Consider the following 108,544-nt stretch of genomic DNA (forward strand, 5'->3'; position numbering starts at 1 on the left):
CTGCCCGCCAGGCACCTCTCTGCCCCTCACCTGGCCTCTCCTGGCACCCTTCAACTTCACCTGCCCTCCCCTGCCCTGCAGTGATTCCAGCCCCTCATACACACACCCGAGGTCGGGCTTGGCAGGATGCGGTGGGGGGGGGCTCTCTTGCCCCCTGACGGAGACCCCCTAGGCAGGCCCGCTCCCCTCCAGAGGACCCATCCCCCTCGTCTCTCCCGGAGCTGGGCCAAGCGCCGAGCCCCGAGGGGCTTCTATTCTGAGGGCGCCTTGAATGCGTGCTGGCCTCATTGCCACTACTGGGGGTCCGGAGGGGCAAGACCTCTCCTGCTCGGGGGGCCTGCTGCCCTGCTGGCACCAGGGTACCCTCTCCCTGAGGAGGCTCGCTGGGTCCCCATGTCCTGGCTGAGCCCAGCGCCTTGTGCAGAGGGGTGTGGAGGCTACCCCGGGGCTGGGGTGTGTGCTATGGGTCAGCCCCTGTGCTCTGTCACCCCACCCACCTCCCTGCACAGCGGCTGTGGTCCCCGTGTCGGGGTCAGCGGGGGTGGCACTTGGGTCTCTGTGGTCACTGCTGTGGTCACTCTTGGTGGCGAAAGTGAATGGGTGGGTGAGTGTGGCCGGCAGTCGGTGGGGGCGGGGGTGGCCACCTGACCCACGGGCCACACACCAGCCAAGTGGCAGCCCTGCACGGGGCTGGTGGTCCGACTAGGGGTGCAAGGGCCTGGGTGGCGTGGATACGCTGGGGGTCTGCAGCCAGGACCCTCCACGGGAAAGTGGGTGGCCAGTGCTGGTCCCTACCTGGGCTGGGCTCTTTCTGGCTCCAGAGGCCTGGCCAGACCAGCGCCCAGCCCAACACACGCTGCGAGGCGGCCGAGGCTGGGCTGCTGCCCAGCTCACGTGGAGGGGCACGGGGATGTGGGAGCGAGGCGTCCTCAGGGCCCTGTGATGGCCGTGGGCAGGGCAGGGTCACCCTGCTGACCCCCGGCCCAGGGGATCCAGGAGGAAGAACCATCACACCCAAACGAGAACCGCATGCTGGGGGCCTGGGCTGGTCAGCAGGGCAGGGCCTGGCCCCGGCCCCCACTCTCTTTGCTCCCAGACCTTCCTTGGCTGGGGTGTCCCCGGGAGAGCTCAAGGTAGGAGGTCGCGGACCAGGTCCTGGCCCCTGGGGCCTGGAACCTAGGAGACCCCCAATCCCTGCTGGCCACCGAGCCCGGAGCCTCCCCACCCGTGGGCACAAAGTGCCGTTTCGTAAAGACAGGGAGGTGCGCCCTGGGGTGCGGCTCCGAGGAGGGCCAGCTTGGGGGCACCTCCCGGGTGATGCCAGCACAGGCCCCAGGCCTCCTGTGGCCACAGCCGCGCTTGGTGCCCCAGTCCCCCACGTACGGAGGCGTGTCTGTGTGTCCCCCCGGGACCAGGCCCAGAGCCCGGCCTGGCGGCACTGGAGGGCACGGGGGCACCCGGCCGCGTCTCCTCAGGGACAGGGGACCCGCCTCAGCCACAGGATCGGGCCAGGCCTCACCCGGCCATGAGCCCCAGAGAGAGCCCAGGACACATGCTGAGCTGTGACTTTGTGCCTAGAAACAGCCAGAAAGAGGGGCGCCCGGGGGGCTTAGTCGGTTGAGCGTCTGACTTCGGCCCGGATCATGATCTCGCGGTTTGTGGGTTCGGGCCCTGCGTCAGGCTCTGTGCTGACGGCTCAGACACTTCGGGTTCTGTGTCTCCCTCTCTTTCTGCCCCTCCCCAGCTTGGGCTCACGCTCACTTGCTCTCTCTCTCTCTCTCTCTCTCTCTCTCAAAAATGAATAAACATTAAAAATATATTTTTAAAAGAAAGAAAGAGTCAGAAGCCACAGGTGAGTGCAGGGAGGCAGCTGTGCACAAAATTTATGTTCAGAAACCAACATCTTTCAAATTCAAGCCGTTTCCAAGAAGAGATGATAAAGAGAAGGCAGTGTTTATAACAGAAGTAAAAGTTATAAATTATCTAGGCACAAACTTCGCCTACTTCCTGTGTACACGGAACCATCCTGAGAAGCTCCTGAGGGACATCTTCTGCACCTTCCAGAAAGGCACTTTCCAGAAGAGGAGTGAGCCTCACAGTGATGTCACCTCGTCCTGAGCTAATCTGAGCGAGACAGTCCCGGGAAAGCACCTAAGAATTTCTCTGCAACCACGTCAGTTGATTATAAGGTTACTATTGAACAAACGTGGACAAACAACTAAGAGAGTTCTGGAGTAAAAGAGCACCAAGGAAGCTACGTGTTCCCGAAGCTAACCGGAGTTCATGGCCGTGGCCACGTCTCGGTCAGCGGGAGGCAGGGCATGAGATGGAGGCTGGCCAGGGGCAGGAGCAGGGCCGGGCGGTGGTACGCGGGAGAGCGAGAACGGTTCCACAAAAAACCACGGCTGAGTTGAAGAACGAGCAAAGCACCTGAATAGACGCTTTTCTGAATAATTCACACAAAGGGCAACGGGCCCGTGACGTGCGCCAACATCACGAGCGCTCGGGGAGGTGTAAACCCCAGCGAGGGGCGCCTCCTGGCCACCGGGCCACAATAGCCATGTGGCGTGACCGCTACTCCCACAACGGCCCGGATGGCGTCACCCAACGACTGATAAACACACGGCGTCTGCTCGTGCGACGGGCTCCCGTCCCGCCGTGGAAGGAACTCGGCACCGGCATGTTCGTGAACGTGGATGAAGCTTGAAAACACGTGAAGTAAAAGGACAAAACCACAGGCCACCTAGCACGTGACTCTGTCTACGTGACGCATCTGGAACGGGAGAGTCCCAGGCACAGGAGGCAGCCGAGTGGTGGCCAGGGTCTGGGAGGGGGACACGTGGGACAGGAGGGGCCGCTAACGGGGGCAGGACCTCTTTGGGAGTGGTGGAATGTTCTGGAAGTAGACATGATGGTTGCACAACCTCGTGAATAAACTAAAAACCACCAAATTATACACTTGAAAAGATGAATTTCATGTCACGTGAATTGTATCTCGATAAGGCCTTTTTTCAAGAAATGTCCTTGCTCCATCCGTGGGGGCCTGTATCGAGAGGGCAGCACCGGCAGAATAGAAGATGTGTGGGTCCCACGTGTGGCAGACCCTCTCCTGGTGTCACAGGGCAGGGCAGCTCCCCCGGGAATACGAGGTTCTGACCTTCCTCCGACCTCTCCTATGAGAGACGCCGAGCTCCCATGCGCCTTTGCAGGGCTGACCCCCAAAACGCCCTGTCCCTGCACGCCCCCTGGACTGCTGAGCACCGTTGGTAGAACACAGCCCCGCCCAGGCCTTCGCTGGGGCCCGTGGAGGGGACGCTTTGGGCTGGAAAGGGCCAAGCCAGGACGTCCAGCGGGGTAGTCAGGAACCCCTGCTCACCCCGGCTTGAGTCGGTGCTGCCCCTCACCCGGCAGGAGCCCCACCCTTTGTGCCTAGACCGCATCCCAAGTGAAGGGGGGGGGGGCTGGGGGAACAGGGGAATCACCAGCAGGGACCGGGTCCCAGCTGGACGGGAGGCAGGGGTGCCCTGGGCAGGGTGCAGCCACGAAGCCTCCCGGGGCAGATCTCACGGGGGTGGGGGCTCAGCCCCGGGCTTGCACAGAAGGAAATGGAGAACCAGGGAGGGGCCAGGCCACACAGGAACCTCTGAATCATCCAGAACGTTCTGGCCTGTAGATGGGCTGCTGCAACCCACCAGGAAGCTGGGATGCTTGGGCTGGGGGTGAAGCAGCACCCCGGGGGGCCCGGTCAGTGGACTCAGGGGGTCCATTCATGGGTAAGGACTCGAGCTGCATCCTGCCTGGGGGGGGGGTGCCGAGGGTCCCCAGAGGGCGGGTCCCCACACCCCTCCACAGCAGGTGCCAGCCCGAGCCCGGGGGTGTGACGTCCACGCAGGTAGAAGGCCCCCTCCCGGCCCCGGCCCTGCCCGCCTTCCCCGCGGGTCTGGAGCCGGAGCCCGTCTCAAGCAGGGGTGGCGCGGTGGCAACAGGGGGCGTCCGCACCTGGCCTGCAGTTGGGCGGCCTCGGGCTTCCCGCTGGAAAACAAGGGCAGCGAGCGCCAGGCGGCCGGCGCTGCCCTGATGGGGAACAGCTGTCAGCTGCGGGGCCGCCAGCGGAAACCACATTCCCCAAGCCGTTAGCTCATGGTTTACATTCTCGGCAGGCGGGTGATATGTCATGGGAGCCGGACGGATGCTGGTGCGGGGCCAGCTGGCCGCCCAGAACCTCCCGTTCGGGCCCGGGGGTCCCGGCCTGCGTGGCCCGGCCGCTTGCTCTCAGGCCCGGCCCCTCATCCCGGGCGGGGTCCCGCGGCTCGTGGCCCCGGCCCTCCCGGGACCCCCCCCTCTCCGCCCCCAGGAGCCCCACCCCGGGTCCCGGAGGCCGCTCCTCGCCCTGCTGCTCCCGGCATCGTTCCTTGATGACTTACGCCGCCGTTGTCCCCAGTCCCCGGTGACGTTAAGCCCGCTCTGTCACTCGGGACCTCCTCACGTGCTCCGGAATCCAGTTCTGGACTCTGTTTGGGGGCACGGATGATTTACTGTCTGTGTCGATAGCACACAGGTTGGATTTTGGTGGTTTTCGGGGATGTTCTGATACCTGCAAATGCCACTCGGCTGAGCAGACACTTGTCACGCGTCAAATCCCTCGCCGTAACAACTCTCAAGTAACGGATGCGGAAACCGAGGCACGGTGGGGGCCAAGTCACCACCGAAACCACAGGGCCGGCAACAGGCAGAGTCAGGATGGGGACCGGGGTCCTTCTTTCGGCCCACGCACATACCCTTCCGGGGAAACTTCAAGGTGGCTCCATCCCACGTGTCTCCGGCTGTTAGCCCGGAGCCGCTGGGGTTCGCCGCGTCTACCCCGCCGCTCACGGCTGGCTCTGCACTGAGCGTGCGCGGTTCTGCTCCCGTCGGCTCCTGGACGCTTTCCGTCGGGCCCAGATCGCCGCTGCCCACCAGGCTGGCCCTGTGTGCGACAGGGTGCCCCCCCGCCCCCCTGTGCGGCGAGAGCGCCTCCCTGCTGTGCCTGGGCCACAGCCCGCCACACGGGGACCACGAGAGTGCACGTGGGGAGACGTGGGTGGCTCCCAAGATGCTGCCTTGCGAAAGGTGGCGGCTGCAAGCCCGCGCTCTCCCCCTCGGCCGGCCCGGGCCGCCCGGCCTGGAGGTGGAAGCCGCGGGTGGCCCCCCGCCCATCCCAGGCATCGCTCCAGCCCTTCACCTCGGCCACAGTTCCTGCTGGGACCAAGTGTCCCCGTGCTTCCGTTCTTAGGTGCTCATTGCCAAGAAGCGAGAAGTCACTTGCTTTCGTATATTTATCTCGTATCAGATTTTCTTATTGATTTTTAAGTTTTTGAACTACGGTACAATAGGGGCCGTCCCTCAGTCGTATCTCATCTATTTTTTGCTTACATCATTTATTTGATATTCTTATCTCACTGCAGTTGCTAGAACCTCCGAGAAAATGTTGAATAGTGACGGCCGGGGCAAGAGTCACTGTTCATACCTGCATTTGTTCAAAGTTTTGTGTTTTCCATGCAGATTGATCTCAGCCACTATCGTGTGCAAAGCCTTTTTTGTTTTCTTTTTTAATGTTTTTTCTTTATTTTGAGAGAGAGAGACAGAGCGTGAGTAGGGCAGGGGCAGAGAGAGGGGGCGACACAGAATCTGAAGCAGGTTCCAGGCTCCAAGCTGTCAGCACAGAGCCCGACGCGGGGCTCAAACTCACAAACCGTGAGAACGTGACCTGAGCCGAAGTTGGAGGCTTCACCGACTGAGCCCCCAGGTGCCCCCAAAGTCTCTTTCTATTTTCTATTATGAATAATAATTATTATTATCATGATATTATAGTGAATTATACAGATTTAATAATATCATGATAGGGCACCTGGGTGGCTCAGTCCGTTAAGCATCTGACTTTGGCTCTGGTCATAATCTTGTGGTCTGTGAGTTCGAGCCCCACGTCGGGCTCTGTGCTGACACCTCGGAGCCTGGAGCCTGTTTCGGATTCTGTCTCCCTCTCTCTCTGCCCCTCCCCTGCTCACACTCTCTCTCTGTCTCTGTCTCTCCCTCAAAAGTAAATAAACATTAAAAAAAATTTTTCTAAATAGTATCATGATAGATTATTATATAGATTGATACCCTATAGTATTAATGATTGCTGAATTTTGTCATATTTCCTTTCAGTACTTATCGATCTGGTTCTATGAATTTTCTGTGCTATTTTGTCAATAAAATTATTTAACTCAATCACTGAGCCACCCTTAGAAGCCTGGCCTAGATCTGCTAAGTTACAGCATATAATTCTGCAGATAATTTATTGGATTCTTTTTGTTATTCTCTTATTTAGATTTTTTTCCTCATCATTTATAAGTGATATGTGTCTGTAGTTTTCTTTTTCTGTTTTTTTAACATCAGGTTTTTGTATTAAATTATACTGGTTTTATGAGATGAATTACAGAGTTTTCCATCCTTTTATGTGTCTTGGAAAAGTTAAAATAACACTGGAATGACTTTTCCTCTGACTTACGGTTAGCGCATACTCAGCCGTGAACGTCTGTCCCTGGTGCTTTCCTTCATTCTCCGTTTTTAAACCATCTCTCCACTGTCTTACGTTCGTCTATCCGTGTTTCCCCCTATTCTAAGTTATTTTGATAATTGGTATTCACTAGAAAATTACCTGTTTGCTCTAGCCGCGCCCCTCCACCGTCCTTCCCGCCTCCCTCCCCGGCTCTCCTTCCCACTCCCAGTTGCACGTGGGTTTCTACCTTTCAATGTAGAATATTCTAGACAGAGACTGTCATCCTCAATCAGGCTTTTAGGCAGCACCAGCGGGTTCTAGTTTATTTTCTATTGGGGGAAGAAAAAGCACTTTATCATCTCTCCTTTTTACTGATTTGTGTTCTACTTAATTAATTTCTGTTTTTCTCCCTGTAATTGCCTCTTTTGACTTTTTAAGATGTACTTTGTTGTTTTCATTGTGATTTCCTAAAATGGGCACAAGATCCCTCACTTTTATTCTTTCCTCTGAGCATCTGAGTGATGTGTCCGTTGGGCCTCTGGGCTCTGCCGAGATGTGTTTACGTTTTCATAGCTTTCCCGAGACCTTGCATGTTCAGATTCGATTTCCTGTTTTATCTGAGGGTTCCCTAGGAATGTGTTTCTTGGTTTCTGAGTGGTTGAAATTGGGAGTACGTACGTGACTTTTTGTTATTTACTTTAAATTTTGTTAGATTATCGTAAGATCATTTTCATTGATCTACTTTTTCATTTATCAAGGTTTTCTGTGTGTGTGAGGACATAATGTCATGGGAAGTACTTGCTACGTTTTCCCTCCGAGGAAGGTGGAGATCATTACCTACGTCCACCTCCGTTTGCATTTTTCAGCCGTTACTAAATGTGATAATGAAGGGAGCCAGGGAGAGTTGCTGTGTCTGCACCCTCGATCCTTCTTTCACCCTTCGGTTTGGCTTTAGGGGTTTAGATCCTATTGGTTGGCACATACAGTTGATGACTTGAACTTCAATCCTTCCCGATATGTGCTCGCTTACTTAATGCATATGTCACCGTGTGCCAGCGTTTGCACTCAGGATCTTGTCCTCTTAGCTCTGTCTTGACATCAGTCTTGTATCCTCTGTTCTCAGTCGAGGTCAGTTTTCTGGTCTTTTTCTGGTGTTCTCCTTGAATAGGGTATATGGACGACATACACACTAACACCTTCACGCTCACAGTGACTGCTTCTGGGCTAGTATGAGAGGCCGGGGGTGGAGTCCTCTCTCCGTGACCCATGGATGACATCTCACTGTCCTCTGCTTCCAACATCGCAGATGAGAACACCAGGCCTTGTTAATATTTTCTCTCTTGAAGTAACATGTTCTTCGTGTCAGTAAACATGCGACTCTCCCCACCCCGGCTGTCCCATCCGCCCACAAGGTTTCAGGGCTTCACGGGTTTGTGAGGGTGAGGGGTAAGGATGGGCAGGGGCCTCAGCGGACTGCGTGGGTGACCGGAGGCCTTAGACCCCCCTGGTGTGCTCCCCACGCACTCCTGAGGTCTTGGTCAGGAGCGTTTTATTAGAACACAGCCATGCACACTCGCCCGTGCCTGCTTTCCCGGTGTAACAGCAGAGGTGAGAGGTAAGCCGGACCCCCCACGCCGCTTTACAGACCGGCAGACCCTGTGCTACCAGGCCCCACGAGGCCAAAGGACCTCCCTGAGGTCACTCAGCAGGCGGGAAAAGGAGCTGGAATCCCCCCGGCCCCTCGGAGCCCAGAGCACTGGCCTCCTTCCATTGCTGGTACCGGGGAAGAGAAGGCGGAGGGCCCGTCTGGGTGGAGGGGAGTGGGTTAGCTGGGGGCGCTCCAGCCTCCCGAGGACCCACACTGTGCCCGGCCCTGCTGAACCCAAGGGTGGGTATTCCCGTCCGGGCACTGCTTCCCCAGGGTGGGCTGCCCCCTTGGACAGCTGACTCAGGGGCTGAGCCGGAACACTCACCACCTGTCACACTCCCAGACCCATGGGCCCTGACCGGTGGCTGCGGTCACGACATCTGGGGCCTCAGGTGTTCTGATGGCCGGCGCCTCCTCTTGGAGGCGGCAAGGGCCCAGAGACGGGAGAAGGGAGGCAGGACCGGGTTGCCGGCCGAGAAGCCACGGAAGCGAGGCCGTGGCCTCCCTCATTTCAGACGGTGACCAGGGCTTGCCCCCGAGGGGCCTGTGCCCCGCTGGGCATCTCCTGCAGGTGGCTGGCTCGGGGGACTCGTGGCCCGGGGCTCGATGTACGGTCAACACGCACGACCCCTGACGTGACCCTGAGGACACACACACCCTCCTCCTGCGGGATTCCCGCCCAGACCAGCCCCGGGAAGAGGGTCAGCAGACACACCCACACGTGGGGCACCACGTGGGGCACCGTACGCGGAGCAGTGCCCTCCAACCGCACCAGCCCTTGCTCTCCCCTCCCACTTTCAGGTGGTTGGGGGGAAAGGGAGGGCTGATCCTTTCTTTGAGTAGTTGAGATCAGGGGCTCCGGGGTTTTCTAGGGGTTTAAGATCTTTGGGAATCCCCAGGAGGCAGGGAGGCGGGCAGCTCGCGGAATGCAGCGCCCAGCAACCACGGGGGATCCTGGGCTCTCCCCTGCACACCTCCTGGCCCACCCCTGCACGCCTCCACCTCTGCCTAACGCCAGGTGCGCTGTCCATGGTCTGAGCAGGAGGGAGGGTCCTGACGTGGGGGCTGCGGCAGGCACAACTCCAGGGCGCCCCCCTGAATTGGGGGTACCTGGCCCCTCGCGAGCAGGGCCCCTGGAGTGTTGTGGAGTATCAGGGCCACCCACGGGCAGCTCCGGGGCGCTGCAGACTCTGGGAGGTGGTACGGACAGCGGGGGCGGGGTGAAGGCCCCAGGCTCCGGGCACTGGTGGGCGGGGAGGCCTCTAGGTCAGCTCACTGGGTGCAGTCTATAGGGGCGTCCGCCAGGGGGTGGGCTCAGTCCAGCTGCCTCTGGGGGAGAAGCAGACCCGGGACAGTGCAGGGTCTTCCTTTCCTGACAGGCCATCCAACTCCCACACGCCGGTCCGACCCAGGAGTGAAGGCGTGCGGATGAGGGGCTGGACGGCCCGGCCCCCTCCGCCCCCACCTGCTGAGCAGCATGAAGGTGGTGAGGGGTAGGGGTGCCGCCGGGGCGGGGGGGCGGTGGCTATGGGGCTGGCCCTGCCAAGCAGCCCCCAGTCTGTGATTCCCTTCCATTGGTCCTGGTCCCAGGCCAGCTGAGCAAGCGCTGACCCACATTTCCACTGAGCCCGGGCGGAAAGTAGGCCACCAGCGAGGCTGGAGCCGGGGCGGCCAGCCGCAAGGCTCAGGGCCGCCAGCGCCTGCTCAGAATTTCCAGGCCTGGAAGACGGAGAGGAAGGCCTTCCCCTGGTCCATGGGGACTACTGGCCTCACCAGGCTGGGGGGTGGGCAGAGCCCTGGTTCACTGGCTCTGTCGAGGAGTCTGACCCTCGGCCTGCACCTCCCACGCTCCCAGGGCTGGGGACAGCCTGGGCAGGGGACAGAGACAGAGCTGCCGGACTGGGTGACACAGCCCCTTCCCACGGGGGCTGGCTGTGCCTCTGTAAGGGGCCCCCTCCCTGGGACCCCTTCACTCCCTACCACCCTGGCGGGGGCAAAGCTGCACCACCTTCCTAACCGGACACAACACCACGGACCCCAGAAAGAGCCAGTCCCTGTCTTGGGGGGACGGCGGAGGCAGGCCAGAGGGGCAGGACTTGGGAGGGGTCTTGTCCTTCCGTGGGCCCTGCCCCCCATGCTCAAAGCCCAGGCTGCCTGGAGCCCCGACTCTTTGGCCCCTAGAGCCCCGCTCGGGAGGCTGTGCTAGACCCCCTGTGGTGCTCAGCACCGTGGCAGGTGAGGGCCCAGAACCGCGGCTGGGCCACCAGGGCCTCGCGGTCCCGCTCACCAGACCCAAGATGGGGCCACAGGGACCGGGGGGTCCTGGGGAAAGGGCCAGGTGAGGGCACTCTCTCTGCTCCAGGGGTGCGGGACCTCACGGGGCCTCTTGCTTTGCCTGGGTGCACCCCTTTGATGGACACCCCTTTTTCTGTGCACCGTCTGCTGAGTGACCCCAGGGGTGTCCTTGGAAGGTGCTTTTCCTGAGGAAGTGGATCCTTGCCTTATAGCCCATCAGAGTGTGGCCTCCCGTCCGGGGTCAGCAAACGGCGTCCCCGGCGCTGTGAAGAGAGAACACAAACCCACTGGGAAGAAGAAAACTGAAGGCTAAGGCAGACGTCCCCGAGTCCGAACCCACTCCCCGGATCCACAGCCAGCCTGGCCGCCGGCGAGGCCTGACTCAGAGCTTGGACAAGGCTGTGTTCGCAGCACCACGGCTTGGCTGGCCTGTGGGGTCATGAGGAAAGGGGTGACCTCAGTGCTAAGGCATGTGGGGGCCGGAGGGCCATCTGGTGAGCCTGGTCCCATCCCACACCCTGCGGAGGGAGAAACTGAGGCCCCAAGGAGGTGTGGCCCGCACGGGGTCAGGACACGGGGAGCCACGGGAGGGCCCGGTAAACAGCTTCGCCCAGACTCCGGCTCCAGGCTTCCTCAGCCCGCCTGCCCGCCTCCCCCCGCCCCCCGCCACCCCGCGCACCCTGTGCCTCCTCCCCTGGCCACCCACCACGGCCCCGGGCCTCCTCTCTGGTGCTGGGCTCCTGCTGCCCCATCGGAGCCCAGGAAACCTGGAAAGGGGACCGTGCGGCGTGAGGCCCTCGGGCCCAGAGGGAAGGGGCCGCTGTCTCGGGGGCCCCTGCACCCTCCTAACCTCCACTGGGAATGTGAGCTGGGCAGCTGGGCGCACGGGGCCTCGGCAGCCCCTCTGGGCAGCTCACACGGCACATGCCTCTCACCCTGCTTGGCCTCGGCCGGCGGGATGGGACTTCCTGCCACCCTCCGGGCCTTCCCTGAGGATTTCAGAGCCAGTCCCCGAAGCCCAGCGTGTGGGACAGGGTCCCGCCGAGTGTGGGAGAGGTGGCCCGTGTGCCCCTGGGAAGAGGCGCCCTGGGTGGGTGACAGGCGAGGGCCCAGGACACCCCCCCGCTCCCGGTGCGGGATCTTTCGGCGAGGAGACCCCTCAGCGCGGCCTGCACCCACAGCCAGGCCGGGGCTGCGGGGGGCACACGTGCACGGGGACCCGACACGGAGGGGCAGCCCCAGCCCTCTGGGAAAACTTGCTGACAAACCTTCACTTGCTCTCTCAGCCCCCCACCCGGGGCGAATCCGGAGCGGTTTCCCCAGAAGCAGGCGAACATGGGCCCCGTCAGCTAGTTACAAGGCAAGGTCACTTGAAGCCCAGCTGATCGGTGGCTTGCGTGGGGACCGGGGGCTGTGAACAAACGGGGGCGCTTGAGCCCTTGGGTGTGGGCGCGGCAGCCCCCGGGGCCAGCAGGTCCCTGCAGGGACCCGGGGGCTCCTGTGGGGCACCGGCGTGGCTCGCCCGGCCCCAGGGTGTGAGCTCGGCACCCACACCTGCCCCGTGAGCCGCTGCGAAGGCCCGAGGGTCCCCCCCCGCCCCGCCCCGTCCGGCCCCACGTCCTGTGGAGCCACGGCCCTCCCCTGAGCAGGTGGGGTCTGGTCACCTTCCCGGGAACCTGGGCGGCCCCGTGACTGGCGAGGCAGGTCAGGAACAACCAGGCAGCCTCACTAGCTCGCCCTCCGGGCGCTGCCCGGGGGACCCGCCGCCACGCCGGGAGCAAGTGCAGGCCACGCGCAGGGGCCCTGCTTGGCGCGAACACCTGGCACTGAGTGAAGGGGCCTCCGGTGACTCTGGGCACAGCCTGCCAGCCACCCAGCGGCACCGGGGGGACCCGGGACCGGCTGCCTCCCGGGCCTGCCCGTGGTGGGGCTTCTCTGGCTTCCGAGGCACCGGGTCTCGGGTGCCGGGTCAGGTGCCGAAAGGTAACCGCAGCGGAATCCACACAGGGTCCCGGGTGCTGCCTGCCGGCTGGCGGCTGCGGCTCCTTCCGGCACCCATGTCCCCGGTCGCACCGCGTCCCAGGGAGCTCCGGGACAGAGGCTTAGGCCAACTTTCTTCCTGTTACTGATTTCAAATTCATTCCACTTTGCCGGGAGGACATACGTGCGTGGTTTCCATCGCTTGAAATTTGTTAGACTAGTTTTATCACACGGTCAGTCGTGGAGAAGTCCCTCCCCCGGGCCCCTAAGAGCGGGCGGCGCGTTCCACAGACGTCCGCGAGATCCTGCCGGTTCGCAGCGTCATTCCGGCATCCTCTTTCCTTCTGACTGTTCTCCTTCTTCTGTTTCCTGTCTTGCTACCCTGCCCGTTATTAAAAATGAGCTATTGAAACAGAGAGTCTCCGACTACGTTTGACCCTCGAGCAACACAGGTTTGAACGCTGTACGTCCACTTCTACGTGGATTCTTTTTACAAATACGGGACGGTGCTGTCCGCGTGTTTTCTTCTCCTTGTGATTTTCTTCGTAACCCGTTTTCTCGAGCTCACGTTGTTGTAAGGAACCAGTGGGGAGCACGTGCAACGACACACAGAACGTGTGCTTCTCGACTGTTACGTCAACGGTAGGCTGTCGGTCGTTCAGTTCCGACGGGGAGGGGGGTGCAAGACCGTACGTGGCTTTTCAGTGGTGCATCTATGTGCTCGTGAGGGGCCTATCTCCCTTTGGATTTGCCCTTCGTCGTTACAAAATGTCCCCTGTCTCTGGTCGCGGTTTCGTCCTAAGGTCCCTGCAGCTCTTTTGTCGGCCGTTTGCACGGGGCCTTCCACCCTCACGCTTCAACCCGCTGTCGTCTCTGCGCGTGACGCGTGTCTCCGCAGGCAGCGGGCGGGGAGACCGCGACTCACTCTCGTGCACTCTGCCACCGGCTGCCCTTCAACGGAAGGGTTTAGTCGACACTCAGTTTGTACTGAACCTTTAACTGATAGGGTAGGAGTTGCTCTGCGTTTTACCCGTTTTCTGTATGTACGATATCTTTCTTGTTCGGCCGTTCTTTCATATGGACTTCTTTTGTACTAAACAGATGTCTTTTAGGGTCCCATTTTACTTCATCGTTTCTTTTACTGAGTTTTTATTTTATTTCATTTTTTTTTTTTATTTGAGAGAGAGTGCGTGCACGTGAGCGAGGGAGGGGCAGGAGGAGAGGGAGAGAGAGAACCCCAAGCAGGTGTCATGCTCCGCACTGAGCCCAACGTGGGGCTTGACCCCACCGTCCTGAGGTCGTGACCTGAGCCGAAATCAAAAGTCAGATGCTCGACCGACCGAACCTCAGGCGCCCCTCTTTCACCGTGTTTTTAAAATTTATTTTCTTAGTGGTGTCCCTAGGAACTATCATTGATATCTTAATTTATAACAAACCCATTCCTGGCCACCTTAATCTCCATAGTGCGCCAGAAACTGCTTGTGCACAGCTCTGTTCCCTCCTCCCTTAGCGCTGTCATCGTCGTATAAATCACACGCGTACACATCATTTGCCCATCAAGGCACGTAGCTGTTTTAACCATTGCCCTCTGCAGTTGTCCGCGAAATCAGATAGGAGGAAGGGAAGCCCTCTAGACTATAATTATACCGTCTCTGTCCTGCCCTCGGCCGCCGTCCGTCCCGGCGCGCGTATGAGCCACAGTCCGCACCCCTTTCGTTTTGGTCTGACTCCTCTAGTATTTCTGTAGGCCAGGTTTCCTGGTGACGAATTCTGGTTTTGTTTACCCAGGAATGTCTTCATTTCTCCTTCATTAAAAAAAAAAAATTAACATTTATTTATTTTTGAGTGACAGAGAGAGACAGAGCACGAGCAGGGGAGGGGCAGAGAGAGAGGGAGACACAGAATCCAAAGCAGGCTCCGGGCTCTGAGCCGTCAGCACGGAGCCCGACGCGGGGCTTGAACTCACGGACCACGGAGATCATGACCTGATCCGAGGTCGGACGCTTGACCCACTGAGCCGCCCAGGCGCCCCTCTCCTTGATGTTTGAAATGCAGTCTTCACGCGTAGACCCCTTGGTTGCCACCGTTTTCTTTCAGCACCTTGAGCCGGCCATCCTGCTGCCTCTGATCTCTGCAGTTGCTGTTTGGAAAGGAGTCAGCTGGGAACCCGCCTGGGGACCCCTCCTAGGTGGGACGCGCTTCTCTCTTGCTGCCTTCGAGGTTCCCTGTCTCTGGCTCACGACGGCAGCTTGATTAGGATGCACCTGGGTGTGCAGCTCTCTACACCCCCCCCCAGAGTCAGTGGGCTCTTGGCCGCATCCCCCCCCCCCCCCCCCCCCCCGGAGTCAGCGGGTTCTTGGCCGCACCCCTCCCCCCAGAGTCAGCGGCTTCTTGGCCGCACCCTCCCCCCAGAGTCAGCGGCTTCTTGGCCGCACCCCTCCCCCCAGAGTCAGCGGCTTCTTGGCTGCCCATATCAGTGTCTTCATCAGCCTGGGGAAGTCTGGCTGTTACTTCCTCCAGTCCTGCTTCTGCCCGCGTCTCCCTTCTCTCCCGGGACTTGGGTCGTGCACAGCGGGCATGTTTGCTGGGTCTCTGAGCCTCTGTTCAGCTTTCTTCACTGTTTCTCAGGTTGGGCAACCCCGGTCGACCTATTTCTTCTCGCTGATTCTTTATGCCGTCTGCTCACCCTCCGTGGACCGGCTCCGGCAAATTCTCGGTTCGGTCCGTGCCCGTCTCAGCTCCAGAACGTTGATCTGGTTCTAAGTTCTGTTCGTTCCCGGGAATCTCCGTTTGGTGAAACAGCGTTCTCAAGCTTTACTTCTCCGGGCATCATTCAGTTCTTTGAACGTACCGAAGACTGTCTATGCTCGTGTCTGGCAAGTTCAGCCCTGGCGTTCGTCAGGGACGCTTTCCATTAACTGCCTTCCCCCCAGTGTACGGGCCATGGTTTCACGTGTCTTCTCATGTCTCATAAATTTTTGATGAAAGCTGAACATTTAAAATAATATAATGTGGCGATCGTGAAGTCGAACTCTAGCCGCTCCTCAGAGTTTGTTGCTTTTGTTGCCTGTTTAGTGACTTTTCTGAATTAATTCTGTAAAATCTGTATTTTTGCCACACGTGGCCACTAAGTCGCTGCTTCATTAGCTTAGCGGCCAGGTAATAACTGGACAGAGACTCCGTTAACTGTCCGGGACCGTGCTGTCGTGTTGGATCTTGTTCTGTGCGGTGCTGGCCGTGGTGGCACTCAGTGCGACAGGTGACTGCTTATGCGGACCCTCGAGGCCGCTCACAGGTCTGGGCCCTTCTCAGGCCCTTCCTGATCATGTCCCACCCTAGGAATCTGTGTGGCCTTCTAGATCCCCGGGAATGCACTGGCGTTTTCCATAGCTCCCTGGGGACATCCCACGTTTTGCTTAGTGTCCTGTTATCCACCGCCCCAGGCAAATGCAAAGTTCTTTAATTGCCTGGACTTGTTTTCAACCTTCACCTCTGGGGAAAAGACTTTTCTTACTGGGTCAGCTCTGAATCTAGTCAGATGCAGACAGCCCTGTGGGGTCTCCCAGGAAACCAACAGGCAGGTGCGATGACACTTTTCTAGGAACGCTGCCTTGAAAGGGCTCCACCCCGGGGGGCTGGGTTTCACCACGAGCGTGGACTGTTCATTTTCAGGCTACTCGAGCTGAAGTGGGGGGCGGGCAAGTTAAAACACCTCAGGCTGGTGAAGACACAGGAAACTGGGAGCCTGTGCACCGTCGGTGGGGATGGAAACTGGTGCAGCCGCCGTGGAAAACAGCATGAGGCTCCTCAAAATATTAAACACAGAATCGCCGTATGACCCAGCGATTCCATTTCCGGGCACACCGCACCCAACTGAACTGAGAGCAGGGTCTCGAAGAGGTGTCTGCACCCCACGGTCGGGTCAGCAGCCACGGCCCCGGCCCCTCAAGAAAGCGGGCCTGCAGGCGTCACCGTGAAGTCCCCAGGGACCCCTGGGCACGCTGGCCTCCTGCAAGTCAGGCTCGGTCACCAGGGGTCTGGTTTGCAGGGGCCCCACCAGACAAGGCCCCCACTGGGCATTGGCTCCGCGAGAGGGAAGAGCAGGCCCTTCCTGTGGGTGCTGTGGGTGTGGGGCTCAGCTGCCGAGCACCTACCGCTTCCGGGGCCTTCTGCAAAGCTCAACCCAGGACCCAGGATTCCCAGAGAGATTCAGGCTGCACGTACAGGAAGTGCTTGGAGAAATCTGGATCCAGAACGGAGCTCAGCGGGAGGAGGGAGGCAGGTGGGCTCAGGTCCCCAGGCGGGTGGGGCGTGGGGCGGGCCACGGGTCAGCGGCGCCCCAGCACGCGGCCCTGGAAGTCACTCCTGGAAGCTCAGCGACTGCCTTCCTCGCTGCTCTGGAAGCCAGGCCCTGTGGTGCATCCCCGCCTGCTTGCATTAGTCAGACTTTCTCTGCAGGGGCCCTGATTAAACACAAAGCCAGGATGTGATGGGGCGAGACAGAGCTCCACCGGGCCGGGAAGCCAGGAGGTGTTCCCTGGGACTTACACACAGGGAGGAGTCTTTCAGGTAGTGGGAGCTGCCAGTGCAAAGGCCCTGAGGCGGAACAAGCTGGGAGTGTCCAGCACGGTGGGGAGAACCCCTGGACTACCGGGCAGTTGCCGGAATATTGGGCCATCCAGGACTGAGGCAGCCATCGGAAAGGATGTGTGTTCAGAGTCTGTGGTGTCTGGCCGGAACGAGGCCCTTGGTAACTGTCTGGTGAGTGGGCAAACGAGCAAACAAACGTGTGCCTGTGTGCCTGGCGGGATCCCCCTGGGGAGCCAGACACCAGCGCCTGGTCTGTGTGCTCGGGTGGAGACAGCCCGTCCCCGGGTGGGGTTCCAGGCGGGCCTGTGCCACACCCGGCAAAGGCCCTGAAAGAGTCCTTGTTGCGTCAGGCCTCCAGCGTTCCCCAGCCAGAATCCGAATGGAAAGGTGACGAAGCCCGCGGGGGCATCCCGGGCTCTGGGACCCTGTGGCAGGGCCACAGCTCAGGGGAGACAGAGGATGATGAGGACACCGAGCTTGCCCAGCCCTCCGCTGCCAGCCAGGCCCGTCCTCGCGCAAACACAGACTTCTGGGAGCCTCTCACATCCCTCGGGGGCCAGTGTGAGCTGCACAAACCACGGCCCCCACCCCGGCTGCAAAGGGCTTCACATCGGCCACAAGTCAACCCTCAGCAGGGAGGCCCCCTGGACTGTCCGTCCCGTACTTTAGGCCAGCTTGAGCTACAACAGGCACCTGAGGTGGGGGTCGGGGGATAAGGTGGGCCTGCTGCAGCCATTTAGAGTGGAGGACAGACAGGCCTGGGGAGTCAGGTGCACAGAAGACCACCCTGCCCCTGGGGCAAGTGAGGGCGACCACAGAGAGCACAGGAGGTGCACACAAGGACCGGGAGGGGTTGAGCGGTGCAGACGAGGAGGGGGAGGGGTGCAGACAGGGAGGGGAGGGGTGCAGACAAGGAGGGTGGGGGGTGCAGACAGGGAGGGGAGGGGTGCAGATAAGGAGGGGAGGGGTGCAGACAAGGAGGAGGGGGTGTGCAGACAAGGAGGGGGAGGGGTGCAGACCAGGAGGAGGAGGGGTGCAGACAAGGAGGGGAGGGGTGCAGACAAGGAGGGGAGGGATCCAGACAAGGAGGGGAGGGGTGCAGACAGGGAAGGGAAGGTGCAGACCAGGAGGGGAGGGGTGCAGACAAGGAGGGGAAGGGTGCAGACAAGGAGGAGGGGGTGTGCAGACAAGGAGGGGGAGGGGTGCAGACAAGGAGGAGGGGGTGTGCAGACAAGGAGGGGAGGGGTGCAGACAAGGAGGAAGAGGGATCCAGACAAGGAGGGGAGGGGTGCAGACAAGGAGGAAGAGGGATGCAGATAAGGAGGGGAGGGGTGCAGACAAGGAGGGGAGGGATCCAGACAAGGAGGGGAGGGGTGCAGACAGGGAAGGGAAGGTGCAGACCAGGAGGGGAGGGGTGGAGACAAGGAGGGGAGGGGTGCAGACAGGGAAGGGAAGGTGCAGACCAGGAGGGGAGGGGTGCAGACAAGGAGGGGAAGGGTGCAGACCAGGAGGGGAGGGGTGCAGACAAGGAGGGGAAGGGTGCAGACAGGGAAGGGAAGGTGCAGACAGGGAGGGGAAGGGTGCAGACCAGGAGGGGAGGGGTGCAGACAGGGAGGGGAGGGGTGCAGATAAGGAGGGGAGGGGTGCAGACAAGGAGGGGAGGGATGCAGACGAGGAGGGGAGGGGTGCAGACAGGGAAGGGAAGGTGTAGACAGGGAGGGGAGGGGGGTGCAGACACAGAGGGGAGGGATGCAGACAAGGAGGGTCAGGGTGTGGAGACCTGACCAATAGCCATAGTCCTGAGCCCCACTGCCCTGAACCAGTTAAGGAGTGACTGACCGGGAAGGACCCTGCATTAGTGTCAACCGATTAACCAATCCCTCACCTAGTAACAGAATCCGATCTACAGAGGTATCCTGTCTGCCCCGCCCTCGCATCCTTGGGGAGTAGGGCTTTGTCATCAGAGTCATTTCTGTGCCCCCAGCACTGTGACAGTGGAGGTGCCCTTCCAGTGCTCACGAATGGATGACTCTTCCTTGGTAAGGGTGGGGTGGGGCTGCCTCAGCAGGGGTGTCCGTCGAGGGGTCTGTAGGGGCATCTCGGGACATCTCCGGAGAAAAGGGACACAGGGTGCCCGGGTTTTCAGAGGAAGAGTCTGGCAGCAGAGGGCCCTGCAGCTGACTCCCTACAGGCCGGGCTCCCCCCCAGGCCCCACGGAGGCCAAGGGGCCACAGGTCATCTATCCTCAGCCTTCTTCTATGCCCCTTCCCACGTGTCCCATCGTGCTCTTGGGAGGTGGGCCACTGCAGAGGGAGGGAGGCCCTCCCAGCAAGCCAGCCGGGGCTCGGGTCTCCCCGCTGCACATCCCAGGGGTGGGGCGGGGGAATCCCTGGGTTGCAGAGGCCTTCCACGTGGCGCGGGGGTGCTGGGACAGGAGGGCAAGCCCGAGGCCACCGCCACCGCTGGACAGCGCGTGAGCAAACCACAGCAGGAGAGACGCGACCCTGCGCTGTCTGTGGCTTCCTCTCCTGGAACAGGCCGCTGCTTCTCAACCCGACCTTGGGTTCGGTTCCGTCCCACAGGTGCAGGACCCTCCCGAGGCTGCAGGGCTTGTCCTCGCCCAGCCGGGCTCTGCACAGAGCCACCCAACACCGCGCGTCCGGTCAGCGGAGCGGGGACACGTGCAGCAGGCCAGCTGTCCTGCAGGAGAGCCAGGCGCAAGAGGGTCTGTGCCAACGGAGAACCGGGCTGCTCTTCTCACGCAGGTTCTCCTTCTGGAAAGTAGAGTTGTTTTCCAGGAAACATCATGCCGTTTACGTTAATGTATTTCATCTGGAAATTAATGCGGATTGTGAACCTTTTGGATGAGTTCAAATGTGGTAAGTATGGACGGATACAACGTACGTACAAAGTACGGACGCAGAGAGCAGCTCTCTGGGTTCTCAGCATTTTTAAGAGCGGAGGGGGTCCCGAGACCAAACAGTTTGAAAACCAGAATTAGAATCTGTCTTTGGCCTGAGGACCTCCATTTTCTGTGGGCATCGGGCTGCCTCTCTGTGGCTGTGTTATTTACTTGAAATACAGGTTAGGTCATTCGTTTTTGTTTGCATTCTATTCTGGTTGATTCTATTTAGTCCATCCCTCCCCACATGTGTGAAATATTAACAAGGTTCCAAAAAGCTTTCTGTTGGAGCTCAGACACCCCCTGGGCGTCCCCACAATGCTGGCTCCCCTTCTGCTCCCAGGCACCTGATGAGGGCTCTATTTTCCTGACAGTGGGCAGTGACCAGCTTCAGAGTCTGTTAGCTAGGCACCCCCGTGGGCCGCCTCCCTGCCCCAGCCAGCCTTTCTGGAAGTGGGACCACCCTTCCCACGGGGTTGACTCCCCTCTGGAGGGAGGGCATCAGGAGGCCCCGGCCAGCGGTGTGGACAGCGGCCGTGTACTCTGACGGGCTGTGTTCACCAAAACGCAGAGCCCCAAGGCCAGGGATCCCCGAGCTGGGAGCCCCCACTTCTCCAGCCCCTCTCCCGCACGCACGTGGACTAATGCGGGGCCAGGAATGCGGCCCCTCGGGTCCCCACCCTGCCCTGAGGGTGTAACACGCTGGCCACCCCGCCCCCCACCTCCACCTCCAGGGAGACACTAAGAAGGGTTTGTTGGGAAGGGGGAGCGGGAGGGAGAGGAGAGGAGGGCGGGGAGGCGGGAGGGATAGACAAAGAAAGGGGTGCGGCAAGTGGCAGGCGCCCGCGGGAGGAGAGTGACCTCAGCGCCAGAGAAGCATCTGCTCAGCCTCAGAGCGAGGGCGGGCCGAGGTCGAGGCGCCCCCTCTCCCCTCTCCCCTCTCCGCGGCAGATCTCTCCGCGGCTCCGCGGCTGCGGTGCAGGGCCCGGGCCTCACTGGCCAGCCGGGCGCCGTCCTGCGTGTGAACCGCAGCTCGGGGCTCCTGCCGCGACCATCCGCTGCCCGCACCCCCGCCACCCGCCCTCCGGCCGCGCCTGCTGGGTGAGTACTGCGTGTGCGTGCGCCTGTGTCCCCATCCGGAGACGCCGGGCCTCCGGGCTCCTCCCCGGGTGCAGCAGCTAGCGGCACCCCAAGACGGAGGCGTGAGTTTGCTGTATAGTTCTGGGCGCAGCGAGCCCAAAGTTTCCCCTCCCGGCTCCCGGGACTCCCTCTGACGGCAGCCCTGAGGAGTGGCGCTCGGGGATCCCCGCGGCTGCAGAGCGGGCTGCTGGCGCAACCCAGCCCGGGCTCCAAACCTGCCAGGCGCCCGGCCTCCCGTAGGGGCGTCCGGAATCCGCCTGTAACCGGACACAGCTGCTTTCGGGGATGGGGTCTGAGCCTGAGCCCGAGCCCGAGCCCGAGCCCGGGGTGTGGCAGCGGGCAGGGATACTGGGGGGGTGGGTGGGGGGGCGCTGCACTCCGGAGGTCCCTGCTCCCGGGACCAGCGGGACCGGCGTGCCGGGTTCTCCCTCTGCTCCTAGGTCATGGGAGCCCCAAGTCAGGCCACCACCTGGGGCAGGGCCCTCTGGGCTCTCCTCCTGGCCACACTGGGGTCCGCGGCGAGCCAGCCGCTGGGGGCGGAGTCTGTCTGCACAGCCCGACCGCTGGCCAAGTACAGCCTCACCTTCACGGGCAAGTGGAGCCAGACGGCCTTCCCCAAGCAGTACCCCCTGTTCCGGCCCCCCGCACAGTGGTCGTCCCTGCTGGGTAAGCGCAGCCCCCGCCGCCCGTTCCTGCCTGTCCAGCAGCGGCCCCCCTCCTGGAGGGGCCGGTCACATGACAGCTGCACCACGCTTCGCAGCTTGGGGGGGGGGGGGGCACTCCCATCCCATTGCCTTCAGCGCCGGGCCGACTGCTGGACGGCGGGGCCCTGGGGGGGGGGGGCGGCCAGAGTGGCCCCTGCGCGGTGCCCGGGTGGCCCGGCTTCGGCTCACCCCGCCGGCCGCACGCGCAGGGGCGGCGCACAGCTCGGACTACAGCATGTGGAGAAAGAACCAGTACGTGAGCGACGGGCTGAGGGACTTCGCCGAGCGGGGCGAGGCCTGGGCGCTGATGCGGGAGCTGGAGGCGGCGGGAGAGAAGCTGCAGAGCGTGCACGAGGTGTTCTCGGCGCCCGCCGTGCCCAGCGGCACCGGGCACACGTCCGCCGAGCTGGAGGCCCACGCCAGGCACTCGCTGGTGAGCCGGCGGCCGCGGGGAGGGGGGGGGGGGCTCGCTGAGCGCCCGCCCCGCCCCCCCAGGTGTCCTTCGTGGCGGTGGGGGCTCGCTGAGCGAGCCCCGTCCCCCCCCACCCCGCCCCTGCAGGTTTCCTTCGTGGTCCGAATCGTGCCCAGCCCCGACTGGTTCGTGGGCGTGGACAGTCTGGACCTGTGTGACGGGGACCGCTGGAGGGAGCAGGTCGAGGTCGACCTGTACCCCTACGACGCTGGCACGGACAGTGGCTTCACCTTCTCCTCCCCCAACTTCGCCACCATCCCGCAGGACACGGTGACGGAGGTGAGGAGGTGAGGGACGGGACGAGAGCCCTGCTGGCCCTGGACACCCCCCCCCCTCCCCCCGGACTAGAAGACGGCCCGTCTGCAGGGGGCCCGCAGGTCGGGGAGGAGGGCCCAGCCCTTTCTGGTTGATTCCCAGCCTGCGGCCTCCCCCCTCTCCCCCCCTCCACACAGCCTGCGGCCTCGCACCCCCAGAGCCTGTGCCCCGCCCCCGGTCCACGCAGCCTGCGCCACCCCTCGGAGCCTACGCAGCCTGAGGCCACGCGCCCCGCCCCCAGGAGCTAGCGGCCTTCGGAGGGGGCGGGCTTTCCTGACCCCGCCCCACCCGGCGCTCCAGAGCCTGGGCCCGCCCACTGCAAGCGTGTGCTGCGGGTTCTCCCGTGCTGAGACCCCTGCTCTCCCCACAGATAACCTCCTCCTCTCCCAGCCACCCGGCAAACTCCTTCTACTACCCCCGGCTGAAGTCCCTGCCCCCCATCGCCAGAGTGACCCTGGTGCGACTCCGGCAGAACCCCAGGACCTTCGTGCTGCCCCCCCCAGGCCCGCTGGGCGGGGGCAATGAGATCACGGACAGCCTCTCAGGTGAGCCTGCAGGTGCCCGGCCGGCACGCCCGTGATCCCGGGTGCGAGTGCTCCGACTCCGGGGGGGCCCTGACGTCCCACTGGCTGCACAGGGCGGAAGCACCATTCAGGTGTGCGGGTCACGCAGGGACCGTGACCAGGCAGCCGCCGATACGGAGCCCCATGCGTGAGGCCCTTAGGTCTCAGCTGCAGAATAACCCTTAATGGTGAGTGGCCACCGGGTACAAACAGCAAAGGATCCTAAGGGGCTAGAAACCGCCCAAGAGTCACCATCTGTGGCTCGGCAGCGACAACACCTCAACACGAGCTACTTCCCAAGGCCACGCCGGTCACCTGCACGCAACCCCTCGAGGGCCGGTAATCCAGGGACTAGGCCCCGCTGTGTGCCCAGCCCACGGGACACACCCCGGAAGTCCCAACTTGAGATGAGGCGACAGGATGGAGAAAGGTGCTGAATTGGACGCCGGGCTCCTGGGGGTGATGTGCCCTTAGCCAGGTGGGGCCAGGCCACCCATGGGGTGCACAGGGGTGCAGGGGACGGAGTCAGACCAGGTTACTGCTCAGATGGGCTTAGGGTGCCCCACTCTGAGTCATATGAGCCACTGTCTGTGAGCAAACTCAAACACCAGGGTTTGAGCTCTCAGTGTAGGACGACGTGGGTCCCAGGGGTTCCGTGCATCGAGCACAAGACGACGTGGTTCTGGGGGCTCAGAGTGTCCAGTACAAGATGACAGGGGGTCAGAGCATTCAGTACAAGATGACAGATGGGGTTCTGGGGGTTCTGAGCATTTGGTGCAGGACAGTGGGGGTTCTGAGAGATTTGGGATTTAGTTGATTCAAACTCTAGACTGAAGATTTAGCTCTTGCACAACACTTGCAAGGGAAAGCCTTTGACACTCGTGACCGAGACCCCTGTCAGTGGTGTGCCTGTGTGTGGCCCAGGTCACAGCTGACAGGGCAGGACATTCCACTAAATGGATCTCTCTGCGCCCTCCCTGGCGAAGGGGATGGTGTGGGTGGTGAAGGGGAGCCCCCACCGCGGTCGCCTTCTGAAAGCCAGCACCGCAGGCAGCGGAGACCCCGGCCAGCCTGTGCTGCCTTCAGAACATCTCTCAACACGGGGTCCCCCCTGCCCCCAGGGGCCAGAGTTGGCCTCCCAGAGTCCCGGACAGTGGACGCAGAAATGCTCCCTCGAGGCATCTTAGTGGTTTTCCCTGGGCGGTGCGATCGGTGGGTTTGTAGCCTGCTCTAAACCATGCCGATAAAATCGAGCACCTCTCACGACTCTGAAGGTGGGAGCTGGTCTTGTGCACCGAACACACGCCCGGGGGTCCCCTTCTGCCACAAAGCACCTCGCACGCATGCTCACGGCCTCTCCTGTGCTCGGTCCAGGTCCAGAAACGCCGCTGGACTGCGAAGTCTCCTTGTGGTCGTCCTGGGGGCTGTGTGGGGGTCCCTGCGGGAAGCTGGGGGCCAAGAGCAGGACTCGCTACGTCCGCGTGCAGCCTGCCAACCACGGGACGCCCTGCCCCGAGCTGGAGGAGGAGGCGGAGTGCGTCCCCGACAACTGCGTCTGAGACGAGAGCCCCGGGCCCCTCGACCCCACGTGGTGGCCCAGCCTCGTTGTGCAGCGGGCCAGGCGGGGCTTCGTCCATCACCCCTCTGAGCTCCACCGCTGACACACGTGCCTCGGGCTGCTGGAGCAGGACGGCGGGAGAGGCGCCTCCTTTCCGCAAGCTTTCCTCTCGGGCGCCCGGTCCTGAGGTCCCCTCTCGTGGGTGAGTCTCTGCTATAAACCGTGTCCTGCCCTGTTCACCATAGTTCAAGGCCATCTTGCACGCAGACGACTTGTACATGGTGCCCGCTGGGCCACCTGCAGGAGAGCCACGCACCCCAGGCCCAGAGCCCCAAGCCACACGTGCATGACATACCTCGGACCTGCCCTCCCAGGCGCCCACACCCCTGCCTGCCCCTCTCAGCCAGGCTGCCTCGGCAGGCCACGCAGGTCAGGTGCATAAAGGAGAGCAGGCGCTGACCCCTCACCTTGGCGTTGTCGTATGACCGATCTCCCTGCACTTGAATAAAGACTGTTTCATGACCGCAGGGGCCCTCGTCTCACATTTCCGGGAAGGGCCCTGGGAAGGGCACCGTGAGCAGGTACGGGGCCATGCTCCCACCCCCAGAGTAGGGCCCCCCCACTCCCCGAGACTTCACAAGGGCAGCACTGCGTGCCCCTGCCGGCAGCTTGTCCCTGCCCCGGACACTCACCACCAAGGCCCATGGCCTCCCGGAGATGCCCTCAGGGCTCACTGGGCACCCACCTGAACCCTTGACTGAGGTCGCACGTCCCAACCTCATCCTACTGGCATGGATCCTCAGTGGGTCCCTGAGCCCTGGGGCTGGGCTAGTCCCTCAGGGAACAGCCAGGAGATGGGGAAGGCAGGCTCTCCATTCCTTGGGACCAGAACATTCTTTCTCTTGCTTGGACACATGCAGAATCGGATCCAATAACCACCTACCTCCTCTCTTCTTCCCTCCTCCTGTCTATCCATCACTCTCCCTCCCTTCCTCCTACCTCCTGCCCACACCCCCTTCCTCCCCCTCCCTTCCCACCATCCTGTCTGTCCATCGCCCTCCCCACCTCCTCCACCCTCCCCACTCCTCCCCCCTCCCCCCTCCCGTCCACCTCCCTCCCCTCCCCCCTCCCGTCCACCTCCCTCCCCTCCTCCCACCTCCCCACTCCTGTCCACTGCCCCCTCAATGCTCCTGCCAGTTCTTGGTCACTACACTTCCATGTAGAAACCCTTCTCGCCTCCGTCTCTCCATTTTATCAAGATCACACCTTCCGGCTGTCGGCCACCTCCCCTGTCCACTCTGTCTCAGTGGCAGTCTTGGACCCCCACATGCCCAGACCTCCCGCTGACGAGCCACCCACACCCCACAGAAGTACGTAGTGTGGGACACCACACCCAGCCTTGCACTCACTCGGTGCCAACCCTGTAAACACTCTCCTCTTGTCCCCTACTCGGTCACGCTTAGCAGCCGAGGTCTCTCTCCCATCCCGAGGGTGTTTCTCATGGCCTCCCCTTCCTCATTGAGACCTCCTGCTCCTGTGTCCCCTGTGTAGCCACATGCCTAGAAAGGATTCTCCCCGTTTCCTGTTCCCAGCGTTCCTTCCGCATGGGAGACCCCCTCCGCTGCTGGCGTGGGCTCCATATCTACCGTGCTGTGGCACCCAGGGTCCACGCTCCATGCTCTCTGTCCTTGCCCTTTAACTGACAGGAGGTCTGATGGCCCCCCCAGCCCCTCCCCCCACCCCGGCCGGCAATGCCCCATCCCCTTCTCTCTGACGGCCGTCCTCTACTCCCTGACACCCCTGTCTGTGAGCTTGACCCCAGACCCCTCCACCCTCTACTGTTGCCTCCCTCCTTGGACCCATCCTTCTCTCCAGAACAGATTTAGATCCAAACGGTCACCTTGACCCTTGACCTAGGGGAGGAAGCAGTGAAAGCAGTTGCCCGTGACCCATCTCTCCCCCAGCGGGGGGTAGATTCTCAGCCAATACCTCAGACGCTTGCTGATGCCTCAGTGTCCTGCTGAATAGACTGGGGGCATCCGCTAAGTGGGGAGACTTGCCTGTGAAATGTTCTCAGCAGATGTTCTCCGTGGACCTCTGGACACGTGATCTTGGGGCACAACCGAGGTATTTCATGATCCAGCGCTTTCCAGGGGTGGGGTACCAGCCTGCGCGCCCCACCGAGAGCCCGGGAAGGACCTGGACCGCGCAAGGAGGTCCGACCTTCTGGGGGCTGCGCCTGAGCCGCTCACGTGCTCGGCTCCCTGCGTCTCAGCCGAGCGTCTGCCCTTGGGCAGGAGCTGGCACTAGGGCTCCCTGAAATAGGCTGCGGTAGAGGGCAGGCCCACGGTGGCAGCCCGCACAGCTCGGGCACACAGCACAGATGGCCAATACCTGCTGGATGAGCGAAGAACTCAATTCACTTTGTCTGTTTGACAAGAGTCCCGATACTGAGCACCTAAAAATACTAGAGCAAATGGGACACCTCTTAGATGTAGGCGACACGTGTGCGTGACGGGCTGACGAGGTAGTGGAAAGCAGGGGGTCTCTCGGAGGCCGAGGTAAGGAGTGGCAGGAGCCAGGCCGCACCTGGGACAACGCGGCTGGCCCTCCGCCCCTTTAGGCCGGGGCGTCGGAAGCTCTCCCGGTCACCTGCCCAGAGCAGGCACGAGCAAACAGGCAACCTCACGAGGGCACAGCCTCCCTTGCACTTGACTGCTGACGGAGAAGAAAAAAGTTACCTCTGACAATTCCTAAACATAAGCCCAAACTCACACCGGCACGAGGTCTGAGATTTCAGTGGAAATCTGAAAAACCCACAATCACAAGTTTTGCTTCAAGAGTCCTGGCCTTGGGGACACCCTGGGGCACTCGGAAGGCGGCGGCATAAATCTTCCCTGGACGCCTCGCTGTGGACTCAGGACTCAGAGAATTCCCACAGTAACATGAACTCACAATCAAAACTCACCAATCGCCTGAGAAAAACCAGCATGACCCCTAAATCAGAGGAAACCGCAAACTACAAAATCAGAACCACAAAGCCATTGATGCGATTGTCATGAACGGGACATGATTAAGCATGCTGACCGTGTTCTCCAGACCCGCACTCAAAACTCGAAAGTATACCGGAGACCCAAGCACCTCGCACGATCACAGACTTAAACCTGCAAAGGTGGGCTGAACGCTCCAGCTAAATGACAAGGCCATGTGCCATTTGCAGGAGGTGGAAGGCCCCGCCGGGACACTGAAGGGGGGCAGACACTGCTGGAGTTCCCTGTGACGCCCTGGGGCGGGGGGCTGGCTGGGGCCCTCGGGTGATGCGTGTCGTTCTTTGGGGTCCGAATCTGCTGCCCCGAGATGCTCCAGATTCTAGCGCACAAGTCAGCATGGAGAAGCCTCTGGAGAAGCCCCCTGCCGACACACCACGGACAGCCACCCCGGGGACTCGAGGCGGGCAGATGATGGAAAATAAGCCAGTAAATAAATCCTACGTTAGAAGGTGCTCTGCGCAAGGAGGCCATGGCCCAGAAAGAACACTGCCGCTGGTGGTGGGGTGCCCTTCCGGGAAGGTGTTCAGAGGCACCCCCACTCACGAACCCCCCTCTGAGCAGAGCCCTGACGCAGGAGGAAGGCTCGCGGTGTCCCCAGCAGGGACTAGTTAGAGGCCAAGGCCCTGCTGTGTCGGGGAGGCAGCCGGCAGGCACGTGTGGCCCGCACGGGGAGCGGCAGTCCCGCAGGAGGGCCCGGTCGGCCGGGCAGCGGGTGACTTTTGCTCCTCGTGAGGTGAAGAGAGGAGGGAGCATCCATCGCGGGAGGGCTCTGAGCAGAAAATAACTCATCGGCGTACGTTGTGTGGGGTCGTCCGGTTGTTCCGAGAGCAGCACGTAGGGGCAGGGGCAGGATAAGGAAGAGTGAGAGATGGCCGCACTAACCCCGAGGAGGGCGAGGCCGGGGCCGCAGGGATGTGGTCAAAGTGGTAAGAGGGGGATGAAGTCCAGGTTCATTCTGATGTAAAGGCGGCAGATGCTCAGCAAGCAGCACCTAATGGTGCTCCCGGGACTGTCCACGTGGACCCCTTCGTGGCCCGTGGTCCTGCTGGGTCAGCCCAGGGAGGGGAGGGGCCGAGGGAGGGAGGGTCCTCTGCTGAGGCTCCTGTGGAGTCTGCACTGCTGTCCCGTGCTGGAAGATGAGGTGGCCGGAAGAGTGCGCCCTGGGCTCCCAGGGGACGGCTGGCGCGGGGCCCCGGGGAGTCAGGGCGCAGAGCCCGCACGTCCAGGAGAGGGGAGGACCACGAGAATGGTCCGCTGTGCTCGGCAACCACAGGCCGGCGACGGGGCCAGGGCTGAGCGCTCCAGAGGGTAAGGTCCTGAGAAGGGCCAGGAGGGGTCTTCCCGCAGAGAGGGTGGGCTGAGGACTGAAGTCCAACTCAGCTCCGTGTCTGCCCAGGCACTCTGGGGGCGGGGGTCGTCCTCCCACACATACAACTGCACCCTGGCCGCACCCTGAATCCCCCGTGACCTCCATGTGAGACACGCCTCCCCCTCCCTCCTCCCGCTGCCACAAAGAAGCAAACGAAACAATCAAACAATCGAAACGAACAATCGAACTGGTCCTGGGACCAAGAGGAGCCGGCCAAGTGAGGGCGTGAAGAGCTGGGAAAGGCAGGGCCCGGGGCAGAGTCAGGAGACAGCCGGCCGCCCCGGAAGTGCGGAACGGAAGTGCAGAGCGGGCCCTCAAGGTCAGCGCGTCCCTCCTCCCTCCGCATAAGGGAGCACAGAAGCAGATCTCTCTGCAGGAAGCTTCCCAGCACCCCGGAGGGTCTCAGGCCTCCCACAAATCAAATCTAGCCGTGAGGGCAACACCTTTCACTATTGAAAACAGAAAAAAGGCCCCAAGGGGCTCATTCGCCCAAGGTCCTAGATAATGAAAGTGCCAGAAACGTCCAAGAGAAATGACCCACCAGCGAGGGATGATTAGGCACAAACGTCAATCTGGAAAGAAGCCCAGCGCGGGACACAGGTGCAAGAGCTACTCCAGGCGCGAAAGATCTCGCGAGCTGGGGGCGCGGCCCCAGACGTCACCCAGCCTGCAGCACACAAAGAGACGGAAAATTGCAAAAAGATACGGAAGATACAACGAGAGGCTCTAACTGTTTTCCATGAGACGCTCTGAAGGATGTAACAGGGATTCTGGAGAAGAGATCGTGGTCAAAGAGAAAGTCAGGCAAAAGTTTCAGAACTCGCTAAAAAAGTGTCTCCAGAGCCAGAAAGCACAATATATCCCCAAAGGGACAAACGAAAGCAGCCCAAGTTCGTGTCACACGAAACCGCTGAGCCCCAGACGCAGGCCCAGCACGAGAGGACGGTGCACCTGGAAAGAAGCATCTGGTAGAAATGACAGAAACTTCTGAACAGCAGCAAAGGGAGTCAGAAGGCAGTCAAATAATACTTGCAGCCTGTTGAGAGAAACACGAAAGAGGAACCCCAGAGTTGGGAGCTCAACACCCCCTTTAAGGATGAAGGCTTTTGTACGTCCTCAAATTAACAAGACGGGGAATCCCAAGGGAACAGCGCTGAAGGGGCCTCCCCGATGCTTCCCCACAGAAGTATCTCCCGCCCCTCTGAGGCCGCGTGGGCCCGGTGCCGTCCGGAGGACACGCACCCTGGACCTCGTGCCCTCGCGTCAAAGGACTAGTGTTGTCCTGCCCGGAGCACAGGCACCACGAGACAAGGGAGGATGGCGGCGTGGCACAGGCTGCAGGGGAGAAGGCTGGGATGGGAAACTGTGGCCAATTGTGGCCATTTTCAGCTCTTAGCACAGTAGCAGCTACCTATACCCACCCCCAACCCAGACGGGCAAAAAGACCATGTCCTTGAAATACTGGGGACTTGTTCTCTGATGGCTGACAGCTGCTTCTAATAACAGAGAGGCAGACACAGAGGCGGGGACCACTGTTGACGCCCCCGCCCCCTACCCCCCGTGTCGCAAGACCCTCCCGTCCAGCCAAGGAACTTTCAGGGGATGTAAAAGGTGAGCGCCCATGTCTCCCAAGTCCCCTTTTATTTTTCACTTTTTCCTGTTTGGGGAGCTAAATATTAAAGGTAAGTACATTCAAAAGCAAATGCACGTATAAGGGAGATTAGGAAGTTACCCTGCATGTCCAGGGAAAGTCTCAAAAAGACCCAGGAAGACCTCAAGTCACCCTCAGGCTGGTCCTCAGCACAGAGACGGCCTACAGCAACCCAAGTAAAAATGTAAATCTTGGGGAAGGGGGAGGATCTGATTTCAGAGTTACCACATTATCAGATGCAGATGTCCAGTGTTCAACTAAAAATCCCAAGGCATACAAAGATGCAGGAAAGCATGGCCCATTCAAAGGAAAAAAGTAAATCAACGAGAACTGCCTCTTGATAAAGGTGTAACAGCAGATACGCTAGACACAGACTTTAAAAAAACTACTTTAAAGTTGCTCAGAGAACTAGGTAGGACCTCCTCCTTATCCGTAATTACTTAAATGTAAGTGGGTTAAAATCTCCGGTTAAAAGACAGAGACTGGAAGAATGGATAAAAACACAAGATCCAAACACAGGTTGTCTACAGGAGACTCACTTGAGATCCAACGGCACAAACAGGTTGAAAGCAAAAGAATGGAAAACACAGTCCAGGCAAATGGTCACCAAAGGAGAGCAGGGAAATACCAGACAAAACAGACTTAAATTCAAAACGGTTACAAGAGACAAAGGACGGTGCATGTTGATGAAATCCCGACACAAGAAAACATAACAATTACAAACATGTACACACCTGACGACAGACCATCGAAATATATGGAGCGAAAACTGACGGAACGGAGGGAGAAATAGACAGTCCGGCAGTGGTGGTGACCTGAAGCCCCCACTGTCCCTGGTGGATAAACAGACCGAAGAGGAGTCCGGGAAAGAGGACGCAACCCAAGCCACCAGCCAGACGCAACAGACACACAGAGCCCGCCCAGCCACGAGCGCACACGTTCTCCTCACGCGCACACGGCCGTCTTCCGGGACAGACCGTGGGTCGGAGCGCGTGGTGAATCTCAGTAGGTTTTAAAAGATGTGTCTTCTGTGACCGCAACAGGATGGAGTTAGGAGTCAATAAGAAGGAAAACGGGAACATTCACAAATTTGTGGAAATTAAGTAATAACACTCTTAAATCAATTGATCAAAGAAGAAATCACAAGAAAATTAGAAAATACTTAGGAACAAGTGAAGATGAAAACACAACAAAACTTAGGGAAGACAGTGGGGGTGATGCTGAAGTTAGGGGAGATGTATAGCTACAAACACACTGAAAACAGAGAAGATTTCAAATCAGGAACCGAAGTTTACTACTTAATGAACTAGGAGGAGAAGAGCAGGCTACACCCAAAGCCATCAGAAGAAAGGAAATAATAAAGGTGAGAGCGTACATAAACAAAACAGACAATGGAAGAACAACAGGGAAAATCCATGAAACCAAAAGCTGCCTCTTTGACAAGACCAACAAAGTTGACAAACCTCTAGCTATACATGGACTGAGAGACAAAGAGAGAAGTCTCATTACTAAAACCAGAAACGAAGCAGGAACATTATTACCGATTCTACAGAAATAAGAAGGATGGTAAGAAAGTATTGTGTTGTCCACCAACAAATCAGATCCCTTTAGATGAAACGGACCAATTGCTGGAAACACAGAACCTGCTGAGACTAAGTCACAGGGACACAGGAAGTCTGAATAGACCTACAGCTGGTATGGAGACTGAATCACTAATCAAAAATCTCCCAGCAGAGAAAAGCCCAGGACCTGTCGGCTTCGCAGGTGAATTCTGTCAAATATTTAAAGAAGAATTAACATCAGTCCTTCCCAAACTTTTCCCAAAAAATTTGGAACACTTCCAACTCATCCTACGAGGCCAGAATTACCCTGCTACCAAAGCCAGACAGGAACACTGTGAGAAAACTACAGACCAACATCCCTTATGAACATTGATGCAAAATCCTCAACAAAATACAAGCAAACAGAATTCAGCAATATATTGAAAGGACTTCACACCATGACCAAGTGGGATTTATTCCTGGGATGGAAGGAGGGTCAACATGTGAAAATTGATCAGTGTAATACGTTACCTCCACAGAGTGGAGGGGGTAACCACGTGATCATCTCAGCTGATGTAGACAAAGCATTTGACAAAAGTTCATGATACAAACACTCAGAAAACTAGGAATAGAAGTAAACCGTCCCACATAATTGGAGCCACGTATCAAAACCCACAGGAAGCATCCTACTCATGGTGAGAGTTAAAGCTTTTCCTCTAAGATCAGGAATAAGGTAGGGATGCCTGCTTTCACCGCTTCTGTTCAACACGGTCCTGGGAGCTCTGGTCAGAGCAGTCAGGCAAGAAAAAAGCCGTCATCCACACTGGGAAGGCAGAAGTGAAGTCATCTCTCATATAATTTTATATGTGTGAGTCCCAAAGATTACACACACGCACGACGTTCAGGACTAAGTATGACTGCAGCAAACGGGCGGGACGCAGAGTCGACACGCAAAAATCAGCTGCATTTCTGCACATGAACAATGGACGATCAGAAAGGAAATCACAGAAGCATCAAAGAGAAGAACGTGCCTGGGAATTACCTCAGCCCCGGCAGTGAAGCACTCACACGGTGAAGGCTACGAAGGGTGCGGCGAGAGGATTCAAGAAGACAAGTGAGGGGGCGCCTGGGTGGCTCCGTCGGTTAAGCGTCCGACTTCGGCTCAGGTCATGATCTCACGGTCCGTGAGTTCGAGCCCGGCGTTGGGCTCTGTGCTGACAGCTCGGAGCCTGGAGGCTGCTTCGGATTCTGTGTCTCCCTCTCTCTGCCCCTTCCCTGCTCATGCTCTGTCTCTCAAAGATGAATAAACATTTAAAAAAAAAAAAAAGCCTCACCATGCAGACGAGGCCCCACAGCGGCAGTGTGGGGCCCAGAATCCAGAACCCAGAGGCGCCCGTCCCAGCGGCCCTGGGAGATTCATGTGCGTGTGGGGTGTGTGCTGTGCCGAGTCAGTCCTACACCTGGCATGTAGGTCGCTCTGAGCCATGCAACCTTGTTTCTAGTGAATTATTGGGAGAAAAATGGCTGGCTGAGAGGAAGGGGGACCCAAGAGAACAAAAGATTTAAGAGACATGATCAAGTACGATGTGTGGATCCTGTTTAGACACTGGTTCAAACAAATCAACGGCAAAGAGACCCTCCCAATCAGGGGAACGGACTATGATCTGGGTGTTGGATGGCAGGAAGGACTCGTATGAATTTTGTTAGGTCATCACAACTGTGCTCACAACAGCGTGGCGCTTTATGGCTTGTTTTTCAGTCTTTACAGGTCAGAGGTGCATCGAAGTCCTGATGGGTAAAAATGACGTCTGGTCAGGAATGTGCTTTAAAATAGCCAGGAAATGGGGCGCCCAGGTGGCTCAGTCGGTTAAGCATCCAACTCTCGACTTTGGCTCAGGTCCTGATCTCACAGTTCGTGGGCTTGAGCCCCGCATCGGGCTCTGCGCCCCTGCAATGCCATGTGGAGCCTGCCTGGGAGTCTCCCTTTCTCTCTGTTCCTCCCCCACTTGTGCTGTCTCTCTGTCAAAATAAATAGATAAGCTTAAAAAGAAAAAGTTCAGGGACGACTGGGTGGCTCAGTCGGTTACGTGTCTGACTTCGGCTCAGGTCACGATCTCGCAGTTTGTGAGTTCAGGCCCCGCGTCGGGCTCTGTGCTGACAGCTCGGAGCCTGGAGCCTGTTTCGGGTTCTGTGTCTCCCTCTCTCTGCCCCTCCCCCGCACACACTTGTTATTGTTATTTTTTTAACTTCTTTTCTTTAAAAAATTTTTTTAAATGTTTATTTTTGAAAGAGAGAGAGAGACAGAGTGTGAGCAGGGCAGGGGCAGAGAGAGAGGGAGGCACAGAAATGGAAGCAGCCTCCAGCATCTGAACTGTCTGCACAGACCCCAACGCGGGGCTTGAACTCATGAACCGTGAGATCACGACCTAAGCCGAGCCGGCTGCTTAACCGACTGAGCCACCCAGGCACCCAACTTTTTTTCTTTTAATATTTACTTATTTTTAAGAGAGAGAGAGACAGAGTGCGAGCAGGGGAGGGGGAGAGAGAGAGGGAGACACAGAATCCGAAGCAGGCTCCAGGCTCCGAGCTGTCGGCACAGAGCCCGACGTGGGGCTCGAACCCACGAACCGCGAGGTCGTGACCTGAGCCGAAGTCAGACGTCTAACCGACCGAGCCACCCAGGTACCCCTGCTTTTTTTTTCAAAGAGGGTGTACAAAACCCGTGAAACCCCCGTCAGCTCTGTGGGCCAGTCACCTGTCCCCCCACGGTGTCAAATTGCCGGTGTCCATAGCGGCTCCGAGCTCCCTGAGCTCCACAGAGTGTCACCACTGGGGGGAGCTGGGTGACGGGGACAGATTTTATTTCAAAATAAAAGGTTTAAGAAGAAATCATTGTTTACCAGAGCTGGAAGGACCTGAGGGGCCACACTGGGTGATCGCAGCTCAGACTCACAGCCAGGCCTCAGTTAAACCGGGCTCTCGCCTCCTCCTCGTCCACACCCACCGCCCCTCCCCTGCACCCCTGCCCTCGGTTCTCACCCCCTGGCACAAAGCTCACATCCCCCTCCCCCCGCTCCTGCCAAACCGCGGGACCACCAGGGACCGGGGACAGGACCGCGAGGGCGGGGCTGTTGCCGGTGGTGCTTCAGGGTTTCGACCGTGCTGGTCCCTTGGCCCTGCGTTGTCTTTCGTCCCCTCGTCACATTTCAAAGTCCTTAAAAAGAGATCAGAAGGAGTTGTGAGGCCACCGTGCCTGGAGAGGCCCCAGGTTCAGACATCATTTTATCTTGTTCCCTGGGAATTGCTGCCGTCACCCGCCCAAGGGCGGCCGCCACATGTTACTTCTCACAGAAATCAATCGACAGAACTGTCCAATGGAAGACGAGCGCCCACTGAGCAGCGCACTTGTGATCGAGCCGTTTCAAGGAGAGCGCTACCCAGAGATGCCGACGTTAACATTTATTTTCGGTTTGTACTTTTCACTCTCGGCGGCTTTTTATTTCCACGCGGGGGAACGAGAGGAGAAGTGCATAATAGAAGACATTCCCAGTGACACCCTGCTGACAGGTGGGTAGCTCCACTCGGCGTGTCGCCTTACGGGACCGTGCTGGTTTCTTGCTGCGTGAGCTGTCTGGCGGGGAGCGGCACGCTGTGTGGTTTCCTCTTGAGAGAGAGTATCGAGGTTTGCGAACCTGACCCGAAAGTAGCCTTGGGAGTGAACCGCATAATCCATAGACCGGGAAACAAAGACACAGCACCACAGAGTCCAAGCCTGATTGGTCTTTCCGGTCGTCGGGTTTCGTGAAGGAAAAGAATTTCTGGTCCCATTAATCATGCTAACCGTGGCCGAATTCTCAAAGGTAAGTGATGTCTCCGGCTTGGTGCAGCGAAATAGCATGAATCAGCACACGTTAAGGTGTCTCTGAGCCTCAGCCCCCGGAGGCTCACGGTGTCCCGTGGGGAGCGGTGCTGGAGGGGGGGGCAGGGGTACGCAGATCTGAGACGCTTTCCAAGCAAAGCGTCCATAAAGCTGGCCATGGGCACGGAGATTTCTGCACGTTCCCCACACCGCCTCCCAGCTCGTCTCCGTTCAGCTGAGCTGCCCTGGCCTGCTGAGAAAGAAACAGGTGCCCAGGGCCGCAGAATCGCATGGTAAATACAGTACCTCCAACGTTCAGGTAAAATTGGCAACAGGTTCCCTGATTTTCATGCCAAAAGGGAGAACACAGCAGAATCCGTAAGTGCAGATCATGATTCCCATCTCACGCTGAATAGTGTCAAATGCTCCTCTCCACTCACCCTGACGTGGGAGCCCCCGCTGCTGTGGCAACTCCGAGTGGTGTTTGGGACCGTGTGGCGTGAGCAGGGCCGCCCAGATCCAAGGCCGTGTGCCCTTGGCCAAGCTACGGAAGCTGTCTGCTTCCTTTGTCAAAGGGGATAAAAATAATAATGACACCTGTTTCTTCCTGTGATGGCGACTGAATTAATATTTGTACAGCTCTTAGAATGCAGCCAGGCACACAGAACACACCCCCGACCCCGGCTCGCCTCCCAGGGGACACGTGACTCGGGTGACGAGCTCCGTGGCCGGCGGCCATTTTCCTAGTAATCTGTGAATTTCAACCTGCATTTGAAGGGGGCAGAGGAGGAGTAAGAGGGACGGGAGCAGCCCGCCCACCCTGCCTGCTACCGTGCGGCCCACCAGCTGGATGGACGTGTCCCGGGCACACCCGTGGCGGGAGCCTGAGAATCACCTGACCGGCCGGAGGGGTCGGAGGCGGGAAGGCGAATGCAGCCAGAGGGTGGTGTATACGTGGAGGTCTCGTGCCGGCCCCCCGGAGGCCTGAGTCAGGAGCCTCTTTGGCTCCCCGTCCAAACTGTCCTGCTCTGGTTCTTTCCAATTCTGACTGCCCCTCGCCCTGCCTCCTCAAGCCTCCATCTGTGTTCTGCCTCCTCTGTGGTCTTCTTAGCCATCGCCCCCGTGCAGTTATTTAGGGCCAGAGCTCAGCCACCTACAGTCTGCTTTAACTACAGGGAAATTGTGGAAACGCGTCAGGACACATGTTTTTAAATATTTTTAAAAAGAGGATATGGCCTTGAGGAGCCTGGCTGGCTCAGTTGGTAGAGTGTGCGAATCTTGATCTTGGGGTTGTGAGTTCATGCCCCATGTGGGGGGTGTAGATTACTTAAATAAATTAAAAAATTAAAAAAATTTTAAATGCCACCAATTATAAAACACCATTATTAAAAAAGAGAGAGGGGCGCCTGGGTGGCTCGTCAGTTAAGCGTCAGACTTCGGCTCAGGTCACGATCTCACAGTTTGTGGGTTCGAGCCCTGTGTTGGGCTCTGTGCTGACAGCTCAGAACCTGGATCCTGCTTTGGATTCTGTGTCTCCCTCTCTCTCTCTCTCTCTCTCTGCCCCTCCCCCACTCACACTCTGTGTCTCGCTCTCAAAAAATAAAACATTAAAAAAAAGAGAGAGAGAGAGAGAGAGAGAATGTAGTCCTCAAGTCCCATAATATGCTAATGGACAAAAAAAATACTTGATTAATCCCCCACCTCAAAAAAGGCAAGAAAGAAAGGATGAGGAACAAGGAACAAACAGGATAAATGGAAAACAATTAGCAATATAGTAGACGTAAACCCAACTACATTTTACATTACATTAAGTGCAAACGGACAAAACTCTCCACCTAAAAGACAAAGGTCATCAGGCTGGATTTAAAAACAAAACAAAACAACTATATACTGTTCCCAAATGAAACACTTTAATTTTTTTCTTTTTTCTTTTTTTTTAAGTGTATGTATTTATTTTGAGAGAGAGGGAGAGAGAGAGAGAGCCAGCATGAAAAGGGCAGAGAGAGAGGGAGAGAGAGAGAATCCCAAGCAGGCTCCACACTGTCAGGGCAAGCCCGATACGGGGCTCTAACTCACAAACCGTGAGATCGTGACCTAAGCTGAAATCAAGAGTCAGACACTCAACCGACTGAGCCACGCAGGCTCCCCCAAAATGAAATACTTTAAGTATAAGGAGAGCTTGAAAGTAAAAGAATGGAAAAAGACATACATGTAAGTATGAACCAAAAGAAAGTGCAAAGTAGACTTTAAGAAACCAAGTATTACTGGAGTCAAAGAGACATACAAATCAACAATATTGGGTTTGATAACAGAAAGATATTTTGCAGGTTTCCTACTTGACTGTTCTGAGTTTCTTCTAAAAGAATTTTGAGCATGATGAGCCATCAGTTACGTCTCTATTCTTGTCATTGTTTTTCCTTTATTTAAAAAAAATTTTCCTTTAACTATGATTGTATCTGTAATCATCAGCCCATTACTTTGATGTGCCAGATAATGTAATAGCATATCCCAAAATACAATTCCTAAACATTTCATTAAAAATTCCTTTTTATGGGGAGCACCTGGGTGACTCAGTCGGTTGAGCATCTGACTTCTGCCCAGGTCACGATCCTGTGCTTCATGGGTTCGAGCCCCGCATTGGGCTCTACGCTGACAGCTCAGAGCCTGGAGCCTGCTTCGGATTCTGTGTCTCCCTCTCTCTCTGCTCCTCCCCCACTCTGCCTCTCTGTCTCCCCAAAATAAATAAACATTAAAAAACATTTTTTAATTCCTTTTTATGGGGCACCTGGGTGGCTCCGTCAGTTAAGCATATGACTCTTGATTTTGGCTCAGGTCAGGATCTCGGTTTGTGAGATCGAGCCCTGCATTGGGCCCATGCTGTCAGTGCAGAGCCTGCTTGGGTCTCTCCCTCTCTCTCTGCCCCTCTTCCCTGCTCATGCGTGCACTCTCTCTCTCTCAAAATAAAGAAATAAACTTCCAAAAATCCCTTTTATGAGGACATTTCATTGCACCCTCTGTGCTTTCTTGTTCATTGTGTGTTGCAGCCCCTGTATCTACAGCCAGGACCTTGGCTCAGGTCACCTGCTTACAGCGTGAATCCCTTCCTGACCGCTGTGGGCCGGGTTCTCTGAGCTCTGGGTGCCTGTGCTGCCTGAGCCAGAAAACGACTCTGTTTCCACTGCCTGCCTCACTGAACTGCTACCAAGTCTCCAGTGTCCACGAAGTGAGTCCCTGACGCTCCCTCAGGGCGCCCATGGTTGTGAGTGCACGTGCCAAACGCTGCTTGGTTAAGAGGTGCCAACCCAGAATGTGCTCATATTTAATTTTTAGGCGACCATTAAAATGAAAACAAACATGTTAAGGTTTTCCAGGGTCTGTGGGGCTCTGAGGCCACGTCTGAGATCCCCGGTCCAGGAGAGCACACAGTGACGTCTCCTTCTGCCTTCACCTCTGAGGTACGATGGGATCCAACGAAACACACCCATCTAGAAAGTCTGAGAGAGATGACCTCGGGGCCGGTCATCCAAATCCACCGGAAGGAGTGTTTTTGCTTGTCGGGACTACAAATAAATAGCCTGCAGTGGGTCTGAGGAATCGACCTTCCCCGGGTGGAGGCAGCTCGGGGCGCCTCGTCAGGCAGAGCCCGGCCTCTGGTGTCAAAGAGGTATGCTTTGCAACGACCTTCGTTGCCCAATAGCTTGGTGACTTGGGGCTCTGTGTCCTTATCTGTAAACCAGAGCTCACACCTGCCCTGGAGCAGCGAAGCACCTGGCGTGGCCCGTGACCAGACGCAGGTGCTCAGCAGTGTTAGCCCCCACCCTTCCGGGCTCTGGCTCTGGCCTTATCAACTTGGCCTCCCAGGCTCTGTCCTAAACTGCCAGAACAGGTGCGGCCCTGACTCTGGCTCAACATCCCCCCGCCCGGCCCCCGCGCCCGAAAGGAAGGACACTGCCTGAGAAGCAGAGGAGAGGGAGGGAGCTCTGGCAGAGGCAGGGGTTTGGGGGGGGGGGGAGCTGTGTGTTACCACTGCTGACCTGATGAGTTTTACTTGCTGGTCCTTGGAGACATTTTTCAAACAAGGCTGTTAGTCCCTCGTGAAAAGCAGGCACTGAGAGAGAGAGACATGCACCTTGGAGCACAGTGATCATAGTGTGGGAGGCCGTTCTTTTTTCTTTTCTTTTTTTTAAGAGAGACAGGGATGGGCTGAGAGAGGGAGAGAGAAAATCTGAAGCAGGCTCCAGGCTCCACACCGTCAGCACAGAGCGTGGCATGGGGCTCGAATTCACAAACCGTGAGATCATGACCTGGGCTGAAATTAAGAGTCAGACACTCAACCGACAGAGCCAGCCAGGCGCCCCAGAGACTGTTCCCTAAAAAGAAAACAATTAGAATTCAGAACCAATAGAAATTTTGCTCCTGGTCGCTCCCGTTCAAAAGGTCCCTAGATGGGGCATCTGGCTGGCTGAGGTCCTGGTCTCATAGTTTGTGAGACGGAGCCCCCCTGCGGGCTTGCACTGACCGTGCAGGGCCTGCTTGCGATTCTCCTCTCTCTCCGCCCCTCCCCTGCTTGGGCACACTCGTATTCTCTCTCTAAAAAAAAGGTCCCTGGATAGGATTCACTTTGCCCAAATACCCAGGGTTTTTGCATTTTCTTCGGGGCGTTAGAGATGGGACGCAGGACAAGTGGCCAAGTTCCGCGAGTGCTTTTGTTCGCCCTCCCCTGGGGCAGCTGCGTTCGCGTCTTCGTGGAGGCCGCGCCCACCGCAGGGCTGGGTCAGGTCAGGTCCCCCCTGAAGCTGGCCCGAGCCGGGAGAGGGGGGTGAGGGGGCCGGAGCGGCCCCAACGTGTGGTCCACGTGCGCCTGCGAGTCATGGCAGCTGTCCCCCCTCCCCCCCACCGGCGAGGACCCGCGCTTCTGGCCCCAGATGTCACTAATGCCACCTGACACCGTGCCGCAAGCCCTTTGCGAACCCGCCGCCGGTTTGGGAGAAACGTCTGTGCTTCCAGTCACTCCTCCGTAGTGAAAACACGCCGATTCCCGAGGATAAACGTGGAGGAGGAGGTGTCCACCACCTGGCAAACCGCCGTGGACGACAGGCTCACGTTAGCGGGACAGAGAAACGGGCGAGAGCCCAGCAGACACTTCGTGACAGGGGAGACCCAAAGAGCCGGCAAGTGGCGGACAGGCGCTCGCCCTGCTCGTCGGTGGGAAGCACAGAGCCCAGCGAGATGCCAGCACCCCCAGCAAGCGGCCGAGCGTTCACGTGTACGGCAGGCGCAGAGCCTCACACACGGGGCACGAGCTTCGCCACCGCCGAGGCCACGGGACGCTCCCCACAGAGCCGCACACCCGTGTCCACGTGCCGCCAAACTTACGCGGCGCCGCTCGTAAGGGCCCCAAGCCGGACCCTGCTCACGTGGCCGCCGACAGACAGGTGCCACGTAGCCGCTTCGCGGGGCAGCAACGCCGGACGGTCCGTCCTGCCCGTGACGGCGCAGACGGACCCGCTGACGCGTGTGGACACCAGAGGGCGTCCACAGCCCGTGCGTCTGTACAAGTCAGAATGGCGGTCGCCCTTAGGAGTTAGGTAGTGAGCGGGGGCGTTTGGGAAGCGGACGGTTTCCGTCCAGGGTGATGCAGGTGTGAGCTACACGCTGACGGTGTGCGTGTCACGAGGACCTCCGTCGGCCGCACCCACCTCACCGCGCTCCCCCTACACGGAGTCTGCATGCGGCTGACCGGTGTGTAGGAAGACAGAGAGTCCTCGGGGAACCCGGAACGTTCTGGAAGACATCGCTCCATGTTCAAAGCTACTCCTGAGGGCGCTGGCTCTCTGTGCCAGGTCGCACCAGGGGTCGACCAGACGACCGGGCCGTCGACCACCACGCTGCGGGGCCTCCCGTGCCTCCATTCTTCCGCTCATGGTCAGCACTGACAAACAACACTGGGCCTTTCTTCAGCTCTCTGTGTAGACTTCACTTTAGGTAACAGCAGAATAGTTAGGTCTACCGGAAGACGGTCACATAACTGGGTGGGAAAATCAGGTCACAGGTAGTATCTACAGGTTGCCTTCACTTCTTACAAAATATGCAACACACATTTACAGGAGAGAGACCAGAAGGGCAATACTGATCACCAAAACCTTCTCGAGGGGACTTTTGCTTTTTAAACTTCCTACGGTGAATGCACCTGACCAGTCTAGTACCAATCCAATGGCCCCCGGTCGCAGCCGAGGAAGACTCACAGTCTGGGGTGGAAGGCACAGCCACATCAGGGGTCACAGGGCGGGGCCGAGTGCCTGGACAGGGTGTGCACGGGGTCCCCGGGGGACTGGAGAGCTGCGTGTACACGGCCCGGGAAGGGACTCTGCCTGCCGGGCACCCAGCGGCTCCCAACCAGGGCTCCCTGGAGGGAACACCCTGGAAGGGCGCCTAGGAAGCGAGGTCGGCCGGGAGCTCTGTGTGAACCACACCTGAGCTTTAACACGCACGCACGTGCACACGCACACGCACGCACACACGCCACACTTGCCACGCACACACGTGCACACACACCACACGCACGCACACAGAGACCGAGGCCGCGGAGTGAGTGGTGTGGTTTGAAGCGAGGGGGCCAAGGCCCTCGATTTGGAACTCAAGCTGAGTTTTAATCCTGGCTTGGCCTGTTATCATCTGGATGGTTTCAGATGAGCCATTCGCCTCTTCAGCCTCAGGCTCCACACCTGTGCAAGTGGGTGTCATTACCAACACTGCAGGGTCGGAGGGTTCAGCGGCAGGCGGGAGAAAGTGCCCACAAAGCCCAATAACAACGGCAGAAATAAGTCATCAAGTGCTTACACAGCGCTCACGCGGGCTAAATTCTGCACCGAGCAACTTGCAAATGCCAACTCACTTAACTCCTCACCCCCTTCGGGATACACCCGTTATTATGCGGTTTTACTCAAGGGGAGACTGAGGCATAGAGCGGGGCAGTGCCCTGCCCGTGTCCCAGCTCCTAGCCAGGACTCCCCGCCGCTCAATCGATGTGCGGTGAGAAGCGTGACGGGGCAGCCTGTCCCCGCCTTTGTCCCATGTTCCATCCCGCGGTGGTGACCTCCCTCCACCTCCGCCGGCCCCTGAACAATGCTTCTCCACTGCCATCTGGTGGCCTCCCAGGGGCATGACACCCCCCCGCCTGCCCTCCTCCCACCTTGGGGGCCGCAGATCGAGGCGAAGCCAACGGAAACCACTCCCACTCATTCGGACAACTCAGGAGGCCGCCAGGATCACTGGCGTCGTGACGCTGAGCCCCACTGGTACTCATTCGTTCAAAATCTTCATTGAACGTGTCACAGAACCTCATGGAGCCTCTACCATAGAGCCGAATACTGCTCTCGGCTAATGGCCGGGCCCAAGAGGCCCACGCAAGACGAACACAGCATGTTCCCCGATCTAGCACCTTACAGAACGTACGCCTGACCGCTAGACCAGTTGGCAGGCTGACCGGAATGGCCCAGTATGGGCAAGGGTGGGAATGGCGACAGGAGCAAACTCCCAGAGAAAGGCGGGGGGGGCTTGACTAAGCGGGGACACCCTAACCGCTCGGAGACACAGGCAGCAAGGGTGAGTTCCGGAGGGGTTAAGACACTTGGTGGTGGCCAGACGGAGACGCTGACTATTCCCATCCGAGAGGCGGGGGCGGGCGTGCCGGAAGTGGGCCGGGAGGAAGACGGGGCTCATCTCACCGAATGGGAAGCTCGTGAAACAGATTTCCAGGTGGTCACACTTTGGAAAGTGGTCCGTCTGCCTGGCCGTGTGCTCCCCCCCCCCCCCCCCCCCCCCAACCCCAACACTCAGCTGCTTCCGCAGAGGTGCCTGCCTGATCGGGCTCTGGGCTTTCTTGCTCCAGTTGGTGAAAGTTCCGTAAGTACTCGAAGAGAAGGGCCTACTGTGCTCTTGCCGGGGGGCGTGCACTGGGTGTCCGGCGGGTCCTGGCGGCTGGCGGTCCTTCCCGCTTCCACCTCCTTGCAGGTTTCTCTCCATTACTGACCAGCGTGGTCCGACTCCAGCAGTGCCTGTGTGGTCTCCTTTCGGTTGTTTTACTTCGTGGGCGCTCACACTCCGCTTATACCTTAAGGGTGACGTCTTCTGAGTGACTTGACCCCTTCTCATTATGTAATGTCCCTCTTTGCCCGTGGTAATTTTCATTGCTCTGAAGTCCACTTTACTGGATACTTACAGAGCCACCCAAGCTTTTTTATTAACATCAGAATGATTTACCCTTTTTATCCGTTTACCTTTAACCTACATACAGCGTTATATCAAAGTGATTTCCTCATACGCTGCGTACTAGTTGGGTCATTAAAGAAAACCCATTCTGACAATCTTGGTCTAATCTGTTTAGACCATCTACCTCTAACGTAATTATTACATGCAATGTATACTGTCTGGATTCCGGTCTGCTATTTTACTGCTTTCTGTTTGCTCCCTTTGCTTTTTGTTCCTGTTTTCCATTTCCTACCTTTCTGTGGGTCACTTCAGTGTTTATAATAACCCGTTTTTGCTTTATCTATAGTATTTTTCACTATACCTCTTTGTATAGTTTTAGTAGTGTTTGCTCTAGGGATTGCAATGCACATACTTATCACAGTCCATGAGGATCGATATTTTGCATTTTTTCAAGAGGAACGTACAAACCTTACGACCATGGAAGTGCCTTTGCCCTCCCCACCCTTTATAATATAGTTGTCTTAAATGTAACCTCTACATACTTTGAGAATCACATCAGACAATATTATGTATACTGTTTGCTTTCAACTGTCAAACAATTTTAAAAATAGAGAATGCTCTGTCATCATTTCCCTAGTTACTCTGTCATTCTCTCTTCCCTCCTGGTGTTCCAAATTTCCTTATTATTCTCCTTCTGTTTGAAGAACTTCCTTTAGCGAGTTTTTTTTTTTTTAACTTTTTAATGTCTATTTATTTTGAGAGAGAGAAAGAGACAGAGAGCAAACAGAGGAAAGGCAGAGAGAGAGGGAGACCCAGAATCTGAAGCAGGCTCCAGGCTCTGAGCTGTCAGCACAGAGCCCGATGCGGGGCTCAAACCCACGAACTGTGAGATCATGACCTGAGCCGAAGTTGGACGCTTAACCAACTGAACCACCCAGGCGCCCCTAGAAATTATTTTAAGGCAGGTTTTCTGGTGAAAAAGTTCTCTTAGTTTTCCTTGACCTAAAAATGTTTCGCCTTCATTCTGAAGGGTATTTCCGCTGGATATAGAGTGTGGTTTGACAATTGTTTTCTTTCAACGCTTGAAAATGTGCTACTTCCTTCCGGCCTCCATGTTTCTGATGTGAAGTATACTGTCATTCAAACTGTTGTTCCGTTATCAGTCATGCATGGTTTCTATTTTCCATATATATATTTGTCTTGTGAAAATGAGTAAAAGGAAGCCTCATTTACAATGGAGTCGGGTGGCCCCAGGGGAGCTCTCAGCCCTACCACTCCTGGTCAATTGCAGACCCAACAGGAACGGACGCACCCTGCGGGTGGATTCCACTGTAGCTACTACTTGCCCAGCCCACCGGAAGGAAGGAAGGTTTCCTCCTCCCCCAGCAACAGTTCCGGCCAATGAGAGACTCCACAGCCCAACCAATGAGAGACAATTACAGCCCAGCCAATGAGAGACTGCCAGGGGTCAGCCAATGAAAAGCACTACACTTCCAGCTCCCATTTTCCTCCAATGGACTTTCTGTTTACAACAGCCCTCCTACCCCCTTTCCTCTATAGGAGAGCGTCCTCTGCTTTGTTCTCCCACTGCGCCTGTTGCCGCGTTAATTCTGTTATGTGCCCCGCGGAACCTCATAGGCAGATGAAAAGATCCGTCTGTGCATCTCACGCCTCCCTGCAGCCCTCAGACAGGGTGGGCATCTCCCCAGGACCCCACCCCAGCCCTCGCGTGAAGCATCCAGTGGGGAGGGGTGCAGCTTCCTTCATGGTACTCATCTGGGGCAGGGCAGGTGTACCCAAAGGGGCTCCATCCTGCAGGCCCTTCCAGATCCTCTGGCTAAAGAAACCAGGTTTTTCTTGAGCAAGCTTTCTCTTTCCCCTCTCTCTCTTTCCCTCCCTTTGAGTTTGGTCCGCAGTTGCAGATTGCTGTAGCACCCAGGCCAGGGCAGGTCAGCTGGAGGACACTCACTGCTGAGTTGCGCTTTGAGTCTTGAGGCTCTCAACCAATCACCTTTTTCCTACCTTTCAGAGTCTTCTGATTGTTGTTTTACACATTTTGCCCGATGTTTTTGGTTGTCATTAGCAGAAGGAATAGGGTGGAATGTGCTTATTCCATCTTTTCTAGAATCATCAGTGATCCTTAAAAACTTTTTTTTAATGTTTATTTATTTTTGAGAGAGAGAGAAAGAGAGACAAAGCATGATCAGGGAGGGGCAGAGAGAGAGGGAGACAGATTCCGAAGCAGGCTCCAGGCTCTGAGCTGTCCGCACAGAGCCTGATGCAGGGCTCCAACCCATGGACCATGAGATCATGACCTGAGCTGAAGTCAGCTGCTTAACTGACTGAGCCACCCAGGCGTCCCCATCAATGATACTTTTAAAAAGATCTCCTGGAGATAGACCCTTGAAACAGCATACAATGTGCATTTGATACAGTTTTTTAAATGTCTGGAGGGACAAAGGACCAGGACAGTTAAAAGGTGCCTAGGACCAAGTGCAGGCAGGGCTTGAGATTTTGCTGTGGATCTTCCCATGCCAGGAGGTGGTCTCTTCCGGTGTTCCCCCCAGAGTGCCCCACTTTGCAGGGGCTGCTCCCTACAGTCGACGTTCCCGTCAGGCGACGTTCCTGTCAGGGACCTGTCTCCTCGCCATCCAGGGAGGCCACGTGGCCCTGCGCCTGTAGTTCTGGGCTTTGGAATCGCGCTACCTTGACTCGAATTCTGCCTCTACAACTCACTAGCTATACGACCTTCTCTCTTGGAGATTCAGTTTCCAACTTGTAGACTAGGGAACAGTATGCAGAAGCCACCACTCACACCTGGTCCAAGTCACCCCGATTCCCTGCTTCCACTCTGGATCCTTCAGTCTTTTCTCCACATGACAAATATTTTAAGTTTTTTTAATGTTTATTTTTGAGAGAGACAGAGAGAGACTGAGTGTGAGCAGGGGAGGGGCAGAGAGAGAGGCAGGCACAGAGTCTGAAGCAGGCTCCAGGCTCCGAGCTGTCAGCACACAGCCCGACGCGGGACTCGAACCCACGAATCGGGAGATCATGACCTGAGCCGAAGTCGGATGCTTAACCGACTGAGCCACCCAGGCGCCCCCACACGACAGATAGTTTAAAGTGAAAGCCACTTGATTTCACTCCTCCAAATAACTACTTCCCCGATCCCAACAACGGATGTGCAGGCTCTCTGTGATCCTGCCCCTGCCATACTCTCAACCTCATCTCCTAGCGTTCTCTGCCTGCTGTCCTCACCCCAGCAGCCCTGCTGTTCCTTGGTACCCCAGGCATGCTCCCACCCCAGGACCTCTGCATACACTCCTGCAAGGAACAGTCTTTCCCCCAGATGGAGGCAGCATCGTGTGGCAGTAGGGGAGAGACACTGCATGGCCTGGGTTTCAGTCCTGACTCTGCCACTTGCTAGGTGTGTGGCCTTAGGCAAATTACTTTTTCTGTTTTGGTTTCATCATATGTAAACTTGTCATAAAAATAGTATCGCCTGTTGTCATGAAAATTCAGACGACGTGTAAATTCTCTAGAATGCTTGGCAAATACTTAGAACTGAATGTGATGTAGAGACAGAAACATGTCTATAAGGATACTCAGTACGAAATTATATACATCGTTTACTCCCCTAGTCCTTTGGTTCTTCACTCAAACTTCAGGGGGCACCCCGACTGCCCTGTCGAATTCTCCAAGTCCCCTATCCCTGTCACCTGCTTTTTCTTACAGCGTCCTTGAATACTGTATACTTATTTCCCTGTTGTCTGTTTCTCTCTGTACGAGAGCTCCGTGGAAACAAAGATAGTGTCTATTTTGTTCACGTCTGTCCTCACTCCCGGAACGGTGCTGTCACTGGGGAAGGGGCTCCTTGTATACTTATCAGTTGACTTGGTGAAGGAATAGAAATGCCTCCTCGAAGCACATTTCAAGAATCGATGGGGCGGCACATTAAGTGCTCAGCACAGTGCCTGGCACACACAAGGACTATTAGCTATTTTTCAATGTCTTTCAATAAACGTGAACTCCTTTCATTGACATTGTACCTGGCAAGGGCTGAAGGGGAAAGGTAAGCCACACGACGCTTTTGTGCCCCAAAGGAGAAAGTGGGAGGCTCTCTCAGGGACGCAGACCCGAGCAGGAGCCTTGACAGCAGGGGAAGGAAGGACTCGACAGGACACGCCTAGGCCTCAGCAAAGGAATTGTGCTGGGTGACAGACACAGCTACTGGGACTCGAGGCAGAAATTTGTCACGGCTCTTTATTTTTTCAACAGCCCTCGCAGCTCTGAGACTTAGGAGGGACTTAGCTTATCCCCTTTTTCCGAGGGAGCTGAGTGCAGAGCGGTGAAGTCACGTGGGAACACGAGCCCACGCCTTCCTCTCTCCTCCGGGGCCTTCCCGCTCGGCCACGGGACCTAATCACCAGGACCTAAGCTCTTTACGCTAACGGTGTTTTCTATTCAGATCAACTGAAAAGAAAATTCATTCATCAGTTAACGTTACGTAAATATTTCTTACCCCTATCTTGTAATAAACATCTCGCGTTTGTGAAACAGGGACTTTCAGGATCCAGCAATGGGACACACGCAGACACGACTTCCTCGAGTCGGCTCCGGGTCTGGGAATGTTTGTGACTGTTACAACCTACAATGATGAGGTAAAGCATTCTTTTATGTTTCGTCACTAAAAGTTTTCATTTGCTAAAAACTCTTATGCCATGTATCCCCACAAACTTTAAACGCGTCCGCATAGGCACTCATCAACCAGAGTTTGCAATTTTTCCTGTGTACAGCCCCGAATAGAGGCGCTGCACAAAGACGTGGCAAGTGCCCGCCTCCGGGGAGCCTGTAGTCTGGCTGAAGAGCAGAGACCTTAACGCAGAACATTTTAAAATAATAGAAATGCTAGGCCTCGTACGCATCATCTTGAAGTCTGCTGGTCGTGCTGGGAAGATGGGACCCCCAGGGCCGAGGCATCCCTGTGGTTTTGTCAGGACCACAGCCTCACCCGCGCAGGAGGACCACAGGGGCGCCTCCGCCCTCCTCCCTGGCAGGCACTCTCTTTAGTCATGTGGCAGCCTCTGGTCTGTTTGGTCCCCTTGGGGTTAACAGGAGTAGAAAAGGCAGCATGGTCGAGTGGGAAGAAGGCGAATTTTGGAGTCAGAGCCAAGTTCAAGTATAGACCGTCAAGCTGAATCTTCAGCAGGTTGACTGCTCCAATCCTGTCTTGTCATCTGTACATTGGATGTAACGGAGACCTCCAGTCCCCACCACACCAGCTCAAGACACTGACTTGCTCAGTCCACGAATTCAAACGCAGTTGCAAGAACTACTTCCCTTTGGACGTGGAGCTGCCCTGGGGATGTGCTCGTGGTGGAGCAAAGCCTCACAGAGCAGAACAGGCATTTCCTCTGGGGAGGAGGGGACAGAAAGTTCCTGTTCTCATTACACTGGATGGTTGCCTGGTCCCAGCGTAGGAGATATTTTGACATCCCTGCTCCTGTGGAGACTCCACTCCAGCTGGACTGTTGGCACACTTGAACCTGGCCTGGTACAGCACCTTCCCCTGGTGCGCCTGGCACCGGCCTAATGGTGGTTCTGCCGGGGTCACTTTCCTGACTCCTGTCTGCATAGCTACCTCCCCTCCCTACCCTTATGCTGAGACCCAATTCTTCTTTGTCCTTTTATGAACTATCTGGAAATGTCTCTATGGCTTATTAAGTGTGGAATTGAAATTTTAGTTGAGCTAAAAATTGTCACAGAAATCCCAATTACTGTTTCTAAGACAGAGAAGATTCATTCCTCAAAAACATAGTTGCCTGAAACAATACCCCCTTCTAAATTTTTTAAATTTTATTTATTTTGAGAGAGACAGTGTGAGTGGGGAGGGGCAGATAGAGGGAGAGAGAGAATCCCAAGCAGGCTCCACACTGTCAGCACAGAGCCCAACTTGGGGCTTGAACCCACGAACCACAAGGTCATGACCTGAGCAGAAACTAAGAGTCAGTGACTTAACTGACTGAGCCACCCAGGCACCCCCTGAAACAATACATCCTTCTAGAAGGGATGAAAAATATTTTGATTCATTCTGCATTCGACAAATATTTATCATGGTCCTAATACATACCCCGCCCTCTTCTTGGCCTAAAAGAGACCAAGTTCTCACCCCATAGGCCTGATTTTCAAGAAAACTCTATTTGAAGGAAGAAGAAACAGCCCTAGTTTCAACATTTCTTACAAGATCCCCTTTTAAGGTCCTTATCAGCACCTTCACAGAGCTTCTGACCATTGTTACCTGATCAGTGTGTCTAGGAGCACAGGGCACTCTAAGTTGCCCCGCTTGGTCATCTCCCCGTTCCTACGGCATGTGATTGACAGCCCAAGGGAATAACACGGCTGGTAGGGCAGGCAGTAACAACATCTGTGTCCCATACAAACACATGCATTTTGTATCCCATTGTCCATTATTTCCCAACAGTCGGTGATGTTGAGCATCTTTTCATGCGCTTTTTGGACTTTTTTTCTTTTAGCACTTTGAGTTTATCAATCCACTGCCTTCTGGTCTCCAAAGTTTCTGATGAGAAGTCTGCCGATAATCTTATTGAAGATCCCTTCAATGACCATTATGCAGATCCCTGATCTTGGGAGGACAAGGTCATTCGGCCACCCTGGCTTCCTTCCACACGCTACGAGCACGCTGTTCTAGCAACACCTGCGCCGCTGCCTGCCATGTGGCTGGGCTACAGATGCGGATGAGGGCGCGCACGGGGATGGGATGGGTAGCTACTACTGTGCTAAGAGCTGACACTGACCAAAATTAACCACAGTCTACCACCCAAGGCTTCCCCTGGAAGCTGCAAGCTTTCCATAGACTCCATAGTTCCAAAATAGTTACATCAGGCAGATTCTAACAGTGTAATTGTTGTCTAGATGGCAAGACAGACTCCTGGTGCTGCCTACTCCACCATCTTCCCACAATCCTCTTCTGGTTCAAAATATTTTGAAATTTCTTTTAGGATTTCTTCCTTGCCCCATTTGTTAATTTAAAATGTACTTAATCTCTAAATGTGTGTTTAATTTCTGAATATTTTGGCATCTTCCAACTATCTTTGTTACTGATTTCTACTTTAACTCCATTGTGTTTTGAGGGTAGACTTTGTATGGTTTCTATTATCATTATTATTTATTGAAATGTAGTTGATGATCTGTACTATTTTAAATGGATTCAGGTGTGCTTTGTGGCCCAGAATGTGGGCTGTCTTGGTGAGTGTGGCCTTGAGAATTTGCATATTCTGCAGTTGGCGGATGAAGTCGGCTACAGACATGCGTTAGGTGGTTAGGTGCCGTTGACTGATGGTGCTGTTGAGTCCAACCATGTCCTTCCTGACCTGCTGCTGGAGCTGTCCGCTCCTGACAGAGGGGTGGGTGTCAGAGCCTCCCGACTACGGGCGGGGTCTCCCCTTCCTCCTGCAGTCCTGTCGGTTTTTGTCTCGCGTAGCCGGGCGCTGTGTTGTTAGGTGCTCACCCGTTAAGGATTGTTTTGTCTTCTTGGATAATTGACCTCTTTGTCATTATGTAAAGCTCTGTTATGTAATTATCCCCGATAACCTTCCTTGATCTGAAGTCTGCTGTATCCAAATAGGAGTACTCCAGCTTTTTTGTAAGGTTAGCTTAGTCAGCATATACATCTTTCTCCATCCCTTAACCTTTTTTAAACGTTATTTATTTTGAGAGAGAGAGACAGAGAGAACAAGTGGGGAAGGGGCGGAGCGAGATGAAGAGAGAATCCCAAGCAGGCTCCACACCATCGCCACACAGCCGGATATGGGACTCAAACTCACAAACCATGAGATCATGACCTGAGCTGAAACCAAGAGTCGGACACTTAACTGACTGAGCCACCCAGGTGCCCCCTCCATCCTGTAACTTTTAATCTACATGTGTCTTTATATTTAAAGTTTCTTATACACAACATACAGTTTTGGTTTTGATCCACTCTGACAATCCCTGTCTTTGAATTGGTACATGTAGACCACTGACATTCAAAGTGATTACTGGTATCACTGGATGGACGTTCACCATGTTTGTTCCCATTTCCTATTCACTGCCCTGTTCTTTGTTCCTATTTTTGTCTCCCACTTTTTCTATCTTTTGTGGGTTTTATTTGAGAGAAAGAGAAAGAGAACACAGGGCAGAGGGACAGAGGGGGAGAGAGAGAATCTCAAGCAGGCTCCTCGCTCAGCATAGAGACCTCCATGGGGCTCTATCCCAGGACCCTGGGATCATGACCTGAGCTGAAATCGAGAGTCAGATGCTCAAGTGACTGAACTACCCAGGAGCTCCAATCTTTCACGACTTTGAGTATTTTAGGTGACTCCATTTTGTCTCTTTTCTTAGCATATCAGTTATACTTTTTGAACTTTTTTTTTAAATGGTTGCCCTAGAATTTGCAATATATATTTGCAACCAACACAAGTCCACTTTCAAGTACCGCCATACCTCTTCATGGGGGGTGCACATGCCTTAGAGTAATCAAGCATTCCGGATTCCTCCCTCCTGTCCCTTTCCGTGAACTATAACCAAATGCATTGTTGTCATTATTTGAACAAACTAGTATCTACTAGATCAGTTAAGGAAAATAAGTTTTTACTTTACCTTAACTTAGCCCTTCTCTGATCTCTTCCTTTATGGAGATCTGAGTTTCTGAACCATATCATTTTCCTTCTTCTTTGAGAACTTACCAGTTCTTGCAAGGTAGGTCTAGCAATGACAAACTCCCTCAGATTTTCTTTGAGGAAATCTTTATTTCTACTTCACTGTTGAAAGGGAATTGTGCAGGATACAGAATTCTAGGCTGGTGGGTTTCTTTGCTCAATACGTTAAACATTTCATTCCATGCTGTTCTTGCTTGTGTGGTTTCTGGAGACGTCGGATATAACTCTTACCTTTGCTCCTTTACAGTGAAGGTGTTTTTCTCCTCTGGCTTCAAGATGTTTTTATCATTGATATCGGCAGTTTTACCATATGCCTGGGTGTAGGGTCTTTCTCTGGTTTGGTTTGTTTGGCATTGGTCCTGTTTGGTGTTCTCCGAGTTTTCTGGCTCTGTGGCTTGGTGTCCGACACTAACCAGGGGGAAATTCTGGCATTATTGTTTTAGGGATTTCTTCCATTTCCTCCTCTTTCTTCTCCTTCCAGTATGGCCATTACGTGAATGTTACACCTTTAACAATCGTCCCACAGTTCTGGGATATTATGTTCCGTTTTTTTTTTTTCAGTCTTTTTTTCTCTTTGCTTTTTCAGTTTTAGAAATTCCCATGGACATATCCTTATGCTGGGAGGTTCTTTCCTCAGCCGTGTCCAGTCTAATAAGGCCATCAAAAGCATCCTTACTTTCTGTTACAGCATCTAAAAAGTTTCTTAGAACTTCCACCTCTCTGCTTACATTACCCTTTTGTTCTTGGCATACTGCCTGCTCCCTCCATGAGAGCCCTTTGCATATTAACCACAGTTTTTCCAAATGCCTGGTGTCTACTCATTCCAGTATCCCTGAAATGTCTGAGTCTGGTTCAGATGCCTGCTCGGTCTCTTCAAACTATGTTTTTGGCCATCTAGTAGTAGTCCTTGAAATTTGTGGTTGATGAAAACTGGACATCATGTACCAGGTAAAAGGAACCCAGTACTGGTGCCCACAGTTTCTGCTCTGGTAAGTTGTGATTCTTTGTACTTACTGGTCTCTCCAGTGTTGGGGGCAGTGGTTTACCCTGTGACCTCAATTCTCTGACAGATCTAAAAAGAACTGCTTTTCTTTTTGTTCATCTTTTTACTTGTTAGGACAGAGTGGCAACCTCCAAGCTCCTTGATGACAGACTAGAAGTCCTACACCTGTTCTTATAAAATGGCAAACAATATAGAAATTAGCTAAACAGTAAATCAAATTTGCCCAACAAAAATAACCAACTAACAGGTTGGTGTGTATTCTTCTAAGAATACAGTCTTCTTCTAAGCTTCTGGAAACATACATACATGCATTTTGCAAATGCTCTTTTTAAAAAATATATTGTCAAATTGGCTTACATACAACACCCAGTGCTCATCCCAACAAGTGCCCTCCTCCGTGCCCATCACCCACTTTCCCCCTTCCCCTTCCCTCACCCACCATCAACCCTCAGTTTGTTCTCTGTAGTTAAGAGTCTCTTATGGTTTGCTTCCCTCCCTCTCTGTTTGTAACTATTTTTTCCCCTTCCCTTCCCCCATGGTCTTCTGTTAAGTTTCTCAGGATCCACATATGAGTGAAAACACATGGTATCTGTCTTTCTCTGACTTATTTCACTGAGCATAATATCCTCCAGTTCTATCCACGTTGCCGCAAATGGCAGGATTCCATTCTTTCTCATTGCCAAGTAGTATTCCATTGTATATATAAACCATATCTTCTTTATCCATTTGTCAGCTTATGTACATTTATGATCCTTCCATAATTTGGCTATTGTTGAAAGTGCTGCTATAAACATTGTGGTACAAGTGCCCCAATGCATCAGCACTCCTATATCCTTGGGTAAATTCCTAGCAGTACTATTGCTGGGTCATAGGGTAGTCCTATTTTTAATTTTTTGAGGAACCTCCACACTGTTTTCCAGAGTGGCTGCACCAGTTTGCATTCCTACCAACAGTACAAGAAGGTTCCCATTTCTCCATGTCCTTGCCCGCATCTATAGTCTCCTGATTTGTTCATTTTAGTCACTCTGACCAGTGTGAGGTGGTATCTCAGTGTGGCTTTGACTTGTATTTCCCTGATGATGAGTGACGTTGAGCATTGTTTCATGTGTCTGTTGGCCATCTGGATGTCTTCTCTGGAAAGGTGTCTATTCATGTCTTCTGCCCATTTCTTCACTGGATTATTTGTTTTTCGGGTGTGGAGTTTGGTGAGTTCTTTATGGATTTTGGATACTAGTCCGATATGTCATTTGCAAATATCTTTTCCCATTCCATCGGTTGCCTTTTAGTTTTGTTGATTGTTTCCTTTGCAGTGCAGAAGCTTTTTATCTTCATGAGGTCCCAATAGTTCACTTTTGCTTTTAATTTCCTTGCCTTTGGAGATGTGTCGAATAAGAAATTGCTGTGGCTGAGGTCAGAGAGGTTGTTGCCTATTTTCTTCTCTGGGGTTTTGATGGTTTTTCTGTCTCACATTCAGGTCTTTCATCCATTTTGAGTTTATTTCTGTGTACGGTGTAAGAAAGTGGTCAAGTTTCATTCTCCTACATGTTGCTGTCCAGTTCTCCCAGTACCATTTGCTAAAGAGACTTTTCTCCATTGGATACTCTTGCCTGTTTTGTCAAAGATTAGTTGGCCATACATTTGTGGGTCCATTGCTGGGTTCTCATATTCTATTCCATTGGTCTGTGTGTCTTTGTGCCAATACCATACTGTCTTGATGATTACAGCTTACAAATGCTTTTTAAATTAATTTACTGATTTTGACAGAGAAAGAGTGAGATAGAGTGCGAGTCGGGGAGGGGCAGAGACAGAGGGAGACAGGGAATCTCGGGCAGGCTCCGTGCTGTCAGCACAGAGCCTGATGCGGACTTTAACCAACGAACCGTGAGATCATAACCTGAGCCAAAATCAAGAGTTGGACACTTAACTGACTGAGCCACCCAGGGGCCCCTACAAATGATTTTTTAAACAAAAAATAGGATCCTATACAGACTGCTCTACCACAGGATATCATGGACACCTTTAGTACAGGTATGGGTATAGTACTCTCTTTTTTGGCCACGTAATATGCCTTTATTTGGCTTTGTCTGAATTTAATCAATCCCCTACTAAAAAGTATTAAAGTAATTTTAAGAAAGCAAGGTTACCATTGCAAATAACACCACACGGAATATCCTTTTACATATAATTTTTTCCACTTGTTCATTTCCATAGAATAAGATTCCATAGGTAAAACCACTGAGTTGATGGTTATATACATTTTAAGTTTTAATACATATTGCTGACCTGCTCTACAAAATGGCTGTTCAACTTACATTCCCAAATCAGTGTTTAGAGACAGTATTTCTCAATACATTCCCTGGATACTTTTATTTAAATCTTTGACAATCGGATAGCGAATAAGGGATATCTTACTGTGTGTTTGTGTGTGTTGTTTTTACCAACAAGGCTAAATAATTCTCACATTCATCAACCACTTCATTTCTTCTTTAGGAATAGCACAATTCTTACTACATGACATAGGGGAGATTTATTTTTAAGAAGGGAAAGTAGAGAATAATAAACTTAAACTATGGATATCCTCAATCCTAGGTGTTATTGTCCAAGTTATATGGCCCACAGGGAACATTCTATTTTACTTCACATTCACCTGGCGAACACATCATTTGCTTGGAATCTAACTCTACAAGGCTTGTGTCATTTGGAGGGAGTAAGCTGGTGAGTACATGCCTCCCGTGTCCGTGCTGATGAACAGGCGTCAGTGCTACTCAGGCGTGACGCTGGTATGCAGAACCATCACTCCCGACTGGCTAGAGCCTTATGAAAGTCCTGGGACCGCATCTCAGTGCAGCAACCACAGAAGGGGCTGCACAGCTTGGAAGGGGTTCAAAGGAGAGCCACGGTGTTGATTAAAGGGCTGGAAAAACAAGAATTGTGAGGGACCGTTAAAAGAACTGTGATCATTCAGGCCTGAAAACAAGCGAAGGCTGGACGGTAAATTAACAACGCAATTGCAATAAATACAACTCTTACATGGCAGATGGTGACTGGTTATTTTCTAAAGGTGCTGAGTGCAGATGAAGAGAATCTGTATGTTAGCATCAGAAATTAAGCTTCACGTAAAGAAAAATTTCCTGAAAGTCATCAAATTCCCTCGGCACCAAAGGCATTTGCCTAATGGTAAATCTGACGTTCAGGAGGGTGTGAGTACTCTCTCTGGGTCGTGGGTCACCATCTAATGCGTTAATATCACCAAGAAAGACTACTGAGTACGGCAGGGGATTGAGAGCCAGTGAGAGACTAGAAAGAAGCGGGGCCTGCTCTAGAAGGGGCAGGGGGGTGGGGGGTGGAGAGAGCTAGGAGAGGAGTCGGGGAGACACAAGGCAGACGTGGAGGGGAGCTGTTTTAAGCATGTTTCTTCCTTGTCACTGTTTGTACAGCGGATTCACTTAGAGATCCGAGTTGGACAACACGACCTTGATGCAGCCGCTGCTCAAGCGAAGGACAAAGTTAATGAAGTTAGCTTCAAGCTGGAACGTCTAATTGAGCAAATTGAGCAAATAGTCAAAGAACAAAACTATCAAAGGGTCAGTCTGCCCATTCGACTTACTCTCTCTCTTCCTGCCAGGAACGCAGCTCTGGAGACAAAGCCCCCAAACTGCAGAGAGAATAGACTGCCTGCTCCCCGTCTCTCTCTCCGAGCTAGCACGGTGGGGACACTCAGGGTGAAGGGCAAGAGTGAGCTGTCACTACCTTGTCACTGTCTGCTGGACTGTGAGCTCCTCTCGGAAGGGGGACTGCGGCCCATCCGCTCTCGGGGTGTGAGCCGACAGAGCGAATAAATAAATGCTCCCCAACATCCCCCACGTACATGGAGAGGCTCGGTGTGCCTGCTCTGCAAATGACAGTTCTGTTCTTGTGACACTGTGTGTTTCCGGGTCACTGTGCTCAGCGGACTCTGCTCACACATGGGGCCAGATCTGCCCCTGTGCTCACCTCGTGTCGTCTCCAGACACCAGTTTCCTTGCCTGGAAAATAAGAGGAGGACAGGTGTGCTTGACAGAGTGCCCAGCCTAACGTGAAGCAAGGACGCGGATGATGAAAATCTGTCACTTTGCTCAATGCTGGGAAATAAATGTAAAAGATAATGGATCAAATAGCAGACATTCTACATCAAAATACAAAAACATGCTTTATAAGGTTGATTCTTAATCCTGGTGTTAAGCTAACAACATGCCCCAGCTTAATCAGATACTGCACTCTGGTATGAGATACTAACTGGGAAATATTAAACATCTTCAAAGCATATACCACCTTCCCCTCAAATTCATACGTTAAATACTTTAAGAAACTAAACCTGCCTATTTCTCTTCTACGTAGGACCGTGAAGAAAATTTTCGAATGACCAGCGAAGATACAAACAGCGATGTGTTATGGTGGGCTTTTGCACAAACATTAATCTTCATCGCAATTGGAATTTTCCAAATGAAACACCTTAAAGACTTCTTTATAGCTAAGAAACTTGTTTAAGATGTTAACAAAGAAAACTACTTGCTAATTTGCATAATGTTTGGTTAATAAATCAATATGTATTCATAACCGAGTATTGCCTTTATGATTTCAAAGATTATCAGACTGAAATTCATGTTACGGCATTGTAGCAATGATAAAATATTACTTTGACAATGTAGCTTCTGAGTTTGATAGAATAAGCACACCCAGTTCTTATTTTAACTTGGTACACATCAGCACTGTCCAATAGAAAGAAAATGTGAGCTACATACGTAAATTTTAAGTCTTCTGGTTCCCACATTAAAAAAAAATGGGGTTTTTTTGAAAGGTAAAATTAACCCGTGATATATATTTAACCCAAAACATCAAAAATATTACCATTTTAATATGTAAACAGTACAAAATTATTGAGGTAGTTCACGTTTCTTTTTTTTAATGTATTTTTTAATTTATTTTAATTTTTTTTAACATTTATTTCTTTTAAGGGAGACAGAGACAGAGCGTGAGCAGGGGAGGGACAGAGAGAGGAAACACAGAATCTGAAGCAGGTTCCAGGCTCTGAGCTGTCAGCACAGAACCCGATGGGGGGGGGGGGGGGTTTGAACTCACCGACCACGAGATCACGACCTGAGATGAAGCTGGACGCTCAACCACCGGCGCCCCATGTTCCTTTTTTGAAATGAACTCTTGGCGACCCAAGGGTATTTTACACTCAAAGCACGTCTCAATCTGGACCACTCACTTTCAGGGGCTCAAGGGTCACATGACATTCATAGCTACAGTGCTGGACAAGGGAGTCCATCCTTCCCCGATTACTGCATTCCACTCCGAAAGTCACCCTGAACCTCTGCTTTTTTCTAGTTCCCTGAAAGATGGCAACTTCCCTCCATACAAGTAAATGGCCCAGAGTTCTCTGAACCGAGTTCTCGTCCCTGGTCCCCAGACGGTCCACCTCCACACGTGGATGGAAGCTCTGCTCTTCCGAGCCGTGGAGGAGATGCGGCATCATCCGGGGAGTTCAGCCGTGATACAGAACTATTTTCTTTAGCTTTTAACTCTGAAATAATCATAAGCTCACCGGAAGCTGCAAAAATAGTCCAAGGAGCCCCTTCCCCCAGCTCCACCATCTATGCTCTTTCAAAAGGAATAACCTGCCCCAGGAGGGCAGCAGCGGCCGCGACGCCAACCCCACCAAATGGTCCCAACCTGGGCCCCGGCCGCAGTCACACCCCGTCCTGGTCCACTCGGTCCGCCTGTGGCCCCGCACCTCCGTCTGCCCAGGACCCCTGGTCCCTCTGGTCAGCCCGGTGTCCCTAACCCGCCCACCCTCCGCCTCCGGCCCCCTCCCCGCACCAGGCAGGGTGCCGCGTGCGCACACGGTCTCCCAGCCATCACTGCGGTTCCCGCTCCCCCCACCGCCTTGGCCTCCCCTGCCCGCGCTCTGCGCCTGCGCCTTCCCGGCACGCCCATGTGGGCGCCAACCGGGGACAGCAGCACCGTCTCCGGGCCTGGACTAGGACACGCGGCTCCACAGAAGACTTGGCAAGGAGTGCAGTGACGGAATGAGGGAGGCCAGGCCCCGGTGTGCACGTTCCTCCTCTCCACGTCCAGCCAAGACAGCCTGCGAGGAGAAGAATCTATCTAACCCCACCTCCCTCCCTTCCCCGGGTTGGTATGTTCCAGCACGGGTTTTGGCGGGAGCGACACCGCTCTCTGGTGCGCAGGCGCCGGGTTACAAGTTCGCGTTTGCGCAGGTGCAGAGTCGCCACCCTCTGCCTGCGGCGGGAGGCGGCGTGTGGGCCTCTTGGGCCTGGGCTTTTGCGCGGCGGCGGCGCGGACGCCGGGTTCGACATGGCCAGCTGGGTGTTCTGTAATCGCTGCTTCCAGCCGCCGCACCGGACGTCGTGCTTCAGCCTGACCAACTGCGGCCACGTGTACTGCGACGTCTGCCTGGACAAAGGTGAGGCGGGCGGGCCCTGGGGTCGGGCAGTACCCGGGCGGCGGGGCGGGGCCGAGGGCGCCGGGTTCCTTCCCGAACCTCGGGTGCAGAGGCAGCAGGACGTCCTGCTGGGTGGGCGGCCGGAGGGATGGTGGAAAACGTGCTGGCCGAGATCGCAGGTGTCAGCCCCAGGAGTATGGCTCTCCCTGCCCTTTCGGAAGGCGGGTTAAACTAGGCCCTGTGTCCAGGATGCCTTTAAACACCAGCGCAGGGCCCCAGAAGGCGCGTCCTCACCTGGCATCAAGCGAGGGTGGAGCCAGAGCCTGCGGGGCAGGGGGCGGGAAGGTGAGAGTCAGCCCGGACGCTTGGGAGCTCCCAGGCAGAGGGGACGCCGAGTGCAGAGATCCTAGGGTAGAAGGAAGTGTGGACGGGCTGGAGGAGCTGAGGGTGCTGGTGAAGTCGGCTGAAGCATGCTGCAGGGGATCCCCCCTGTTCTCCGGGCAGTAGGAAACCACTGGTTTTAAGCAGGGTGGTGACGTGATCAGAGGTATCTTTCTTTTTATGAGATTTTTTTAAGTTTATGTATTTTGAGATAGAAAGCAAGCGGGTCAGGGACAGAGGGGACAGGGAGAGAGGGAGAGAGAGAATCCCAAGCAGGCTCCGTGCTGTCTGCACAGAGCCAAGAGATCATGACCTGAGCCGACTTCAAGGGTCCGACGCTCAACCGACTGAACCACCCAGGTGTCTCTTTCTATGAAAATTTTAAGTTGAAGACAAAGAGTGGCGCCTGGGTGGTTCAGTCGGTTAAGCGTCCGACTTTGGCTCAGGTCATGATCTCGCAGTCTGTGGGTTCAAGCCCCGCATCAGGCTCTGTGCTGACAGCTCGGAGCCTGGAGCCCGCTTCGGATTCAGTGTCTCCCTCGTTCTCTGCCCCTCCCCCACTCGGTCTGTCTCTCTCAAAAATAAAAATTTTTTTAAGTTAAAAAATAAACATTAAAATAAAGAGAAGAAATCAAAAGGAAAAGATAGATTTGACCTAAAAGAAAAAAAAATATGAAACCTCTGTATGCCCTACATGCCAAAGTTAAAGGGCAAATTGCACACTCATGAAAATAACTATCTTATTAATGACCAAGTTAATTGTCTCCCTATGTAAAGAGCTCAATATAAATGATTAAGAAAAATATCGTCCCAATAAAAAAGTTAGCCAGGAATATAAACTGATAATTCACAGGAGAGAAAGACAAATAGGGGCGCCTGGGTGGCTCAGTCGGTTGACCGTCTGACTTCGGCTCAGGTCATGATCTTGCGGTTTGTGGGTTCGAGCCCCGCGTCAGGCTCTGTGCTGACAGCTCAGAGCCTGGAGCCCGCTTCCGATTCTGTGTCTCCCTTGTTCTCTGTTCCTCCTCCACTCGCGCACTTTGTCTCTCAAAAATAAATAAACATTAAAAATATTTAAATTGAAGTACAAAGAAAAAGTCATGAATGCAAAGCACAAGAATTTTTACAGGGTGAATTTGCCTGTGAAACCAGCTCCCAGATTGAGAGAACATCACCACCCTCTCAGAAGCCACATCAGAGAGAACCACTAACCCGATGTCTATCTTGTGGACCGCCTTGGGTATATATCTGCACTGGGGTTGCTGAGTCTCACGTGTGTGTTTGAAAAGTCTCTGGCAGCTGGGTGACAAGTAATTTGGTGGGAGACAGGAACTGGGCAAGAGGCTGTGCGGTTGAGCACGGGAGCGATGATGGGGCCGTGGGCCTAGAGAGGTGCGGTACACTGGAGTCTGGGGAGTGGCCTGGCCTCTGACTGGAGGATTGGGGGTTGGGTTAGCAGCACCAAGCACAGAGAGGAAACAGCAGCTCCCGGGGTGAGGTTCAGGGGCTCACATTGGTCGCTGAGATTCCGGTGAGAGCCACCCGAGGGGGGGAGACTGGGAGGGATTGAGTATTTGGGGCTCGGGGTCAGGACAGCCAGGAACACGTCGGGGAATTAGCATGTATATAGTCATCGGAGATACTGGAGTGAGGAGAGTGTGGAGGGCGGAGGGAACCAGGGCACGGTGTCGCCTGGGAGGAGCATTTCTTGAAGAAGACGGGTGAAGGTAGGAGGAGGCTGTGGAAGAAAAGAAAGCAGAGTATTTGGGACCTGGCGTCCCAGGGCAGAGTGGAACCTCCCCCTGGATTTAGTGGCGTGGGTGAACTTGGGTGAAAACAGTGGAGACCAGTGCATGCTCTCAGCCCTGGGGGACTGGTTCAGGCAGGGCGATTCCCAGCGGACCTCTGGCTCTTGAAGCCTAAGGCCAGAGCACATTCCAGTAGCCCTAGGTCATTCCTCCAAAAAGCCACAGGTGCTGGGCCATAGAACAAAACAAAAAAGACAGCAGAAAGGCTTGAGGGCTCTGGGTGGAGCACCGACCATAGCTTCCCAGCTGTTTGGTTACTCAGAGATGAGCCCTCCTTAAGCTTGGGCGTATATCCTTCCAGACTCTTTCCTATGGATACAGGTTTTTAACACAAAAACGGGAGGTGCCTGAGTGGTTCGGTGGGTTAAGCGTCAGACTTCGGCCTGGAGCCCGCTGCGGATTCTCTTCTCTGTCCCCCCACCTCTCAAAAATAAGCATTAAAAAAATGTTAATGGTATTGTGTGTATACCGTTTAGTTACCTGCATTTATGAACAGCATGTGGATATTTTTTCACGTTCGACTAAGTCTGTATCATCCTTGTTAAGGTGGCATAGTATATCTTTTAGTTGCCATACCGAGACCTATTTAACCGATTCCCTGGTAAAAGACGTGTGTTTTTCTGATGTTTTGCTGGTAAGCAGCACTCGTTCGCTTGTGTGGTTTTCTCCTTTGCGTGTGTGTAAGCGTGGAAGTGCTTCACTGGGCCGTGCCCGTCCCAGCCGACACCTAGGGCCAAGCCGCCCAGAAGGCGTGGCTGCGCCACGTCCCCAGCACCGATGGCCTGGATTTTCCTTTCATACATTACTGGTGGTCTGTGCTTTGGCCAGCGGCCCTCGCACCTTTTACTGGAGTGCTTAATGGGTCAGTGAGTTCTGTTTGCATATTAAGTACGAATGTCGGTTTTCCTGTCCATTGGCTGCAGACAAGTTCCTCTCTGTGTCCGGTCTCTTACTGCCCCCGCCCTCAACACAACTCGCAGAGCTTTCGGAGTCGGCTCCGTTCATCTTTGACTCCACGGCTTCAGGCTGCAGCGATGCTCAAGGGGAAGTTCTGTGCTCCAGAATCTGCAGTAGAGACCTGGGGGGGGGGGGCGGGAACGTACCGCCAGGCCTGGATGTTTTCAGGAGAGGGCGACTTGAATGTGTTTGTAGGGATAGAGGAAGGGGGTAGCTCTGGAGGCCGCTGGAAGGGAGCCGGCTCTTTCTGTACCAGGACCGTCGTCCCACGTGCCGGGGGTGGGACGGGACAGAGGAAGAAGGCAGAGTGAGCTGGGTTGTTCTGTGGTGGGTAACTGGAGAGGAGGCAGGGGATTGAGGGAGGTCAGCACGCAGTCTGGGGCTGGTCCGAACACCCCCCCGCAGGGAGTTGGGGGGACACTCAAGAAAAACGGATGGGGGCCGCCAGTGTTGCGGGTTCATCCACGTCGGAATCCACGTCTCTGAATCCGCTTCCCAGTTTAGTGATTTTTTTGCCCGGTTCTTAGCTACACTGGACCAGAAGCGGGGGAGAAAGAGAGCCCGGGTTTGGGCTGGGTGTGCTGCTTGGAAGGGCGAGGAGCGCAGTACCGACCGGCCGGCTCCGGGCTCCAGGCCGCTCTGGGGGAAAGTGAGACTCTGACGTGTGGGGTTGGGGCCGAGCCCGGGACGAGGGGCCCCGCTGCCGCCAGTGACGCGGGTACAGGCGTAGGAAGGGGTCTGAGTTTGCCCACGACAGCGGCCGCTCCGGGGGCCCAGGGCGGGGTCACGGGAGAAGGGGCCCCTGCGGGGGCAGGCCAGGAAGCGCGGGACTTAGCGCGGGCTTCCCGGTGAGGGCGAGTGTGGCGGAAACCAGCATGCTGCGGCAGGTGCGGGTCGCTGGGGCCCCCCCCCGGGCAGGAGCAGGTGAGTCAGCCGACGCCAGCAGGTGGGAAGTACGGGGCCTCCGTCCAGGCGCCGCCGTGCAGGTGGCAGGAGCCCAGCAAACGCAGAGTCCTCTCCCGGTGAGCGGTCCCTGGTGTCGCAGAGGTGAGGTTGCGGGAGCAGAGCAAAGCTCTGACTTCATGTGTTGCGTGGGGTGCAGGGAGCTGCTTTCATTTTGAGTACTGACCATTGTTAATTAAGACATCGCTACAAAACCTGACTGTAAGAGAGTTGTGAGGCACATTTGGTTTCAGTATTGTTGATCTTCACAGTCACTAATTTGGGGCAGCTCCACGAGGCAGGAAGAGGTGGATCGTTCGCTGCAAAAACGGTGTCCCAAGTCTGGCCACGTGCAGTGTCATGATGGAGCGTGGAAGTGTGGATGCCACGTTGTGAAGAAAACTGTGATTTGAATCTGCGTCTACACACGTTCAGAAGCAATACTCACTATGATATAGTAAAGTTTGCTTTTCTTTTACAGGTAGAAAGGGCGAGTGCTTGATTTGTAAAGTGCCTTGTCGCACACTTTTACTTTCAGAACACGTAAGTTCAAATATGTATTACCTGAATGTTGATCAGTATTTTTTTTTTAGAGTATTATGCTATTATTTTTTTTTTAACGTTTATTTACTTTTGAGACAGAGACAGAGCATCAACGGGGTAGGGTCAGAGAGAAGGAGACACAGAATCCGAAACAGGCTCCAGGCTCTGAACCGTCAGCACAGAGCCCGACGCGGGGCTCGAACTCATGGACTGCGAGATCATGACCTGAGCCGAAGTCGGCCGCTTAACCGACTGAGCCACCCAGGCGCCCCGATCAGTATTTTTTTTTTAATATTGAGATTCAATATTTAGTCATTTGGGGTGTCTGAAAAATTTTTTCATTTTGCTAGGTTAAGTAGAAGATCTTCCAGGATTTCTGAGTAAAGTACAATCAGGGTTTGGTTTTGAATGCCTCGGATACCTTCTTTTGTAGACTGGCCCTGTTTGTAGTTTGCGGTGCTGTGTTCCGGGAGGAGAAGATGAGGTGAATAGGGTCTCCGGTACAGTACAGACCCCTGAAGAAGGTGACAGAGTCTGGCTTTCCCTGGGGCTCATAGCTAATGAAGAGGGTTGGAGGAACGTCAGTTCAGAGTTGATGACTGTCACAGTAGGCTTGAAACAATGACTTTTGTTTTCTCTTGAAAATACATCAGTTTAACTTGTTTGGTTTAAACTTAGTTGTAAATAATTATTTTCTTTATACTTAGGTTCTAAGATATGTGTGTGATCGGATGTTTTAATCTATAACAAAATTGTTTTTTTTCTGGTTATAAATACCATACGATGTCACAAAAAACTGAAATGATACAGTAGATCATAATGGAGAAGTACAAGTCCCCCAAATCCCGTTTCCCACAGATGTCAACAAGTGGGAACATAGTTCCTGCTGTGTGTTACTGGGATTTATCTTCTTACATAACGGTGTCTGCTCAGTTGACTTTACACTTCTGGCACACCCACCCTCTCCAAAAACACTGCATACTGTTTCAGTATTTTCCTATTGGCAAAACTATTTCAGCAGTTTCCTAGTGGGGGGTTTTAGTTTTTCACTGTTGCAGTCTTACAGCCAACATTTTTTACCATGTCTCTGCATATCTGTAGGAATATTTCTGTAGCATAAATTCCTAGAAGTGGAAAAATAAGGTCAAAGATTTAAGTGTTTGGTAGAAAGTGCCTTATTTCCTTTAAGAAATGTTACCTCAACGTGGTTTTGATACGTGTTTCCCTGATGCCAAGTGATGTTGAACATCTTTTCATGTGTCTGTTGGCCATCTGGATGTCTTCTTTGGAGAAGTGTCTGTTCATGTCTTTGGCCCGTTTCTTCAGTGGATTATTTGTTTTTCGGGTGTTGAGCTTGATAAGTTCTTTATAGATTTTGGACCCTAACCCTTTATCTGATATGTTGTTTGCAAATATCTTCTCCCATTCTGTCAGTTGCCTTTTAGTTTTGCTGATTGTTTCCTTCGCTGTGCAGAAGCTTTTTATCTTGATGAGGTCCCAGTAGTTCATTTTTGCTTCTGTTTCCCTTGCCTCCGGAGATGTGTTGAGTGAGAAGTTGCTGCAGCTGAGGTCGAAGAGGTTGTTGCCTGCTTTCTCCTCGAGGATTGTGATGGCCTCCTGTCTTACATTTAGGTCTCTCATCCGTTTCGAGTTTCTTTTTGTGTCTGGTGTAAGAAAGTGGTCCAGGTTCATTGTTCTGCATGTCGCTGTCCAGTTCTACCAGTAACATTTGCTGAAGACGCTGTCTTTTTTCCATTGGGTAATTTTTTCTGCTCTGTCAAAGATAAGTTGGCCACACATTTGTGGGTCCAGTTCTGGGTTTTTTAACATGGGTCAGAGTGGCTAAAACTAACAACTCAGGCAACAACAGATGTTGGTGAGGATGTGGAGAAAGAGGGTCTCTTTTGTGCTGCTGGTGGGAATGCAAACCGGTGCAGCCGCTCTGGAAAACAGTATGGAGGTTCCTCAAAAATTTAAAAATAGAACTACCCTACGACCCAGCAATTGCACTACTAGGAATTTATCCAGAGGATGCAAGAGTGCTGGTTCATAGGGGCACATGTACCCCAATGTTTATAGCAGCCCTTTCAACAATAGCCAAATTTTGGAAAGAGCCCAAATGTCCCTCGGATGAATAGATAAAGAAGATGTGCCTGAAATCATTGTTGCACCATTTGCTAACTAACTTGGATGTAAAATAAAAAAATAAAGAAAAAAAAATACATTACATATATATATAATATATTTTTATTGTATGTTTATTATTATATTAACATATTAGTATATATATTATATAACATATATATTATATATAAATAGCTACAGACAGAGAGGGATGCAAACTGTAACAGACTCTTAAATACAGAGAACAAACTGAGGGTTGATGAGGGGCGGAGGAGAGGGGAAAATGATGATGGGCACTGAGGAGGGCACCTGTTGGGATGAGCACTGGGTGTTGTATGGAAGCGATGAATCACGGGAATCCACTCCTGAAGCCAAGAGCACTCTGTATACGCTGTATGTTAGCTAACGTGACAATAAGTTGTATCTTTTAAAAAAAGGGAAAAAAAAGACAGAAGAGGCTTTCAAGGAACTTTGAAAAGGAGATAAGCATATAAACAAATGATTATTAAAATGAACAATTGAAAGTAAGAACACGAAGGGGCGCCTGGTGGCTCAGTCGGTTAAATATCCGACTTCGGCTTGGGTCACCATCTGGCGGTCCTTCGGTTCGAGCCCCGCGTCGGGTTCTGTGCCGACAGCTCGACGCCTGGAGCCTGCTTCGGATTCTGTGTCTCCCTCTCTCTGCCCCTCCCCCGCTCATTCTCTCTCTCTCTCTCTCTCTCTCTCTCTCTCTCTCTCAAAAATAAACAAACATTTAAAAAATGTTTTTGAAGTAAGAACATGGGGGGAGGGGGAAAGACATGTACGGCTTTAGGCCCTCAGCTGTGCTGCCAGGCTCTGCTGACTTGTGCAGCTGGTCGGGCCTGCGGCCGAGGGAGGGACACCCCCACCTTTCTCTGCCTTCTTGGTTTGCACGCTCAGTTTATGTGTGCTCTGTCTTGTTTTCTAATAAATGTATTTCAGACTGTCCATTTCCTTCTGTTGACTGCTGTTCTGCATCACTTTGAGCATTGGTTTTATCATTTCTAAATAGTCTTCTATTTCTCTTAACTTCTTTTTCAACTCAAGAATTACTTGGGAGAATATTCCTTAATTTCTGAGAGATTAGATCTTATTTCCTCTATCGTTTTTGTAGAAAACTTTTAATTTTATGCCTTTGTGATCAGAGAATATGGCCATGTGGTTTCTTTTTTTAATTGTCAAGATTTTCACTGTGTCTTCGTACATGGTAATTGTTAATGTTCTACAGATGCTCGAAGATGTATGTATTTGTTCATTCTCTGTGCACGTGCGTGAGTGAAGTTGTTCGCGGCACCGGTGCTGCTCCTGGCCGCTCTCTCCCGCACGCCCGCGTTGCATTCTGGGGCCGCTTCCAGCAGTCTCTCGGGGCCCTCCTTTCTCCTCTGCCACCATGACGCCTAAGAGCCATTCTTCCTGCCCTCCCTCCTGCTTCCTGGAATCTTTTCTCCCCCCACAGCCAGAGGGGTCTGCGCACATGGGTCGTGTGTCCCGGCTTTCTCGGAGTGAAACGCAAGTCCCCTCGTGCCCGTGGCTCTGGGACCTGACCTCTGGTGGACACCTGGTCCCCTGGCCGGTGACTCCAACCTGCCACTGTTCCTGGGGCCAGGCTGCTTCCACCTCCTCCTTCCCCCACTGCCTTTAGGTCTCTGCCTGTGGTTCTGTGTGACTGTGGTTTCTTTGACCTGTGGCAGGAAGGACACTTACAATCATGGCACAGTGTATGTGCATTTGGGTGCACATGAATCCATGTGTGTGCACATACGTGAACGACGTTTCACAGGACGACACGAACCCTTGTGAACGCGGTGCCCCTAGTGGTTTCTGCTCCGACTGGCTTTCATTTGTCAGAGCCAGACACAGTGCATGGACCAGGCCAAGCTGATCTTCCGCGACCTGCTGTGTGCAAGCTGCCCGCGCCTCTTACTCTGCCCGCACCTGCTCCTTTGGCTTCACACACAGGACACCACCTGCTTTGTATTTGTTGACTTGTTTGTCACCGGAAAGGGCCTTATCTGTCAGGGGGTGGGGAGACTGAAGCTGGGGAGCCCGCGGGGATCTGGGAGAGGCAGCCAGGCCTGCAGGACAGAGCCTGTGACGAACGCACAGCAGAAGGATATATGGACCGGAAGGGGTTGCACTTGGGCTGGAATTGGCTGGTTCTCCAGTGGAGATGGAAAGGAGCCCCTGTAGTGGGGAGGCCCCGAGCCCTGGAGAAGCCAGCGGCGTCTGGACTCCCAAGTGTGAGGACGTGGGACCTGGGGCCATGAGTATGCGGGGCACTCTTCCACATGCCCACTTAAGGCGCTGGGGAGAAGTGGGCAGAGTCGGGGGCTGGAGGTGGCTAGACCGGAGGCTCCCCTAGACAGCAGAGGCCTGGCTAAGGAAGATGCATGTGTGGCCCCAGGGCAGGAACCCCAGGACACCCACCCACAGGGTCTCCGTGATGGCTGTGCCCTCTTGCCTTCCCCTGACCTCTGAGGGGTGGATTCAGCCGTCCTGCCCCGGGCCCCAGGTCGGAGGCTGCTCGTGGTGAGGCTGAGCCTGGTTCCTGGGCCGCAGCCCAGATCGGGACTTGGAGGACATGACCACGTGCCAGCAAGGACCTGGGTTTAGGGCATTTGGGGGGTGTCCCACAGGGTTTCGGGGGATGACCTTTCCGTATGGCGGAAGAGAGAAGTGGACAGCAGCCACTGGAGCAGCACACTGGCCTGGCTGGGGGCTGTCTCTGGCCCTGCTCTCCTTGCTGGGCCCCCAGCTAGACTCAGTCTCCCCGCCTGCCTCCCGTGAACAATGCCTCCCCAGGCCTGGCCCCCAAAGCAGTCTCTTGGACAGCACCCCCCCCCCCCCCACACACACACACACTCTGCTAAGTGGATGCTGGTGACCCAGCAGAGGAGGGCTGCTGGTTTCCGAGCGGAAGGCCATCCACTGAGCACAGGCCTCCACTGATGCGCAGGCAAGAGATAGGTGTCCCTCTTAAGTTAGCGCCTTCATGTAATTTTGGAATCAGCTTGTTAATTTCCACACAAAGCCCTGTTGGGTTTGCACTTCACTGATGACACAGGTAAACTGACATCCCTACAGTGGGGCCTCTAGGCCACAAGTGTGTGGCACACCTCCATTTGTTTAGATGCGCTCCGGCTTCAGTGGCGGTTTTCTGTACAGAGGCTGGTGCCGCCGTTAGCGTCACCCAGGTATTGGTGATTTGGGATAATTTCATCTCCTAAGTGCTTCTTGTTGGTGTGTAAAAATGGGTTGGTTTTGTTTATTAACCTTTATCTGGTGACCGTGCTAAATTCACTTGATAATCCTGTTGGCCAATGTGAAGATCCGTCTAGACTGTCTCTGTGCACGGTCGTGTCATCTCCAAATGTTTAATTTCTGTGTCATTCCCCCCTTTCTTTCCTTGTACCTTCTTCTCACTGTGTAAGCAACAAGGGGACACAGTGGTGATGGCAGGCGTCCTTTGTCTCTTTCTGATTTCAGGGTCAAGCTTCCAGTGGGTCACCATGGAGTATTCATGTGAGCTCTGGGTTTCTTACTAAGGGGTTATCATTTTATTTTTCTTCTTTATTTTGTGGATGTGGTGAATTGCATTTATTTTTAGAATTTTAAACTCACAGTAGAATTTCAAATACTGCAACTTGGTTGTGATGCAGTATAGCTTGTATGTGTAGGTGAATTTGGGTTTTGTGCACCTGCGTTCATGTGAGAACTGACCTGTGATTTTCCTTTCTTACATGCCCTTTTCAAGTTTTGGTGAATCAGGGTTTTGCTGGCTTCATAAAAGGAGTTGGATACTCTTTCATTTCCTCTTTTCTGGAAGATTTTTTTTTCAAGATTGGGGTTATTCAGAGAATGGTAAAATTCATGTGTGACACTCTCTGATTCGAGAAGGCTGAGGAGGTTTTTAACTAGGGTTTAATTTTTTTATTTAATGCTTGTTTATTTGTTAGAGACAGAGCACGTGCGGGGAAGGGGTAGAGAGAGACAGAGGGAGACAGAGAATCCAAAGCAGGCTTCTCGCTGACAGCAGTAAGCCCGACGTGGGGCTCAAACTCATGAACCATGAGATCATGACCTGAGCCAAAGTTGGACACTCAGCTAACTGAGCTACCCAGGTGCCCCACTAGGGTTTAATTTTTTAATTAGACATGGAACTTTTCAGAGTTCCTAATTCTTGGGTCAGCTTAAGTAAGTCTTTTTCTAGGAATTTGTGCACTTCCTCTGAATTTTGAAATTTCTCATCATCCGCATGTCTGTAGCCATCTGTATTTTCAGTGTCTGTGAGATCTGTAGTGATGTCCTTTTTTGTTGCCTTGTCTCTTTTTTTTCTTCCAACAGTCTTACCTGGTTTTATTGTTAGTAAGTTAGTGTTCTCAGGTGTTTTGGCTCTGTTTGTCGTCACTTTGCATTTCTCAACTTTTGTTTTCTGTAACATTTCCTTTTTCTTTTTTCTTTGGATTAAATTTGTTCTTTAAGATAATTGCTTACAGGAACCTCTAGCCTCCCCCTTCTGATATCTACATTGCAGGGTTGTGGCACCCTTCTGTTCATCCTTGCCTGCGTTTCTGCAATTGGCTGTGTTACATTTTTGTTATCTTTCACTTCACAATACTTTGAAATTTTTTCTGATTACTCCTGTGAGCTGTGTGTTTTCTGAAACTGTATTGATTAATTTAGAAATATTTGGGGATTTTTAGTTGTTATTTTTACTTTTATTCAAGTTTAATACAGAAGAATGCACAAGTATGGGTACATGGCTGTGGGAATTGTTTGTGACCTGTACGTCAGACCAAGACAGCATTTGTTTCCATGACCCCGGAGACTACGGTATGCCCTTGAGCTTCTGCAGTCTAACGTGAAGTAGTCTTCCTGCCAATGCAAGGGTCTCAGACACTTCTGTCACCTTTGTGCCACCTTCCCCTCATGCTGTCGGTGTGTGGTTCAGTTCTGTCTGCACAGAGCCCCATGGGATGATGAGTGTGCGGTCACCATTCTGATCTTGGGTCACCCCACAGTCCCCTTCCCTCGTGCTCCTCACTTGTTCCCACCGAGGGACCCTTTCCTACCTGAAGGCCGTGGCTTCTGTTGGTGGCAAATTCTCTGTTTTTTGTTTGTCTGAAAAGGACCTCTGTTTTTGTCTCCAGTTTGAAGCATATTTTCACTGGGCTTAGAATTCTTTAACGGAAATCAATGTTTTTTGGCGCTTTGACCGTACTCCTCCATTTTTGTCTTTTTCCGCACCCGGCTCTCCTGCGTGTGATGCGGTTGTCTGCGTAGTTGTCCTGCTTGTCTTCGCAGAGTTTCCACAGCCTGTGCAGTGAGGTCATTCCTTAGCCTGGAGAGCCCTCGGCTGCTCTGTCTCCACACCCTCCCCTGCCCCTCGGGGCCTCTGTCACGTGTAGAATGATTGACTCCCGTCACAGAAGGTAGTAGACCCTGACAGATGACTGACAGCCTTTCCAGGTGCTTTCACTTCTGGCCCACGGAGCCGTTCGTCGTGTTCTGGGTCGTCTGTGTATGTGTCTTTACATAACAGGCGTGCTCCCCACTTGCCGAGCACCAGGCCCGGCCACGCCCTGTTGGGGGCACCTCTCCCCTTTTGTTTGCCCGCGCTCGCTCCACGTGACCTTCGGGAGGGCACCATTTCTGCTCACCTCGCTCGGGAGACGGAAGCTCGGACATGCTGGGCCGTGTGCCAGGGCGGCGGGTCCAGCTGGTGCAGAGCAGGATTCGCACGTACCTGAAGGCCCCGGCCCCTCCCCGTGGGCCGCGCTGCCCCGCCTTGCGGTGGTCCGTCCAGGCAGCACTGTGCGGGGCCCCCCCGCTGTCGCCCTGACTGACGCCCAGGAGTGGATCCCAGGGCTGCTTCACCACACCGGCCCCCTGACCTTCCAAAGCCAGACCTGCTCCCACCCCGCCGCTGGCTCCCCCAGAAGGCCCTGGCCCTTTGGGGAGCATTTCCCCGTTTCTGCTGCTCATCTGAGTTCAGCTTCACTGTCGTCTCGCTGGGGCTCGGGGGCACATCCTGAAGCTCGTGACTCGCCCACAGCCCAGACCAAAGACCAGACGGGGAGGACGCACGAGGCCCCTCCTGCACCTCTTTGCTCTGGTGCGTGTGTGTCCTTATCCGGGTGCTCCTGCACGGTTCGTGCTGTCCTGTCCGTTTAGCGGCGGCCGCTCTCTGAGTCCTGTCGCAGGACGGCCGATGCTGATGGCGGGGGGGGGGGGGGGGGGGGGGGGGGGGGACAGGGCACGTCTGCACTAGCGTCGTAAGTCGGCAGAGACGGTTTCTTCAGCCCCCGCTCTCCTGAGTCTCTCGAGCTTGCTTTCTCGGTAACTCGGCACGTACTCGTGCCCACTCGGCCGCGATCGTCGGCTTTCCCCTTCTTCCGAGCTCCACGTGTTTCCTCCGCTTGGCTTTCACCCCTGCCTCCTTCAGCCTTTGGGGGAACCCGTCCAAGTAGGGGTGTCTCCCGCCTCACAGAGGAGGACGTGCGGCCCGGGGGCTCAGCCGGCCGCTGGCCACTCTGCCCCCCGGTGGGTGCCCGGAGCCCCTTGGCGCTGGAGGCGTGGCGCTGCCCCTCGTCTGCCACGGCCACCAGCAGCTGGGACGTGGGTGTCCCTCCCGGGGCCCCTGGAGACGGCCTGTGAGGTGTCGATCGATTGTGTCACGTGGGGCTGACTCCAGACCCGGAGGTGCGGTTTTCTCACCGGTGCCGCGCGCCCGTGTCAGAGGCGGTAACAGGGACCCTGCTTTCCTTGTCTTTCAGACGGACGCGGATATCCGGGCGCTGTTCATGGGTATAGACGACCTGTGCAGGAAGTACTCAAAGGAGACCTTCCAGGTGAGTCCCGCACGGGGTACCTCTTGCTCAGCATAAGCCCGTCAGGCTGCGGATGCCTCGTGAGGCTGTCCTTTCTGAGGGTCACGGCGCACTCGGCCACACTGTGCTGTCCTCCTCCCGCCCCCCCCACCACCACGTGGGCCTCATACCTCCCTCCAGGGTCGTGAACCCCTGCTCACCCCACGTCCCACCCCAGAGGTCTGACTTCCCAGACATCACTGGACCATGTGTGGGCCACCGTCCTGTCCGGGAAGCTGCCTGAGAAGGGAGCCCTCCAGCCCCCAGCCATCCCGCTTCTCCCCCTTCTGTCAGTGTGTAGCCCCTGCGGTGGGCCACCTCCCACCCACCCTCTGGGGAAAGGGGCCAAGTGGGACAGCAGCCGGGAGCCGCCTCTAGCCAAGACCTTTCCCGTGGGGCAGCGGGCCAAGGGAGAGCGGTCCCACCCTGACCTTCTGGGCCCGTTGCACGTCTGGAGGCTGTGGTCCAGCAGCCCCACCGAGACCTCCTCTTCTCTGCAAGGCCCTTTCTAGCTATGACACGGCCTGAAGCCACCACGGTATCATGGCCGTCCCATCTACATTTAGCGCTGAAGGCCTGGGTGGCGCCCCAGGACACAACAGCGGCACAAGGCGGGGGCCAAGCGGGGGCCCGGATGTCTCCATCGCCACGTCCACAGTGGGAGCTTTCGTGGGCCAGGTCCCCCGAGGCCCGGAAACTGTCCACGTTCTCAAGCTTGGCGACCCTTCCACCCATGACGTTCAGAACCACTGGCAGTCCCGTGCCCTGACGTGGTGTTCCCAGACAGCTCTGCAGAGACGTACGCTGTCCCAGACCGTGCGCCCGCACAGGGGTGGGGCCAGAGGCTGTGGAGACAGCTGCCAAGTGACATCCTTTTCGCCTCTGGGTCTTCTCTCCCACGGTCACGAGCCCATCTGTCATGGCGCAGAGTGGAGTTTCCAGAGGCCACACGACGGGATGTCGCGTTGTTACCCATGTTAACAAACTGGGTTTATTCTGAAATGAATTGCTATGTGTCGTACGTTTCTCTCAGTATCAGTTTCTAGTAGGGTCAGCACTGACAGATAAAACCCACGTAGACAGAACCCTCAGGGTCTCCAGTAAGTTGAAGAATGTAAAGCCAGCCCTCGGGCCCTGGCACGTGTGAGACTGTCAGAATCACGGCAGGTCCTTCCACTGAAGCCATCGGGAGGTCACCCTTCCTGATCCAGTTGGGAAGACATAGAAAAATCTTTCTTTTCCTGTCCCCTCCCCGGGACCCCTTCTCATCTCCCCTCCTGTCCCCTGAGCCAGGGCTGGTCCGTGCTGGCCGGAGTGTGGACATCCGGCTGCTCCTCTGGGAGGGGGACAGAAATGAGCCAGCAGACCTGATCCCCCCGCACAGAGGCTGGGGCTCTACCCGAGGGGACCGCCCCCCAAATGGGCCATCCCACACCTCCCGCCAGTCAAGGAACAGCAAAGGAGAGGCGTGCGTGGTCAGCTCCCAGCCTGGCCTTCCTCAGCCTGGGCGCGTCACAAACTGAAGAGGCCGTGCCCTCTCCGTCCAGGAGGGCGTTCTCTACTGGATGAGGGCTCACGGCCCTTTTAGATCTTGCCTCGTTGGTGTCGCCTACCCCCATCAAGTCCACAGCGGCTCAGCCTGAGGGGCCCAGCACGCGGTCACTCGGGCCGACGCCCTGGGGACCTGGAGGCTGGCCCCTGCCTGGTACAGGTGGGTGGCACACAGACGGGGGTCTGTGTGGCCGTGGATTCGCACCAGGCCCCTCGGGGCTCAGCGTTCTGTCCACAAGCCCGTCTCCCAGGCTCAGCCCTGCCCGTGGCCCCGTCCTTGGCGTGTGCTGCCACAGAGGCCTGTGTGCGTGTGCCCTCCCCCTTCTGGTTTGAGAACAGCCTGCCGGAGTGAAGATAGCGTGGGCCCGCCCACAGGCCCTGCCGAGCCCGGTACCTCCGGGGAGAAGGCCCCGCGTGCCAGCGTCCCCGCAGTCCTGCTCCCGGACACGCCACGTGGCCGTCCTGTGGTCGTGCTCAGGCGCTCCTGCTCTCTGTTTCTCGGGGTCTACACCAAGACACGAGGTCTAGGGGTCAGGGTGTGACGTTCTCTTCCTGCCACACGCGTAGAACCCGTTGAGGAATGAGACCAAGCAAACAGACGGGGAGTCTTGTCTTGCTGAAGACGACTGGAGGGTGGCTTCAGATCCGCCAAAACCGCTCCCCGCTGTGCACGGGCCCTCACCTCACATCTAGCCCCGGGCCGGCCCTGCTTCGCCGCCCATGCTGCCTTGCCCGGAAGTGAGGCCCGCCTCCTGGAAGCCAGACCTGAGGAGCCATGAGGCCTGAGAGCTGTCATCAAGGAGGTTTCTGGGACGGGCCCCTGGTGGCGCCCCCACCGCAGACGAGTGCTTCCGGCAGAGCCCGTGTCTGTCAGCCCTCGTCCTGCGGAGCGACGGCCCCGGCAGTGTGTTCTCTGGACCCCGAGGGCGCGGAACCCTTCGGAAGATGCGGGGGCTTGGCAGAAGAATAGGAGGGTGTCTGTCACTCCTGACTGTGGTCCCGTCTTCTGGAGGTGGCCTGGCCCGCAGACGAGGTCTTTGGACCAGCTGTGGGCTGGCCGTCCCTTCCTGTCCGTGCACTTGGCAGAGTCCCGGGGAAGGACCTAGGGGATGCTGACCTCGCGTCCCACCTGGCCCTGCGCCCGGCCCTGCACGAGCCACGCGGAGGTCTTGCCCCGGGGCAGCAGAATTGGGTTTTAGCAGTCACGGCATAGTGTTTCAAGAGGGAAGGCATCACGTCTGGAGACCTCTCTCGTGGGCTGGCTCTTTTCTCCCCTGAGTAAATCACAGGTCACGGTTTCTGATTTACGCTGGTGCCCTCGGGAGCCCGCTACAGACGTGGACGTCGGGGCTCCCACAAATGGAAGACCAGAGATGGTGCCGGACCAGGTGCGGTGGGCCCTGGGGGACCGGACAGGGTCCGTGGGCTCTCACGCTCTCTCCGCTCCGCTGGGCACCGTTGCCTGCATTGGCTCCTCCCTCCCAGGCTGGCCGCGGCCACCTAGCGCTTCCAGGGTCACCCCAACCCCGTTGGTGCTGTTGGGTCAGGAGGCCATCCTGTGACCCGGCTGCTGCTCCCGAAGGGGCGGAACGCTGTGATTGGCCCGCTGGTCGTGTCTCATCCCGCGGCCAGGCCCTCAACGCCGTTGAAGCCGCTAGCAAGGGAGGCAGCGCGAGCTTCCCGCGGAGCACGTGGCCTCGGCTCGCGTTTGCGCTGGGCACACGCCACTGCTCACGCGTCCTGCGCGGCAGCCCTGAGCTCTGCTTTGGGCGCAGGGTGGCAGCCAGCGGAACCCACGCCTGGGCCAGCGGGCAGGCGGGGGGACGGGGCGCAGAGGGACGGGCACGCCGGTGCTCGCGCTGACGCTTCCTCCCAACCTCTGGCCGCCGGGACAGCGTGCGCGGTGGCGGCCCTGTGCCAGCGCCAGCAGCTGACACGTACTGTCTTCTCAGGTTTCAGAATTTCAAGAAAAGCACAGAAGGAGACTGTTGGCCTTCTATAGAGAAAAGGTAAGTCCGGTGACGTGCCGCCTCGTTCCGAGGCTGCGTCTCAAGGCGGCGGGCCGCTGGGCTGGCACCTGTCCTGCCCACCCTCAACCTGGTGTGGGGATCCCGCCTGTGGACAGCATGTGGCTGCCTGGGGGCCCCAGCCTGGTGACCAGGACAGTTTCAACTTGGAATGCCAACACTGACCCGCTGACATCCCCCAACTCGGGAGGCACCTCTCTGTCGACAGCAACCGTGAAGTTGCACTGGCCAGTCCTTGTAAAGGACATTCGAGGGGCCTGTTTGTTTGGCCTGCAAGCAACTCCTCTAGCCCTGTGAGCACTCCCCTCTATCCCTGTGAGCACTCCCCTCTAGCCCTGTGAGCACTCCCCTCTGGCCCTGTGAGCACTCCCCTCTGGCCCTGTGAGCACTCCCGTCTGGCCCCGTGAGCACTCCCCTCTGGCCCCGTGAGCACTCCCGTCTAGCTCTGTGAGCACTCCTGTCTGGCCCTGTGAACACTCCCCTCTAGCCCCGTGAGCGCTCGCGTCTAGCCCTGTGAGCACTTGCGTCTAGCTCTGTGAGCACTCCTGTCTGGCCCTGTGAACACTCCCCTCTAGCCCCGTGAGCACTCCCCTCTAGCCCTGTGAACACTCTTCTCTAGCCTTGTAAGTACTCGTCTTTAATGAAAGGAAAGCAAAGCTTTAGTGAAAGCAGCATTAATCGAGCTTCTGACTCAGAGCAGTGCCTTCTCGAGTGTAGACAGAGGGTCCGGGGAGCACCTGGGTGAGGCTGCCTCGTGCTGGCGTCCCAGTGCTGGTCCCCGGGGCCCCTGGTGGCCTGCTCTCAGTGCACATTCACTCAAGCAGCAAGAGGACAGCTCCCATGCCCCCCACCTTCTGATTTGTGGTTTAAGACGTTCAGAGAGTCAGCACGTGCTCTCAACGCTGTCGGCCTACACTGCCTAGTGACCAGAACTCTGGTTGTGTTTAGATCTCAAAGCTGGAAGAATCCCTTCGGAAGTCAGTGCTGCGGTTGGAACAGCTGCAGGGGTGAGTTCTCTCCGGAGTGTGAACAGGGCAGCCGACCGTGCCGTGCCCTCGGCCGTCTGTCCGAGACCTTGTTGTAACGAAGGGGGCCGGAGAAAGAGCACTCGCCTTTACTACAAGCTTCTGTCAGAGCAGCAGTTCAGTAGGAGGTGAAGGGAGGCCAAGGGAGACAGAAGGGAAAATGTGAAAACTCCCCAGGGGCTCCCCGAGGTCCCTGAGGCAGAGGCGCCCCACAGCCGGGCCCTGTCGGGGCCCCGTGCGCATCTGCCAGGAACCGTGGCGTCCGTGACAGGTGAACACGGGCAGCGCGTGTGCCCCACGTGTGGAGGCCGTGGCGTGCCCTGGGGCAGCGGCCACGGGGGGCTCCCGCTGTCCACAGTGCCTTCTGTTCTGAGACGGGGCGAGGTCTCGCGAGCTGTGCTAATGTGGTGGCTCTTCCCAGCTTGGTAGGCCGAACGTCAGGGTAAAGGTTGCAGAGCCAGCGGCCCTGGGGACTGGCGTCCATCCGGCTGGTCACGTGTGCGGGCATGACCCACGCGCTGCAAGCGGGCACTTGCTGCCCTGTCGCGTCGGGCCTCTGGAAGTCGCTCTGCCACCTTGGGGCCCCGTCTGGGGTGAAGGGGCCCCCAAGCCGACACCAGTGTGAGGGTGTGCTCAGGGGTCCTGCCCCATTCCCAAGAGATCACAGCAGGAGACTCCGAGAGCCTGAGGGACGTGGGGGTGCGCGGCCCTGCTCAGTTCGGGGAGGGGAGGGGAGGGGAGGAGAGGGGAGGGGAGCAGCATGGCGGAGAGTGCCAGGGGCCTGCGCGGGGTCTCCGATCCATCCCTCTGGGTGAATAGTTTGCTTTCTTTCTGGGGAATCGCGTCTTCCGTGAGTTCTGGCCGCTCACAGCCGCTAGCTTTCCCCATCCTGCTCTTTTCCCGCGTCCTCGTGCCCTGTCGTTCTGAGCCTGGCAGGCCTGTGCACAGAGCTGCTCCCAGGTAGCTTCTGTCCCTGCAGCCTCCCTGTGCTTTCCTCGGCCCCCAGTCCCGGTGCTCTGCTCAGCTGCCTGCGGCACACCTTTTCCATCTCGGGTCCATTTTGGCTGTTCAGCTTTCCATTTCTAGAACGTTCCTGGTCATCTTTACCGCCGTAGTGTTAGCTTATCTTTGTCGCCACCTTCTGTTTAGGCGCGTCCCAGGCGGTGTTTCTCCCGCACCTGACTCCTCCAAGTCCAGATCTGCCTGTTCTGCTCGGCCTGGGCCAGGGGGGTTCGTCCCGTCCCGCGGGCTGGCTCCGCACACGTTCCCCGGGGAGGGCGCCCCTCCCAGACGGCATCTGCCAGTCCCCCCCCCACCCCGCCCCCCACCAGAGCACGAGGAGCACATTCACCCGCGGGGGGGGGGGGGGGCACTGGTGGCTCTGTTACCGTCATGTCCTGGGGGGGCGGGGGCGCGGCACAGAGCACACTGGTTTCACGGAGGCCGCGGGCAGGAGCGAGGGCCTCAGAGGTTCGAGGTCCCCACACCGCAGAGGCAGATGGCTGCCTGCCCCCCGACCCGTAGCCAAGCACCTGCTTGTTCGCAGCACCGGGCGCAGCCAATAGAGCAAGCCACAGGCCACTTGCCTGTCCTCGGAGGGTCTCCTCAGGGCTGTGTGTGTGTGTGTGTGTGTGTGTGTGGGAAGCTGGCGAGGGTTGGGGGCCGGGGCACCTGTGGGGCATCTGGCTGTGTTTGTCGGCTTACGATTGTAACCGGGATGGGTTACGTGGAAGTAAACGTTTGCGGCTGATTAGCACCCTCTCTCTATCTGTGTAGTATGAGATTGTCACAGCAGACAGCTTTCAACACAATAAAAACTCCGGTTTCAAGTAAGTGACACGGGGCCTGAGCTGGGAGGGATGTGAAGAGGCAGCCGGGCCGGCGAACGCGGCCTGACGCTCAGACCCCTGCTGCAGCTCCTTCGGCACGGCCAGGCGGACACCTCCGGCCCCCTGACTCGTCAGCCTCCAACAGGTGCGTGTGCGGCGGGGCGGCCCCAGTGTCCCTGACCGTCACTGGCCGGCCCCGGCGGGTCGCACAGCCCGTCCTCTGACGCGTCTCCGGTCCTCCCCTCCTCCCTCCACCCTGCACGTCTCCTCACCGCCACCCCAACCCCGCCAGTCAGCAGTGGACAGGCAGGGACCCTGAGCTGAGTGCAGGACATGGCACCTCGCCCCTCCCTCTGGCTCCTGCCTGCCCCTCGGGACGCAGCCTCACAATCAGGTGTGTGGTCCTGGCTGGCCGGTCACAACTCTGTCCCCACAGTCCTAGCGATTGGTTGGGGGGCATCCTGCGACCACACCGCGCCAACGGGTGTCAACCCTGGGACTGACCCGTGACCGGGATGGCCAGGCCAGGGGACGCGGCTCGGAGACTAATCCAGCACAGACAAAACTAGGACGAGAGACCGCAGCTGGGCGGGTGGCTGCCCCCGGAACCCCGACCCACCCTGGCTGAGGGGAGCTGCGCCCCTCACCTTGGCTTTGTCCGGCAGGCCCGCCCTGCAGGAGCTCAGTAGCTCACTTTCCCGTCCTTTCATGTCCTCTCTCTTCTGCTCTTTCTCCTACGAGGCTGCCTGAGTGGTGCTTCCCTGTCAGACTCGGGCTCAGTCAGAACGAACACTTGTTGAGTGTTCATTGCGTGAAGCGTGTGGGTCGGGCAGTAAGCGCTAAGGAAAGGAAAAAAGGATGTTTACTCCTGACGCCGCCTTGCAGGAGCTCAGGCCCGATTAGAGGAGCGAGGACGAGGGCCGGGAGGGGGCTATGGAGTGGGCGGGCCGGGGCCCAGGCGACAAGGCTTCCTTGGGCGCTGGCCAGCGAGGCAGGCGGGCCGACAGCGCGGGGGCCTGGAGGTGAGCGTAGGTCCCGTGGCACGAGTCTCGGTTGGTGGTGTTGCATCGCTGACGAGCCCCTGGCCCCTGAACGTGTCCCCTTGTCATTTAACAGGGTGGAGTCCATGCAGGTCGACCTCACTCCTTCCCCAGCGAGAAAAGTAAGTACACCCACTCCCTGGGTCCCACCTCGTCCTGCATACGGTGTCTGTGGTTTTCGCAGCACCAGGAAGCACAAGCGTTCAAGGCCCCAGGGACGGATCACAGCAGGGTCTCTTCATCCTGTGCTGGGCGGAGATGTGGTTCGCGAAGCAGGTCCTGGGTGACGATTTTGAGCACACTCCCTTCTGTGAGCGGCAGGTGGGGAAGAAGGAAGGGAGGCTGAGTGAAGTCAGGATAAACCCGGTCCGGCCAAGAAAGAGGCTTGGAGACCCCGAGGCCCCTGAATAGAGGCAGGGCTCCCACTTGGAGAGAGGGGCGAGGCCAGAGGAGACACGGCCGGAAGTTCGGGCCATCGGTGCCTGGCCCGGATGGAGCGTGGCCTGGGACTCCCCCACCCCCCACCCAAGGCCAGACGCCGGAGGCTCAGGATAGAGGATGGGGAAGCGGGTCCCCAGAGGGAGCGACCTGGTGCACACGGACTCGGTGTTGGTGACTCATACACTGCCTGGTGCTGCTTGTCCGCGAACACCCGGTACGTGGGAGCTCGGTCTCCCGGTCGCCCCGTGACGTGCACGCGGGTGTTCAGGCTGGTTAGTGAGGAGTAGTGCTCATTTCCACGGGGGCCGTCCTGCAAGCAGATTAAGGAGGAATCTGGATTCCAGGATAAGCAGGTAGGAACGCGAAGCCGTTCAGAGCTGGGGTGGAGGGGACGCCCTAGTCCCTGGTGGCTGTGCCGGTGTGCGCCTCCCCTCTGTGCCCGGTTCTCCGCCCCACCCCCCTGTCTCACCGTCCCCCGTCACATCTGGGAGGGAGCCTATGGGTGCACCTCCTCCCTGCCCTGTGGATCCCAGCCCCCACGCACCACCTGCTGGCCTTGGCGCCCCGGAGGCTGGACTCAGCCTCGCCCACGTGTGGCCTTCTTTTGGAGATTAGAGACTGACATCCTGAGTTGATCCCCCATGTCCCGGCTGTTACAGTTGAGGGACCAGAACACAGCCCACAGTCTCGAAACTGCAGTGAGGTGCTGGACCGGGGGTAGCGCCTGCTGCCGTCCAGGGCAGGTTGAGAGTAGTTGAGGCTCTGCCCCAAGGCCTCTGGGAGGTGAGGCTTCCAGGATGGAGGCGAACGGGCACGGCTGCCTGGCAGTAAGACTTTATCAACAGAATCGGGCTCCGGGCCATGGTTTGCCCGCCTTGGACCAGAGCAGGACACAAGTTTGCCCCCGGAAACTTGTCCACCCCCTTGCCCGGCCCCCGGACGCCATCAGCCCTGGAGTGGGGGCAGGGTGACGGCTGTGTCCTGGGAACCCCACCCCGGGCCCAGAGACCCTGGGTGGCACAGCCGGCCCGGGGCAGGGCACGGAGGGGAGCACAGGACTCCGGCCCCGGTGTGGGGCTGCCCTGAGGGGTGTTGTCTGGTGGTTTAGGAGAGGTCCCCGCCCCTGCGGGCTCATCCAGGGTGAGTGGCCACGGCTGCAGGGGAAGCAGGGTGAGGGCACTGCGGCCGCCTGGTCGAGAAGGTGCCACGCCCACCACAGGACACCTGGCACAAGCAGCCTGGGGTCAGCTGCCTGGGGTGTAGAGGGCCTTGTCCCCCTCCCACCTGCTGCCCTGGCCAACCCCGGGGTCCTGGGAGAGCAGGTGAGAGAGACACAGCCTGCAGGTGCGCAGGGTGCCGATGGCGTGTCAGACGTGGACACCGGCCAGCAGCTTCCTACCCGGGACGGTCGGCCGGTGTGAACAGGGAAATGACAACTCACAGGGATCCAGTGAAGGCCTGCTCTACGGCACGCGTTAACGAGGGGGGCCGGTAAAGCGCGAGAACCGACTTGAGGGAGAGCCCAAAGAGAAACACGTCAGCCATCGGGAAGGCAGAAACACCGTGCTGACAGACGCAGGACCGGCAGCCTCCACGCGGCATCCCGGGATGCGCCGAAACCAGCAGGACGCGGGGCTGCTCTACGGGGGCCGCCTCAGGACACGGACCGCAGACACCCTGGAGGGAGGTTTGGACTCAGAGTTTTCCATACTCTCCTGACACCCGGGAAGTGCTAGATCTGTCTAGAGTATTTGCTCTCTGGCAGGAAGAACTCTCCGTGAGCAAGTTGTGAATAGAGGGAGAGCCTTGAAGCTGCACGTACGGGAACCCCCGTGGGAGCGCTCATGGAAGTGCCCGTGGGAGCCCCCGTGGGAGCCCCCGTGGGAGCGCCTGCAGCACGTGGAACACACCCCTCCTCGCAGACATCTGCCACTTGGGGTCTCTGTGGTCCACACCGCAAAGTGCAGCCTGGCGTGGTCCGCCTCCGTGGGGGTCTCAGCTTCCTTGTGCCGCCTGGGGTGGGTCTGCCCTGCTCTGCGCAGCGGGACCCTCGTGAGCATCCGTCCTAGGCCGAGGCTCCCGGTCGTGCTCCGGAGCACGGGTCCTCACCGGGACCCGGGGCGCCAGCCGCAGCCCGTGCTCAGCCCTGTGCCTGCACAGCCCGGCCGGCCGTGTGTCCGGGTCCTTTTTCTTCACCTGTTACTGGATCCTCCCTGACCCAGGAGCCTCGAGAGCTGACCCAGCAAATAGAAACCCTTGCTGGTAGAAGCCAAGGTGAGAAGAGACCAGTTACGGATTCTAACTCAGCGGAGTGACTTTCGCCGTCGCGCTGTGACGAGTTCTCCTGTTGGAGTTGCGAACGCTCTGCCCGCTGTTGAGAGCTGGCGTGCAGGGGGCACATGTGGCAACGATGTGCAGAGCAGGCCGGACGGAGGTGCGGGTCGGGACCGTGAGAGGAGCAGGTGCAGAGGGCCGGCGGCAGGGGTGCACGGGACATCTGCGCACCCCCGACTCGGCCCGTGGCTGTGGAGGGGGCGCCCCGGGGGGGGGGAGGGAGGACGGGCCGATGGGAAGGACCAAGTGTGGTGGGACCAGAGCTCTAGCCCCTGGGAGGACAGCTGCCGAGCCCACCACTGTCACGCGTGGCCGGGAGGGACGCTTCACCCAGAAGCTGTCGGGGGCGTGAGCAGGCAGTTGATGGACATGCCCTCCAGGCGGGGCAGCGTCTCCACCTAAGCGCGCTGGTCCTTCCGTGGTTGAGGCTTGCTGGTGGGCGTGAGCCAGGGGCTGGGGTCGCAGAGGGGACCCTGCAGGGGGCCGCAGGGGTGGGTGTGCCGGGGTGGGAACTGGGAAGATGGGCACAGGGGATGGTGGCCGGGTCTGGAGACAGACCGGCGGGAGCCGGGCTTGTGGGGGGCCACGGGAGTGAGACCCGGACGGCCATGGCAGCGAAGGGAGCGCTTGGCCTGCACGCCTGGCATCGCCTCTGTGGTCGGAGGAGGCCCCCCATCACTAGTGACAGTGCCAGCGTGCCATCCTCAGGGGATCGGGGAGGGGGGCCGCCCCTGGGGAACACAACCGGGGCGGCCAGAGCTGGCTCCCTGCGAGCGAGAACACCCCGTCCACACCGGAGCGCAGCGTGACGAGATCATGAGCCCAAAATGAGGATCTGTGTGGGATTTCAACATTTCTGATCTCAGCCAAGGACTTGACATTTCTTCTCTTATGAGATTCTTGGAAGCACTTGGTGCAGCAACCCCCCCCCCCCCGCCCCCGCTGCTGCGAGCCCCTTGGGGCCGGGGAGCGGAGGGCGGGGGCGCCCTGCCCTTGTGGGCCTGGAGCCGGTGGTTCGCGGTAAATGGGGTGGGTCTGGCCCTCGGAACGGGCAGCTCCAGGAACTGACTTGTTTTCTTTCTACACGCTTAGTCTGAGGTCACGGCTGGCCCGGCAAGAATCTCTCTGATCAGCCCGCCTCATGATGGACGCATGGGTAAGCGGGGGTCCCTGTCCCCTGCCCCAAATGGATGGGGGTCCCTGTCCCCTGTCCCAAACGGACATGCCACGGAACTGTCTGCCACAGAAGGGAACCCAGTGGAACCCACCCAGGGCAGCGCTGTCCTGCCACGAAGTCAGCGTGGGCAGTGACCTGTTCCCCAAAACGGTGTGGCTGCTGGGCCCGTTGGGGACCCTTCACGAGTACTCTTGTCCCAGCAAGATGTCTCCGTCTCGGCGAGATGGTCCCTTCCTGGTGGGTGTGGAAGTCACGAGTGGGTTTCCGGAGCAAGTGCCCGTGCCCACCGCAGGCTCAGGCCCCTTCCCAGCGGGAGCAGGGTGAGCCCCCCCCCCCCCCGCCGCCCCGGCCCCTCTGCCGTCGCCTTCATGCCCTCAGCAAGCCCCTGAGCTTAGGCCCGTGAGGGAGACCCTCACATCCGTGATGTGTGACCCCGTTTGCTTCTCTGCTCTCCGCCTCACCTTTGCTTCTTGCTGGAGGGGATATTCTAGCAACTGCCTCGGAGGAGGGCCCACAGGCAGGCTTCATGGTCGCATCTGGCTGCCTCCCACGCAGCCGAGTGGCCTTGGGGCCCCAGCACCCGCTCCGGGGGCCTCTCCGCGGCACTTTTGAGCCTGAGCGGCACCCCATCCTGGGGGTCCACCCTGCTCACAGCCTCTTGTCCCCCTTCCCTGCCCTTAGCCCCCACACTGCCCCCCTCAGGCCTGTTGTGCCAGCTTCTAGAGAATCCAGCTCACGATGCGGCTCCCCTCTCCCTCCCCCCACCCCCCACCGCCATGGATGGAGTTTCCCAGTTGAGCCAGTTCCCCTGGATGGAGCTCCTTGTCACACCCCAGTGAGAACTTGTGACACACGTTGATGCCGTGTTTCCGTGGTGTCCGAGGTCGCGGTCCCTGTAGGTGCCGGCTCTTGCCTCGCCACTCACCTTTGTGGGGAGCAGGGCAGGGCCTGGAGGCCCTGGCATGTGCGCTGTTCCCACGTGGTTGTGGGGGTCACATCTGCCTTCACAGGACTCAGGCGTGGAGGCCGCACGAATGGGAGCTCCCTGCCCTGCTTCCCTTCCGTACAGAAGCCTGGGGTCTGCCCGCCCAGCCTGGCTGCGCCCTTCCCTCCTCTTGCCCCTCACTGTCCGGGCGGGGGCTTGTGGGACCCCGGACCTCACTGGGTCCTCTCCCTGGCGCATGTTTCCAGAAGGGAACACAGTGAACATCCTAAATGCTTCCAGATGTATCGATCAGAATCGAGGAGTGACACGGGGGAGGGGGGCCTGCCTCGTGCGTGTCCTGCCCCGTGTGCCTGGAAGGGACAGGTCCTCATGCTGTGACTGATCCTGAGTGTCCTCATTTTAGTCATTTCTTGTTTTTGACTGTGAATTCTTTTTCCCTTTTGTCCTTCACGTGTATGAAATCCTCAAGATGAAGGATATCCATCTTTTATCCAATTTGCTGTTTAATTTTATATTTGATTTTTTTTAATTTTAGATGGTTAACATTTTTTAATTATTTTTTAAAATTTACATCCAAGTTAGTTAGCATACAGTGCAATAATGAATTCAGTAGATTCCACTGATTCATCCCCTACGTATGACACCCAGTGCTCATCCCAGCAGGTGTCCTCTTAATGCCCTTGCCCAGTTAGCCCATCTCCCCTCCCACAACCCCTCCAGCAACTCTGTTCTCTAAGTCTCTTATGTTTTGTCCCCATCCCTGTTTTTATATTATTTTTGCTTCCCTTCCCTTATGTTCATCTGTTCTGTATCTTAAATTCCTCACGAGTGAAGTCCTAGGATATTTGTCTTTCTCTGACTAATTTCACTTAGCATAATACCCTCCAGTTCCATCCACGTAGTTGCAAATGGCAAGATTTTTGATTGCCAAGTAATACTCCATTGTGTGTGTGTGTGTGTGTGTGTGTGTGTGTACCACATCTTCTTTATTCATTCATCCATCGACGGACATTTGGGCTCTTTCCATACTTTGGCTGTTGTCGATAGTGCTGCTATAAAAATGGGGGTGCATGTGTCCCTTCAAAACACACACCTGTATCCCTTGGATAAGTGCCTAGTAGTGCAATTTCTGGGTTGTAGGGTAGTTGTATTTTTAATTTTCTAAGGAACCTCCGTGCCGTTTTCCAGAGTGGCTGCACCAGTTTGCATTCCCACCAACAGTGCAAAAGAGATCCTCTCTCTCCGCATCCTCACAACATGTGTTGTTGCCTGAGTTGTTAATGTGAGCCATTCTGACGGGTGTGAGGTGGTATCTCATTGTGGTTTCGATTTGTATTTCCCTGATGATGAGTGATGTTGAGCATCTTTTCATGTGTCTGTTGGCCATCTGGATGTCTTCTTTGGAGAAGTGTCTGTTCATGTCTTTGGCCCATTTCTTCACTGGGTTATTTGGTTTTGGGGTGTTGAGTTTGATAAGTTCTTTGTAGATTTTGGATCCTAACCATTTATCTGATATGTTGTTTGCAAATATCTTTTCCCATTCTGTCAGTTGCCTTTTAGTTTTGCTGATTGTTTCCTTCGCTGTGCAGAAGCTTTTTATCTTGATGAGGTCCCAGTAGTTCATTTTTGCTTTTGTTTCCCTTGCCTCTGGAGACGTGTTGAGTAAGAAGTTGATGCAGCCAAGATCAAAGAGGCTTTTGCCTGCTTTCTCCTCAAGGATTTTGATGGCTTCCTGTCCTACTTTGAGGTCTTTCATCCATTTTGAGTTTCTTTTTGTGTCTGGTGTAAGAAAGTGGTCCAGGTTCATTCTTCTGCATGTTGCTGTCCAGTTTTCCCAGCACCACTTGCTGAAGACACTGTCTTTATTCCATTGGATAGTCTTTCCTGCTTCGTCCAAGATTAGCTTGCCATACGTTTGTGGGTCCATTTCTGGGTTCTCTGTTCTGTTCCATTGATCTGTCTGTTTTTGTGCCATAAATGCTTAACATTTTTATGTTCTCAAATCTGTTAATTTTTGTTTGTTTCCAGATTTCTGTTTGGACAGATTTTTTCCAAACCTATATCATTTTATTCTAGTTCTTAATATTTATCTTTCTCCAAAATCCTTACAGTGTATTTTGAGATATATTGTAATATGAGTGTCCCAACCTGGTATTTTTATAATTTGTTTTGAAAATATTTCTGAAATAACACACAGAAAAATGGTAAGAAAAGTATGAGAAACTCCCTGTTCCCCTTACCCAGATTCCCCGACTGTTAAGATTTTGCCACATTTGCTGCCTACCCTTTATAGTCCGTGTTTCTTTGAACCACTGAGAGCATGTTGCAGGCATGGCGCCCCAGCCCCCCCACAAAGGACAGGGGTGCTCACAGCACCAGCACAGCCTGCAGGCAGCTCAGCGTCAGGATGGTTCTGCCCCTTGACCGTTGAGAAGCCTTGTTTGCTCTCGGGCTCAGAGTCCCCTGTGAGGATACCCCGCATCTCATACGGCCGCTGTGTCTCAGTCACTTTCCTTGTCTTTTCTGTCTTCAGCAGTTTTAAGAGTTCTAGACCTTCAATTCTAACAGAGGCTGAGAGACCCCCCCAGGCCTGGGTCAGCCAAGAATTCTGTATCTAATAGAATTCTCCTTTAAAAGTTTAGACAAAACAGAGGTGCCTGGTGGCCCAGTTGGTGAAGCTTCTGACTGTTGATTTTGGCTCAGGTCATGATCTCACGGTTCCTGAGATTGAGGCCCACATCGGGCTCTGCACTGACAGCTTGAAGCCTGCTTGGGATTCTCTCTCTCTCTGTGCCCCTCCCCCACGCTCACTCTCTCTCAAATAAACATTAAAAATATCGAGTTGAGACAAAATAAACACATTACAGAGTAACTCAAACAAGGGTCACTAGCAGGCCTGCCCTACAGGAAATCCAGTGGGAGGCACCGAGCGGAGGATACACACTGACGGGACTGGAGGGAACAGGGTCTCATTCTCTGGTACTTTGCAGACCTGAGATGGTGGAAGTGGCAAGTGTAACACAGCAAACCAGCACCTGGGGCGGTACGCACAGAGCGGGGGACGGGGCCGCGTCGGAGCAGAGGTGACACAGCCCAGCAGAATGAAGTCAGCCTCACCTGGAAGTCGACTTGTTTCAAGTAAACACAGACAAACATGACTTCAAAGATACAGTTAAGTCGAGAGGAATTCAAATATCGCATTAAAAGGCATTTGTTTGCCACAAAAGAAGGCAAGGCAGACTAGAAGGGAAAAGACACATGAGACCGTAGACGATAAATAGCAGAATAGGTACAAACCAGATCCTATCAATGCTTCCCTTCATCACGAACACTAAAGACCGATGAAAAGGCAGAGCTTGTCAGACCGGGTGGAGAAGCTGTAGCCACGCGCTGTCCGCCGGAGGCCTGTAATCCAGCAGCACAAGGAAGCGGAGGACAGGGTGGAAACCGCACCGTGTGGACAGTAAGCAGATGAGCTGGAGCTGCGGTGTGAATAAGGAACAAAGTGGTTTTGGACAAAGGACGTTTCTGGAGACGAGCAACGTCTCAGCGGTGCGCACGCAACAACAGAGGCGATTAACGAAGCAAAAGCAGACGAGAGGGAAAGGAATAGACTCGGTTTTCGAGATCTCAGTGCTCTCTTCTCAGAGGTTGATGGGGCAGCTAGAGCAGGAAGGTAAAAGGAAACAAATAGCATCGTGGCCACACACAGGTCTGATCCATCGGGGCCGACATTAAATGTGAACGCACTAAACACCCCAGTGGAAGAGCAGAGATTGTCAGACGGCACGAGAGCTACCCTGACAGAAGGCACACTTGTAGATTCAAGGAGACAGAAAAATTATGGAAAAGGTATAGCAAGTGCAGAGCTAGGGAGGCTATTTTCACATCAGACAAAGCAGGTTTTTTAAGATAAATATTACCAGAGACCAGGAAGGGCATTTCATGATGATTAAAGGGTCAACACACCAGGAAGACGTAATAATTCTTAGTGTAGACACACCAAAATGGAAAGTACATAAGGTGAAAGCTGACAAAAGCGGAGATGGTTAATTCAACAATTGAGATTGGGGTATTTCAGTTCCCCGTTCCAGTAACGTGAACGGCACTGTCCCCCACCTGACGACAGCACGGCGTGCGTTCCTTGCCAGGGCAGAGGGGGGACTCTGCAGGGTAGGCCACGTACCAGGATACAAAACAAGTCCCAACACCTTTAAAGGGATCATGATCACGTGAAGTGTATTTTCAGACTACAGTGGAATTAAATTGGAAGTCAGCAGAAGGAAAATCTGATAATAAAACAAGTATTAACACAATTATAGCTTTAATGGATCAGGGAGAAAAAAATCGCTAGTAACACCAGAAAATGAATGAAAGAAAATACAACATATCAAAATATACAAGATGCAGGTGAAGCAGTGCTTAGAGGGAAATGTATAGCTTTAAATGCTTGTGTGAGAGGGACGCCTGGGTGGCTCAGTCAGTTGAGCGTCTGACTTCGGCTTGGGTCATGATCTCATGGTTTGTGAGTTCGAGTCCCATGTCAGGCTCTGTGCTGACAGCTCAGAGCCTGGAGCCTGTTTCAGATTGTGTGTCTCCCTCTCTCTCTCTGCCCCTCTCCCACTTGCTCTGTCTGTCTGTCTCAAAAATAAGTTTAAAAAAAAAAACATTAAAAAAAATAAATGCATGAGAAAGGAAGGAGGCCTAAAACCAGTGAGCTTCCACCTTAGGGAGCTAACTACAACGAAATAAATTTGAAATGTATAAAATGGAAAACTCTCAGAGAAAAGTCAGTGGAGCTTAAAGCTTGTCCTTTGAAAAGATGATGAAAATTGGTAAACTTTTTACCTACAGTGACCAAGAAAGCACAAATTACCAGTGTCAGGAGTACCACTATACACCCTACAGATATTAAAAGGGTTATAAGAATATTGTGAATACTTCTATACTACCAAAGTAGGTGACTTATGTGAAATGAATAGATTCCTATCAAGACATTATCAAAACTACCTCAAGAAGAAATAGTAAATCTGGATAGACCTCCATCAAGAAGTTGAATTAGTAATTTTAATATCTTTCCATAAAGAAAAGCCCTTTTCCCAATAGCTTTATGGGTGAATTTTATGTGACATTTAATGGGCTAATGTCCTATATGAGTTCTTTTAGAAAATAGGAGGGGACTGAACACTTTCCAGTTTTCATAAGGTCAGCAATATCTTAAAGTCAATGACAGCACAAGAAAAATAATTGAGCAGTATTCCTTATGAATATGGATACAAAATTCTTCAAAAACATATGAGACAATCAAATCTAGCAAGCTAGGAAAAGGATTGTATGCCATCACCAAGTGGGATTTATCCTATGAATTCAAGGTTATTTGACATCTGAAGATCGACTAATTAGTATACTAGTAGAAATAAAGGACCTAAAAAACATTAGAGCTTTTCAACAGATAATTTGACAAAATTCTACAACCATTCACTCTCAAGAAACGTAATAAAAGGCAACCTCTTCGCCAGGTAAAGGGCATCTGCAGAAAGCCCAGAGCTGACCAGGTACTGTTGAGAGGGATCATGCTGTACTCTGAGACCGGGGACATGGTGAGATGCCCCCGGTCCACAGCCCCTCTCCTGTCTGACATCCACTGAGGGCTCCAGCCAGTGCAGGGAAGCCAGAGAAGGAAGTGAAAGGCACATCGATTGGGTGAGAATGAGTAGAGTGTCTTTATTGTAGACGGTGTGCCCTTGTGTGCAGAAAATCATGAGGGATCTTTAAGAATACTAGGAATCATAAACAAGGTTGGTAAGATTGTAGGATACAAGATCCATACATAAAAGTCAGTTGTAATTCTGCATATAAAAAGTCCAAAATTGAAGTTAATTGGTTGGTCCTGTCAAAGTCTTCTGCACTTTGTATTCTCTTCCACTAAGAGATGTTCCACTGTTCCTGGAGATGCCTGGTTGGCTTAGTTGGTGGAGCATGTGACTCATGATCTCACGGTCATGAGTTTGACCCCACGTTGGGTATAGGGTATAGAGATTACTTAAATAAAAATTTCAAAAATACCATCTTTTTTAAAAGTTTTTTTTAATGTTTATTTTTGAGAGAGAGCGTGAACGGAGGAGGGGCAGAGAGAGGGAGACACAGGATCTGAAACAGGCTCCAGTCTCCCAGCTGTCAGCACAGAGCCCGACGCGGGGCTCGAACTCATGGACCACAAGATCATGACCCGAGCCAAAGTCGGATGCTCAACTGACTCAGCCACCCAGGCGCCCCCAAAATACCATCTTCTTACTCTTGCTTTACCGTAAATTTTGAAATCAGTGGGAGCCGTCTGACTTTGTTCTTAATTTACCCAAATAATCTTGGCTGTTCTAGGTCCTTTGCGTTTTTACATTAATCGTAAGATCCATTTGTCAAATTCTACCAAAAAATCCTGCTAAGATTTTGATAGCAATTACATTGCATCTGCAAATCAGTTTGGGGGAGAACTGATATCTTAAGAGTTTTGAGTCTCGGGATCCATTGGTGACGTCTCCTCGCTTCTTGGATCTCTGATTTACCCAAGGGATCTTTTGTGGTTTTCAGTGTACAGGTCTCATTTCTACTGATACGTTCCTGCCTCAGTAATTATGTTTGATGGTGGGATTTTCTTCATTTAATTTTTAGGTTGGTGATGGTTTGCATAGTGTATCTTTTCCGATTTTAAAACATTCAGCCTATTTGTGTCTGAATGCAAAGTGTGCCTGTTGCAGACAGTATGAGATGTTTTCCTTCTTGCCTGGTTTCATTCTTAAAATCCCTGCCTCTTGACTGGACTGCTTGGTCCACTGATAGCTAACACAGTTGTTAGTATGTTTGGATATATGTCTGCCATTTTGCTATTATTTTGTGTATGTCTTGGGACTTGTTGTCTGTATCTCCTTAACTGCCTTTTTGGCATTAAATATTTTTAGTGTATGATTTTGCTATGGGCTGGATCGTTTCCCCTCAAAATTCACGTTAAAGCCCTAACCCCCTGCCACATGACTGTATTTGGAGACTGAGCCTCTAAGAGGTAAATGAGGTCCTTGGGTGGGACCCCAGTCTGATATAGTTGGTGTCTTTATAAGAAGAGACACCAGAAGAAGGGGGAAAAAGCACGTTGTATTTATGTCAACAAAACCGTAAAACCGCAACAAAGAAAGGAGACACCGGGGAGCTCACTGGCTCCGCGCCCCAGAGGTCGGTGAGGGCGCACAGAGAAGGTGCCAGCGGGGAACCGGGGACAGGCCCTCCTGGATGCCAGTCAGCCTCCAGGACCGTGTCCGCTGGTAAAGCCCGGCCCTGGCCTGGGGTGCTGTGTCAGGGTGGCCGAGCCCACTGAATCGACACACGTTCGATTCTGTGGCTGATATTCCGGCAACGTGTTGTTATTTTCTGTGATTGCCTAGGAATTAGGCCGCGCACCCATCGTAACGTACTTGACGTGAAAGCTGACTTAACTGTGGTGAGATTCAGCAACACTGTCCCCCGACACCCCTCCCCCACTGCGTGCCGTCTCGTTGACGTATAACCACGTGTGCTGTGTGGACGCATACGGCATCCACAGGTGTTACCCAGGAACGCGGCATGCGAATGATTTTAAACTCCCATATCTTGAAGGTCTTGAGACAAAGGCACACATACACACCCTTTACTTGACCACCTCCGGGGCTTCGTTACCGGCCGCTCTCCTTTCCCTTCGGCCTGAAGCGCGCTGTCGTCGTAGGGCAGGGCAGCTGGCGGTGGGTTCTCCTGGTCTCTGTCCACATCTGAGTGGCTTCACTTCGTGTGCATCTCGGAGGCTCGCTTCCCTGGACGTGGCTCCGTGGGCCACCGCTTCCAGCCCGTGGAGGTTCCTGCTGCCGCCTGGCGAGAAGTCGGCCGTGAGTCATGCTGCCCTGGGCCGCCCTGGTTTCCTCCTCGAGTGGGGAGCCCTCCGGCCTTGTCGTCTTAAGACGATCTTGTCTCTCGTGCGGGAGCCGCCTCGGCACCGCCCGCCCTCGGCTGTCCCTACCTCGCTGTGCCACCACCCGGTCCACGTGTGGGTGCCGGCTGCCCCCGTGGGCTGGCCGTGCCGGGGTTCACGTCTGTGTCCAGCTGGTCCCCGCTCCTGCGCGGCCTGGGCCCCTTCCCCACGAGCACGCTTGACGGAGTGGGGAGCTCCCCCCTACCCCGGGCACAGCCGCCCTGCTCCCCGCCGCCCGGGACCCCTCCCCCTCAGCGACCGCCCGCCAACACCTGCCTCGGTGGCACGTTGGTGCCTCGTTCAGGAAACAGCGCGGGCTCGTCCGTCTGCCGCCACAGGCCGATGAGGTTTTCCGTATTCTGGATAAGGGAACTTGTCCTCTCTAAACAGCAAATTTCTCGTTTGCCAACGGAAATCTTTCTAACCTCATTGAACGGCATGGCTTTCTGGAACAGGAGCTACGGGCCTTGACTTGCTGCCCGTCTTGTCGGTCGGGGAGCCTCGGTCTGAGCGCCCGGTCCCCAGCGGGGCTGAAGCAGGGGATACGCCCCAGCGCCCGAGTGCTCGGTCGTGCCCTGCTCTGGAGTTCCCGCGTGGCCGGGGTTCCCGCTCAGACCCCGTGTGTCACGAGGTTCCCACCTGCCGCGTGCGGGGTGTCAACCCCAAACCCCTGTGAGTTCACCTCCGGGGGCCTCGGTTCCCTCATCTCTGTTGATAACCGTCATCGCCACCGAGTCCCGCAAAGAGTAACTAAGACTCCGTCTCCGTGGGCTGTAGCGCGTTGAGCACGTAACCTGCCATTACCGTTTGTGTTGCGCCGGGGTTAAAATGTCCCGGGACTTGTCTGATGAGATGTGTGGCCAGCCCACCAGGAGACAAGGTTTTCCTCACAGCCCCGGCAGCAGGAGGCGGGCACGCCCCACAGGGGCCCACGGGCAGAGGGAGCAGGGAGGCTGCTCTTCACGGGAAGGAGTGGTGGGCAGTGAGGACGGCTTGGGATTGGCTCCTTGGGATCATTTCAGCAGTTTTGGGGGTGGGGGGTAGGGCAGAGCGGGGAGGTGATGGGGAGCACCTCTGGGCACTCAGATTTCATGTCAAAGGCCAGCTCACAGACGAATCGTTACTCTTTGGGAGTCAGCTAGCCCTGGGAGGGGTGGTCTTCCCAGAATAAGCAAGGCCCTGTGGTGCCAAACCATCATAAAATACAGGAGATAAGTAACGAGTCATTTTGCATCTCTGGTCTCAGCCATTGTGCTGCGGCACGGCCGGTGGGCAGAGACACAAGGTCCCTGTTGGCCGCTGGGTGCCTTGCGGCCCTGGGAAAGCCGCTGCCCCTCTCTGATCCGGGTTCTTCAGTGTGAAAGGGAACAGGGGGAGCCTAAATGCTGTCTTCCCTGCTCTCCCTGCCATTCTTCTGTTAAAATTCTCCAAGATTTGGATGCAAAGGAATTCGGGTATTAAACAATAGTAGTCTTCAGATTTGCTCTCTGCTGTGACTAATGCGTGCCAGGGGCTGTTTGCGTCTTTCAAAGAAGCTTCTTATTAGCACGGAGGATGTCAGCAGAAATTCGGGAGCCTGGCGGTGTGGGCGGAGACCAGAGCCGGTCCTGGGGCTAAGGGACTCAGAGCCAGAAGCTGGTGAAAGTGCCTTTCCCTGCCAGTGGTTCTGAGTGACAGGAGCAGGGACAGAGTAGGGCAGAGAGCAGGTCTCCGCACATTTCTTGAGCCATCTGCATCCCAGGTGCCCTCCCCAGCCCAGCCTGCGGCCCAGAGCTCGGTGTCGGGCTGAGGCCCTGCGGGCCTGGCGGTCCGGTCCGGGTGTGCCCTGGGCAGCTGCCGGGCACGAGGGCCACAGCACTGGATCCCAGGAGTTCCGTTCCAGTCCTGTGGGTGCGTCCGCCCGGTCGGGAAGGGTGTGGGTGCGGGATGGCGGGGACGTGGCAGGGGACAGCCGAGGGCAGAGGGACGTGCCTCTGTGTTTGTCTTCCCTGAGCCGCGCGTGTTCACCTTTTGCTCCTGTCCACCGCAGGCAGCGTCGCCCGCCGCGGCCCTCAGCCCTTCGGCCCGACGCCAAGTCACAGGGACCTGCCCCAGGCCCTCAGGTAGTGTCCCCGCCCCAGGCGTCCACCACCTGACTCACTGCAGTTCATGCCGCTAACCTTGGTGTACTGCTTCTTAAACCCCTCTGCGTGTGTTCTGAGCAGGGTTATGTCGTGTAGACCGCTTCATGCTTTGCTTTTTAAAACCGAAGAACTGGAAAGCTCCGAGGGGGCGTGGCCGATGCGGTGGGGGAGGGGGGTCGGGGGGGGGGGGGGCCCGGGGGGCCCTGTCGCTGAGGATTCTGTGTCTGTTGGGTTTACTCCTAGGGTCCCACCGCTGCCTGTCCCCGGCAAGGGGCTGTCCCAGGCGCCCGCGCCCCAGGCCCCAGGCCGAGCAGGAAGAGGGGGCTCGCCCAGCCTGGGGGCCCCCCGGGCAGCGGCCCCCAGGCAGCCCATCAGCATCTCCGCGCTGCTGCAGAGACAGCACGCAGGCAAGTGTGCCCTGCTCTGAGAGCAGCTGCTTCTCCCGCACGCGTGCATGTGGCAGAAGCAGACGCGACGCGTTGCGCGTTCCTGACGGTCGTGCCGCGGCGCTTTGGTGAGTGGCTGAGACGTGAGTGGCGGTCCCGGGCGTGTCCACCTTGGGTCACGGCTGTCCATGCTCCCGCAGGGTCTGCTGGCCTCGAGGGAGTCCCGCACGGAAGGTGAACGAGCTCCCGTCCCCGGCCTGGCCCTCCGGGCCCCCTCGGCGCCGCGTGTGTGCGTTAGGCAGCAAACGTGCTCGTGCGTGCGTCTGCGTGGAATGAAGTAATGCCGTTGAATAAAGCATTTTTCTGATGACCTGGGATGGCATCGTGTGATGTGTTTAGAACTTCCGGGGCACATCGGTGGCTCGATCGGTTGAGCGTCCGCCTCGGCTCGGGTCGTGATCTCACGGTCCGGGTTCGAGCCCCGCGTCGGGCTCTGGGCTGACAGCTCAGAGCCTGGAGCCTGCTTCGCATTCTGTGTGTCCCTCTCTCTCTGCCCCTCCCCTGCTCACGCTCTGTCTCTCTCTCTCTCAAAAATAAATAAACCTTAATAATAAAAAAAATTGTTCAATAATTTTCACTGGAAAGGCAAAACTAAATGAGATATCTGAATAATAGTGCCATCCGTGCCGCGAACCAAGACGGCAGCCGTGCCCCGCACACGCGGCCTGGGGAGCAGCGCCGGGCGCCTCCAGTGTGCAGCCATCTGCCCCACGGGGCTCTGTCATGCGGGACGGCAGTGCGGAGCGGCCCCCTCACGGCCACCGGAGGCCTGGTCACCTGTCTGAGGGGACACCACCCAGGATGTGCTGTGGGGAGGGGGCGAGGGGGGGGCTGGCACTCGGCCCCCAGGGAAGGTCCTTGAGCACCAGTGGTAGTAAGGTGCCCAGAAACCCGCGTATTTGCAAGTGCAGACCGGAACTCAGGCCCATCTCTGGAGTGAGCTCTTACCTCTACAGGTGGGACAAACCTCTTCAATGCACTTCAGGGCTTCCGTGCAGGGGTGGGTGTGAAACCGTGAGAGCAGGCCTCTCAGGTGGCAGCACCGGCCCCGCTTTTACAATGTATTCTGTTCAAATGTGCCTGTGGAGGCTATTTGCGTGTTATTCCCAACCCCCTCGACCCGGCGCGCCCAGTAGGGTCGCGTGTTATTCCCAACCCCCTCGACCCGGCGCGCCCAGTAGGGTTGCCAACCCCCTCGACCCGGCGCGCCCAGTAGGGTCGCGTGTTATTCCCAACCTCCTCGACCGGCGCGCCCAGTAGGGTCGCGTGTTATTCCCAACCCCCTCGACCCGGCGCGCCCAGTAGGGTTGCCAACCCCCTCGACCCGGCGCGCCCAGTAGGGTCGCGTGTTATTCCCAACACCCTCGACCCGGTGCGCCCAGTAGGGTTGCCAACCCCCTCGACCCGGTGCGCCCAGTAGGGTCGCGTGTTATTCCCAACCCCCTCGACCCGGTGCGCCCAGTAGGGTTGCCAACCCCCTCGACCCGGTGCGCCCAGTAGGGTCGCGTGTTATTCCCAACCCCCTCGACCGGCGCGCCCAGTAGGGTTGCCAACCCCCTCGACCCGGCGCGCCCAGTAGGGTCGCGTGTTATTCCCAACCCCCTCGACCGGCGCGCCCAATACGTGCGGAGTAGATATTTGACAGCTTATCTACCATGTGTTTAGTTTGCTCCTCGTCTTGTCTTAATTGCAAGATGACACTTACGCCTGGAAATAGCCTGGCTTTGGGGCAGAGTCCCCCGTCCACCCTGGCCCCAATCCCCTTCCCTCTCCGTCCCCCAGTCCCACCCCCAATCCCTGCCCCCCTCCCGCACCCTCCTCCCCACCCCCCCCAGCCCCCAATCCCCCTCCCTCCTTGCCTGCCCCCTCCCCAAGGGCTCAGTCTGCCATTTGGCCAGAAAGTATCTTCCAGACTGTCAGCTTTCGGAGGACGCCGGGCTTGTGGGACCGTTTGTTCCGGTTTTAGCCAAACTGGGCCCCGGAGCAGCTTCTGTAACAGGCACGTTGAGGGGAGTGCACTCACCCCACCCTGCTCGCCCTCCCCCTCCCACGTAGGCCTGGAAGCCTTGCTCCTCTTGGGTGCTGGGAAAGGACAGGAGGGAGGCCTGGTGGGGAGGGACAGCAGGTCGTGAGTCACGGGCACCCCAAAGCCCCCAGAGCCCCTGGCCCGGGAAAGCCTGGTGAAGGGCTAGGGTGCCTGTTGGAGCTTGGAGGGGAGGGGAGGGGAGGGCAGGTGGCAGGGGTGGGAATCCCCGGCTGGGTGTTGCAGAAGCTCCCTCACCTGCGCCTTGAGGCCAGCCCTGGAGCCCCTGGGCTGCGTGGGGACTCAGGTGACTGGGACCATCCGGGGATCCCCGCCTGCAGCTGGTGCAGTGTCTCCAAACCCCTCATTTTTAGGGATTGTTTTCCATCGAATCCTCTATCATGGCAGCACACGTTTGCCTGGTTCTAAAGTCCAACATACCCAAAAAGAGGGCCTTTAAAGAAGACCACCAGGCCCCGGGCTCCCCGCTCCCCTGGACAGCCCTAGTCCTGTGGTTCCTTTTTGCATGTAAGCAAGGACAAATTCTGGTCCCTTTTCCCTGGATAAGAAGGTTTCCCCAGCTTGCGTTCTCACGTCCTGCGTCTGGGACCAGTGCTCACAAGCTCACAGACACGGTGGCCCCATGCACCCGGCACGACCTCGCCCTTGCGGACAGGTCACTGAGCGCTCACCGTCCTCCCCCGCCCCCCCACCCCCCCTCGGAGGCCAGCAACCTGCAGAAGGCCGCGCCCCCGTCCTCTTCCAGGCTCCGGCCTCTAGGACCGAGCTGACGCCGTCTGTCAGAAACTTTGGTTTTAGCTGTAAAATGTCCACGGATGAAGTGTCAAATTGGGTATTAGTTTACAAAGTGAAAGAAAGGGTGTCCGACCGGCACTATTTCCCAACTACAGCCACCGGGAGCAGCGGAGGCCGGGCCGCCGTGGACCCCCGCCCGTGGCCGGCAGTGAGTTTTCTGGGGACAGGGATGCAGAACTGGGACTGCCAGGAAGACAGGACGACCTGAGCCCGGGAAGGGCGAGCGTGGAGGGAGCGGGTCTGGGCTCTGCCGCCACCAGGCCCTCGGCCCAGCCCGGACGCCCTGGTGCTCTGGACCTTAAACTGTGCAGCCAGAGGCTCAAAGCGCACCCCCAGGGGCACAGAGGCCTTCCACGCCCCCGCAGGAGTGACATGGAGGGAGTTTTCTTCTCAGACGGGAGGAAATTCCTAAAATTCTTCGGTGGTAAATCCAAGTCTGCACCGATTTTGCCTTGTGCTTAAGGGACCCGTGGAGCCGGGACTCACGCGGCAGGAGGAGGGGCGGGCGTCCCTGACTCCCTGTTTGCGCCCCATCTCGGACCCTCGATCCTCCCGCTGTCAGGGCAGGGAGAGGCCCCGGGAGGGACGGCCACACAGCCTTGAACTCTGTGTCACGGGAGGCACCCCGCTGCCTGGTGAGAAGGATGATGTTGCCACACCCCGGGGCAGGTGCTCGGTGCTCCGATGTCAGGCCACGTCCCCCCCGGGGGGCCTCCTCGGGCTCCCCTTGCCGAGCTGAGCCCTTCGCCTCAACTTTCACACACACAGAAAAGTCACACAGCCGCGCTTCCTTGATGGTGCCACGCAGGCTGGCACACGCACACGCGGCGTGCTCACACCGACACGTGCCTCCCTGAGCCACGACCGTGGGCATGTTCTAAGCACACGGGCCAATCCCGCAAGCGGAAGGATCCTCATCCGGCTTCAGCCGACGTTTCCTCGTGGCCAAAGCAGGCGTTGCAGACGAAAACCTCCATTCGGGCGGCCGTCCGGGCACTGCCGTGTACATACTTGCTTCAGAAAGTCCGAGTGACCAACTCGCATCCGGGCCCGGCGAAGGGTGGAGGGAGCCCGTGTGGTTGAGGCGCCCAAGGGCCTGTTGTCCTGCCGGCTGCGGAGACACCGGGGCCGCCGTGAGCCCCGGCCAAGGACGCCCTGGGATCTCTGTGGCAGGGGACTTTCACTCTCAAATTTCCAACCTGTCACGGAGCGATTAGAAGTCCGGGCGAAGCTGCCTGTGTCCTTGGAGGCGATCTGGGGAGGGGGCTGCAGGGCCTGGGTCTCTGGCGGTCACTGCGCTGCCTGCTGGGCTCGCGGACGCGTGCCGGCTGCGCCCACAGCCCAGGAAGCGGATGTTGACGGGCTCAGACGCACACAGCCGCCTCCTGGAGCCTGGCGGGAGGGTGGCTGCAGGTCCGGCGTGCTCAGGGTGTGCACAGAGTGGGCAGAAGCTTCTGGACAGGACTGGCGGATCCCAGGTGCGGTAGGAGATTCCTGCAAGAGCGGGAGGGGGCCGGGGTGGGGGCTTCCACATCTCTCCAGCAAGTAATTGTGTGTCATAGTCAGCACCCACGTCACTTGGAAAATTGCCTCTAGAAGAGCCAGCCTGACCCCAGGGACACCGAACACACTCAGTGACACTGTGGTCTGTGCGGCGGGTGTGCCCGGCGGCCACACCAGGGCTCACGGCGCAGGACGGTGGCCACATCCTGAGCGGAGGACCTGGGACCCATCGGCTGGTGGTCTCAGATGCCCCTCCTCAGGCTTCATGGCCTCACGTGCGGCTGGAAAGCAGGGCCTCCTGCCTCCCGGGACTGCGGGGAGAGCTCTGCACCTGACCCCGGGCCCCTCACTTGTCACTGTGGCCACTGCGGCCGGCTGTGTCCTCTGGCGGCAGGTGTGGGGCCTCACGTGCACAGCTGGGGGGTGGGGGGGGGGACGGGGAGGAGGAGCGTTTTCCCCGAGGAAGGGAAATCGCCAGCTGCAGAAGCGCGGGAGGGAGGAAAGAATTCGGTAACTAGAGTTACAGACCTTCAGGAACCTCATAAATTCATCTTCAGGAAATGTTAGTTCACCGTTGTAGAGACACTGAGATGCAGCCTGGACCCCGCAGACAGCAAGCCCCTTGCCCTTCAGGCTGGGGCCACGTGTAGGGGCGGTGGCGGGGGCGGGGCTCAGAACACAGGGCGGGAGCCAGGGGACAGCACGAAGCCAGGCTGGGAGGGAGTGGACACAGGGTCCCCGTCCAGCGACCCCCTGCTCTCCCCGGCAGGCACCGGGCAGGGGGCGGCGCAAGCAGGTATTGCGTCGTGGGGGTGACCGGAGCCCCTGCTGGGGGGTAGGGGCTGACCCAGAGGTGAGGAGTGATATGACGTCGTGGACGCCAGTGTCCTTGAAGGGTCCGGACACGACCAAGGGCATCGGAGTCCGCAGAGTGCGGGGATTGTGAGTGCAATCTCGTGGCTGCAGAACTGGGGAAACTGAGGCACAAAGCCGCTCCGAGCCTCACCACATGTTCAGTGAGGGCAGAGCCCCTGCCCCCTGCCTGGCCTGCCCTCCCGGGTGAGGCCGTCCATTGCCGTCGTGTGCGGACGTGGCACGGGCCTCCAGGACGCGGGCCGGCCACACCACACGTACGGCTGGCACCCTCAGGACCCTCTCGGCAAACCCCTTCCCGCTCTTGGACACGGGACACCGCCCTGGGGCCGGGCCCAGAGGGCCATGGCCTTCGTGGGCTGCTGGCTGTGTCCCCGGCCCTGGGTGACTGGCCCTAATGTGGGGCCTCGGCCTGGTGGGCGTGAGCAGGATGTGCCGGGCAAGGCCCTCCTGACCCCACTTTGTGTCCCCCAGGCAGGCGGCCAGCTCCCGCGCCCCTTCCAGACCTTTCTCCTCTGAGGAAAGCCTCCTTTCTTTCTGTTTTCCCGTTTACTGCTTCTGGCTTCTGCCTTTCTACATCTCACACTGAAATTTGGCAGAAAAAACGATTTGCCTCAGGACTTTTCAGAGCCAGGACCCAGGGCGGGCGGTTTGGGAGCACGGTCGGAGCGCGGAGGTGGCGGGGAGGAGGGGCGGGCAGTTGGGAGCACAGACAGGGCGCGGAGGGAGGGGGAGGGGGGCTCCTAGCCGCTGAGACTTGTTTTCTTCCTGCCGTGTGCGCTTCCTGGGCATAAACCAACAAGGGGTGTGTCCCCCATGAGGAAAAGCACGGAAGTCTCTGGGCACACCACCCCAGGGCCAGGGTCACCACAAGGCCCTGCTGGTGGTCCCCACCCTTGGGGAGGAACTGGGGTCACCAGCGCTTCTAGAACCCTCCGAGGGATCCCCACCTTCAGAGGAGACATTTGATGGAACCTAGGTTTAAAAGGAAAAAACATCAGCTCCCCTCAGGACTAATGAGCGGGGCCGCTGTCCCATCTGTGAGATGGGTCAGCACCTTCCTGAACCGTGTCCAGCCCCAGCCGCCTCCCCCAGGAGCTGAGATGTCTTGTGTGGGCAGTGCAGGCAGCAGGGACAGGGCCCGGGCTCCAAGCTGCCTGCACCCCCCCTTCCTACTCTGGGCTGCCCGACTCCCACCCGCAAAGAGCTCGAATCTGGTCCTCGGAAGAGTCTCCACGTGTTTCTGGCATCAGAAAGAGACTTCTCTGAAGCTGGGGACGCAGCTGGGGTGGGGGTCCGGGTTCACCGGGTGGGCACTGTTGCCCTCTGGTGTCTCAGCCACTCTGCACAGGAGAATGTTCCCCGCCTTCCAAGGAAAACAGGCCATCCAGAGGGAGGCATGGGGCTTTCACTCCTGACCTGGGGTGCCTGGTGCGGGGACACACAGGGACCAAGCCAGCAGACTTCTGCCCCCCACGGTCCACTCCCCAGGGGTGCCAAGGTCAACAAAGGGCCTGCCCCCCCGGGGCCCACCGTGGCCCGCCTGCCCCCAGGGCCGGGACCTCCCTGGGGACCTGGTCTCCCCGATGTCCTAGGGGTGCTGGGGGCCTGAGCCCTGCCCTGATCCCTGAGCGTGAGGGAGGCGCGGGACACCCATACACACACACACGCACACCGCACACTCACGTGTGCACACCAAGCCCCCTCCACACACGCAACTGCAGGTGACAGCTAGGGAGGGCCCCGGAGTCAGCCGCCACCTCGTGGCCCCGACACCCCAGAAGCCTGGGTTTGCTCTGTCTCCAGCCGCACGTGAGTGTGTGGCACGCACAGGGCTCAGTAGCACGTGGCAGTCGGTGGCCACACACCTTGGCCCCAGGGTGCGGCCTGACACAGCCCTGCATGGTGGGGAGGTGGCCACTCCCTGAACCTCGGCCTGTGCCCTGTGTCCCTCTGGGTGCCAGGGGCCCGGTAGCCCTGGGCCAGGCCAGCCGAGGCGCCCCCCGGGAGCTGCGGGCCGGCCCCGCCCACCTGGCCCCAGCCTGTGGCTGCGACTGGGCCAGGCGCCCCCCCTCGGTGGGCCCAGCAGAAACAGCCAAGTTCACTTGGTGAGCGCTCGTCTGGAAACTGGATATATTCGCAATTTTTTAAAAGCTCGGAGCCAATGTTCAGAATGGGGCTGTTTTCCAGTGGAAACTGTAACGTGAGCCCAGAACCGCTCCCGCCCGCTCGCCGCACACAGACGCCCCGACGCCCCTGCACGCGAGACTGGCGCCCGGCTCTGCCACCGTGCCCGGCCGGTTCCCGCACCCCGCCAAGGGTGGCCCCCGCTGCGGCACCCGCCCGGCCCTGCACACGCCCAGAGCCCCCTCCTGCCCATGGACGTGCCAGGCCAGCCGGGGGGATGGAGGGTGAGGGCTGGGAAGACTCCGAAGACGCCCCGGCAGAGTCTGTGCTCCCTGCCCGAGTGAGCCCCCCTCATGCGCCCCCAGCCCTCTGCCAGGCCAGGCTGGTCCCTCAGCGCCCTGGCCGGCCGGCGGGGGACGCGAGAAGAGGAACCCAGCCACAGGGGCTCTGGCTTCAGGCAGCTCCTGACAGATGCCTGTTCCTCCGAGGACACCCTCGAGGCCGTGACCCCAGACCACCGGGTAGTGGGCGTCTGAGCCGTGAGCCTGGGGCGGGGGGGGGGGTCAGGCTCCCCAGGGGCCGAGGGCCCTGAGGCTGCCAGGCTGGGCTCACCTGCAGCCTCGTCCTCCCTGCAGAAGCTGCAGGTGACCGACAACAGACAACAGACAGACAACAGTTACCGGCTTTGCGGCCCGGAGACCTTCCGGGAGGCAGGGGCCCGCGGTGTTTTGTCCATGTCGGTGGATCAAGCAGATAAGTGGTGGCCCTTTGGAACCTCAGTTGCAGCACTGCAGCCTCTGGAAGAGGAAGCTTCCCCGGCACTCGCCAGCAGGGTCTGCCTTGCTCCCACCCTTCCTGATCCCCGGCAGGGCTGTCCTCACCAACGTTCCCTTTGGGAACCTCGGTCCCAAGGGAGGACTGAGAGCCCCGGCCCGCTGCCCTGACACCCCGCTGGGGGGCGTCTGTTCCCACCCACCTGGACGCGGAGCCCCAGGCCCCGGTGCAAACGTGTCTAGAAGACAGAACCCCCCCCCCCACCAGCTGTGGACGGAGCACCCCTGAGCATGCGTGCAGGCCACTGGGGCCCCTGGTGCTGCGGCTGCAGGGGTGCAGAGGTGGGTCCCTGCCGCACGGACCGCATCCCCAGGCTGTTGCCCCGCCCACCTCCCAGAAGGACACGAACAAACCACGGTTGGTTGGCCTCTGGAGGTGAGCACTGGGGGAGGCGTGTGACCTTTGGACACCCCACCTGCGCTGAGGACTCCTTGCCAGACCCAGCAGCGGCCCCCCTCCGGGCCCAGAGGGTCCTGGGGCTACACGCCAGCACACCTGACTCCAGGTGACCCCCGGGGACAGCATCTCTGCAGAGGCAGCCTGTCACCTGCTCACCATCCCGGCTTCCTTGGTACACGTCTTCTTGGCAATATTTTTTTACGGATTTTATTATTTTTTTTAAGTAACCTCTACGCTCAACGTGGGGTTCGACCCCAAGATCAAAAGTCGCTTGCTTCACCAACGCCAAGGCCACCCCTTGGCAAAATTGTTCACCTGTCACATGAAAGTGTAGTCCTGTACACAGTGCGGCCCCACCAGAGGGACATGTGCCACTCCCCTGCCTCACCGAGTCCGTGGGGAGAGAACAGAGCCAGACCTGCTGTGGGACGATCGGCAGCGGGGGGGGGAGGGTCACCCGAATTGCAGGACGTGCTCCTGGGTCCTGAGTCTGCAGTCCGCCTGACCTTCCAGGCCCAGCAGCGGAAGGGGACATTGCCAGGGGAGACCTCATCGGGTTAGGGGGTCGGGCTGGCATTCGACTCAGCTCTGACAGACTCCTGGACAAGCACTGGGCACCAGGGGCTCGACGGGGCCTGAAGGCCACAGTAGGTCAGCCTCGCCTTGGGAGCACTTGGTGCCATAGCTCCAGCTGCCATGTCGCAGCTCGGGCTGCCCCCCCCCCGCCCCCCGGCCTCAAGATGGAAGCGTCTGCCGTGGGCCAGGACCCCAGCCCTGGGACCCCCCCCCCTCCATCTGGGAGAGCTCCCCGTGGCCAGCAGGAGGCTGGGGGAAAGTCTGGGGGACCCAGCAGTTGGGAGAGCCAGGGTGAGGCCAGACTGACCCGGCCACCCTGAAACCAGAGGCAGGGCCCCTTCTCAGGCGTGGGGAAGGCAGAACACGTTGTTTGAGGCCCCAGCCTTCCAAGCAGCGGTCGCCACCTCAGCCCAAGGCCACGGGGCTGTTTGGGTGGGTGTGCTCAGACCCTGGTGCGTGGCAGTTGGCAGGGTCCTGACACACACGCGTGTCCACGCACGTCGACAGGTGGCCACAGGAGTGGGCTCGGGTCTGCTATTGGGTGAGAACTGCAGGCCGGTTGCCACCCGCCCTCCCCGAGGTGGGCGTCCAGGCACCCCTGACGGCGGTGCCACCCAGTTAGGGAGCCAGCTCGTCCGGGACCCCCTGGCTGAGCCTGGACCTTGGGGATACGGCGATCGCCCCTGCTCTGCCCTGGGACGGGCCCTCTTGCCCCCCGGAGCCTCGCCACTTCTGGGCGGGCTTCAGACCCCAGGCCTCCCGGAGGGCCCGCACCCAGACCCTGAGGGTGGGCACGGTGGCCGTGGGGTTTGCCCCCAGGACCCGCTCCCCGGTGACCCGAACGCTGCCGTGCCCCCGGTGAGGGGCCGCAGGCCAGGGCTCGGGTTCCCGGTGGCACCTGATAAGGCCCCCTCGGGGCCAGCTTGCTGGGCTGCCCAGCCCTGATGGGGACTGCGACCCATGAAGATCAAAGCTGGGCCCGGCTGGGCAGAGTCAGCTCTTCCCAGGGGAGAGAAGGATCATGGTGCCACAAAGGGGCGTGGGGGTCACTTTCAGCCTCTACACAGGTTCAGGCAAAGGCTGCCACGCACCCCGAGACAGATCAGGCGGCCTCGGGCCTCCTCACGGCTCCACTGAGACCCCAAGGGAGACCCCACCAGCAGCCTCCTGAACGAGGCCCCAGCAGGGGTGCATGCAGTTTGAGGAGGGGAAGGGATGCAAGGGGTCTCGAGCCCCACACACCCGCCCCCCACACTAGTACACAGGCCCACGTGTGCACACACACACACACACACACACACACAGCCACGCATCACACGTGTGCACACGCTCCCATCCGAGGCCTCGTACTGTCCCTCGGTGGGACGGGGCAGGGCGCTGGCCCTCCTGGGTGCCCCCTCCCCAGGGGCAAGGCAGCAAGCCCAGCCTGCCACAGGACGGACGGCGGACCCCTTCGCTCGCGTCCGAGGGCGCGCTGCCTCCGCCACCCTCAGCCAGCCCGGCCGCCAGTGCCTGGGAGCGGAGGGGGCGGGCAGGGGAGAGGGCTGGGGTGCACAGAGCCGGCTGCCCAGTCGGGGCACAGGAGGCCGCGGCCCGGGACTCCCAGGCCCCTCGCAGACACCCCTCTGTGCTGGGCCGGAGGGTGGCGAGGCGGGCAGCCGGCCCCTCCCTGGAGCAGCCCCTCCAACCCTCCGCTGGGCCCTGCCCTGGCGTCCGCCAGCCTCTGGCCGCCGGGCCTGCCGGGCGGGTGAGGGCTGCTGGCTGGCTCTCCCTCATTTCCTCTTGGCCCGCAGGCTCCAGCAGCCGCAGGAACAAAGGGTGGATTGTGCCTCGTTCTGGGCCCGCTCCCTGGCCGGGCCACTGCCCTTGCCGGGCCCCGTAGGCAGTGCTCATGTCTGTAGCTACGGCTCCTCCAGCCTGCGAGGGCCCAGTGAGCAGAGGGCCGTGGGCACCAGCTACAGGCCCGGGAGCCTGGGAGTCTGTCCCGGGCCGTCCTCTCCAGTGGCCACCGCACGGCCACCGCACATCCAGGGACATCAGCAGGGATGTTCTTGGCCGTGCCCTCCCCACGCCTTTCCCTATGCAGACCCTTCCGGTCGCCAGGCCGTGGCTCATGGCTGTCCAGCCTCGCCCCCCGCCCGCAGCCTGGGTTCCCCGTGGCCTGTGACGGCTGCTGGGCCAGGAGGAAAGCCCCTGTTGTCTGTCTACGGCCAGGTCTCCTGGGTCACTGGAGGAGAGGAGGGAGGCAGACACACTCTGTCTGGTGCCACACACCACGACATT

At 56.5% G+C, this 108,544-nt stretch overlaps 3 protein-coding genes across 4 annotated transcripts; all 3 read left to right on the forward strand.

Annotated features, from left to right (window-relative positions):
* Positions 1–20,689: 20,689 nt before the first annotated feature.
* On the forward strand, positions 20,690–25,214 carry LOC109259309 (spondin-2). The gene is made up of 6 exons (XM_053901798.1): positions 20,690–21,036; positions 21,516–21,741; positions 21,989–22,212; positions 22,339–22,530; positions 22,937–23,111; positions 24,504–25,214. The coding sequence occupies exons 2-6, from the start codon at positions 21,519–21,521 to the stop codon at positions 24,686–24,688; spliced, it is 999 nt and encodes a 332-aa protein (XP_053757773.1). The 5' UTR covers positions 20,690–21,036; positions 21,516–21,518; the 3' UTR covers positions 24,689–25,214.
* A 10,443-nt stretch (positions 25,215–35,657) lies between these two features.
* Positions 35,658–58,688, forward strand: LOC109259306 (transmembrane emp24 domain-containing protein 11). 2 transcript variants are annotated; one of them, XM_019436845.2, is made up of 5 exons: positions 35,658–35,865; positions 48,929–49,029; positions 56,678–56,803; positions 57,526–57,672; positions 58,466–58,688. In XM_019436845.2, exons 1-5 carry the CDS (start codon positions 35,673–35,675, stop codon positions 58,613–58,615), a joined length of 717 nt encoding a protein of 238 aa, XP_019292390.2. In that variant the 5' UTR covers positions 35,658–35,672; the 3' UTR covers positions 58,616–58,688. The 2 variants fall into 2 exon arrangements, with proteins under 2 accessions (XP_019292390.2, XP_019292388.2); XM_019436843.2 differs by lacking the exons at positions 35,658–35,865; positions 48,929–49,029 and adding an exon at positions 43,466–44,062.
* Positions 58,689–60,368: 1,680 nt separating this feature from the next.
* RNF212 (ring finger protein 212) lies at positions 60,369–97,425 on the forward strand. Its single transcript, XM_053901799.1, has 12 exons — positions 60,369–60,557; positions 65,106–65,167; positions 74,089–74,163; positions 77,685–77,741; positions 78,708–78,766; positions 80,561–80,613; positions 80,701–80,758; positions 81,730–81,775; positions 85,521–85,584; positions 96,571–96,643; positions 96,908–97,071; positions 97,251–97,425. Exons 1-12 carry the CDS (start codon positions 60,449–60,451, stop codon positions 97,286–97,288), a joined length of 858 nt encoding a protein of 285 aa, XP_053757774.1. The 5' UTR covers positions 60,369–60,448; the 3' UTR covers positions 97,289–97,425.
* The last annotated feature ends 11,119 nt before the right edge of the window (positions 97,426–108,544 follow it).

Source organism: Panthera pardus, unplaced genomic scaffold (genome assembly GCF_024362965.1).
Source record: "Panthera pardus isolate Hobbes unplaced genomic scaffold, ASM2436296v1 HiC_scaffold_13, whole genome shotgun sequence".
Taxonomy (NCBI): Eukaryota; Metazoa; Chordata; class Mammalia; order Carnivora; family Felidae; genus Panthera; species Panthera pardus.

Coding starts and splice junctions, on each gene's coding strand:
- RNF212 (XM_053901799.1), top strand. CDS start 60,449: ATGGCCAGCTGGGTGTTCTGTAATCGCTGCTTCCAGCCGCCGCACCGG. Junction 65,168..74,088: donor CACTTTTACTTTCAGAACAC/GTAAGTTCAAAT, acceptor CTTGTCTTTCAG/ACGGACGCGGATATCCGGGC. Junction 96,644..96,907: donor GACCTGCCCCAGGCCCTCAG/GTAGTGTCCCCG, acceptor GTTTACTCCTAG/GGTCCCACCGCTGCCTGTCC.
- LOC109259306 (XM_019436843.2), top strand. CDS start 43,658: ATGGGCAAGGGTGGGAATGGCGACAGGAGCAAACTCCCAGAGAAAGGC. Junction 56,804..57,525: donor CATTTGGAGGGAGTAAGCTG/GTGAGTACATGC, acceptor CTGTTTGTACAG/CGGATTCACTTAGAGATCCG. Junction 57,673..58,465: donor AAGAACAAAACTATCAAAGG/GTCAGTCTGCCC, acceptor TCTTCTACGTAG/GACCGTGAAGAAAATTTTCG.
- LOC109259309 (XM_053901798.1), top strand. CDS start 21,519: ATGGGAGCCCCAAGTCAGGCCACCACCTGGGGCAGGGCCCTCTGGGCT. Junction 21,742..21,988: donor ACAGTGGTCGTCCCTGCTGG/GTAAGCGCAGCC, acceptor CCGCACGCGCAG/GGGCGGCGCACAGCTCGGAC. Junction 23,112..24,503: donor GATCACGGACAGCCTCTCAG/GTGAGCCTGCAG, acceptor TGCTCGGTCCAG/GTCCAGAAACGCCGCTGGAC.